This window comes from Trichosurus vulpecula, chromosome 1, assembly GCF_011100635.1.
Source record: "Trichosurus vulpecula isolate mTriVul1 chromosome 1, mTriVul1.pri, whole genome shotgun sequence".
NCBI classification, from domain to species: Eukaryota; Metazoa; Chordata; class Mammalia; order Diprotodontia; family Phalangeridae; genus Trichosurus; species Trichosurus vulpecula.
The window spans coordinates 362,849,940-362,994,118 of record NC_050573.1 but is presented as its reverse complement, the minus strand read 5'-3'; the positions used below and the strand labels follow the sequence as shown (position 1 = coordinate 362,994,118).

Genomic DNA, 144,179 nt, shown 5'->3' with positions numbered 1-144,179 from the left:
CACCACCTAACTGCCCATACTAATATATACATATAGAGATATATATATGTATACATACGCTCCTTGGGGGCAGAGACTGTTTTCACTTTCTTTTTCTTTTTTTTTCGGGGGGGGGGGTGGTCCTCAAGCACTTACCACAGAACATCATGGCACACAGTAAGCAATTAATAAATGCTTGTTAATTGATTTATTGACTAGGTGATCTCTAGGGTCCCTTCCCTAAATGCCTGAAGGTCTCTTCCTTAAATCTCTGATTTCATAATCCTAAATAGAGTAAAGATAAATATAATGCTATGGGTGTTTGATGACACTGTGTTACAGTAGAGATTAGAAGAATACAGTAAAACAGGAAGAAAAAATCATAAAGAATTTGGAAACTTTTAATTAGATGAATGTGAGAAAACACCTTAAAACTTAGATATCACATGCCTGCCTAAACATCCATTCTTCAAGATCAGCCAAATCAAAGGTATCAAGTAACTTGAGATATTTTAAAACTAAAATCTCTATACTACTGGATTTAATTAATTAAAGAATTTGCAGAATACAACCAAACAATGAACTTTGGAAGTAGTTAATTATAAATCATAAGATCATAGGCACAACTTTCATCTTAGAATATCTAAATTCCAATTAGGTCAAAGGCTTACAAGGAGGAATTTTAGGATAATTTTTATGTCCCTTATAAACTAATAAACTCCATCATTCAAAGAGAAAATTAAAAGTACAAAAACACTTTACTTATTCAGAGGTCACTCATCCAGCTACCTCAACTACCAGGAACACAGACATGAACAAGGAATAAATAAAGAAGATTTCTGACCATACAAAATCTTTAAAGCCTATATACACTGTAGCCTAAAGTAAAGACACTACAACTTGAGCACTTTATGCACAGGAGACCATCATATACCTTCACTTAGGGCCTATTTACTCTTATCTTAAACACAGTTCTAGTAAACATGGTGATATGGTTTCCCAGCCTACAGATTTTAAAAATAGTAAATTGAGTTGAAGTGGAAGAAGGTAATTGATGCAATTAAAAGCAGGCACACAGACCGCTACAAGGAAGGTAGCTGAAAGCTTGAAACTAAAAGGGAAGATAGAAAAGTTATCTTTTTTTAGTCGGACACAAGAATTCGACAATTATAGCAATCTAGGGTCAACTGGTATAGAGGCAAACATCCCTACACACTGCAGTAGCCCCTGAGGTCATCACTGTTTTATATCAAGATACACATAACATACAGCCCTCAACTCTCCACTGTGGCAGAGTACTACTCCACCAACTAATAACCAGCTACACAGCTCTCTCTGAACACCCAATGAGCAGTCCAAACAAAACATGTCCAAAACAGAACTTACTACTGTTCCTCCTTTACCCACCTTTCCTCATAGCTTCTCTATCTTCCAAGAGTGTCACACTACCTTTCCAATCTCCCTGGTTCCCACCTGGGAGTCACCCTAGATCCTTCACTCACCCTCACCACACAATATCCAATCAAGTTGCCAAGATTTAACATTTCTGTTTTTTTTCTTTTTTTTTTGAAGGAGGGGAGGCAAGGCAATTGGGGTTAAGTGACTTGCCCAAGGTCACACAGCTAGTAAGTGTGTCAAGTGTCTGAGGCCAGATTTGAACTCAGGTCCTCCTGACTCCAGGGCCAGTGCTTTACTCACTGTACCATCTAGCTGCCCCGAGATTTATCATTTCTATTTCCTTACTGTGTCCAGAATCCATCCACCAGTAGAGTGCTGGGTCAGGAGTCAGGGATAACTGAGTTCCAATCCAGCCTCAGACACTTACTACCTGTGTGATCCTAGGCAGGTAAATACCTTTGTCTGTCTCCATTTCCTCAACTGTAAAATGGAAATAATTATAATAATACCATCAACCTTACAGGGTTATTGTTAGAAGCAAATAAGATAATATTTGCAAAGCACTTAGCACAGCATGGGGCACACATTAAGAGCTTAACCAAGGGTTTTTTTCTCTCTTTCCCCTTTTCCACTTAAATAGCCACAATCCTAAGGCTTCATCACCTTCTACCAGCATTGCTGCAATAACTGCTCTTCCATTCTCTCCCCTCTACTATCTACTATCTAGCTGCCAAATCACCATAGCTCTGGAGGCTCTGGAAGCTTCAATGACTATTGTCTCTGGGATAAAGTTCAAACTCCTTAGCCAGGCATTGAAAGTCCTTCACAAACAGGCTGTCCACTGTCTTCTCACACTTATTTCACACACTCTGCTCCAGCAGAACTGCCCTGTCTGGGGATGCCCAGAGACACCATGCCACCTCCTGACGCTGCACAGGCTGTGCCCCCACACCTGGAATGCTATCTCTCTTCAATTATTCTTAGAACTCCTACTTCCGTTTAAGACCCAGATCAGAGGTCCTTCTTGATTTCCTCGACTATTAATTTTCTTCCCCTACTCATCCCACCTGAAATCACTTTGGAGTTTCTTACCTTTGTTCATGTTGTATCCTCTCAGCAGAATTTAAATTTTTTGTGGGCTGAGGCTGTTTCACTTTGTCTTTGTACCCCTCCTTCCCCCATGCCTAACACAGTGCCCTACCCATAGCAACTATTTAATATTCATTTGCTAGTTAAGTTGAACCAAATGAAGAAAAGGCTAAATTATGTTCTACATTCTATATTTAGGGCAGCTAGGTGGTTCACTGTATAGAGTACCAGCCCTGAAGTCAGGAAGATTCATCTTCATGAGTTCAAATCTGGCCTCAGACACTCACTAGCTGTGTGACCCTGAGCAAGTCACTTAATCCTGTTGGCCTCAGTTTCCTCATCTGTAAAATGAGCTGGAGAAGGAAATAGCAAACCACTCCAGTGTCTCTGCCAAGAAAACCCCAAATGGGGTCATGAAGAGTCCCTGAAAACAACTGAACAACAACACTTCTATTTTTAAGAAAGGACCGGTATAAAAATACAGAAAGATTGACATCAAAATGGCTAAAATTCAACAAGCATTTATTAAGTGCTTCATGCAAAGACAAGAAGCTGATACTCTATTGGTGGGAAACAACATGAACATAAATAAGTAAATACAAAGTTATGGTGGATGAGAGGAACTGGACAAAAGAAAAGAAACCAGGATACGACTTTTGTAGGAGGTGGCACTTGAAACCTCCTTGTTGCAGGAAAATCCTTTCTGAAGACAAGCAAGTCCACTGAATAGCAAAGAAATCTGCAGCCTCTTTATCCGTCCTCTCCTAAAAGAAACTTAGCTCAAGAAAAACTGATAAACTCTGTGCTTTTCCTATCCTTTTGTTGCCTAATGAAAACATGATTCAGATAAAACAGAATACAAGTAGAGGTAAGGCCAGGCATTATTGTTTTAAAAGAAACAAAACATTAAAGTTTAAAGGGAAAACCTTCATTTATCCAAAAAATCACTTATGAGAAAGAACTCCTTACCCCCAGAGTGTCAGGTAAATGAGTTTTCATCACAGTGGCATACTTCACATTCTCTGTGCATTCCAGCAAACTATGATCTCTTCCCTCTTCTGGATGCTCAATGAGCCAACTTGGGATACATGCTTTCTTAGTTACTCTAATTTTATCATTTAAAATAAATGTTATTGATTTTTGTTGTTATTTTGTCATCTGTATTTCCCAACAGATCTCTCCCATTCCAGAAAACCATTCCTTAATTATTCATATTTTACCCATTTTGCTCTTATTATTACTCATATATTTTAACTCTTCACTTTTCTTATCATCACGATCTCAATGAATGCTCAAGACTGTAGGAGATCCCCTACTCTATAAACTTCTCCTTTTAGTTAGCTAAGAGATAGAAAGTAACTTCAGCAAGGTATTATCACTAAACACTTACTTATTGTATCTCCACAAATACATAATAAATGTCTTGAGGGTGGGGAATAAGTAACACACATGGTTTTATATTTCCCATAGCCTCTGACACAAGACAGAATACCATGAGGGCTGGATGTGGAACCGGGGAAGACCTGAGTCATTTTACCTCTGTCTGCCTCAGTTCCCTTATCAGTAAAATGGGGATAACAATAGCAACTAATTCCCACAGTTATTGTGAGGATAAAATGAGATATTTGCAAAGCACTTTGCAAACCTTAAAACACTATATAAATGCTAACTATTGTTATTTTAATATAATTGTTAATTATATTATGTTACATTATATGTTTATTATTTATGTATATTTCAATATTAATTCAATTAATTGATTAATTATTATATATTGTTATTTATTGTTAATTAAATTAATAAAATGTTAAACATGTTAATATTTATTCTGTTATATTATATTTTAATATGATTGTTAATAAGTTTAAAGTAGATTTTCAGTAGCAACAAACAAGCATGTGCATAAGACCTACTATTAATAAATCAATTCAATTCAGCAAATATTCCTGAGTGCCTACTGTGTGCTGCAGATGGGCCTGAGTGCTGCAGAGGATGCAAAAAATGTGTAAAATAGTCTTTTCCCTCAAGGTCTTTATAATGTAGTAGAGATTGATGATCTCATTGTTTCAAGCACACAAAAAATAGTTGTAGGTGGACCAAAACATTTGATAGTCCATTACTATGTCTGGAAGATGCCAACTACTTCAGCAGATGACAGAGTCAAAGTGTAAACATGCAAATTTAATTCATAAAACTAAGTCTTTATTGAAATGAGTTCTGCTAGAGTATCCCGTGAATATATCTGTCCCTGCCATTCCACTCCCATTGCCATTATCTTTATTCAGTCATGCATTTCATCTTACCTGTACTACTACACTGGAGCAGCAGACATAGTGCAGTGGTTCCCAAAGGTTTCTGTATCTTGAACCCCTTACAGTGAAAACAAATGTGTTCTGAACCTCCAGGGTAATTTAATATGCTATTCAAGGATAATGTTTATACAAAAAAGCTCCAAATAAAAATTCATATGATATAACCATAACATAAAATTTATTCTATCTATAATTATGAAAACCCAAAACATAAAATTATAAAACCATGAATATTTGATATGGAACATTCTGTAAGAATTAAAAGAAGTAATCCAGAAAGCTGTCATAAGCTTACTATTACCTGTAACAATTCATATTAAATTTCTTTTATCTCATAAATTTTGTTGACAAAATATATTTTTATGAAATAAATTACAACCTAGAAGATGTATAACATAGTAACCACACAGAAACAACTTTGGTGTTGGACTTTTTTAACAGGAGTTTGTAATATTTAGCTCAATACCAGACAAATAAACCTAAGCCTGGTACTATATTGTGTTTATTTATGTACTTTGATTTAAAACAAGTAAAAGGTGAAAACGCTCACTCACAGGGATATGCAGTAAAAATGGTAGAATAATTTTACAAGCTCTCTTGCTTAGAGATAGATATTCTTTTTAACAACTGATGAAAATGAATAGCTAATTAAAACATAAAATACTTTGTATAATATACATCATATTTATTAATATATAATATATTTATATAATATAAAATATTCACTTTACTGCTGGCTGACAAGCACGTTATTAAATAATAAATGTACTTTAAGTTCAATCACACATACTCCTTCATTTTAAGAATATATATAAACTAAACTTTGTAAAGAAAAAAATTTCTTTTTCTGATTTTTCTTTCACAACACGACTAATGTGGAAATATTTTTAATATGATTGTATGTGTATAGCCTACATCAGATTGCTTGTCATCTTGGGGAGTGGGGAAGGGGAAAAATTGGAACTCAAAATCTTATAAAAGTGAATGTGGAAAACTATCTTTAAATGGAATTGGAAAAAAACAAAATACTCTTAGGTGGAAAAAAAATTTCCTCAGATATGACTTCTCTTCTTTCAGGGCACATTGGCTATTCTGTCACAGAAGCTCTATTGAACAACTAACTGATATTGCCAACAAATTCATCTGAAAATCCTCCAGAAAGAAGAATAGTACCATAAGTAGAGGATAAGTTTAAATTGGAAATCAGCCTTAATACTGTAATCAGAGGCAATATAAGGTTTGTTTCTGCAGAATGTTTATAATCAACCATAATGATTTCAAAATGTTTTTAATGTGCATGCCAGGAAATCATACTTTTCAAAAAGCCTGACATTTGTACTGCAAGAATGTTAATGTTTGTAACATCTTGGTCATGTGATTATACAACCAATGAAGTAGAATTACATGGTAACATTGGGGAATGAGGGAGCTACTCTAGTGCAGCATACAGAATGCAAATGAGGGTGTGCACATGTTTTTGACCATCTGTTGAGAATCTGTTTGCACTCAAATATTGAACCCTTGTGTTGGTTTGGAAACAATTTGATGACAGGTTGAAAAACTGCAAAAATATGTTACACTTAGACAGACATGGTAACAGTTTGAAGTAATTACTGCACAAACACTAAAATTACTGTGTGTATGATCATGAAGATTTTGAATTGGTACAGAAACAAATCTAGAATGCCTCAAATGTACACATGCTTATTGACACAGAGGAAAAATATATTTGTAATGTAACTGAGTCATTATTTGCTGCTTAAGGTATCATTAAAGAATTTTTAACATGAACCCCTTGGTCCATCACCTACCAAACATCAAACCACTAACTAGGAACCACTATCATGGTGGATACAGAGCTGGCCTCAAAGCCAGGAAGACTAGGGTTCAAATCCTGCCTCTGACACATACTGAATGTGTGGCTCTGGGCAAATGATTTAACTTTTCAATCTCTAGGCAACTCTCTAAAACCCTAAATTTCAGAGAAGGTGCCCACCTACATTAGTAGAGGGAGTTTCTTCAACTCAGAGTTCCCTATATTAATGAAGACCTAAGGCTAGTCCCAATCTTTCTACCATTTTACTAACCTCCTGATTGATTTCACTACCTCTGATCCAACTGACATAATCTTCAATTGCTTTCCATTGCCTTCAAGATAAAGTCAAAATTCCTTACATTAGCATTCTCCAGGATCAGCCTTATTTCGTATCATTTCCTAGCCAGTATCCTATTCTTATAGTAACTACATGTCCCAGATTTTCTGGCATACCTCAATGTTGAGAAAACAAACTATTTTTAATGACATTTTACAAAAGGAACCTCCTGGGGAACCTAGGTGGTGCAGTGGATAGAGCACCAGCCCTGGAGTCAGGAGGCCCTGAGTTCAAGTCTGGTTGCATACATTTGATACTTCCTAGCTGGGTGACCCCGAGCAAATCATTTAATTCTGGCTGTCTTACAAAATAAAAAGAAACCTCCTTTGTCAGACCACCTGTCAATATTTGGGGTTTGTTAATTATGGCCACTCTATGTTCTGGCCAAACTGCACTATTCTACAAAGTCACCAATAATATCCTAACCCTCAGATCCAATGACATTTTTTTACTTTTCCTCAGCTTCTTTGAGGTCCGTCTATGCAATTCTTGATGCTGTTGTCGGCCCCAACTTCCGTGTACTCTTTTCTTCATCTGCTTCAGACACCACACTCTCCTCATTCTCCTATCTCTCTAACTACTCCTTTACTTCCATTAGCTAACTGTCCTCTTCTCAATCCCTTGAGTAGAGAAGAGATTTTTTTAAGTAGCTATGAAGTTGGATTTCTATAGAAGACCTTACATACAGCCAACATACTGTTTGCATTAAGGCTGGACATGAATGAATTTGTAAATTGTAGCCCAAGCTCCTGAGCTAATTTAAGAGCATGAGAACAGGAAAAAGGCAGCAGGGTTTGGGGAAGGAAGAAAGCTTACCACAGGTATAAAAACAAGCAAACAAACAAAAACCTCCTCATAGTACAGAGATCCAACAGGACAGTGATGAGGCAAGATACAAATACAGACTGATGTTTAATCATCAGTGAGAGCAAAGAAAAGAAAGGAAGAGGTAAGAATTAGATGGAAGTTGGATTCCGACAGAAAACTTCAGCAGCAACAAATAAGGGCAGTTACTTTTTGCATTAACATTTGTCAGAACAACTGGCCTAAGCCAACAGTCTCATATAACAGTAGAAAATCAGAAGGGGAAAAACCCTGGAAAATCACTCAGGGAACTCATCCTCCTTTACTTTCTCTCCCTCAGAAAAAAAGTAATTAAGGGGTCAGCTGTTCTGGGCCTAATTCTCACCAATAAGGATAAATGGCTTGCCAAAATAGAAATGATGGGAAACTTGGAAGAAAGCACCTTTGAATTTGTGATAAATAAGGGGAAAGCTAGGCATCTTTCCAGTCACTCATGTTTGCAACCTCAGCATCATGCTCCAGTCCTTACTCTCCCTCATTCCATATATCCAATCAGTTGTCAGATCTTGTTGATTTTACCTCCATAACCCCCTGACCATCCAATCTCTCCTCTGTATGCAAAGACAACAAACCTAGTCCAGGCCCTCATCGGCTCTCACCTGGATTACTGCACTAGCCTTCTAAATTGGTCTCCCAGCCACTTTCTCTTCTCATCCCCTCAACAATCCATTGTCTACACTGTCTCCAAATTGATATTACTAAGTAAGGTTTGACCATCTGCTTTCTCTGCATAGCCTTCTTGCCTCTAGGATAAAATACAAACACCTCTATTTGATTTGAAAGTCCTTCACTAGCTGGCTCCAACCTATCTTTCTAGGCTTACTGCACATTACACCACCTTCACGCACTGTTCAAACCAGACTACCCTTTTGGCTGTTGGCCCACACATCCTATCTTCCATTTTAATGCCTTTCAACGGGCTGTCCCCTGTGCCTGAAATGTTCTCTCACAGAATCCCTGGCTTCCTCAGGTGCCACCTCCAGGAAACCTATCCTAATCCTCTGCTCCCCACCCCACCAAAAATTACTTTTTTATCTATTTCCTGTTTAATTTTTATGCCTTATACATGTTGTTTCTTCTCAATGCACATTCCTCAGTACCAGACAGTTTCTTTTTTTATCTTTGTATCCCATCCCCTAGCATAGTGCCTAGCATATAATAGGTGCTTAATAAATGCTTATGAACAAATCAATGAACCATGCATTTTTAAAAAGCAACCAAAGAAAGGATAGGTATAATAGGAAAGGTACAGTCTCATAGATACATTCTATAGGGGAAACTGAAGTAAGAGGAATTTACTTATTCCAGAGAAACCAGAGTAGGATGCTCTTGATAATGAAGCTATGAGAATAAAAACAAGTGATTCTGATGAGGAAAAAAAAAGAGATCTGTCTAAAAGACCAATGTGAATGTGTAGGAAAATCTTTGCCGTCTTTAGATGGAAACAATGGCAGGTGATTGAAGCTGAATGCTAAAGCTTGGCACTATTCTCCAAGAATGTTAGAAACATTAAAACCCAGACCAAGTGCTACATTCTGGTCAAGAGAAAGAAAAGGAAGCCATAGCAGACACTCAGGGAAGACAGAGTGACTGATAACAGACAACAGCAAAAGGGCAGAACTACTCAACTCTTACCTTGCTCCTTTTTTCCCCACAAAGGAGACAGATTTTTGGACTGAGAATGATTGAAAAATAAATAAATAATAGAGGGCTGTAACCCAAGATATGTGAGGTGGTATTAAGAGAACCCTCAGCTTTTCCCACTGAATTCAAATCACCAGGTCTGGGCATCCAGGAAAAAAAAATTGAAGATGTGATGCTTGAACTTTAGTCCATAGTCTTTGAAAAATCCTTGAGAAAGAGGTAGACTAGAAATAGGTATATGTTCAAGTTTTCAAGAGAAAATAGATCAAGTCTTCAAACAATAGGCTGCTGAGCCTAACTTTAATTCCTGGTAAAATTCTTAAACATGTTTTTAGAGGGAATGGTTTGTTGCACACGCGTGCATGAGCGTACACACACACACACACAAAATGATCATGACTAACAACTCAGTATGGGTTCCTCTTTTGACAGGGATACCTGACTAGGAAAACCTGGTATAGTGGACTAAGGGCTGGGCTTGGAATTGGAAAGATCTGTGTTCAAATGAGCCTTTCACAATTACTGGTAGTATGACCCTAGGCAAGTCATTCATGCCTCAGGCAACTCTCCAGGACATAGTTACTAAGTCACAGGAGCTGTGGAGCTGATCCAAATTCACACATTCCTCCACCCCTGTCCCCACCTTCTGCCATGGCTATTGGAGTTACTGCCCAACAGGGCCACCCCCTATCCTGTATCATATCTACTTTGCCAGCCTAGCCCCATTCTGGGGTGCAAGTCCAGCAGAAGTCCAAGGATGGGGATGATGCCCCTTTTCATGGGGGTATTTTAGTATTCTTTAACCATTTAACATGTATAAAATCATACTATCATTTTTATTAGGTTCCTATCTTTTTTATTGTATCACTAATGAAGTTTCCAAGTGTTGTGTCCCTAATCTCATTTTCCCCATAAGCCCTATTGTTTTTATTGCAAGATTTTATAAAACATAGTGATTTTTAGGTACTCATACGCTGAGTTATAAGAGAACTAATTCTATGTCTTTATTTTTATTAACTTTTGTTTGTAATTTTATTATTTTTTATTGTGCATTTAAAAACATTATTCTGAGAAGTTCATTCATAGACTTCATCAGACTTCCCAAGGGGTCTAGGACAGACACAAAAAAGTTACAAAACCCTGCATTTGACATGTAATAAATGTTTGTCATTAAAAAAAATAAATTTAGTGTTTGTACAGATTTTTAGACAAGTAATCCACAAATTTCAAAAGTATCATCACTAATATATTAAGAAAATACTGGATTACAAAGAAATAATATCAGCGCTTCTCTAAGTAATTTTATTGCCACAAGAAAGACTTCATTAACCACCACTAATTTTCATTTTATGATTTTTCATCCTGAGCTCTAAGGATCCTTTCACTTCTAAAATGCTATTAATCTATGGGCTGGGTTCTACCTTTCTTTGACCATTTCTACAAAGGAAACATTTGCTAAAAAAATTAACAGTGCAAACACGATTTCAGGAAGTGTATTTAACCTTCTTAAAAGAGTCAACAGTTTTTAAAGATTTTAGCAGATTCATTGGTTATGTGCAAATGATAATTACAGATGTTATTTATTTATTAAATAACAAGGAAAGTAACAGTCCCACTGTATTTTGCCCCTTTGGTAATACACTTAAGTACACAGACTATCTGATACTGCTAAAAATATTAAAACTATATTTAAAGACATTCTATAATTCAAAATAATTCAGATGGTTGTCCCCCAACCCAATCCAAATTATAAAGGTATTACTTTATCTTTTGTTATCATTAACATTAATGATTGTTACAACAAAACCATAATGATGATTAGCTATCACAATATCCTAAGCATTTTTTTCAAACTTCATGTTGCTTCAATGATATAAATTTACAACTTCCTTCCAGTGCAATTTTGTCATCAACCAATGGCTAACCAAGTCCTGGCAAGGTTCAGATTAATATGAAAGAGTAGAAAATCCATGGCATAGAGTGACTTCAAATACTAAGCACTGAGGGTGGGCCTGGTCAGGACAGGAGGATCTTAGAGCAATAATGAGCCCTCAGAAGACTACCTCCAAAACACAAAGCCCAAATGAATATTCTTTGATGCTTCAAATGCAAAACCCAAAGGAGCTAAAGCCCCCCAAAATTAAGCCACCTGCTTCAAAGGAAAACTGCTTGTCCATGATCCAAAAGTGGACCATCCAAGCATGCAGCCAGGGAAATAGGGATATGAGCAAAAATGTTCAAATTGATTTAGTTTTCTTAACTATTTCTTTAAGAAAACCCATTCAGTCCCACAATTCCTTAGAAAAAAAGATTGAAATCAAGCAAGAGACCCTATCAGTTAAGATCATCTGCTACATGCCTCTTCCATTGTGGACCCTGTTTTCCCCCTCCTCTAAAAATGGGGTTTTTTTGGAAGGAGGAGAAGGATCTTTATTGAGAAGCTTAAGAGAATCAGTTCTGAAATCCCTCAATCTTATCTCCTCCCTAACCTAAAATATCTGTTTCTACACTCATTCTTCCCAAGTCTCTTTTTCGAGGTTTACTTTTTATTACTTACTACCTATCTGATATTGAGTCAATCATTAAATGAGAGAGCAAGACCGTCAGTGCTTCTTAAACTGTGGATCTCGACCACATATGGGGTCTTGAAAAATTTGGCAACAATAAAAGGTTTCTGAATGTGCAACGATCAAAACTGAATTAAAAATCAAAAGAGTAATGAATCTGAGGTGTTTCTGGAGGGCTTGCCCATGTTGCATCTTACAACTTCACGGCAGCCTTGGTCTGAACACAAAGCATGTGCACTTTGCCCTGCACATGCCCTCAGGCCATGCAACACCAACTAACTGCTCAAAAAGTAAAAAGAGGTCTTGAGTCAAAAAAGTTTTAAGAAGTCCTGGGCTAGATGGCCTCTATCCTTAGACTAGATGGCCCTTTCATCTCTAAAATCTGTGATCTCCTATGACAATTACTCTACCTGTGTTCAATTCAACAAACATTTAGCAAGCAAACCTCTACATACAAATACAGATGCTAAGAATACATAGATGAATAACAACATAGTCCCTGCTCTAAGGGAGCTTATAATCTACTGGGGGAGGGGGTGCCCATGAGAGAGAGGAAGCATCAGCATCACACAAATAATTATCATCAAGACAAAAGAATGCTCTTCAGTAGAGCTGCTCCAAGAAAATCTGAGAGAAAAAGAAACATAGAGACAGACAGAAAGAGCAGAGGAGAGGGAAAGAGAGAGATTCCCTTAAGTTGGAGAGATGAGGGATATAGAAAGTCTTCATGAAGGCTATAGCACCCTAAACTGGGCTCTAGAGTATCTCCCTCACTTGCCGAGGCTACTCAATCCCTCATTGCTTTCTCTATCATATCTAATCCCTCTCTCCACTAACCCTTTCCCATTTGCCTTCAAACATGGACAAGCCTTCCCTATCTTGGGGGAAAAAACCCAACAAACCAACAAACTCATCATTTTGCCCTGTTGCCCCCTCAGCTATCATACAGTGTCTTTCTTTCCTATTTCCTTCCCAGGCATCAAGGTGGCACCACAGATAAACAGGAAGACCTGAATTCAAATCCAACTGCAAACACCTATGCAACCCTGGGCAAGTAAGTCACTTAACCTCTGTCTGCCTGTTTTCTCACCTGTAAAACAGGGGTCATGACAGCACCTACCTCCCAGGGTTGTTGTGAGGATCAATTATCACAGTGCCTGGTACATAATAGTGGCTTAATAAATGCTTGTTTTCTTCCTTCCTGTCACTACAAAACTTCTCAAATCATTGCTTTATATCCACTGCTTCTACTTCCTCCCCACTTTATCCTTTTAGTGCCCTATTACTGATTCTCCCTTCACCCCACACTGCTCTCCTGAAATTTTACTCTCTAAAGAAACCAATGATCTCTCCCTCCCCAGATCTAAGGGCCTTTTACGTCTCATTTAGCTCTCATTTTCTTGCCCCTTCTTCAGCCATTGACACCATTGACTTCTCAACCTCTTGAAAACTTTCCTCATACTTGGGTGTTTATACTGCTAGAAAATCCTAGCTGTCCTACTTCTGCCTGCTCTTCCTCCTCCTGCTCCCTCAATGTAGGTATTATTCAGAGTTCTGTCTTCAGTCCTCTATCCTTCCCTGACTACACACTCTCCCTTGGAGATGTCATCACCTTCCACAACTCTATCATCTCAGTATAGATGATTACTACATCTATAGCCTGGGGCAGCTAGGTGGCCCAGTGAGTAGAGCACCAGCCCTGGAGTCAGGAGGACCTGAGTTCAAATTCAACCTCAGACACTTGCCACACTTACTAGCTGTGTGACTTTGGGCAAGTCACTTAACCCCAATTGCCCTGCCTTCCCCCCTCCAAAAAGAAAAAGAAAAAAAATCTATAGCCCAAGTTATCCTCTTTCCCTCAGGACAAAAGCCCTGCATTTCCAGTGGCTTGCTGGATGTCCCACCCTCACATCAAATTCAACATGAATAAAGCTAATTTCATCTTCCACCCTAGGGTAGGCCATGGCCAGGCCTCTTAACATAACTTTAGAGGAAACAGGTCCTGGGAAGTAGATAGAATTTCAAGGGGGGGGGGGGGCAGCGTTCCTAGGCTATGTTATCTAAAGGAGTTCAAAGGGAAAGTCCCTAGCCTATACAACAGACAGGATTACAACACACTAGAGTTGGGGGATGCTGTTGGATAGTAGCCCCCCTCCCATAGAGGCAGCTAGAACATAATGGTTTCTTTGTTTCAAGCAGAACAGAAGGCTTTGAACTGGTAATATGCTATGTGAGCCCCTTAGACATATAAAACTGTCCAGCAAAGGCAATACAGTTCTCCCACACCATATGGATCTGTACCAGCCACCAACTAGAATTGTTAGTACTATCTCTATGGGGAAAAGAAAGACAAGGGAAGGTATTGAACACCAACTGGACCAAAACTGAACCAGAACCAGGACTAACTACATGTATTCTTGTTCTGTATTCTATTAACTGTATTTTTATGCTAAGTAAATCTATTCTTTTATAGCCCTTGTTCATGCCAGATTGACCATTTGTGCCATCTAGATACCTAGGCTTAAGATTTTTTCATAAGCCTCCCATCATACACCCAAAAGAGTTTCCACTCTGACTTTGCTCTTGTTAATGATAACAACATTCTACTTGTCACATCTGGGATTTGCCTTTGTCTTCACTCTTCCTTGCCTCCCTCATCAAATTATGTGGTAGATTTAGAGCTGGAATAGACCTTGGTGGTCATCTACTTCAACCCCCTTAATTTACAGATGAGAAAAATGAGGCCCAGAGTGGTAAAATAATTTGCCCAAGATTATATTGGCATAGAGAGAATCTGAATCCTGGTCCTCTGACCTCAAATCCAGCACTGATCCCCCCCCTCAAACCAGCTATCAGTCCCCTTGGAGTAGTATGGAGAAGTTCCCTTTCATAACATTTCCTATTTCTACCTGAACCTTTCCATTCTTAACACTACTCACATATTGCATCATGCTTAGGCTACTTACAAATTCTAATTAATAGACTTCCTACTTACAGTCACTCCCTCTTACAATCTACCCTACACACAACTGTCAGATTAAACATCCTAAAATAGCAACTTCATCATGTCACTACTCAACACCCTTTACTAGCTCCCCATAGCCTACAGAATAAAGTCCAAGCTCCTTATCCTGGTATCCAATGTCATCCAGAAGCTAATTCCAACCTACCTAGCAGTATGATGTAGCAACTAAAAAAGTTCATGTGACCTAGGGCTACACCGAGGGACATAGCTTCCAGGAACACAGAGATGTCAGTCCCAGTGTACTCTGCCCTTATCAGACCTCATCTGAGCACATTTAAGGATACTGATGACCTGGATAGGGTCCAGAGGAAAGCAACAAGGATGATGAAGATCCTTCAGCCCATATCATATGAGCATTAATTAAAAGAACTAGGCATATTTAACCTGAAGAAGAGAAGACTCAGGGGAGCCATTATAACTGTGTTCCAGTAGTTGAAGGGCTGTCATATGGAAGAAAGATTAAGTTGTTCTGTCCCAGAGGACAGATCCAGGAGCAAAGGGTGGAAAATGTAAAGAGGCCATATAGACAATGTCAAAATAAACTTCTTAACGATTAGAACTATGCAAAAATGGAATTAACTGACTTGAAAGATGGTGGTGAGCTCCTTCTCCTTGGAGGTCTTCCAATAAAGACTCTTAGGCTAGATGACCACTTAGGGCAGCCATAATGCATAGTGCTGGTCCTGGAGTCAGGAAGACTCTTCTTCCTAAGTTCGAATCTGGCCTCAGACACTTACTAGCTGTGTGAATCTGGGTAAATCACTGAACCTGTTTGCCTCAGTTTCCTCATCTGTAAAATGAGCTGGAGAAGGTAATGGCAAGCAACTCCAGTATCTCTGCCAAGAAAACCCTAAATGGGATCATGAAGAGTCAGACATGAATAAAAGGAATGAACAGCAAAAAGATGACTACTTGTCAGAAATGTCATATCAGAGATTCCTTTCACATATTTTTTGGACTTGATGGCTACTGAGATCCCTTCCAAGCTTTCAAATTCTGTGATTCTACTTTTTGAGATTTCTTCCTACTCCAGCCATTGTGTGCCTCAAACAAGTCTTACATTGTCCTTTGCTCTCTCTGTTCCGTACTCACACCATCCCCTTCATGAAGTGCCTTGTCTACCTCTTTTATATCTTCCCAAATCCTATCCATCTTTTGAGGCCCAGTTCAGGTCCTGACTCCCCCAGGAAGTCTTGTAGACCATTCTAGTTTATCATAATTACCTTCTTCTCTCAATGTAGTATTTATGACATTATTTCAAAATTATTCACGTACTGACTTATGACATTTTTTGCATTGCTGTCTTGCATTGTGATTTAACTTTTCATATATCTATGCCATGTCTCTCCAATTCAACTATAGAGGTTGTTAGAAATGGAAATTTTTCACATTTCTTTCAACACATAGCACAGTGTATCTTGCACAGGTCAAGTGTTCAATAAACATTTATTGCATTTATATAAATAATTCATTTATTGCATCTATATAATTACATCCTCAATGCAATTAAGATGAGAGTCAGTTTAGAACATGCATTAGAGTCAATTAGGTTGTACAGTGGCTAGGGCCTAGAGTCGGGGAAGATTTGAGAATGTAGCATCAGACAGTACCTAGTTCTGGACAAATCACTTAACTCTCTGCCTGCCTCAGTTTTTTCAACTGTAAAATGTAAAAATTTTTCTCAACTGTAAAATGTAAAAAAAATAAACTCTCACCTTCCACGATTTTTGTGAATATCAAACAAGATAATATTTGTAAAGCACTTAGTGCAGTTCCTGGCAGATAGTAGGTATTTAATAAATGCTTGTTCCTTTCCCTTTCCCTTTATTTGAGAAAAATTTAGTATGCGCTACAACAAAGTGAAAAACAAATTAAAAAATAAGTTCAAAACTTTAACATCATTATTTCGAATATACAAAATAAATTGTGCTAAAGGGAATAAAGTTGTACTGATAATTCTGTGGACTAAGGACTTCACTTAATAAAAACACTTACGTTATAAAATTTGAAGAACTATATCAATATATTATATTTCTATAATCACTTAAAATAGTTGACCACTGTAGACTCAACCACAAGTCTAATTCAAGGCATATCTTGATATCCTTCAGTGGCATCTACATTTCATTAAAATTATTAAAATAAAAAATATCACATAACAGACAGAAACACAGTGGCAAATTGAAGTCATTTCATAATTCTGGGCCTCAGTTTCCTCATCATTAGAATCTGGTAAGACCTTTAAGAGCCCTACTGGCTCTACTATCAAATTAGACCAAGCTACAATTTTCAAAATGTGTTATTTTTACAAAAAGAAGGTCATGAAGTTGAGAAATACATTGGAATTCTCCAGGAAGATCCCAATTCCTACGTCTTCTCTTAAGAAAAAACCCTCCATCATAATTCTCATAGTCTTGAGACTCTAGAAATCAACTAAAAAGATATGCCTTGAATCAGTGAAGTATTTCTAGAATAAAAGAAGGTATTTGAAACTCTGCAATTCTATTGATGGCAGTGATCAAACACGAGGGTAGTTTTCCAGTCTCTGTGCGACTTAAGTACAGAAAGTTATGTCGATGGTTATTTGTGCCCACTTAAACTTTCTCTCAACTCCCCATATAAATGGAGGGAAACAGTGACATAAATAACACAGAAGTCATGTATCTAGCATTTTGAGATGCATTTGGATAATTCCATGTGAATATCAGTGTGTCTCATGGAATTCACAATACTTCAAATGACACAATTCACTTAACTGTGGAATCAATGCCTTATGCAAGAAGAGATGTTGCATGGAAGAGAGATGAGATTTGTTGTTCTTGATCCCAGAAGACAGAACTTGCTGCAATGGATAAAGATTGTAAAGGGGAAAATGAAGAGTTGATGCAATAGAAAACTTCCTACCCAAAAGTGAAACAGTCTGCCTTGATAACTGAGCTCCTCACTTAAAATCTTCAAGCAATGACTGGAAGATCATTTGTAAAGTAAGATACAGAGGGGATTCTTATTAAGATAACAGGTTAGATTGCATGGCCTCTGAGGTCTCTTCCAACTCTGAGATTCTTATAACCACGATTTAAAAGGGGTTGTGGCACTGAATAAATGCTTACTAGTCAGGAGATTTTCTGTCTCATCTTCTGCTCAAGTTCCCTGGGTGTGGCCACTGATTGGGGGTGAAAAGAAGATTCTTCCCTAAACCTCACCCCTAACCCAACCTTCCTGGCCTTTCCCCTACTAGCTTCAGCTTCTCTAGCAGCCAGTAGCACCTTTCTTCTCTTCTGCCACCCCAAAACACATAGGCATAATGTTTAAGGTTGCCCAGAATCAAATAATCTATAAGTGTGTGAGGAGGGATTCAAACTCACATCTTCCCTGCTAATCAGCACACATAGGAAGTTAATGTACATGCACACAGCTTAAATTTATTACAGTTATAAAACTCATTTTACCACTTAATCCAAACATACAAATATTAGAAACATTCCCTAAAGATGTAATTTTTAAAAAGCTATCTGTGCCAAAATATTTAAAATTGCATTATCTGCAAAAACAAAAAACTGGAAACAACCTCAATATCTAATGACTGGGGACTGTCTAAACCCATTAGCAGACATCATTGTACTGGAATACTATAGTACCTTTCAAATGATAAAGTAACTATTAAGAAATATGGAAAACGGCAGAGCCAAGATGGCAGCTGGAAAGCAAGGACTTGCATGAACTCCCCCCCAGGTCCCTCCAAAAACCTATAAAAATGGCTCTGAACAAATTCTAGAGCTGCAGAACCCACAAAATAACAGAGGGAAGCAGGGCTCCAGCCCAGGAAAGCCTGGATGGTCTTGGGCAATGGTCTATCACACGGACCTGGGAACAGAGTGGAGCAGAGCCCAGCGTGGGCTGTGCCAGGACCAACCAGACCAGGAGCCAGGCAAAACAGGTCTTAGCGCCCTGAGCTGTGGCAGGTACCAGACTTCTCAACCCACAAACACCAAAGACAACAGAGAAAGTTAGTGGGAAAAGCCGTGGGAACAGAGTGAAAGGAGTTCAAGTTTTGGCCACCCCCCACCCTGGGCAGTGGAGGTGGTGCAGCTCTGAGGACAGAACTACAGCTGCAGTTGCTTCCGACCCCAGGCCCATCTGGTGGAATTAAGCTGCGGATCAAAACGGGAGTGCAGAGCCTGCTTGGATGGTTGGTGGTTCTTGGGGGAGCAGGAGCACTGGTGTGGCAGAGCTTGCTGTGTAGAAATAGCTCTGAAAACAACAGCACAGCCCCTCAAGCTTGGGACAAAGTACTCTATACTCTACAAACAGTCATACCCCAACAAAAAACTCAAGGGTCAAGTAGTTGGCTTGGAACATGGCCAGGCAGTGAAAATGGACTCAAATTCAGACTCAAACTTTGGAATCTTTCTTTGGTGACAAAGAAGACCAAAACATACAGCCTGAAGAAGTCAACAAAGTTAAAGAGTCTACATCAAAAGCCTCCAAGAAAAACATGAACTGGTCTCAGGCCATGGAAGAGCTCAAAAAGGAGTTGCAAAAGCAAGTTAAAGAAGTAGAAGAAAAATTGGGAAGAGAAATGAGAAGGATGCAAGAAAACCATGAAAAACAAGTCAATGACTTGCTAAAGGAGACCCAAAAAAATACTGAAGAAAATAACGCCTTAAAAAATAGACTAACTCAAATGGCAAAAGAGCTCCAAAAAGCCAATGAGGAGAAGAATGCCTTGAAAGGCAGAATTAGCCAAATGGAAAAGGAGGTCCAAAAGATCACTGAAGAAAATACGACATTAAAAATTGGATTGGAGCAAGTGGAAGCTAGAGAAATCAAGAGATTATAAAACAGAACCAAAGGAATGAAAAAATGGAAGACAATGTGAAATATCTCATTGGAAAAACCACTGACCTGGAAAATAGATCCAGGAGAGAGAATTTAAAAATTATTGGACTACCCGAAAGCCATGATCAAAAAAAGAGCCTAGATATCATCTTTCAAGAAATTATCAAGGAGAACTGCCCTGATATTCTAGAGCCAGAGGGTAAAATAGAAATTGAAAGAATCCACAGATCGCCTCCTCAAAAAGATCCCAAAAAGAAAACTCCTAGGAGTATTGTCGCCAAATTCCAGAGCTCCTAGATCAAGGAGAAAATACTGCAAGCAGCCAGAAAGAAGCAATTTGAGTATTGTGGAAACATAATCAGAATAACCCAAGATCTAGCAACTTCTACATTAAGGGATCGAAGGGCTTGGAATACAATATTCCAGAGGTCCGTGGAGCTAGGATTAAAACCAAGAATCACCTACCCAGCAAAACTGAGTATCATGCTCCAAGGCAAAATATGGATTTTCCATAAAATAGAGGACTTTCAAGCTTTCTCAGTGAAAAGACCAGAACTGAATAGAAAATTTGACTTTCAAATACAAGAATCAAGAGAAGCATGAAAAGGTAATCAAGAAACGGAAATTGCAAGGGACTTACTAAAGTTGAACTGTTTTGTTTACATTCCTACATGGAAAGATGATGTGTATAATTCATGAGACCTCAGTATTAGGGTAGCTGAATAGAGAGAGAGAGAGGACACAGGGTGAGTTGAATATGAAGGGATGATATCTAAAAAATCAAATCAAATTAAGGGATGAGAGAGGAATATATCAAGAGAGGGAGAAAGGGAGAGATAGAATGGGGTAAATTATCTCACATAAAAGTGGCAAGAAAAAGCAGTTCTGTCGGGAGGGACGAGGGGGCAGGTGAGGGGAATGAGTGAATCTTGCTCTCATTGGATTTGACCTGAAGAGGGAATAACATACACACTCAATTGGGTATCTTATCCCACAGTGAGGAAGGAGATAAAAAAGGGGGATGATAGAAGGGAGGGCAGACAGGGAAGGAGGTAATCAAAAGCAAACACTTTTGAAAAGGGACAAGGTCAAGGGAGAAGATTGGATAGAGGGGCAATTGGATAAGATGGAGCAAAATATAGTTAGTCTTTCACAACATGAGTATTGTGGAAGGGTTTTGCATAATGATACACATGTGGCCTATGTTGAATTGCTTGCCTTCTTAGGGAGGGTGGGTGGGGAGGGAAGAGGGAAGAGAACTTGGAACTCAAAGTTTTAAAAGCAGATGTTAAAAAAAAGTTTTTACATGCAACTAGGAAATAAGATATACAGGCAATGGTGCATAGAAATCTATCTTGCCCTACAGGAAAGTAAGGGAAAAGGGGATGGGGGGAAGTGGGGTGACAGAAGGGAGGGCTGACTGGGGAATGGGGCAATCAGAACATGTGCCATCTTGGAGTGGGGGGAGGGTAGAAATGGGGAGAAAATTTGTAATTCAAACTCTTGTGAAAATTAATGATGAAAACTAAAAATATTAAATAAATAAATAATGATTCAAAAAAGAAATATGGAAAAGACACAGGAAGAAATGTAAAGTGAAGAAAGCAAAACTGGAAGAGTAGCAAAAACACTGACTACACAAAAATACATACATATATATACACACATACATATGAGCAACATCATCTCAATCAAGGAAATTAAGAGGCACAGTTAACATGCTACCGTTATTTGTATATTACTGTATATTTGTATTGCCAATTGTCCCAAATACACATTTGATGATTTCTTACATATAACTAACTTCATCATAAAAAGTACCAGATTTGACTACAATATATGAGTATTTCAGCTTACAAATTATAAGCTAATATTGTTATATTACTTTAAGGTTTACAAAGTACTTTACATATCTTATTTCATTTGATTCTTACATGGACCCTATGAGGTTGGTGCTGTTATTATCCCCATTTTTACCAATGAGGATACAAAGACTGAAAGACCAAGCAGTTTAAGTCACATAGCTAGAGTCTGCGGGAAGATTCAAACTCAGATCTTCCTACTCTAATCTTCTATTTCCACCTTCTCATCCCAGGTCACACTGCTGCTTAGAGACTTCCTTTGCTGCTCCCAGTTTAGGATTCCACCTTTGTAGGTTGAGGTCATAGGAAGGCAGAGTCAAGTTGTTCCTAACTAGAAACTATAGGAATCTGTTCCTAACTAGAGTTGCTGAAAAATCAAACAGGCTGACTCATTAACTGGTGGACTCCCAATCACTGAAAGTGTTCAAGCAGAGGCTGAATCTCTTGAGGATGCTGCAGAAGGGATGCTGGATATATGTAAGAGGTTAAACTAAATTATCTCTAGGATTCTAAGATGCTCTTTTTCTCCCTCTTCCTTCTCTCTCACAACTCCTTTCACTCACCCCTATCAGATTAAATCATGCTAAATATCCTCTCTCCAACAATCCCTGACCCCTTTCTTTCTATTAATGAGCTATACTCTTATGCTTTTTTACTGTGGCTTGAATTCTTTATCCCTCGTTTTCCTGAATTCAATCCACTCTTCTCCAATTTTATCACCTGCTCTCCTTCTCAGGGTCAGAGGCAGCCTGCTGAGCCTCAGTGAAAATACTTTGGTCACTTATCTTAGCATAGGCAAACCACTTTTTCTCTCTGGCCTCAGTTTTTTCACCTGTAAAATGAGTGGACAGAGGACAGAGATCAGGATAAAATGACAGGCAAATTACTATCTCATGACATTCTACTGCACTTTTAAATTGCTTTAGCTACTGGAATTTCTTCCTTATGTTCAGCTGAAATTTACCTTTCTCTGACTTCCCCCTCCAAAAGGTAGGATGTCACTTTGGCATAGGCAAAGTACAGAGTAGAATAAAGTAAGAAAGCCATAGTGAATGATAAGAAAATTATCTCTTCTGCTTTAATGATGCCAATAGAAACTTGAACGCCAGATCTTTGTGAAATAAAACTTAACTATATTCATTTTTGCTGCTGTTTTATTAAAAAAATATAAGGACAGCTGAGCATCCATTGTAACACTGTAAAGTATGAAGTTATTATATGATGTGGTTGTTGCTGTTATTCAGTCGTTTCAGCTATTTCCAACTTCTTGTAATCCCATTTGTGGTTTTCTTGGCAAAGATACTAGAGTGATTTGCCATTTTCTTCTCCAGCTCATTTGACAGACGAGGAAACTGAGGAACACAGGGTTAAGTGACTTGCCCAGGGTCACACAGCTAGTAAGTGCTGAGGCTAGATTTGAACTCAGGAAGATGAATGGTTGTAACTCTATCCACTGAGTATCCACAGCACTCTATCCACTGTACCACTTACTTGTCCACATGATAAGGTAGTAATGTCTTAAGTCTTAGTTTGACAATAAAAGGTGAGCTCCAATAAAGTGTGTGTACGTACTGTTTATATGTGTATATTGGTGAAAATGCCATAATATAACTTACATAATAGTCATCTATCTATGAGTAGTTAATAGATTAAGGTTATTTTGGCATTTGAATTACCAATTTACCAGGTTATTTATTTAATTAGAGGTTCCTGTCTTCATTAGGTAAGCATTTCAAACTATTTGTAAAGCCTGGCAAAGATAGCTTATACCTACACTGGCTCTCTTATTCCCCAGGCTAATTTTTTAATATCCTAATGAGTACTGGACCATCAAGGTGAGGACAAAAGGATGAGTGCCAGGCATAGTCAACAAATTTACTGATGGTTGACTGACCTTAGCTGTATTACTTACATACACACGCACGCGCACACACACACACACACACACACACTCACACTCTTTCTCTTTCTCTCTCTCTCTCTCTCACACACACACACACACACACACACACACACACACACACCATAGACATTTTAATGCTAAAAGATATTGCAAAATGAACTTTAACTAAAATGTAACTTTCTTCACATTCTGTCTTTTCTTATTTTTTTGTTTTTTAGCAGACAGCAAGGATGAAAAACATTCCCATGATGAAGCAGAAAGCAAAAATCTCTAAATTTCTTCCCAAAAAGAATACCAAAAAACCCCAAAAGTCTGAAAACCTTCCACATGAATTAAAAAGTACATTCAGTGGTGTTAACTTAGGGTAAACTTTAAGTTAAAACATGTAAGGATAATGGCCAGTGATGGTAATTTTTAAGCCTGTCACAGCCAATAAAGAAGAGAGGCAAAGGGGAAGGGTGCCCCCCATTACCAGTAGTCGCGGGAACTGACGTCTGTCCTCTTTCAGATGACAGAAAAATCCACACTATTCAAGAAGTTCTGTCTTTGGATACACAAGCCAACAATGGAGAGGGGTGGAAGGGGGAGCCAGAGGTCTTTCAGTTGGCCCCAGCACGTTAATCAGTTTCAAGCCTGCCACCACTGACAACCAGTGTTTTTTAAGTCTTTATGATTCCTAGGTGTGGATGTAAGTATAGTATAGTAGCTTTTTATAGAGATTGAGATCAAGTAACAGGGTTTCTAAAGAGAGCATATTTGCTACTTCATGTCTGACCAAAGAAAGCCCTTGGTGCAACTGTCTGGCTCACAATAATATGCTGTTTGTATACAAAAAAAAAAATGACAAACCAGACCCACCATATGGAAATCATTATTTTCCAGGAGTAGTGAGTCAATTCAGCCACATTCTCATATCCATTCATCCCTGAGATCAATATCACACGTATCTGCAAGATGTCTGACTAGGGTTAATAATAATAAATGGCTCACATTTCTCTAGCTAGTTTTAAGGTTACACACAGCATTTTACATACATTATCTTTTTTAATCCTTACGACAATCCCATAAGGTAGTTATTATTATGCTCAATTTAGAGATAAGAAGACTAAAGCTCAGAGATGGTTATTTAACCAGAGTCAAATAACTTGTAAGTATTGAAGACACATTCAAACTCAAGCCTTCCTGACTCCAAGTCCAAAACTCCATTCTCTATAGAAGGGGCTCTTAAACTGGGGTCCACAGATCCCTTTAGGATAAACTTCAGGGAACCTATCAACCTGGATGGGAAAAAATTACAACTCAATTTCACTAATCTCTCATTCCTTTATAATACTATGTATTTTATTTTATGCATTTAAAAACATTATTCTAAAGAGGGGTTCACAGGTTTCACCAGACTGCCAAAAGAATCTATGACACAAAAAAGGCAAAGAACCCCTGTACTACACCATGCTGCATCTAATAATAGCTGACATTTATGCAGCCCTTTAAGGCTCGCAAAGTGCTACATATACATTATCTCATTTGATCCTCACAATAACCCCGTGAGGTCAGTGTTATTATTATAATCATATGACAGATGAGAAAAATGAGTCCCTTAAGTGACCTGGCCACAATCACAGAGTTAGGAAGAAACTGTGGCAGGACTGGAATCCAGGTCTTCCTGATTCCAAGTCTAGCACATTATTGCATGCATCCCACCCTTCTAAGGCTTAAGGGAGTACAAGTATACCTTCCCTTATTAATGGGTTCCACAAAACCAGAAAGCTGGGTGAAATGATATTATGTGGGGAAGTTAGTTCTATGTGAACAATGTTTGAAATAGAATCAGCTGAACAGTATTCCATCAGGATTTTATGCCTATACAGGGAGATTGAGATATAATGCATTAATGATGTTATCAAAGAATGACACTGTTCTGGGCAAACTTTTATGGAGTATTCTCACAACCCATAAGCATGGAACAAAGTAACATTAAAGATCATCCACAGGGTTTGAATCCATGATAATGGCCTCATTAGCATGGCACTGTAAGTGGCTGAACAAGGTATAATAGAGAAACAGCTCAAACTCTTTGCATGAGCATTCTCTCAATTATCAGGAATAAATGTTTTCAGCCAGACAGACATGTTAGTGGTGGTGTTACACACCTGTTGTCCCAGCTCCTGAAGAGGCTCAGCCAGGCAGATCTCTTGAGCTCAGGAGTTCTGAGCTGCAGCAGGCTAACTGCATTGGGAATCCACCCTAAGTTGAGGTTAATATGGTGAGACCCTAAGATCCCTAGGCTGCTAAAGGAAGGACAATAGCCTCTGCACTTCCAGCCTAGATAGGAAGGCCCAGTCTTTTTTTAAAAGTCCTAAGACTCCATCAAACAATGTACATGTCGAATTTGCTATGAATCTTACATTTCTTAAAAAGACAGAAGGTGTGTGAAAGAGACTTCTCTTCTAAGGATATTTTAGAAAGTAAAGATAGAGACTCATCAAGGTAAGGTGGATGTATTAGTCTTACTGTACTAACTTCCACCTGTACATTTCTATGTACCCAACACTATACTTAATCCTGTGAGAAACACAGGATATGGTCTTTGCCTCGAGGTTCATACAATCTACTTGGAAGCAAAAGACATAGCCACATGAAACAAGAGCAAACAACAGGAGACTGTATGATTAGGTGTGAAATTGCTTAGGAGTGATTCTAAGTACTTAGGAGTTCAGAGGGAGATAAATAAGGGATAGAGTAGCCAGAGGAAACTTTACAGAAGAGGTTACCCTCAAAATGGACTTCGAGGACTGCATTAGATTTGACTAATTGATTGACTGAGTAGGTGGGGGTAATATTTCAGGTGAGAACAACAAAAGCCAACCCCTGGAGACAGGAACCAGAGTGCTATGTTCTTAGGGTCTGAGCCTAACCAAAGTGAAGAGTGGGTGTTAGGCAGCACTTGAAAATAAAATTGGGTAAGTAAATTAGGAAAGATTTGGGATATGTTCAAGCCCTACCTATGTTACAAAATCACACTTCCCATTTTGACAGCAGACCTTATTTTACTTATTTCTGTGATAACTTTTTTATATGTCACTTTTGCTTTATCAAAAGAAAACCCACCATCAAGTGAAACATTCCTTGTATTAATTTTAACCTAAACAGGGTAACTTTATAGTTTTTGCTAAAATATATATATTATATTATACACTATAATGTATTCTTTAAAATCTGTAACACAGTAGCGAATAAGTCAGGATTTACATAGTGGTACCTGTGTTCAGAGAAGTAGCACGTTGTAATCGAGAGTGCTGAAGTACAGTGAGGAAGAGAAGATGTGGGTTCAAATTTTGCCCCTGTACCAGATACATCGTAACTTTTGATGTGTGTTGATACTTTTGTCCTAAACCTAATTTTTATTGTGTTCAGTAAGACCAATTTCCCTTAAGAAATAAGAATAAACATAACCATAATTATTTTGCTGAGCAAATATCTTTGTAATGTAATAAGAGCCCCTAATGAAGACTGAATCCATCTGTCAAACGATGAGACAGAATCAGACATTTAAAGCTCATTTAGTCCATCTCTTTCACTTTACAGATCAAGAAAATGAAATCCAGAAAGGGACAGTGATTTGCCCAAGGTCACAAAGTTAGTGGAAGTGTTTTATTAACACAGGTGCAACCTAATAATTTGCTGATAGCCATTAGCCACTATGCAAACTATTAATGTGTGCATACTATACAATGGATTCTGCTTTCTAAAAGAACTACCATAGAATTAGTTGTTTAGTTTAAATCAACATGGGAAAAATAGTCAATATGTACTATGTAATCTGGACATTTATAGTTAGGTAATATGTGTGGGATATATGTTTATATACATATATATATTCCACATGTGGAATAGACATAGGCATGTAAGCATTTATATCCATGTAAAAATCATTTATATTAATAATTTTTCATTTGAGGAGTCAGTTTTAGCGAATATTCTGGTGGATTGTGGTTACAGAGACTTTAACCAATCATTTAATGTAAGCTTACGGACCCTTTTTGCAGCTTTCCCTTCAGGAAATGTTTTCTGTATAAATTTGGTGTTAAGTAAGCTGTGGAGGTCTATCTTGGAGTCTGCATGCAGTTCCTAAGGCTAAGGGTATCTGCCACTCAGGCCTAGGGATCAGAAGTCTCTATGGCATATCAACTGATTCTGTTCAACTCAAGACAATTCAAGCAAGCTGACAGCGCCACAGGAACCACTCCGATTTCCAATTCTGTCTCTTGGAGGGGTTGCTTAAGCACATAGTTAAGTCTACTGTGAACACTGTTTACATAAAGTACCCACATTCCACTATAAATTGAGAAGACTGATGATTTCCTTCAAGGTTTCCCTAGAAAGGTCCCCAAAATCACAGGAACTGTAGGCTAAGATCCACAATGCTTCAATAAGACTATTATACCTATGACGACCCACTATATGAATCTATTTCCCCTAAACTCTTAAGTTAAACTACAGTTCTTAAGGTCAGAAAATGGAAGCTCTTCCTAAAGTCCCCTTTTAATTGATAACAGATGATGAAAAAAACACATCTCATTTCCTAAAGTAATTCTAATAAGCAAAATCCACAGAATATATACATATATATGCACATATGATCATAGGAGCATAGATTTAGGGCTGGATAGCCTTTAAAAGCCATCTATCATCTGCACACTCATTTATGTCAACCTACTAAATTAACTTTCTACAAAGAGACCTGTACAGAGAAAAGCCTGAACTCTTCTAATTCCTCATTCCTTAAGAAGGATTACTTATTAAAGAACAGAATCACTGACATACTAACAGAGTAAGAAAAACACCACTACCAAAGTCCAGAAGCCTCCATGTATTGTCTCCCCTCTATTTATGAGACAGGTAAACATGATACAGGAACCTAAAGAATACTCCCAAAAATCAATGTTCCTTTGGAATTTAGGTTATCTTTCCAAGATATTTATGAATGTCCAATCCCAAGGAAATGAATCATCTAAAAGTTCTGATGTGTATCCCTGCAGAAATTGGGCTCGCAAAGTCTTTTTTCTTCCAAGTTACATTCAGTAATTCTAAGTGGAAGTCAGTTCCACTCAGGTTATTTTTTTTCAACCTATAGCCCTTTGTTGCAATCATTTTATACAAAATGTCTGTCTTTCTGGACAGAGTTTTAAAAAAACACCCCTATCTTTTGGACTACAAAGCTATTCTTCCCAGGGGACACTTGTTTCTGGCTGAAAGGCCAAGAGTCTTTGTGCATGCTCCACCTCACCCCACCCCCCAACAACTGATAGTCCCTAAAAAAGGCCCTGTGCCCACTGATGGCCTGTTTTTCCTCGGAAGAAAATAGAAATACTCCACTAAGTGACAGAGGCATGGATCCAGGCATTCTATTCTGATGCTTGTACACTCTTTGGAACTATTACTGCAGTATATTTAAACAGAAGTGTATCAGACTGTAGCCAGAGGAAGGAAACTTGATGGCCTGCTTCACACACACACCAACATTTGATCGATTCCTCTGGCTGGCCTGGAGCTGCATACATTAGATTATGGCACAACTTTTAAGTGAAATAAGCTATCCCTTTTTCTCTTTAATCACTTACTACCTATCTTCTTCCACCCATTCACCCCCTCCCCCTTCGCTGCCTCTCTCTCCCTGGGAACGATGGCCAGAACCACTTTCAAAGTGACTAGTGAGTTATGTGTCCACGCACTCCTCCATCATTAACCCCCACATGGGCAGACATGGGGTCGACCTAACGGACACGGGGAGCTATCTCAGGGCAAGGCCGAAGTCAAATCACTTTAAAATCCAACACCCGATCCCAAGAGGGAACTTTGGGAATCCCTTCTAGAGGCTGGAGAAGCACCTGCTGTGGAGCTCCCATCCCCCACCGCCCCCAGAACCGGAGCCCAGCATCCTCAAGAAAGCTGCTCTCCCCGGCTAGCCCTGGGGCATTCCGAGTCCTCAACCTGCATGGCAGTCTCAGTGAGGCCACTAAGGAAGCAGCTTTCCAAATCACCATCCCACACAGGAGGTTTCTAACCTCTGTGCCGCAGCAGTACACCCTCCCGCCCCCCGCGCATCCCCCCACAGACTCATTAAGAGAATATGGTACACCCTAGTCGCAGGAAAAGTTTCCAACCCTTAAAACCCACCGAGGTACTCCCCCCACCTCTCTCATCTCCACACACACCCCCGGGTCCTGTCCCACCCCTGCCCCCGCGGATGGTTTGCACAGCTTCCCCTTTGGGGCTACCTTGTGGGGTGCCCGAAGCAATCGGTGAATCCCAGCCAGTTGGGTAACGAGGGCGATGTCCTCCCGGAAAGTGTACAGCGGAGGCCGGCTAGGCTCGGGAAAGTTGGTGCTGTTGAAAGGGTCGGTATCATCTAGGAACTGCACCCTGCAAACAAGCGTAGCCATGATGTATCCATGCAAGAAGCTGAGCCGGGCCAGGAGGAGGCAAGCCCCCCTAAGTTAGAATAGCCCCGAGGGCACAGGGTCAGTCAGTCCAGGCCCCCAGCCCTGCCCCAAAGCCCCCAGAGCTCGGCGGGCAGCTCGGGGACGTGCCGCCGCCTTCCCCCGCTTCCCGCCCGGGCTCAGGCTTGGGCTCTGCAGCCGCCGCAGCAGGAGCCGGACTCGCAGCGCAAAAAGAAAGGCACGGACTGGCGGAGGAGTCCCCTCCTCCCGCCAGCTCCTGCCGCCGCTCCAGACTCCACGAGTCCAGGACTGGGGGCGGGAGCGGGGGAGGGGCAAACTGCCCTTTTCTCTCTCAGGGCACCCGAGGTGGCGGCGGCGGCAGCGGCTGGTCCGGCGTGGGGTGCACGGGGTGGTCCCGACCTGGGTTAGAGGAGCAGAAGGACAGTGAAAGGAGGAGAGAGGGAAAAAGCAGAGACAGTGGCAGGAGCGGCACCGGGGGCGGCGGCAAGCCCGCAATCCACTGCACCAAAATGGGAAACCCAGGCTCTGACCAGGCTGGCTGGTGAAAGAAAAGCCCCAAGCCTGGCTGGAGCCGGTCCTACGGAGCCCGAGCTCCAAAGACAGGCTCGCCGACGCCCTCCAGTGGGCCTGCGGAGCCCGCCTGGCCGCCCGCCAGTCGGACAGCCTGGCTTGGCCCTCCGCTACCTAACCGAGCCAGAAAGTGGGGCCTGAGCGCCTACTACGCGCCGAGGCTTGTATTGGATACAAAGCAAGCGCTAGGGACCCGGGAAAGCCTTGTCCTTGAGAGCTTCACAGTCCGATCGATCTAGGGTCTGCTTGCCCCATCCTGGGAAAGAGGAGATGGAGGAGGCGGAGAAGGAACCCAGTTAGAAATCTGCAAAATGCAGTTGGTTCGTTCCAGGCTGATAAACTCAGGGCTGCAAACGCCTCCCAGGCTACGGGAGCGAGAAGGAGGGGGGGACCGCTTCCAGGTGAGGGGCAGTTGGCGTGGGGCTTAAAAGGAATGGTAGAGGTAATTTAAAGGAAGTCGTCCGCCTTGGATTGGAAGTGAATGGAGGACGATGAAAAGGTGAAACTCCCTTCTTTCCCGTAGGAAAGGGATCCGGAGGAACCTGAGTCAGAGGGATTTTGTAAGAGAGATGCTTCAAGAACATTGCATTTCATCTCAGGGTCAGTCTTTATGCCTGCCTGCTTTTGTGTCTATCTACTGCCCCACTACTCTCCCCAATGCGACTGGGCCACTCCCTGATCATGGAGAAGCAGGATTCAGGATTCTATCTCCGGCTTTTTCTTCCCCTAGTTGTAACAAGTGGTCCCCTTTTACCTGAAAAACTGATCTTTCCCTTCACTCTGACCTCCACAACCTTCCTGAAGCAAAGCATTCCATTGATTTGCCTTTGTCTTCAGGGAACCCTCCTGGGGAGGAAGGGGAGGGTCCAGCCTGTACCCTATCCCTCAGGTTCCCACTCTTAGCTGTCATACACTCCCTTAAAGTTAGGTGATGATGATTAGTGACCCTTTAAGAGGTATTTGCATTATAATAGCTAGATTTTTTTATCCTTTGTGGCCCAAACGACTAACTCTCTAGCAGTCAAATTAGAGGTGCTTTAACAGTCACATAAGAGATTAGGAGGTAGGAAGCCTATGCAGCATGTATAGTCTTCCAATATGCCTCATTTCTACCCACCACCCTACCCACCCTATTATTTTGCTGTTCTCTCTTACCCCTGCTGCGGCCTGGAGATATTGTGTGAACACAGGCTCTGGGCCCAGTGTGACCCCTGTTCTGTGGAGGGTTGGAAATGTTTCCTCTATCCTAAATCCATTTTTTCTCTCTTTCCACCTTCTCTTCTCCTCATTTAAGCAGAAAACTGGCTCTCCTCAGGATGTTTTACCTCTTGTCTAAAGCTAACATCCCCTGTTTCTTCCATGGAGGCCTCTATTTCTCCCATTTGCCATAACTCAGGATAAGAGAGGGATTGAGCTTCTCTTTGCTCCACATTGATCCACATCTTCTCTGAGCTTCTTACCATTTAAAGTTCATTCAAATTGTCGTAGCTGTTGATTATACTTTTACTCTATCTCTCAAGAGTCATTCCGCCTTCCCCAAATGACCTCACTCTGATTCATCTTTTCCCTCCCTATCAGCAGCATGACAACTTGGCTTATGACCAGTAATCTGAACACTTGGTGATGAATTCTTTGGCCATGGCAATATGTCAAACAAAGCAAGATATAAAATGGCGCTCAGTCATGTATGGCCTTCTACTTCTGCAATGACAGAGGCAGAGTGGAGAAAAGAGGTACAGAAGCTAAGGATCACAAGTTTTAGTTAATCTACAGATATTAACTTAGCTGTACTCTGGATGTGAGATCCTTGACCCATAAGTCAAGGGACAGTATACCTGAGTTCAAAGCTACCCTTAGACACACCAGGGGCACAATCCTGGGTGAGTAACATAACCCTATTTGCCTCAGTTTCCTCAACTGTAAAAAAGGGATAATAATAGCACCTATCAGGGGCAGCTAGGTGGCGAAGTGAATAGAGCACTGGCCCTGGAGTCAGGAGGACCTGAGTTCAAATATGGCCTCAGAGGCTTGACACTTACTAGCTATCTGACCTTGGGCAAGTCGCTTAACCCCAATTGCCTTGCCTTCCCCCCTCCAAAAAAAATAATAATAGCACCTATCTTTCAGGGTTGTTGCTAGGGGTGAAGAAGATAATAATTGTAAAGTGTCTAGTTTAATGCTTGGTACATAATAGGCACCTAATAAATGCTCCCCAATAAGTAAACATAATAGAGAAAAAAAACTGGGTCAATCTTGACTTTCTCACTATAAATGAAATAAGAAGGAAGATGCAAGTAAATAGAAGGATGACAACCAGCTTCTCCTTGGAGAAGCAAATAAGAGAATCAGTGGTGTTGATTTTATTGTACATGTAAAGTCAATATTAACATTTCATGGGACTTTTTGTATCTCTTATTGCAATGTTTATGACAAATATTCGCAAAAAACAGGCCACCATGAAGTAATTCCAGCTTATCCATCAACCTCTGCTGTAGAAGATATAAGCAAATTATGTTAAGTACTTGGTAGAATACTCCAAAGTGAGTGAATGAACATGTTTTGATACCCAGTGATTTGAATGCAAAACTATAAAAAAGGCAAAGGTAGCAACAATGAGTTGGAGAGAAAGATGGCAATGTAGAAAGGAGAACAAAGAGCTTCCCCACCCCCAACTCCTCCAAACAGATCTAGAAAACATACCAGAGAGAATACTGACAGGGAAATCCAAGGGAAAAAATTGCAGTGAGTCATTTTTCCAGCTCAGGTCATCAAAAGAAAATAGAGAGTTCTTCGGACAATGGGGTCTCCCTGAAAATTACATGAGACAACAAGAAATATTTTTTAAAAGTCAAAAGACTGAAAATATAGAAGGAAATGTAAGATGTCTCAAAGCAAAAACAACAGACCTGAAAAACAGATTGAAGAGAAAAAAAATTAAGAATCACTTGACTACTTGAAAGTCATGACCCCCCCCCCAAAAAAGCCCAGATATCATATCTCAAGAAGTATTAAAGTAAAACTGCCCAAATCTCTTAGCATTCCAGCACCCATGGGCTGAAAGAGGACAGGGGGTCTGCCAGTACAAGAGGCAGTCTCCGAGTCTCAGGCAAGGTACAGGAACAGGTGCCAAATGGCAGCATTGTCACTAGGTACCCAGTTTTAGATCATAGATCCAGAATGGACTGGAGAGAAGATTATGCCCAGGGTTAGTATTATGGGTTGAGGAGGACCTCTGAGTCCTGGACTGTGTATAGAGAGAGGAGAAAATAAAAAGCAAATAGCAGCAGAATTGTTCAGACCCCCAGGCCTAGAGCTTGGTCTCAGTTCCAACATCTCAAATCTTAAAAGAAAAATAATAAAGACAGCAATACCATATCAAAAGGAAGCCTACAGTTTTATCAGTCTGAACCAGCACAACTTCCCACCAGGCAGAGAGTAGCCAAGTCCAGCACCCAGGTCAGGAACTAGCCAAGCTTAGACTGGAGGGCAGGAATCAATCAGAATTTGCCCTGGATCAGATCACTTTGAGAACACTGAAAGCTTACTGGTCTCTAGCTTAAGCTGTCCCTACCATCCTAGAACAACATAACATTCAATGCCCCAAATAAGCAGCAACAGGACTGACCCAGACCTTCCCTGCAGAAGTGCATGGAACCCAATCATAACAAAATCCAAACTCAGGAAGTAGGCTGCGAAAATAAGCAAACAGACAACAAAAAAATCCTACCAGAAAAAAAACTATTATGATGACAGGGACATTCAAGATGCAAACTGAGAGGAAGATAATGACACTAAAACAACTACAAAAAAAAAGCTTCAGAGGAAAAAAAAACTTGGACACAAATTTAACTGGAATTCCTGGAAGGAAGAAGGGTATTTTTTTAAGTTTAAAGTGTTTTTATAAATAAAATGAGAATACTACAAGAAAAATTGGAAAAGAAATGATAGCTATGGAAGAAAGAATTAGAAAGGAAATTAACTGCTTGGCACAAGAGGTACAAAACCTTTCCTAAGCCACAAATTCCCTGAAAATTAGAATGAACCAAATAGAAGCCAATGACTCCATGAAACAATAAATACTAAAATTAAGTCTAAATACCAGAAAAGGGGGGAGGACACAAAATATAAGGTATAGCAAAAAAACAACATGCTGAAAAATAGATTGAGGAGAAATAATTTAAGAAACATTGTACTACATGAAAGTTATAACCAAACTAAAAAGAAAGCCTAAAAAATCATATTTAAAGAAATCTTAAAAGAAAACTGCATCTCTTGGAATTGTAGGGCAAAGTGGAAATACAAAGAATCTGCTTGTCACCTCGTGAAAGAAGTTCTCAAATGAAAACTTCTCTCTTTTCCAAAATCCAGAGTTTCTAAGCAAAAAAAAAAAAATACTACAAGCAGTCAGGAAAAAATAATTTAAAGACTGAGGAACCACAATCAGGATCACAGATTTGATTCCTAACCCCCTCTTTACAAAGAAGATAGGAAAAGAGAAGAAATGGGGTAAAAATTTAAGTGTTCTGGTGCTTCTCTTCTACTCCTCCACTCTTTATACAACCTTGAAATCTATCAGTTTTTTACATCTTTCTTTCCTTTTAATTCCCCCTCTTATGATCTGTCCTCCAAAAATGAAGTTTATTTTGTTCATGACTATTTCCTACTTCTTAAACACCTTTCTGCTCCTTAATTGGACTCTAGGGCCTTGGCCTGAAGTATGTATGATGGGGAGGGTGGAACAGAGACTCAGTTCAGGCCAGGTATTGGATCAAAAAACTAAAAGACTTGTTCACTGTACTTAAAAATAGAAAAACAAAAACTTACTAACCCAAAATGCCTTCTCTTCTAGCTCCTCTCTCCTTCTCTCCTTTTGCTGCCAAATACCTCCTTGAATGAGGTATATACACTTAGTCACAGATCTCCAGGATGACCTCCTTTAACCTGCTACCAGTTTGTTAAACAAGACACAAAATTAATATAATACAAGATTCCTTGGAAGATAAAACAACAGAGATAATGAATGGTGGTTCCCCAATCACTAATATCAAGAGAAACATAAGAGGGGGAAATCTAATCATTGAAGGTGTTTGCCTTTGTCATGGATGATATCCAGTGAAGTCCAAGTTGAAAAGCAATTATAACTGGTGGTGTCTTCTAAACACTCCTGTTTGCTGACAGTATTGTGATGATTCTATCAAGTCTAGGAACCTTGCATAATGTCCCAGACGAGATCTATATATGCCTAAGAGTTTGTCCTAACTATCCACACAGGAAAAACAAAAACTCAAAGACTGAGGAATACATATTGTTCAAACAATGCTATGCAGTTGAGCAGTTCATCTATAGAGTTTGTCCTTCAGTATAAATCTAAAGTATATGTCTAAAGTATATGGGGTGTTCAGAAGGACTAGCTCCTCTGGCATGAAGGTTTTTTAGTCTATTTCATCTATTTTTGGTGTCCACATATCACCCAACTCTTACCTGTAGTTCCAAGGAGCTACAGCAGGCACAGTGGCCACACCCAGGTAAAACCGTCTCAGCAGATGGACTAAACCAAGTTGAGGGCAACTGACAGGCCTCAAACCTGTGAATGAGTTAGGGGATATCTACCCCAAGCATATGAAGACTTTCCCCAACAGAATGGGCAGATGAGAACAATTTATTCCAATGACTTTTAAAGTAGCTAAAGCAGGCTCTGTGGAGCACTTAGAGCTTGGTCAAACATCAAAAAGGCCAAGGTCATCCACTGCATCCTAGGTCATTGTCAGCTATCTTGACTTATGTCCTGCCGTTGGACTTCAATAACTACAAAAGAAAGTGAAATTGATGACTTTGTACAATTCTGCCTCACTTAAATCCAATTCACTTGAGCATCAAGCTGTCACCCCATGATGTCATTGGTTCTCTCTGAAAACAAAGGACAAACAACAACTTGTATATCTATACTATCGATAATATACTTGTCTATTTATAGACATGTGGGTAACCATACTGCATGTCTATAGTATGTATCTATTTTGGATAGACACTGTGATTGGACAATAAATTGGGCTGAAAATTCTTTAATTCTCCTTGAAACAAAGGCCCACCTTTATAACTATGCTACCAGGACTATTGTATGGCTACAAGTCATGGAATACTACAGTCTCCAAAGAATTACAATTTAGGTTTGTTCAATTCAGAGGTCAATGGAGTAGGGAACTATGATCTTGAGTGGCTGAAACATGTAGTAAACATGGAACAACAAAGGAAGCATGAAGAAAAGGAGATCATCGAAGAAATGTATGAGAGGAAAAGGAGATCATTTGATCATGTGTCAAAAGGGATAGATGACTAATGGGTGATATATTGGTATCCTTGCAATATAAAAATGGAAAAAGGAGGACCCAAGTATACTGAGCTGTGATAAACTTATGGAAAAATGTGGAAAAGAGTCCTACAGGATGTGCAAACGTGGATGGACTTCAATCTATGTGAATGGAGAGGAGATCATTGATGAGATCGTAGATCTCTTTGAGTATTTTTCTCTGTATCCCATTCCTGATCATCTTCAGTAACTTCAGCATCCACATTGTTGACTCAAGTGATACCTTGAACTCATAGTTGTACCTTCCCCTCTCTGATTATTTTCTTTCAACATTATGCACAAACAGGACCATGTTTGTCCCTCTGAGATTTAATATTTGGCACTCCCTTTCAACGTTATATCTTCCAATTCCCTACGCCCAGAACCTCAAAACACATCACCTGGAGTATGTCCATCTCCCTAGATACATGCTGGACTCCTCTACTCTGGAGTCTTCTGCTCTGGACACCATGGTGCTTCCTTCATTGCCTCTCTCTCCTACACCTTATACCTCCTCAACCCTTTTGTTATTCCACTGAGATAACAATCTCTAATGCTGGATTACTTCTGCTGTCTGCCCAAGAACCCACAAGTAATAAGCAGCAGTGCTGAGATATGAATTCAGGTTCCATGTCTCCAAATCCAGTGCTCTTGCCAATTCAAGATGTTGCTCCCCTTCTTCACCTCAACATGCCACTGACTCTGCATCTATTAAGTCATTCTTTGTCCTGGATTCCTCTTCTCTAAAACTGGCCCTTTTCACCTATACACTGGAACCTCATTCTTCTGCTTCTAGCCCCTATTCCTACACTTCTTTTTTTCTTCTCAGCCTCTTTCACAGCTCACTTTTGAATGGCTTTTTTCTTGTCTTCAAGTGTACAGGTGTCCCCTCTTAAACCACTCAAAACCTTCCTCATCTTACCAAGAATAAAGAGAGGAGGAACAAGAATAGAAACACAAAAAAAGAAAGTTGATACCCACCAAGAGCTGGAGAGAGATTATAACTAATGAGTTAAATCAGTTTCTGGAAGCCATAGAGTCTTAGAGCTAGTGCCAACCTAGGTTTGGTGTGATGTACCTCCATCCAAAACACCTCTATCTCTAAGCTGGATTGGGTTGAGGGAATAAAGGATACTGGGAATCTTTTTCCACACCCTCACTTGCCTCCATAAGTCCTATATTCATCACATCTGAAGGGAAAGCCATGAAGCTGAGCCCAGATAATGGATCCCAGGTAATCTGGCTTCTTGAGCCAATATCTGACCTGAATTGAGTCCCTATCTCACTCAACCCCCAACATATAATTCAGACAAGGCCCAGCAGCCCAATTAAGGTGACAGGGCAAGTAGAGAAGGGTTTAAGAGGTGAGAAATAGTCATAAGCAAAATAAACTTCATCTTTGGAGGGCAGATCAAAAAAGGGGGGATTAAAAGAAAAGAAAAAATTATGAAATAGTGATCAATTTCAGGACTGTGTGAAGAGTGATGAATCAGAAGAGAAGGATAAGAACAACTTATATATTATTCTTGTTTACCCCATTTCTTTTCTTTCCCTATCTTCTTTGTAAAGGAATAAAGAAAAGGAAAAATCATAAATATATAATAGAGAAAAAACACAATCATCACTATGGATGTGAATAGGATAAACTCCCCCCCAAGGTTCAGGAGGATACTATGTGCCAGGTACTCTGCTAAGTGCTTTATAGATATTATCTCATTTTTTGAAAGAATTGATTATGAAACAGAATCCAACAATGTTGTTTTACAAAAAATATACTTGGGGGGATAGAATTTGGAACTAAAAACAAAAAAAGTTTAAAAAATTATTTTTAACATGTAACTGGGGAAAAAATAAAATGTCATTTAAAAAAGAAATACACTTGAAACATAAAGATTCACATGGAATCAAAATGAATGGTGAGAGTAGAATTTACTATACCTCAGCTAAATTTAAAAAAAAACAGGAATATAATCATGATCTCATACAAGACAACAGTGAAAAGACATGGTTAAAGGGAAATTACATTGTACCTACAGGCGCCATAGATAATGAAATGATAGTAATACTATCTATAGATAGATAGATAGATAGATAATATATATATACATACACATACATACACACACAGAGAATGGCAAAATATCTAAGTATTGAAGGATCACAGTAGAAATTTCAAACTGGAAAGTATCTTACAGGTCATCAAATCCAGCTCCCTCATTTTATACATGAGGAAACTGAGGAACAAAGAAGTTAACTTGCCCAAAATGAATTGATAAATATTAAGTGCCTAGTATGTGTCAGGAATTATGCTAAGCTCTAAGTCACACATTAAGTATTTGAAATAGGATTTGAATCTTGGTCTTCCTGATGGTAAGTCCAGCATTCTATCTACTATACAGCACAGCCTTTCACTAAATTATAAATAATGAAACTATAATAGTTGGAGACCTCAATGTACCCATTCCAGATCTAAAAAAAGAAATAACAAAAGATGAACAAGAAAGGAATTAAGAACCTTTAGATGAGTCAGATATGATAAATTTCTGAGGATTACTGAATGGAAACCAAATGCAATATACAAATTTTCAGCTGTGATTAACACCCTTATAAAAATTGGGAATGTGCTAAGGCATAAAAATATTCTCACCAAAAAATGCAACAAAACAGAAATATTAAATATATCATTTGCTAACCACCACAAAATGAAAATTATAATGAATAAAGTGAATTTGAGGAAAAGTTTCAAATTTAAATGGGGACAAAAAAATATAATCTAAAATAATATGTGGGTCAAAGAAAAAAATCATATAAAAATAAATAATTTCATTTTTTTAAAATGACAACAGTGAAACAACATACCAAAACTTCTGGGAAGTAATCAAATTTGTTCTTAGGGAAAATGTATTTAAGTGCTTTGGCATCAATCATAGAAAAAAGAATAATTTAATGAATTGAGGGGAAAACATAATCACAAAAATTGGTTATGCAACAAAAAGAACTTAAAAAGCCACACATTTTTAAAACCTATGGAATGAAAAAATTATAATAAGCATCTTAGCAATACCAAGGAGAAATAAACAAGAAAGAAGAAAGAAGAAACCAAAGACAAATGTTTCTAATGAATATTGATACAAAATATATTGAATAAAATATTAATAAAGAGGCTACAGTAACATAACAAAAATACTATGACCAGTTTGAGTATATACCAGAAATCTGGAGATTATGAGCAATCTGGAAATATGCCCAAAGAGTTATTAAACTACCTATACCCTTTGATCCAGCAATACCACTATTAGGACTATTTCCAAAGTTGAGTAGGAAAAAATGAAAAGAAAGTATATGTTCTAAAAATGTTTATAGCAGCTCTCTTTCTGCTGTCAAACAACAGGGATGCCCATCAATTGAGGAATGGCTGAACAAGTTGTGGCATATGATTATGATGGAATACTACTGTACTATAAGAAATGATGAGCTCAATGATCTTGGAAAAACATGGAAAGACTTGCATGAAATAATGAAGAACGAAATGAGCAAAACCAAGAGAATATTGTATATAGTAACAGCAATGTTGTTTTAAGAACTTTGAGCAAATAAGTAATTTTAACTATTATAAATACCCAAATCAACTATAAAAGACATATGAAGATACACACTATCTGCATCCAGAGAAAGAACTGATAAATAGAAGTATATATAGAATGGTTTTACATATGTCTGTATATATACATACACATATGTGCATACATATGTGTATAGGTATGTGTATTTGATATATGTGTATGTGTGTATAATTTATGTACATATTATATATACATACACACATATTTACGTCTAATGACAGCCATCTCTGGGGAAGAGAGGAAGTAAGAAAAAAGGGAAACAAAAGTTACAGGATAACTTTATTATATATTTTAAAGGAATAGCAAGTTGTTCATAATAGATTTGTAGTTTCATGTGCAGTCATCTTTTTTATTATACTATGTTATGGAAATGCTTGTTTTAGTCCATAAATTTTAAAATAAGTTAATTCATTTTAAAAAGAATATGTATCAGAAATGCAGGGTTGGTTTGATATTAGAAAACTAGAAACATAATAGACTATATCAATAGCAAAAACAATAAAAATCGCATGATTATATCAATAAATGTAGAAAAAGCTCAAACAAAATACAGTTCATTTCTCTTTAAAAAATTACATATTAAAGAAACATACCTTTATTCTTATGCATTTTAGATAATATTTAATTAAAACAAAGAGCTGACATATAAGAAAGTTACAGTTAAAGGAATACCAAGTAGAGTAATACTGGACCATTCAAATACAAAGGGAAAATGTTGAAGTTGGCTAAAAAAAATCTATGAAAGTATTTTTAAAATAAAATCATATGGCAAAATTACATGTAATAAGAGCTAGTATTTATATATCTCTTTAAGATTTGCAAAGTATTTTCAATATGAGAGGATATTACACAACCATATTCTAACAAATAAAAGAATTAAAAGAAATAGTCATCTACAAAAATATAAATTACCAAAGCTGACACAATAGAAAATTACAATATAAATAGTCCAGTTTTAGAGAAAAATATGAGGCAATCCAAAGAATCATACCACCAAAAAAAACCTGGCCTAGACAAATTCATAGCACAATTCTTTTAAACTTTCCAAAAATAAGTAATCATTCTGTTGCAGGGATTATTCATAAACAGAAAGAGACAGAGTTATCCAATGTCTTTTATGAGACATATACAGTTTGAATTTTAAAACCAGGTTTTAAAATGCAAGAAAATTATACAGTAATTTAAGTAGCAAAAAATAAATGTTGGAAATATGTTTTACATGAGAGCATATGTATAACTTATATCAAACTGCCTATCACTTTAAGAGGAGAGGGGAGGGGAAGAGTAAGATTTGGAACTCAAAATCTTGTAAAAATGAATGCTAAAAATCTTCTTGATTTATAATTGTGGGAAAAATAAAATACTTAAAGCAAAAATATGCAAAAATTCTAAATAAAACATTAATAAGATTCAACAATTGTATTAGCAAGGCAATAAACACAACATCTATGATAATTGTGAACATACCTATGTAATTCTGTAACACAAAATGTGAGAGATTCTCCATATAGAAGGTAGAAGTAAAACATTTATTCAGACACTAGAGGACCAAATCCCATAACCAATAAGTCCAGCCCATCCAAGCAGCAACCAACTCCCAAAACCAGTAAACCACTTTATCATAACAGCAAAGAACTTAAAGCACAATATCACAGCATGGAGCCTCACCATCCCATAATCTTCCACCCCCCTGCTGGGGCTTTCCCACAACAAACGCACTCACAGCACAGCCACCAAGTCTGTTCTTTCCCTCAATTCTAACTGCTCTCCCAGCATTTCTTGTGATACACTTTCCTTTTCCTCTCAGCAAGCTCCTACCACCACATGTGACTTAGGTTTCCTATGATGTAAGTAGGTCATATGGCCTATTAATGAGTGGGAAAGATCTTCAAGTCTAAATTACCATTACAACAATACATCGAACAAATGATTCATTATTACAAAAAAGGGCTGAAAAGAGTCATGGAAAGCTGATTCAACACCAGTAAAACTATCAACATGTGTGTGTGTGTGTGTGTGTGTGTGTGTGTGTGTGAATGTGTATGTATATGTATATATGTATACATATATAAACAAACAAAAAACAACTTTTTGTTATATTATATTCGTCATATTATTTTGTTATGGGATCAAAGATCTATAGCTGGAAGGTATTTCAGAGGTCATCCATCCCAATATACTAATTTTATGAATGAGGAAACTGAGGCCCACAGAGGTTGATGTGTCTAGGGTCACATGAGTAGTAAAATGGAGGCAGGATTTAAACCCAAGTCCTCCAACTCCAGAACCAATATTCTTTCCAATGTACTAAACTCCAACATTAATTCATAACAACAAAAAAACCTAACAGTAACAGATAGAGAAGGATTTTTCCCAAACTTAGTAAAAAGTGTCTACTTTAAACAAATTGTCAACATAGTATGTAATGGAGAAGTGCTAGAAGCATTCCCACTAAAAGTAGGTGCAAAGCAAAGATGTCACTTTTATTTGACATTTATTGGAAATTTATTAGATTCAAGCAATCACAATAAGATATCAAAAAAGGTATCAAAAGGATTAACATTTGAAGTCAAGACATAAAAATATGTTTATTTTAAGATGATATGATGATATATCTGGAAACTTTATCCACTTCAGCCAAAATAATTAAAGAAAACATGAATTCAGCATTATTTTAGAATACAAGGTAATGTATAAAATCATTCACATTCCTATTTACTAGTAATAAAGATCAAGAAAGTATAATTTTAAAAGGAATTCCATTAACAAGGACAAAAAAATCAAATATTTGGGAATCAATGTAAGAAAGCATACACAGGATTTCTGCAAGGGCAACTGTAAAAACTACATAATGACTGAAATGATTAAGGACCTAAATAATTGAAGAAATGTTCAATATTAATATGGGTTAATATAGCAAAAATGGTAACATTCCCTAAATTAGTTAACATATCCCAAAAACTCCCCTTAAAAATTCCAAGGGTCTTCTTATAGAGCTAGATAAAATAATGTACTACTAGACCTATTACCCAAAGGGATCAAAGAAAGAGTAAAAAGACACATGCACAAAAACATTTGTAGTAGCTCTTTTTATAGAGCCAAAGAACTGGAAACCATAGGGGTGCCCATCAATTAGGAGATGGTTGAATAAATTATTTCAAATGAGTATAATGGGATACTACTATGCTGTTAGAATGATGAAAGGAACAGTTTCCGAGAAACTTGGGAAGACTAAATGAACTGATGAAAGTAAAGTGCGAATAAGAAGAATAATTTATATAATAACAACAATTACATACAGACAAACAACTTTGAAAAACTTAAAAACTCTGATCAATGCACTGGCCATCCATGATTGCAGAGGACCAATAAAACAGAGGACCTATTCCTGACAGATGTGATAGATTCAAGATACAGTGTGAGATATACATTTTTGGATATAGTCAATGTAGAATTTTTTATTTTTGCTTGACTATACATGTTTGATACAATGGTTTAGTTTTTGCTTCTTTTTCAATGGAGGGGAACATAGGAGGGAAATAAAATAAATTCTTGTTAATTTTAAAAAGAAAAGTTTATTGTATGAAAATGTACATAATCAATAATATCAATGGGCACACTGAAGGAAAAAGCTGATATAGGCAGCATTTAAGTCTCAGACTTTAAAATATATTATAGAGCAGTTATCATCAACCACATCTGGTGCTGAGCAAAAAAAATAGAGAAATAGATCAACAGAGTAAACATACCAGACATCCGACCAGATATATATGCAAAAGATTACTGTTTGGTAGACTGATAGAAAATAATAAGGAAAAGATTCATTATTTAGCAAATTACTTGGGAAAATCAGTTGGCAAATCAAGGTAAAGAGATTTCACAGCCTATACCTTGATGAATTCCAGTTGAATACACTATCAACAAGATGGCAGATCAGATATTTTCTCTGATACCCATGACCTTTCAAACCTACCCAAAATACAAATTATGCACCAAAGATAAAGCAACTTCAGCTATTTCCATGGTCTAGAGGACCATGAATCCAAAAATCCAAAACAAGATTAAAAAATTTTTAAACGAAAAACAAAACCCAGGAATTCTCACTGATTCTGTGCTTATTTAGCACCCCTACCCCACCTCTCATGCTACCAGCAGCGAAGCTGTACTAGCAGACCCAAGGATATGACAAGCTTACGTCAAAACTTATCCTGATACCTGGTCCCCCACCTCCCTTTTCCCAATACTTTAGAGACACTCTGGCTCCAGTCTGTGGAACTTTTCTTGGGCCTCAGCAACCAGCTTGGTCATAGCCCTTGAGGAGAAAAAACTTGCCAGAGTCTACAACCTGGAAGCACCAATGCTGCAGAGCTCTGAACTGCAGTAGCTCTGAACTGCTAGTGATGAGTAAAGAAGGCTCTGAACTGCCTGTGCTAGGCTAAAGAACTAAAAATCAGAAGGAATGGCACAGGTCACCAGGACAGGACATTGTGTATGTAAGAAGGTATGCAGCACTCCTCTAAGCCTGAGCACAGCATTCTGTTAGAATCAATTGAGTTGCACAGGCTGAGACACTTTGAGATCCAGCCCCCAAAGAAACCACAATCAGAGGAAAGGTAGTCAAAAGTGAGCAATAAGGAAAATAAGGGGGTGGGGGTTAAACTGGAAATACCAAAGATTCCAGGAAGAAGAAATCTCAAAGACCTTGAACATAAACATATATCAATGGGAGAAACAGTAACAACAGAAAGAAATATGATCTCTAGATCTAGTGAATGAATTTAAGCATCTATGAACAAATACTGCAAAATGAAGGAAAATGACCTGATGCTTGATGAGACAGAGGAGCCTGTGGAAATTAAGGAGAATATGAGACCACAATGTGCTATTCCTGAGTGGTTTAAAAGACATGAGAATCATGAGAGCAGAATTTATGTCCTGTGCAGCAAAAGTAATGAGTACAATAGAAAAACTTGGATCTACAATGGCAAGCCTCACCAAAGAAACAAAAGAGAGAATAATAAATTAGCAATGCAAATATACAGAAGTGAAAGGCAATCAAAAAGGCAAAAAAAGAATATTAAAAGAATATATGCACACCATGCAAGCAAAACATGTGGATCTTGCAGGTAGAGTGTACAGACAGCCTAAGGATCATAGGTCTCCCAGAAGAACATGACAGGACAAAAAAACCTTAACACCATAATGTAGGAAATAATAGAAGAGAACTGCTCAGAAATAATCCCATCTCAGTAAAAGAAATAGACCCAGCTATAAAGGAACTACCAAGAGGTGGGAGGGGAACCTCCAGAAACTGATGGATTCACAAGAGAGTTCTATAGAACTTTTAAAGAACACTTAGTACCTACACTTCATAAGTTATTCTCAAAGATTGAAAAATTAAGAACCCTCGCAGAATCCTTTTATGAGACAAATATAATCTTAATACCTAAACTGGGGTAAGATAAAATATAGAAAGAAAACCATAGAACAATATCATCAATGAACATTGACTCAAAAATTTTACACAGAATCTGATCGAACAGATTACAGTGATTTATTCAAGAAATAATTTAATATGATGAAGTTGAATTTATGCCAGGGATGCAAGGATGGTTCAACACCATCATAATTAATCATATTAAAATCCAAAACATCTCATACCACATGATCATCTCAACAGATGCAGAAAAAGTACCAAACTCTTTTATGCTTAAAAAATACTTACAAAGTGTAGGCATAGAGAGACCTTTCTTAATATCATAAAAAGAATCTCTCTAAAACAAAAAGTAAGCATCATATACAATGGGGATATACTAGGGCCTTTTCCAACAAATATAGGAGGGAAGCAAGGATGCCCACTCTCTCTCTATTGTTTGTTATAGTACTGGGATGTTAGCAAGAGCAAAAAACAAGAGAAATGAATTAAAGGAATAAAGATAGGTAAAGAAGGGATAAAACTATCCCTTTTTGCTAATGATATGATGGTTTATTTGGAAAACCCCTAGGAATCATCAAAGGCACTAATTGAGGCAATAGCTTCAGCAAAGATGTAGGCTACAAAATAAATATGCACAAATTGAGAACATTTCTATATAATAACCAAAAAAAAACACAGGAAGCAATAATAGAAAGGGAAATCCCATTCCAATTTACTACAAAATGCACAAAATATTTGGGGATCAAGCTCCCAAAGCACACAAAAGACCTGTATAGATTCAATTACAAAGCACTCCTTAAAGAAATGATAACCTAAATAGCTGAAAGAATATTCAATGACATGGCTAGGCTGTGCCAATATGATGAAAATGACAATATTACCAATTAAAATTTATGCTTTTAATGCTACACCAATCAAATTACCAAGGGGATGCTTTGTAGAGCTTGATAAAATAATAACAGAATTCTTTTGGAAAAACAAAAAATCTGGAATATCAAGGGAAATGATAGGAAGAAATAAGAACAAAGGGGGAATAGCTCTTCCCAACCTCAAACTATATTATAAAGCAGCACTCATCAAAACCATCTGGTATTGGTTAAAGAATAGAGAGATAGATCAATGGAACAGACTGGACAAGGGAGATTGAGAAACAATAGAACTCAATAGTGCTCTGTTTGATAAAGTGGAAAAATAAATTACCTAGGGGTATAAACTGCTGGGAAAACTAGAAATAAGTCTGGCAGAAATAGTTTAGGAAAACATTTATGGCAAAAGACAGATTAAAAATTTGACATTTAAAATATAAAATTAACTTTAAAGTCATAGTGGTAACTTTCAGTCTTCAATGGATAATCGACTAGGGTATATTGGGCAATTTTTCAAAAGAGGAAACATAAATATTTAACAATCAACTGAAAAATGCTCAACCTCACTAATAATCAAAAAATATGCAAATTAAAACAACTCTGACATAATAACCCTCACCTACCAACTTGGCAAAATTAATTAAAAACAATGAAATTAAACTGATCAATTTGTGGGAAAAAATAAATATAGAATTTTTTCACGTGCAATCTGACAATACGCAATAAAAGTTACAAAAACAAATCCTTTGATTTAATAATTAAGTACTATTAAAAACAAACAAAAAAGACCTATTACTTCAGAGTTTTCCATAGGAACCTTAGTTGCAAAAAAAATTAATATAGAAGCAGCCTAGATATACAATAGTAGGGGAAAGGTTAAATAAGTTGTGCTACATTAACATATACATTAACTAAGAAGCTATAAGGGAAAAAGTTAATGAAAACGAATTGATAACCAAAGAATCCTGGTGGATTAGAGGGAGAGATAAAACTGTTGATATTACATGCTGAAATTAACATCATTAGTCATTAGCAATCTCCGCAAACTCTTATCATGCTGTGGAGGTGATTCTGACTTTTCAAATGCTTCACAATTTAAGGAAATCCCACCATGAAGGAATGGCTAACGGCATGTCTGTGGGCAACCTAGTTAATCACAGAGAGGTGAAATATCAGTTGGCTGGCCCCCTGGTAATGCATTTTTTTTTGAAACAAAATCAGCAACTACTTGCCCTATTTGCCGAGAGGATAGATATGGCAGCTTAGATCAACACCATTTTAGAATATGAACTCATTTATAAAACAAAATGATGATAAAATGTTATAAGCAGTATTGCATAAGTGGGGGGGGGAGGGGAAATGGAAAAAGCAGTCAGTTTCACCAAATATAAACAGAAGAGGTCTAGGCAGAAAGGAAGACTTTTTTTTAGAACATTGAAGGATCTCCTATTAGGAGGAAGAACTAAATACCAAAAAGTATTATAATACTAAAATGGTCTCTTTTTCAACCCATTCTCTGTTATTTTAATTGTAATAGAGCTCTAGCACATGCCCAAGACAGTGTCATCCATATGGAGGACTCCAAGGAGCTACTTCTAAGCAATAGGAGGACTGGAATATGTGTGAACATTCTGTAATGGCCTACCATGTGGTTAGGAGGAATTTCTTTGTCTTGGCTGCATAACCTGAATTGTCAGCATCTTCAAAGAGCTTGAGTCAATACCAGCTTTGACTTCTTCACACACATCAAGTGATAAAGTGGGGAAACCTGTAGGCCTTCTTCTTCTTGCCTCTCCTCCAAAGACCATGTTGCCCTTCCCCACCCAGGAATGGTCTTCAGTCTCTGGCCTTTTCATTTATTCTTTTCTCTTCTAGGTGGAATCTCCAATATGGTCCTCTAGCCACAAGGAACCAGGAGTCCACAAATCTAGGCCAAGTGTTGTGGGCAACTCAGGAGCAGTAAGGTGAAGAACAGATTTCTGGACTCCAGCTAGCATTGATGCCAGATTTATATCTGAACATGGCAGGACCAATCCTATATAGGAAATGAGCTAAGGCATAAGCCTAATCCCCACTCCATCTCAGAGACTGAAATAGGGTGTATGTTGTGGAATATTCCACCAAGGTATTAGGGACAATATTTTGTGGAGTATATGGAGTATTCAGGAAGGACTAGCACCTCTGGGGTAAGGGTTTGCTGAACCCTTTTCAGGGTTGCTCATCCACCTTTGGTGTCCATGTGTCACCCAATTCTCACCTGCGGCACCAAGATGCTATAGCATGCACAGTGGCCACATCCTGATAAAACTGTCTCCGCAAATGGGCTAAACCAAGTTAAGCATAACTGACAGGCCTCAAACCTGTCAATGAGTTAGGAGATGTCTACCCCAAGCATGTGAAGACTTCCCCCAGCAGAATAAGCAGATGAGAACAATTTGTTCCAAATCAGCTGAAGCAGGCTCTATGGAGCTCTTTAGAACTTGGTCAGACATCAAAGAAGCCAAGTTCATGCGCCGCATCCTGGGCCATCACCAGTCATCTTGACTTTTGTCCTACCATTGGACTTCTATGACTCTGTAAGAGAAAGTGAAGTTGAGGAATTTGTGTAACTCTACCTCACTTAAATCCAATTTGCACACAAGTCAAGACATCACCCCATGGTGTCATTGGTCCTCTTTGAGAACAAAGGACGAACAACAGGGAAAATATTTGTGCATTTGTTCTCACAGTGCCTTTGAAGCAAATATTCCTTTATAAAAGCTAATCTGATAGTAAGTGATTAAGTGGAATTGGGGTGCTAGTCATTGAACTCCTTAAAGCGGGGGAGATGCAATGGGTAGCAGCTTGACCCAATTGCAGAGAAAAAAGACTCCATTCCCCTCAGTGTCTGTGAATGCTGAAGGGGCTGAAGTGTAATTACTCTGACTGCTGAGGCCAGAGCAACCATGTTAAATAAGTAAAATAATATTTAAATACATAAACAAATACTACTTCCCTGATAACTTATAAAGAACCACACTGACACAGATTCATCTGGTCTGAGTCTTTTTTTTTTTTGGTTTTCAGAGAAGCCACCTTGTGCTTAGCCTTGTCCTTCTTCCCAGAGCACTACTCTCTCCCTATCAATGCCCAGTTCCCCATGCCCTATGGCACACTGAAGCAGCCCTCCTTTCCTGCTGACGCTCTTCTGCCTTTTATAGTGAAAGTATGTGATGGCAATCTGTCTCAACTGTTTTCAATTAAGATCCCCACAAACTGTCTCTAAATAAATGATTCAGCATGATTCAGCAATCTGACTTTTAAGGGGGCTAATTTGGACCAAAACTGACATATATTAAATAAGGCTAAATCATTTAATTAAAAAAATAAATAACAGTAAAACATAAGCAGGTGTTTGAGGGTGGTGGCTATGTATTATGGGTAGGCTTTTGGTCTCTTGGTTTATGCCTGATTTTGATCTCTTTTTTTATTGGGAGTACACAACTCATATAGGATTCCAGCAGTATTTATACCTCATGTCTTTTCCATTCTCCCTCTTCCTTCCTCTTTCTACCTCTTCTCCCCTCCTTTCCAAACTTCCCCCTTTGAAACTGGGTCTCTCCCTTTGTTAGCCAGGCACTTGCAGTTACATACCGACTATCCTGATGCCAATACTGATTAACACAAAAATCTTTAACCTGCTCAGTTTTTCTATCCTAGGCTATTTTGCCAGCCTCCTTAGGCAGCCTGATGGGACCCTCCACTCCTGGAGGCTCACCATGTTGGTACTGGACTCACAATAGACTTTAGCCCTACTCTATCTCAGAATTCCTGAACTCAAGCAATCCACCAATCTCAGCAGACTATAGGGATGTATTACCACATTTAGCTAACTTCCTTAAAGGATCCAAATTTCTTTCTCCTCCACTTTGAACATTTGAAGTACATTTGAACAGAATGAAATAGAACCTAGGTGGGGGCAATCCTTGGTTTGGGTTTAGGGGATTTGAGGCTTTTGTTTTTGTTTTCATTCTTTACCCTTACAAAGTGTTCTTGGAAACTGCTTCAGAAAGCAAAACTTTGTAAAGTAAATCATTTTTTCCATGGGAATAAGTAACTTCCAGATATAATAATTAGAAACATCCATAAGCATTTAAATAGCAAGATTATGCTGAAAGTCACAGAATTTTAGAGCTGGGAGGAATCTCAGTGATATATCCCAAATTTTCCCAAACAAATTTGACCACAGAAGATTTTTGTCCTTTTAACATATTGATAGAAAGTGTCTAGCAGTGGAGGGTACCCCTCAACTTATATGTGAGTCACCCCAAACAAACTACTCCAGATTCAGGGTACTTGTGAATCCAAATCCAGTTTTTAAAAATACTTCACAAGCCCCCACCAATGTATTTACTTTTAGGAGTTAGCCAGAGGACATAATTAATTTAAAGCAAAGGCATTTAATGATATAATGTAGTAAGAGAAGTAGCAATAAAAATTTTACCTTTTAAGTGTGGGGTATACCTTCCCACAAATACATGCACAGTAAGTAGAAAAAGTGAACACACCTGAGGATCACTATAGAGGGACAAATATGTAGGGAATGCATGTGCCTTGAGTGCCTGCATAAGTTCAACTTATACCTCTGACATTTCACTACTTCACTATCTTCTAGTGTTATCACTGAACTCTCAATGGACCTGAACTTCACTGGTCTGGAATCACACATATTCTCTCCTGGACTTTGCATCCTGCTGGTCTTGTATAGCCACTGCCAAAAGGTGCTCCACTGGTCACTGGTCCACTGGTCACTGCCAGAGTATGAGATGGTTGAGTTTCTCTCTACTTCTAGCTTCCACCCCTACTCCACCCCTCCCCAAAAAATCAACAATGGGCATACACAGAGACCAAAATCCAACCCCAACACAATTCCCCAAACCACCTATTTATATTTCCCTGTCTTAAAAGAATAGGCTCTACCATATCTCTTTTAGCTTAAAACCCAAAAGTTAAGGTATAGCTCTTTTAGAAAAGCAAGGATCTCACATATCCAGTAATGAGAAAGGGGCAGGGGGAGTTATTCTTTCTCCTTACACCTGCATTAAACCCAGATACCAAGAGAATTCCAGACAGTGGGAAATAGTTGATATCTATGTGGTAAGAAACTTGGAAAACCTAGAAAAGTCTTATAAATTCTAGTCAGGAATCATGGGAAATGTAGTTGGACAGGAACTACAGTTTAACATGCCCCTGTTACATATATATATATATATATATATATATATATATATATATATAGATCCTACCTGCTTACAAGTCTTCCCCTTTCAGAAGCAAAATAAAACATGTTTGGCATGTGCCAATTTGCAGCTGAAAGAATGTAACCCTTGCAACAGAGGACTGTATAAGACAAAAAGGACCTACATACAATTCCAGGGATTTCTCATGTCTCTGGCTCAGTGTTCTTCCCCAGAAGATGTGAGAAGCACACCATCTGGCACCATCTACTGTGTGGTCACCAAAGTTCACAAAAAAACAGCTTTTCAAGTGCAGGACTGGGCTGTGAAGAAGCATTGTCTTCTACCCCTGGCTAAATGAGAAGGGGATGAGTGAAAATAATCAAAAGGAAGACCCAATAGCTTTCATGATCTGGTAATGAATTAACTTTGAGGGACAGGGGCAAAGGAACTGAGACCTCTACCACCCTTGATTGAGATGGGTCAAGGTAGTTTAGTAAATTGTGAGACTTTCATCAGCAGGGGGAAGATGAGAGCATAAGCTGTCCCCACTGTCCTTCCACTCAGACCTACACATCTAGGATGGCAGCTACTTGGGACCTCAGTCATTTTCCTCTGCCCTGGTTGCATGCAAGATCTGGTGCTTTGGCTCAGGTTAGGCGCCTGATACAAATTTGGCAAGCATTCCATCTAGCCCTTGATCCATTCATTGATAAGACTGTTGATTAGCAGCAGAAAGGAAGCATAGATCCCTGAAACTCTCTTAGATGCCTCCCTCCATGCTAATATTGACCCATTAATAAAGATAGTTTGGGTTGATTATCCTACCAATACTAAAGCTGCCTAACTTTACTATCATCCAGACTGCATCTCTCTGGCCTACAAGACTAATAAATTGTTCTTGCTGAAAATCAGATACTACTATGAATACCTTCTACTCTGTTAATCCAATAAACTTGTCAATAAAGGAAATGGGACCAGTCTGACATAACTTGTCCTTGACACAGCCGTGCTGCCTGTTAGTGGTCATTACTGCCTTTTCTGAGTGTTCACAAACTACAACTTTAACAACCCAATCTAGAATTTTACCAGAAATCAATGCTGAACACACCTGAGTATGGTCTGCAAATTCCACTTTCTCCTTTTTTCAATGTTGAAACATTGGCCCATCTTCAGTCCTAAGACACCTCTGCATGATTTTCAAAGATCACAGTAGCCATTCCTTTCATTTGGACCTGGTGACAAACTCTTTGAGACAAACCAGATATTCCATTATCATCTCCTTACTTAGATTGGCTTTCAACTCTATTATTTATATTTTTGTCCGACTCTTCCCAGTTCAATTACCCATACGCTCCAGGTTCAATGATCACCTCTGTGCAGATGCCTTCTAACATTAGAGTGCCTCAATATTCTGTTGTTAGATTGGGCTAATAAATTAAAATGATTAATAATAAAGAAACTATGGATTTGAGCTACTTACTTTAATAAATCTCTCCCCTGAGTCCCCACCCATGTCCCACTAGCAACATGGTACAGCAAAAACAAAACAGAAAATATAACACTTAAGCAGTAGGAATTTGAATTCCCACACTGCTGGTAGATGTACACCTCACCCAAGTCGTTTAATCTTTCCAAGTCTCTGTCAGTAAATTGCATATAATCCTGCTTACATGATTGATCTCATAGGCTCACTTTGTAAACCTTAAAATGTTTACTGTATAGTGGGGAGTAATGGTAATAACAGTACCATCAACTCAACTGGCACAAAGTAAATTCATCACCCTCCCCTCTGAACCTATCTCTTCTCCCAAGTTTTTGCCTAGGCTCCATTTAGTAAGCATTGCAGGTAGCCTTTTGCCCATTCATTGTAAGACTGTTGACTAACAACACAGGTGAAGCACACATCCCTGGAGGACTCCCTTAGAGACCTCCCTCTGTGCTGACATTGAGCCTTTAATGAAGAAACTTTGGGTTGAGAGAAAGCCCATCCTGATAACCATTCAGGTTTTTAAATTTCAGAATCATCTTTTATTCTCCATCTTCCTCATCCCCTACATTTAATCATTTGGGAAGTCCTTGACGTTCGACTTCAGCAACATTTCTCCTAGGTATCCCCCTATCTCCAATCACATAGTCCTTAGCTTACTTCAGATCCATATTACCTCTTGCTTAAACTATTTTTATAATTTTTCAATTGTCTCTCTGCTTCCAGGATCTTGATTCTCTAGCTCATCCTTCTCACAGCTGCCAGAATCATTTTCCTGTTGTTTGGTTCTATTCATGTCACATCCCTGCTCAAAAATCTCAAGGAGCTCATTATTGCCCAGAGGTTCCAATAGAAACTCTTTATTCTGGTACTGGAGGCTCTTCTTGAACTACCTCTAATTCATCTATCTAGCTTCATTTCATAGGACTCCAATGAACCCACTCTCTGTTCCAGCCAAATTAGACTTCTCCTGATTTTTCTCTGCTCTCTCTCACCTTAGTGTGTTTTCACAGGCCATTCCCCAAACTTGGAACTCACATCATCCCCATCTCTGCCTATTGAAATCCCGGTCTTCCTTCAAGGGTCAGCTCAGGCTTCAACTCCTCCATGCAGCCTTCCTGATCTCCCTTCTACCCCAGTTGAAAATTGTCTGTTTGTTGGTCACAGCTGTCTCAAATACAATGGCTTCAAGGTTACTGTGGGGCACCATGGAACTGGTGGCTCAGATTTTGAAGGCCTGAGGCTGGGATCTGGCAGCCATTTGCACCATGGTGACCAGAGGCCTGATGAGCCCCAGGCCGCTAGCTTGTAGAGAGAGATTATGATAGTTGCAAGGAATGACTTGGATCCATGCAATCTACTGACCCCAAAGGCAACTCCAGGGACTAAGGGGAACCCCATTCTGGCCTCTTTCATCACTGACAAGTGAATAGTGGGCTGTGTCTATGAACAGGATGATAGTGCAGCAATCTGGTTCTGGCTTCACAGTTTCAAGACACAGCATTGCCCTAACTGTAGGTCCCATTACAAGCCAGTGCCTCACCAGTTGAGACACTGAGCCCCTGGATTAGTTTATTCAAGATGTGTTGTAATGTTTTCTTCCCTTTGATAAAAGACTAGCCAATGCTCTGACTATGATGATGGTAAGGGAAGGGTAGAGGAGGGGAAGGGAAGGGGGAGGGGAGGCGAAGAGGAGGGGGAGGGGAGGGGGAGGGAAGGAGGAGGGAAGGGGGAGGGATTATCTATTCTTATTCAAAATTTCCCAGAGCATTTTGGATAACTCTTTTGCCTCTATGATGTCATTTCCTAAAATACTTATTTGCATATATGTATACATGCCACTTTGAGTCAGCTCTAATTGTTAGGATTTTTCCCTTATCTAAAACTTTAATCTTCCTTTCAGCAACTTCTACCCACTGCTCATAGTTCTGTTCTCTGGGGCCAAGGAGGAATGAAGGAAAGATGAAAAAAGCATTTGTTAAGGACCTATTATATGTCAGGGATTGTGCTAAGAGTTTTATGAATATTATCTCATTTGATCCTCCCAATAACCCTGCAAGGAAGGTATTATCATCCCCATTTTACAGTTAGAGAAACTGAGGCAGAAAGAGGTTAAATGACCTAGAGACCTGCAGCCAGTGTCTGAGATGGGATTTGAACTCCAGTCATCCTGATCCCAGGCCTAGCACTCTATCACTGTGCAGCCTAGGTGCTGTGTGGGGTGGCGAGACCACCCGAGTACCCCAATAATTCACAGAGGCTTCTCAGGTAGGGACAGAAAAGGAATTTATCTTCATTTTACAAATCTCGCAAGATTTGGGTGTCACCTCCACTAGGACGGACTAGTGGAAGGAGGCAGCTCACAAAGGCAAAGCACCAACATATATCCTATTGCAAAAGAACTCCCACCCACCACTATCCCTCCTCTCCATTGGCTGGGAGGCGGGCTTACAATATAGGCCCCAAAAGCTAGACAAAGAACCAGGAAATCGAGTATAGCCAATCTGAAACATCTCCTTATTTAGTAACTAGTTGCTGATGTGGCAATAATATGGCTAAGGTAAAGAGGAGGAATGAGAAAAGAGGAAGGGGGCTTCCTGGAGCAGGGAACGAACAACCCCTAGGCGCTTATTGCCCCAGGCCTTGAATTCCTGAGAGTTAGGTAATCACATTCCTACAAGGTTAAATCCCAAGTCCATTGCATCCTTTCATTGCCCCTGCTTATTCCAGAAATAAAAAAGTAATTTTTATATTTTCTCTCTCTGTGAAGTCTTCACAAGAATTATCTCCCACTCAGCACCTCACACAAGTCCAATCCCTCTTCCACACAACCACCTTCAAATACTTGAAGACATCTAAATCATCTTCCCCATGCCTTCTCTTCTTCAAGTTAAACATCCCAAAGCCCTTTAGCCCATCTCCATATGGTATGACTTCCAGTCTTCTCACCATCCTGGTCACCCTTCTCTGAACCTTCTCCAACTTGTTACAGTCCTTCCTAAATATGGCCCCTAGAATAAAACACAGAGCTCCACTGTGGTACAGCCAGGAGTGGAGAGATGAGGACTGTCCCTCCTTGTTGAATGATGATGCTTTTAATGCAGCCTAAGTGTGCATTAATTAGCTTTGTTATCTGCCATCTCATACTGATGACTAAATGGTCAGCAAAATGGCTAGAACACTGGAGCAAGGTCAGGAAGACCTGAGTTCAAATTTGACCTCAGTCACTTAGTAGCTAGCTGTGTGACCCTCAGCAAATCATGTTAACCTCTGTTTGCCTCAGTTTCTTCATCTGGAAATATGAGGATAATAATAGAACCTACCTCCCAGGGTTGTAGAGTGGATCAAACAAGATAAAAATGGCAAAGTGCTTAGCATAGTTCCTGGCACATAATAAACCCTATGTAAATGTTAACTTATTATTATTTTATTATTATAGAGCTTGAGGTCTGCCAAAACTCTCAGGTGCTTTCACACAAGCTATTGTGTAATGGTACGTTCCTCATATTGTTTTCATGAAGTTAATATTTTTTTTAACTCAAGTTTAGACTTGACACTGATCTCTGTTAAATTTCCTTTTATTGGATTCAATCCATTCTCCTAATGCGTTGAAATCTTTTTGGATTCTGACTTTGTCACCCAACATGTTAGCTGTCCACTCTCTGAGCTCTGTGTCATCTATAGACAGGATAATATGCCATGTGGAACTTGTGGACTAGAACCGAAGAGCTGAGTTTTCATGGGCCATGTTCAATTTTGTGAATTTCTCATTAATCATCTCTTTTGGCTTGTGCAACAACCTATGGTAAATAGCTCATGGCCCAGAACAGAAATTTTGAGTTTACGCAAAGGGGGTTCAATCTTGGGATCTTTGTACTCGTCATCTTTTTTGGCTCATGCCCCAACCCAGTGTTTCCCCTAGGAACATCAGAATTTGGTTCATTTTGCTTCCACCCAACTTCATCCCCCCTTCTCAAGGAACACTTAAATTTGGCTCATGTGTAGGTCCCTGGAGAAAAGAAAAAATATTGTCATGGAACACAAGAGGCCTTTTCATCCAACAAAAACAATGCAAGGACTTACCAAAATCCCATAAAAAGTCAAAACAACCTTGCTTCCTTTCCCAATGAGCCTTACCTCTCTCAGGGTCTTATATAGTCCTGAAGACTTATAATACTATCCTTGGGTTGACAACTTTCCTGATCCAAAAGGAAAAGCATTTTGGGGTTGCTAGAGAGTTAAGCAAGTCACCCTCTTGTTGAACCCCACATTCCACTGGTGCCTAGACAGCTCTGCAGAATTATGGTACAATGTTGGGGATAAGGAACTCTTGCAAGAAGAAATCACTTGGGTTTGCTAAAGAGTCAGGAAATCCCCCTTCCTCCAGTGAGCTGCACCTCCCCCCATAGACTTTTACTATCCTACAGATTTATGGTACTATCCTGGGGCTAATTCTCCCATCCCAGAAAGAATTTTGAGTTGCTAGATAGTCAAGCAACCCTCTTCCCCCAGAATATCATCATTCATATGACTCAAAGAGCAAGAGTAATTACAAGGTCTATGTATGCACTACTATTTGTTCTCTCTCTGTCTCTGTCTTTCTCTGTCTCTGTCTCTCCTCTCTCTGTCTCTCCCCTCTCTCTCTGTCTCTCTCTCCCTCTCTTCTCCCTCTCTCCCTCTCCCTATCCCTGTCTGTCTCTCTCTCTCTCTCTCTCTTTCTCTCTCTCTCTCTCTCTCTCTCTCTCTCTCTCTCTCTCTCTCTCTCTCTCTCTCTTTCTCTCTCTTTCTCTCTCTCTCTCTCTCTCTCTCTCTCTCTCTCTCTCTCTCTCTCTCTCTCTCTCTCTCTCTCTCTCTCTCTCTCCTTTGCTGATTCTCATCAGCTTCTTCCAGAAGGCAAAAGATGAAACTTTGTCATGGGATAAACACCTAAGAAAATACAAGAGAGAGTCAAGAGGGCCTTACACCCTCTATATATCTATCACTTCATCTAATCAATCAATAAACAAGCATTTCTTAAGCACCTACTATATAGAGGGCACCAGGTGAGGCTGGGTATTGGGAATACAAAGGCAAAAATGAACTAGTCCCTGTTCTCAAGGAACTTACAATCCATTGGGAGAAATGTGTACTTAATTAAACATATATTTAAAAATACAAGATAAATTTATAGGAAGAAGTCCTAATACCTGGGAGGTAGGGGTGGAAGACTAATTTTTTAGGAGATAATCAGGGTTAAGTGACTTGCCCAGGTTACACAGCTCATAAGTGTCCAAGGCCAGAAGGGGCTAATTTTAAAAAATATTTATATTGCTTTTTACTTTAACAAATATCAAGTGCCTACTATGCAAAGCACTGTGCTGAGTGCTGGGGAAATACAAAATTAAATGAGATTTAATCCTTTCCCATGTGGAGCTTAGAAATTAGCAGGTCCCCAGAGTAGTTACATCTCCTTCCCTTTAGGATCCAGGGGGACCTCTGAGGGCTCAAGGTGCCTTCTGACACTATCATTCTTTAGCCACCGTCCCATGTGTTCTCCTCAATATCAGTCACTAGTTAATGTACTCTCAAAACTGCCTCAATGTCATTTTGACCAGTTTACATCTCCTTGGTATCATTGATAACCAATTAAACTCAGCTTTAACAAAAGAACATTTACTGAAAAGACACAAGAACCAAAGTAAATCTAGGAAAACTTTGATGAACTGATAAAGGGTGAAGTGAGGAGAACCAAGGAGAAAAAGTGATACAATAACAACATTATAAAGAAAAACAACTTGGAAAGACTTAACAATTTTGATCAACATAGTGACCAAACCTGACTCTAGAGGACGGAGGCTAAAATATACTACCCACTTACTGATGGAGAGCGAATGAACTTAAGATGCCTGGCAAAACATACATTTGCAGTTGTAGTCAATGGAGAAACTTGCTTCACTTGGGTTTTGCTTTCTTTTCTTTCTTTTCCAATGGGAGGACCAGAGAGTGTAGATAGTAATAAGATAGGGCAAATCAGAGAAAAAAGACTCATTGAAGAATCTTTTTTAATGTATTAAAGAGAACAGAAGGAAGGCCAGAAAGAACCACAGACAAGTAAGATAGTTTTGATAGTTGAACATTGAATTTATTATATTAAATTAATTTAATTATTAATTTTTATTATATTAAAAGTAAAGTAAGCTGTACATGATAGAGATCTGAAGTTTCATATACAATCTTCTTACTCTGTTATTTATGCATGTTGAAATGCCCATTTTATTTGGTTTGCTAAGTTGAGAATAAAAAAATTAACCCAAATTACAAAAATGTCTGAAACCAAGAACTTGCTTTTTTTTTTAAACCACCTCACTCTCCAGGGAGAATGGCCTCAAACTTAGAGAGCTCTCACAAAGGGGTAACTCACAACTCTGGCAAATCCTTTTAGTAAAAATTCCTTTTGTCCCTTTCATGGGTCCCTAATGCTTTAGACAGAGTGGAGCTTTTCTGCTTAAGTCCTTTAAGAATATTGAAATTTTATTTCCTCAGCATGTCTAGTTTGTCCTTGCCTCCAAATGCAGACACTGCAGTTCATCATTGCTGTTCCAAGAAACACTTCTAGGTTGTCAATGAAATTCACAAGACTGTCTTCCCGTCAAGGAGGTGGGGAGGAGGCAACAGTTTTCCCCCTCCCCACCGAAATGATTCCCTCTCTGGGACTTGTCTAGGGCTGTTTTAATTCAATCCAATAAGCATTTATTAAGCACCTATGACATGCCAGGCGCTGTGCTAAGTGCTGGGGATACAATTTATAAAAAGAAAGACAATCCCTGCCCTAAAAAAGCTTACAGTCTAAAGGGGGAGACAACACATAGAAGGAGGAAGGAAAGTTGGGGAGAGGGCAGGACACCAGGGGGTGTCGTGTTCAGTGGAGTTGAAACCAGGCAAGGCAAATGTAAAGTGGAGTGATCTGAGAGTCTAGTTTCTACCTTCTATAAAGGAAGGCAGTGTTTCCCTCACTCACACTGTCCAGACACTAGAATGCTTTGCGTTCTGAACTATTTTATAGTAAACCTACAGAGCATGATGAGATCTCCTCAGCCAATACTAACATGTGTCCTTTTGAAGTTATTGTTCACCTAGCTGAAATGACTTTGATTGATTGATTCAATAAAGGTCATCTCACCTGGTAATCAGGGCTAAAGTATTTTATTATTTACCTTAATTTTTATTGATTTTGATAATTGATTGACTCAATCAACCCCCACCCTTCCTTATATCTATATAAGTTGTCTCTTCTGGGCAGCTAGGTGGCTCAGTGAGTAGAGCACCAGCCCTGGAGTCAGGAGGACCTGAGTTCAAATGTGGTCTCAGACATTTGACACACTTACTAGCTGTGTGACCTTGGGCAAGTCACTTAACCCCAATTGCCCTGCCTTCCCCCCTCAAAAAAAAAAATAAGTTGTCTCTTCCCAACAGAATATAAGCTCCTTGAAGTCAGACACTGTGGAAATTTTTGCTTTTATATTCCCAATGCCTTGTATGGTACCTGACACAACAAACCACTATTGATTGAATAAATGAATGAATAAGCATTTATTAAATACTTACTATATGCCAAGCACTTCATTACTCACTGGAGATGCAAGTACAAAAAGTAAAGACAGGCCCTGTCTTCAGAGAGCTTGCAGAGTCAGTCAATAAATATTTATTAAGCACCTACTGTGTGCCAGGCACTGAGCAAAGTGCTGGGGATGCAAAGAAAGGAAAAAGACAATGCCTGCTCTTGAAGAATTAACAATGTAACTGGGGAGACAACATGCAGATAACAATGTACAAACAAGCTATATTAAATACAAGATAAATTGGAAGTAACCAAAAGAGGAAAGGCTCTAGAATTAAGAGGGATTTGGAGAGAATTTCTGTAGAAGATGGAATTTGAACTCAGACTTGAAGGAGGCCAGGGACTGGCTGACCGACTGATTGGAAGCGATGTAGAGAGCTTTTTTAAAGATGTTTGCCCAAGAAATGGAGGAGAGTTACAGTATGACAGTTTAGGTGGATGGTGGGATCAAGTGAGAGTTTATTAAGGATGGAGGAATACTGAGTGTGTTTGTAGGCAGTAGGAAAGGAACTAGTAGATGGGAAGAGATTGAATTTTAGAATGAGAGAGAAGATGATTGAGGGAGCAATCTGCTGGAGAAGACATGGAGAGAGGTTAGCCTGGTCAAGGAGAAGGGCCACCTCTTCATCAAAGACTGGAAGAAAGGAAGAAACATTAGTGGGGTGGTAGGGAGAAGGTGGGAGAGTGAGAGCAAGTTGACTTATTCTGCTTGATACCAGAGGAACAAACTAGAAGGAATGAGTGAGAATTGCAAAGAAGCAAATTTAGGCTTGATGTCAGAAAGAACTTCTTAATAATCAGAGACTCAATAACTGGAATTGACTTACTTGGGAGGCAGTGGGCCCGCCTTCCTTAAAAGTCTTAAAGCAAAGGCCAGAAGACTCCTTGGGAATGTTGTAATGAGGATTTGTTTTTTTTCCGATATAGCTAGGCAGCTTGTTAGGTGTTTTTTTTTTTAGCTCTAAAATTGTGTGATTCTATAACATACTTTAGGGCTAATGGCTACTGGACATATTTCCTTGTTCCGAATTACAGGAACCAATGACTTCCTAATCTCGGTGTTGGGCCATTGGGCAAGTTTCAGTCCCTCTCTCATCAATTTGGATATCTAAGATCACTTGCTTTTATAATCTACAAAGATAAATTGTTTGTATAATCTATCAATAGAAACTATGTGTTCATGCTGATTGATATATTCTAATTCTCTACCCTCACCGACATCCCCTGGTCAATAATCAGTGTAGGTCTCAGCATTAAAAACTAAAATGGCAGAAGTCAGTTCATCATATATGAAAAATGGCTCTCCATGTATTAAAATATTGGTTTTTCAGATGACACCAGATTTAATTTGTACCAAGTAGTATTTACCTAGGATTTCCTATTGTACAGTTTTCCCTAGGAAATCTTACAATTAAAAGTATTAACTTGTGACCTGAAAACAGCATGGGAAGTCTTCTTGAAATAGGAAATTTGGGTAAGAGTCCTGGACTTCCATGCCAGAAGACCTGGGTTTGAATGATATCTCCAACACTTAATGGTGGTATGACTAAGGGTGAGGCTCAACTTTTCTGCAACTCAGTTTCCTCATCTGTAAAATGGGGGTGATAATGTTTGCATTATCCACCCACGGCATTAGTGTGAGAGAACCAATTTGTAGAAAATTGTAGAGATTACAGTTGTGTGCTGTTACTATTATTTTGAGTCTGTTTTATGAAATAGACCAAGATAGGAAAAATTAATCTTAAACCCTCTAGAGAAGAACAATGAAAAGTTTGCATTACAGGCAAATATGGACATTTTTGGAAAACAGTATCTTTTCTAATGTAACATTGCATCAAGATTTTTAAATCTAAGCTTTTAAAAAGCACAGTAAGAAAAAAAAGTGACTATTGAAATGTCCGTAACGGAAGTGGGGAAATATACAAATGTGTTGTTCTTAATGCGTCAAAATGCTGACCCACTTTTTGTAAGATAGTCCTTATCACTTAGTCTCCCTTGTACCAACTTAGGGCAGATATTTGTGAAACAGCTGGTCAAGGAAAAGAGTATAATGCATAACTAAGAAACAGCTTCCCTCTGTGTAAAGCTGATAGGCTGATAATTAAATCCATGATTTTGGCCTCAATAGGCCAAGCCAACTACCTAATGCAAAAAATGCATATTAATTGCAATAGACTCAATCAATTAACACTTATTAAGTGCTTACTTTATGCCACATACTATGTTTAACACTGAAGATATTTTTTAAAAGGTAAAAGCTGTGCCTACCCTCAAGGAGCTACCATTCTGAAGGGGGGAAACAAATGAAGACTAAAAGATAATCTTAAAAGTGAAGGCTCTATATTGCCAAGATTTGAATGTAATTTTGTCTTCTAAATAGTTAATTACAATTTACAAAAGGCAATAAATTGAATCTGGTTATGAAGGGTCTTTAGGACCAAAAAGCAGAGTTTATGCTTAACATGATAGGCAAGAGGAAGCCATCATTGGTTCTTGAGGAGGGGGGTAATATGATAAAAATAGTTTTTGGAATATTTATCTAGTAGGTATAGGATGTTTTAAAGATGGAAAAGGCTAGAGTAAGTTGTGTTCATTTCTGGTCAATATAAGTCATAGAAGAATTTGCCTTGGTCTGTGTTACTTAGGAGATGAGGACTAAGGCTAATGGGAAGGAATTACAGGAAGACATTCCAACTCAGCATAAGAATGTTCTAAATATTAGACCTGTCCAACAAAGGAACAAGCTTCCTTCCTTGCAAAGCATTAGTATTTATAGCCATCTGCCTGGGATGGGGGAGGGGAGACATAGATGGGATTAACTAAACTAGGGGAAATTTTGGACCAGATGGCTATCCAAGGTCCCCTTCAGTTCCAATATTCTCTCTGGTCAGTAGATTCAGTCTGTTTGTCAATGTGCAAGAGAGGAAAATGGTTCTACTCCCTTTGTGCAGGACCTATAGCCCTCTGTGTAACTATGGCAGGTACACAGACATAAAAGGAATGTGACTTAGGTTTCGAATATGGCAAAGAATAAGGGAAGTAATAAAAGACTCCTTCTTTGATTTGCTTAATGGCTCCACTGGGGGACTAAACAAAAACATGATGTTCTGAGTTGAACTTCTCTGCTTGTTGCTATAAAGCTAAGAATTTGGCTGCTGATCATCCCCTAGAACAAGTGAACATACTTCTGGCCTGCAATGGAGAATATAGAAGGAGGTAGATGCAATCTTCCTATCCTCTCAACCCAGGTAGGCACTTACCACTCTCCTTCATAGCAAGGAGATAGTGGTTAAAAAAAGAGCCCCCAAATTCTTCATAAAGCATGAAAATATCACAATGTGCAAAAATGGCACAATACCAACACAAATATAAATTAAAACTTCCCAAGTATTTTTTTTTTTTGCTTTTTGGCAGGGCAGTTGGGGTTAAGTGACTTGCCCAAGGTCACACAGCTAGTACATGTGTCAAGTGTCTGAGGCCGGATTTGAACTCAGGTCCTCCTGACTCCAGGGCCGGTGCTCTACTGACTGCGCCACCTAGCTGCCCCTTTCCCAAGTATTTTAATAAGCTTCTGCTTGCTTCAAAATATTATACAGTGAAATACATATTTGCATTTGAACAAGTGGCTGTTTTGAATAATCTCAAATTAGCTGGGATATTTAACCTAATTTTCTTCTCCATCTCATTCCCCTATATCTACCAGTATATCTCTACCAGTATAAATCCATTCTGGATATCATTGGGGTATCATTCAGGACAGGAAAAAGGGGAAACACTCTCTCAAGTTCCTATTCTTGGTAGGAGGAGAATAGCCCATTTTACTCATAAGAGCACTTCTTGAAGAACTGAGTTGACAGTATGTTTTTGCGGGTGATTTGCAAATTGTAATGAAGATCATGGAGTCAGCTGGGAAATATTCAATTTGTGCCTGTAAATGTGGCCCTGGATATTATCATCTTAAAGTCAATCTGCTCCTCGAGAGCTTGGTAAAGAGTCGTTTTCTGTATCTTTTAATACAGGAAGCAACTGTGATCCCACTGAGAGGAAACATGTCGAAGATGAATCTGAAGGCTCATGCATCAGGTACACCCCAAAGTTAACCTGGAAAACAAGAAAAAAGATTTATTTTAATGTTATTCTTATTAACAAAATAAACTTCAAGAAAGTAAATTAGAATCTTCAATAACAATGATTTTGGAGATCAATCTGGAATTATGTCCAAGGAATTATGAAGCTGCCTATGCCCTTTGACCCAGCAATACCACTACTAGGTCTGTTTCCAAAGATGACTGGGGAAAAAGGAAAAGAACTTACATGTTCTAAAACATTTAAAGAAGTTCTCTTTGTGCTGGCAAAGAACTGGAAATTTCAGGGATGCCCATCAATTGAGGACTGGCTGAACAAATTGTGGTATATAATCATGATGGAATACTACTGTGCCATGAGAAATGATGGGCTCGATGCTCTTAGAAAAATACAGATAGACTTGCACAAAATAATGAAGAGCAAAATGAGCAGAACCAAAAGAACAATGTATACAGTAACCACAATATTGTTTTAAGGACTTTGAACAAATAAGTAATTTTGACTATTGTAAATACCTGAATTAACTACAAAGAACCTGTGGGAGAAGATGTTATCTACATCCAGAGAAAGAACCAATCAATAGAAGTGTGTATAGAATGATTTTACATGGTAGCCATCTCTGGAGTGGGTGGGAGGGGGGAGGAAAGGGAAAAAAGTTACTTGCTAACTTTATTATATATTTTAAAAGAATTGAAATTTGTACATAATAGGTTTACAGTTTCAAGTGCAATTATATTTTTTTCTATTCTACTATGATATAGAAATGCTTGTTTTATTTCATAAGTTCAGAATAAAATAATTTTTTAGATTTTTAAAATTTTATTTAGTATTTTATTCTTCCCCAGCTACATGTAAAAACAATTTTTAACATTAGTTTTTAGAACTTTAAGTTCCAAATTCTCTCCCTTCCTCACTCCCCACTCACCCACAATTGAGAAGGCAAGCAATTTGATATAGGTAAAATAGCTTAATATGTATGTATACTTACATGTGTGTATATTTACATATACCAGAATTTTTCTATAATCCTACTTGGTACAAAGTAGAATTTAGTGTAAAGTAAGGAAGGTTCACTACTTCATTAACAGAAAAACCTCATGATGTGGCACCTCTTGCTAACAGCCCTCTAATCACAGAATTGCCAAATTGGAAGGGACCTTAAAGCTCACTTAGTCTAGCCTAGATCTGAACAGGAATCCTCCTCTGCAGTCCTGGTCAAAGATGCCGCCATTCATAGCGATTCCTCTGTTGATCCTTACCCAAATACATTCCATCCTGTCCTGCCCGGCCTTAGAATTGTAGAATCATAGATTTAGAATTTATCTAGTCCAACTCCCTCATTTTATGGTAAAGGAAGCATAAACTGGGAGAGATTAAGTGACTTTGCCCAAGATCACTCCAGTAGTAGTAAATGGCAGAGACAGGATCTGAAACCAGGTCTCCTCTGCTCACCTCCAACACACTCTTCTAGCCTTTTTATCTATTCTCTTCCTTATGAATAAGGCATATCCTTCCAGCACCATATTCCAGTCAAGAGTTCCATTTCACAAAATTCTAGCAATAACTTTAAGGTCAAATTTGATTTTTTTTCTTATGACTCACCATTTCCTTTATTTGTACAAAACAGTGGATAATCATACCCTGGCTGGGAAAAAAAATGGTAGTTTAGGGTTTAAACAAGTCCTTCTGTCCTGAAGCACCTATTTTGAAGGCATGGGACTAGCAGCTTTAGCCCCAGCATTTTTGGGTTTGGACTTGGCGGCCTTGGGGTTAGTAGGCTTAGCAGCCTTGGAATCACTGGGCTTTGTGGCCTTAGAATCAGATTCAGCTACCTTGGGACCAGACTTAGAGGCCTTGGAATCAGACTAGGAGACCTTGGGGTCAGATTTGGTAGCATTGGGATCAGACTTACTGACCTTGGCAGCCTTGGGGTGAGTGGTTCTGGCAACCTTAGAGTCAGGCTTTGTGATCCTGGAGCCTGAATGTTTGATGCCAACCCTAGGGCTTGGATGCTTGCTGGCCATCTTGTGGCCAGCACGCCAGGCACTGGCCTTGGGGATCTTGGGCCTGAGGAGTTTGGCCTTGGAGGCCTTGATGCTCAGGGACTTGATGGCCTCTGCTCTGGCCTTGATGGCTTTGGTATTGTTGGCCTGCATCTTCTTCAGCCCCTTCTTTTTGTGTTTCTTGGCAAAGCGCACGTTTCTCAGAAACTTGGGGTCAACCCCTTTCAGAGACTCATATCTCTGTGACCTAAGTTTCTTGATGCCATTTCTGTGCCATTTTTGTGATTGGTTGTGGGTAGTATGGTTCTCAGACTTAGCCATTTTTACACCACAGCCTGCACTAAGGCTCTCCACCAACTGGAAGAGACCAAAGCGAGAGAGAGAGCCAAATTTGATTTTTTTAAAAATTAGGATCTATAGGTTGCCCTGTATTAGCTATGGATTGTACATACATTTGTATATAGATATCTTAAGGCCATAAGTTTAATTTCTGTCTCTTGTCTTTGGATATTGTCTCTTGTAAATTGCTAGTCCTCTCTTCTGTCATTTTTCTTTTCATGTTTTACTTGCTCCTATTGCTGGCAACAGGCTTGATAAATCTATGTGGACAGTGTTTTGCCCTTTCTTTTTCTCCTTCAGTTTACAGACCTCTTGATTAGCTACCTCATTCCTCTTCTCCTTCTGATGTATTCTTTTTTACCTCTGCATACCTAACCTCACCTCCTGGTCCTCCCATATCTACCACAGTTCAATTCTTTTTTTTCTTATCCTATGAAGGTTTCCTGTTTGAATTGCTATGCTGTTCCCAGAAATGAAAGCCATTCTATGACGATCAAATTGCTCCAAGTTCCTGGAGAATTGTGCACATATGTTACACTCTGATTTTGGGGGTGGCGGTAAGAGTATAGACCTAAAATGGTTAAAATGAGAAAAAATCTAGTCAAAATTTTCTATCAGTTGTGAGAACGGATAGCAAAAAAATAGTTTTGATGGAAACTTAGAGGTAATAACTAAGAAAATATTTTATATATTGAAATGGATTTAAATGTAAGTAGGTGATGTGAGCAACACTTGGAGGACTAGACTTTTTCTCTGATCCCTACGACCTTTCAAACCTCCCCAAAACAGAAATTATGTGCCAAAACCTGCAAGAGACCAAAACCCTATAACCAGAGCTGGAAAGCTCTGAACTGGTGGGAACAGGACAGGACATCTCTCTGTGTGTGTGTGTGTGTGTGTGTGTGTGTGTGTGTGTGTGTGTGTACTGTACAGTACTCCACCTAGACAGAAGGAAAGAGCATGGTATCCATCTGGGGCCAGTTCTAACTATTCAAAAGTCACTTGTGGCAGAGGCCTAGGCTGGTGAACTGCTAATTGCTTAGCATGGGAGACTGAGATGCTTTGAGATCCAGCCCCCAAAGAAACCACAATAAGAAGGGAGTCAGAAAATGAGCAATATGGAGAATGGCAGAGGGAGAGAGGAAGGAATGAAATTGCGAAGAATTTCAGGAAGACAGCTTGAAGACCTTGAACATAAACAGATAAATCAATAGGAAAAATAGTAACAACAGAAGAAAATATATACTCCAGATGTAGTAAGCAAGTTCAGGCATCTATGAATAAGTGTAAGTAGTTACTAAGAGAGTTTAATTAATTGCATTGATTTGCAAGATTGTTTTAATGTATCACTTCATCAAGAGCAAATTATGTTATATTTTATTACTTTCCAAGACTCTTTTAGATATGTTGAAAGAATTCATAACAATCACTTCCATAATGTATGTTCTCTTTCCCAAAAAGATCCAAGCCCAAGCAATTTTACATTAGGAGGAAAAGGTAACCTGTTGACTTACATAATTATGATGTAGAAGTCAAAGATGATCCTCAAGTGTCAATACTGCCTGATCAGAATGAGGCTCCTGAGATAAAAAGGTGGGAATGATATTGCAAGAAGGTACTGGTTTGGGAGAAATGTGGTAAATCTCACTTTCCCAAATCACTTTCCTAATTGCCTCTAAATCTTCTTCACTGTTATTAAGAGGATTCTTTGACTTGTCAGCAGCATTAAAAACATTTTCTCTTCTTCCTGCATCACTGGCACTGTGGATCAATCAAATTAACCTCACTGTCAGCTTCACCTCATTCTTCCTTTATCTATATTGTGATATCTTAATTTCCCTCCCCAGACACTAGTGGTTCCCCCAAACCAAAACTCGCTTGTATTAACATTACAAATGTATTTACTTAGATGTATTCACGTTTTTCCTATGATTTAACATAAACTCCTTCAGGGCAGGCACTGGTTTTTAGTCTCTGTATCCCCAACACCTAGCACAACACCTAGAGCACAGTAGGTGTTTAATAAATACAGGCTAATTGATTGAAATGGAGGATTTGTCATAGCTAGGCAGGTATTGTAGTAGATAGTGTGCTGGCTCAAAATCTGGCCCAGGAATTTACTAGATAATGACCCTGACCAAGTCACTTAATCTCTTTCTACATCAGTTTTGTGAAGATCAAATAAGACCATATATGTAAAGTTTTTTGCAAACCTTAAAGTGCTTTGTAAATACAACCTATTATTTTATATGGTTAAAGGTTTTTGCAGAACTTAAACCACCATATAAATGCAAGATATTGTTATTTTTATGTCAAGAATCTGAGCCAGTTTATTTTGGAAACAACTTACTCCAGGGCTATAAATATTTCTTTATCACCATCATCATAAGAACATATTTCTGCAAGGATAACACCAAGCTACAATTTCCTAAGAGTCCTCCTTAATATTGGATATTTAATAGAATCCTGGATACAAATAGCATTAAATATTGATACTTCATGCTTTAAAAGGAACTGAGATGGATCAAATTTCTTATGAAATCTCTTCTCTAATAACATTTTGTAGTCTGAATAATACCCTTGTCCATAGCTAGAAGTAGTGCCAGCAGACAGAAAGATACTAAAAATATTCCCAGATCCCAATGCTCAGGTCTTCTCTATTATTTTCTAGTGTTGCAATAGTTTTATTATCCTCAGGTAATCTTAACATTCTACACTCTTCTTTTGTTAAAGGTAAAGCTATAATACAGCCAATCAGAAGAAGTTATTTCTTCTTTCCATGTATTAGATGCATTCTATAAATAGTACATAAATCTAAATGATTACAGTTTCCAATAATTAATATTTATATTTTATGAGAGTCTACAATATTAACAAACTCAAGATTAACCAGCTTTTATTCAGCCTGAACCTTGGGGAACTTCTCTCACCAGTTAAAATACAATTTTGCAAGCATCAAATTTAGCTTGGAGGGAACCAAGTCTCAAAATACAACGAGGCTTCAAGGGTATAGAAGAGACAATAGGTCTACAGGCCAAGATCTAGAAGGGCAGACAGAAGTTATTAAGGTAGATACTATAAGTTTATGGTGGTAGGGTTCAGTATTAGGATAAGCAACACAAATGACCAGAAGACAGCAAAGACAAGTGGTGACAGTGACATCATTTGGGAGGAACAAAGTCTTGCAGAAGAAGCAACTTGCTCCTAATTAAGATAGGAAGAGATGAATGGGCTGCCTTGGGATATAATGAGTTCTTCCTCATCTGAAATCTTCAAAGAGAGATTTATGGTTGCTTGTCAGACATGTTGTAGATTTTTTTAATCTTAATCACCTGTCATTTCCTTACTCCCTTTACTTCAAGCTTCTCCCTAAATCTATTCTTTGTGCTCATTACAATCTCTGGTCTTTCCACCTCTCCCTTTCTAGGATTTCTGCTCTGGCTTCACTTTTCTCCCTTGAAAACCTTGATGCAATAGTTGACCAGTTCAACTAATACACTGCCTCTTATCCTTTAATCACTTCTCACTTTGTCCGTCAGTTTCTCACACCAGGCTGATCCTCAATCCTTGGGTCATTCCACCTATCTACTTTCCTTGTCCTTACTCCTAGACTGCTAAATGCACTGACTAAAGCAGAGGTAGGGAACCTGTGGCCTCAAGGCCATATGTGGCCCTCTAGGTCCTCAGGTGTAGTCCTTTGACTGAATCCAAACTTCACAGACCAAATCCCTTTAATAAAAGGATTTGTTCTGTAAAACTTGGACTCAGTCAAAAGGCCACACCCAAGGACCTAGAAGGCTATATGTGGCCTCAAAGCCACAGGTTCTTCACCCCCAGACCAAAGGAAGTCTCAGAACCATTCTGACTAGGTCCACTACAAATTCATGCTCTCTCAATTTGAAATTATGCATAAAAAGTTACTAAATTGTATACTCTCACAACCCAGGTCTGACTATTGGGATTCTACCCCCCAGAGATAAGTGACAGGAAGGAACAGCCAATGTATACAAAGAGATTCATAGTAGCATTGTCTGTGATAAGAAAAAACTTGAAACCTTGAAAGCAGGGTCATTTTTTTTTGCTTTTTTTCATTGTACTCTGAATGTTTAACACAGTGTTTACAATATAATAAGCACTTAATATATGCTTGTTGATTGATTAATATGCATAATGATGGGAATGGTTGAACAAATTGTGGTTGAAGTATATAATTGGATCTAACTATGCTGGAAGTAATGACAAAAACAAAAAATTCAGAAAGCATTGGGAAACTTGTTCAAAGTGATGGAGAGTGAATAAAGTAAAGTAAAAAAAAGAATAACAAGCAATTATTCCAATTTTCCAATGGATCTATAACCTTAATGATGTGCATATACCCTCCAATGGGGCAGAGTGGAATTCATGCATGCCTGCCCATCCTATGTGACTTTCATCCAGGTCTTCCAATGAATTCTCCACTGGGACCACACCAAATCTGCTGACAGTAGAGGCACTTTCTCTATGTTCTTTTGACACTGTAGGAATACCAACAGTATTCACAGAGTACCAACAGTGGTCACAGATCCATTGATCCTAATTCTTATTACGTGATCAACAAATATTTCTTTCCACTTCTTTGAGGGCATCCTTCACACCACTTCCCTTGCATAATTGTTGTGTTGTTGTGTTGTGGTTCAGTCATTTTCAGTTATGTCCAACTCTTTGTGACCCCATTTGGGGTTTTCTTGGCAAAGATACTACAGTAGTTTGCAATTTCCTTCTCCAGCTCATTTTACAGATGAGGAAACTGAGGCAAACAGGGTTAAGTGACTTGTCATCCATTACCACCAAAAGAATGATGGTATTAAAATATGGGCCTTTCCAAACAGAACCAGACACTAGCAAGGTGGCTTTAAAAGCTACCTGTTGGACTTATTACTTATTTAAAAAGAAAAGCAAGCTGTATGTAATATAAATCTTCGGTTTTACGTACAATGCTTTTTTCTGTTCTTCTTCATATGGAAATGCCTATTTTATTTGATGTTTCTTAAGCTTGAAATAAAATTATGATTTATTTTCAAAAGATTTTTAGAATATGGACTTTCACTTTGGAGAGAAATTTGGGATTACTGTATCTAGCCCAGATGATATATGTACTGATAGTCAAATTCTAGAGTTTGTGCATCAAACTGTACATGATAATCTGGAAAATTGCATTCTTCACACATTTGATCTTCAGTCATTTTCTTCAACAAGATACCTAGTTGGAAAAGAGCCTCGATTGGCATTTTGTGCTAACAAATCAGACTCGGTCTTTATAATTGTTGTTATTATTCATCTTTTGTTCTTGAAGAGGACCATGACACCAGAGAGGTGATGGCATGACTTGCAAGTGAATTGGGTTTAAGTGAGGCAGAGTTGTGCAAAGTCACCAGCCTCACTTTCTCCTTGAGAGCCATCTGGGTCCAGTGGCGAGATATCAATCAGGATGACTGGTGATGGCCCTGGATGCAGTGGGAGACATTGGCCTTTTTAAGTTAAGGTCCTTCCCAGGCCTCAAGCATAGTGGGATCTTGTACTCCCCATACTTCTCAGTCAATTATGTTACCATAAAGATGTGGAAAATTATGAGGAATATCATCTGCAAAAGCCTGTCTCTTTCATTCTAATACTAACATCAAGGATTCCTCAGCATGTGCATAACTGGGGGCCTGGGAGGGAAGTAGAGGGTAGTTGTCTAGACCTGTGACTTCGTTGGTGCAGCTCAGTCACTCCTGTGTAACTTCTATTCTTAGACAAGTATCTGGGGTGCTAAGAGGTTAAGTCCTACAGCTAGAATTTGCATAGGTAGCACCTGAACTCAGGTTTTCCCGAATCCATAGCTATCCTTCTATTCATTATCATTCTGCCTCTCTGCATGAAAACTTCCTATAGGTGGGAAAGTGGAAGTATATAATATCATAACAATGCAGGGCAGCTAGGTGGCGCTATAGTGAATAGAGTGCTGGGCCTGGAGTCAGGAAGACTCATCTTCTTGAGTTCAAATCTGGCCTCAGACACTTACTAGCTGTGTGACCCTGGACAAGTCACTGAACTGTTTATCTCACTTTCTTCATCCATAAAATGAACTGGAGTAGGAAATGGCAAACCACTCCAGTATCTTTTTCAAGAAAACTCCACATGGGATCACAAAGAGTTAGATATGACTAAAAATGACTAAACAGGGAAAATGATGTAAATAAAGAGAATATGAAAAAGCAACAAAACACAAATCAAATATACTGAGCGTTAGTATCTCGCTATCAGAGCTAAAGGCACACATCCTTTTCTGTTAACAACTGGTAAACCACATAAGTGGAACAGAACATGTCTTATCAATTCCAATCACACTCCTAGATTTTGTTTTGCTGTTTTCAGGAAATGTACTTTGTGGGGAGATGGTACATTGAGAATTGTCTGTTGTGTCACTGATAAATTGAATCAAGGAAATGAAAATTCATGCTATCTAATCTTAACCGAGCCTTTGCTACATAGTAATCTTTGTATTCTTCTCCAATTGACTCACTATCATGCTCTGGGTATTAGTTGCTCCTGAACTCCCTTGCCTTTCTCCACACCCCTCTACATCATTCCTTATCCTCACCTTTCGGGAGAGCTTGCTTCCCACATTACTGAGAAAATCAAGGCCATCAGTCATGAGTTGTATCTTTTGCCCTTCTCTTCAGCTCAGAAATCCTCCACATAATCTTTCAATTTTTGATTTAGTCTCTGAGGGGAAAAGTGGCCCTTTTCCTTGCCAGTACTGGCTGCAAAACTTGGACCCTTATTCTCATCCCTCTGGAGGTTTGTCCAAACAATCTTTACCACCAGCTGGAACCCCCCCCCCAATTATCTTCAGTCTCTCCATACATTCTGGTTCTTTCTCTACTGTCTACAAAAATAGTAAGCTGGATTCCTTCAAAAATCTTCATTTGACCCTGCCATATCTCTAAGCTATGATACTCTATCCATTCTCTCTTTCACTCTTTCTAGGAGCTAAGTTCACTGCTTCTACTTCCTCACCAAGCATTCAATGTCTAACCCTTGCCATCCAGTTCCCAGTCCCACCACTCAATGAATTTCCAAACTGCTACATCCAAGTTACCAGTAAGAAAAGACCTGTACGAACTGATGCAGAATGAGCGAGAACTACAAGAATAGCTTCTTCAATAACAATTTTATAAAGAAAGATCATTTGAAAGACTTGAGAACTCTGGTCAATTACATGACCAATGATGATTCCAGAGAACTACACTGTGCTATGCACCTCTTGACAGAATGGTGATAGACTCAGGATGCAGAATAAGGCATACATCTCCAGACACAGCCTACACAGCAATTTGTTTTGCTTGATGACACGTATTAGTTACAAGGCCTAGTTCTTTTTCTTTCCAATGGAGGAGGGATGGAAAGTAAGTGGGATAGGGATAGAAAGGAAGGAAAGGAGGGAAGGAGAAAGGGGGAAAGGAGGGAAGGGAAGAAGAGAGGAAGGGAGGAAAGTACAAAAGGAAAGAAGGAGAAAACAGGAAGGAGGGGGAAAAGCAAGGGTTAGTGAAGCATCCTTTTTTAATTCAGAGAACAGAAGGAAAGCCAGAAAGAAACAGTAACAAGTAGAGCTTTGAAAGTTACAAGATGAACTTAGTACATACTTTTTTAAAGTAAGCTGTACATAAAAGAGATCTGCAGTTTCAGGTACAAGTCACTTTATGTTCTACTATGTATATGAAAATGTCCATTTTCTTTGGTGTTTAAGTTCAAAATTTTTAAAAGTTATGAGCAATATCTTAACTGCTTAAAAATCTTTTCTCAGCTTTTAGCCACTTTAACGACTCTGCAACCTTTGACAACTACATCCACCACTCATTTATACTTTATCTGAACTTACCCCTATAACACCAATCTCTCCTCATTCTCTCCCTACCTATCCCCTCCTCAGGTTCTTTTGCCGGATCATCATCTATATCCCACCCCCTAAGCATGTTCCTCCCCCTCAGCACTCTATTCGAGATGCTCTTTTCTTCTCCTACACTTTCTCAGAAGCAATGGGTTCAATTATCCTCTCTACGTATAACTCTCATAGCTGTATATATAGTCCTCGTCTCTCTCTTTAACTCCAGACCTTCCATTAGTACCTCTCTGTTGGACATCTCTACCTGGACAACCCAGTGGCAGCTGAAATGCGGCATATCTAGAAGGAATATGATCTTCTCTCAAACACGCTGCTCTTAATGCTATTGATGGTATCACCATCATTCTTCCAATTTCCCAGGTTTATAAGCTTAACTCATTTCAATTTAAACATTTATCAACTACTTACTATGTGCCAGGCACTGTTCAATAATCTCTACCCTCAAGGAGCTTATAATTTAATTAGGGAAGACAACACACAAAAGGAAGCTGGAAAACTAGGAGCAGGGGTGCAGGGAGAAAAGTACCCAGTGCAGCAGCTTGATGAAGATGGAGTTGAATCCAAGTAGGGAAGCTACTGGGAAATCATTGTGCCCTCTGAATCCTTTCTAAATGGTGGTTTGGGGAGGAGGTTTTTGCTCTGCCCTCCAGGCCTTCAATCAGAGGGTACTGATTAGGTATGAGAACCAAAGTTGATGCAGCCTCCATGATGGTGAGTTTCCTGGTGATGAGCTTTCCCTGGGAGTTGAATTTGTGGCGTTGCTTAGAAAAGATTAGCAGGAATAAAGGAGGATTAGAATAGATGAAAATGGATGTTATATTCTCTGAAATTGTTTTCTCTCACTTGGTCTACCTTACATTACTAGCAGAGGTCTTCCCTTAAAGCAACGTTCCCCCAATTGGGTGATCTTGACTCACACCCACACCTCGCTGACCGTGGAGCCAATAGCTGATATACCTGATTCCCACTGATGGATGTCATCCATCACTCTCCTCCCTGTTCTTTGTTCCCTGACTTGTAGTGGCAATAGCCTGGGAAATGAAGAGTAGATATTCCTCTGGGAAAGACTGGAGACATTACTGAGATAGTGCAGACCTCAAGATGACTTGGTGTGTGCAGATGCATGTTTATGGTTATGCTCCCCAAACACAGCCTATGGCTATATCAAATATTTAGGCTCATTTTTGTTTAGATAGATTAAAATGAAATCCTGATTCTCATCCAGAAAAAGAAGTAGCTATAGCAAAATTTGGCCTATATCACTCATTTGGCATCTAATCATATATGGCCTTATATAGTTGTTTACATTTCTATGTGTGTGCCTTATCTGTGTTTCATGGGCTGCCATGAAACATTCCAAACATTACAAGTATATGTGATAGAAGTCCATGGCTTCTAATAAAATTCTTGTTCCTTTATGTATATTGCAATGTTTGTGTTCATTGATGATTAAGTTCAAAATAAAAAGGATCTCATGAAAAATAATAAAGAAAAATGGTGCAAAAGAATGTCTTCCAAGAGATGCATGATACAGGAGGAATAGTAAGGAGGGAAGAAAGAGAAGCTGAACCAGTCCCATAGTAAGAGTAAGAGGTTGCTGATGGAGGGCCCGCATGCTCCAGTGCCAAGAGATCTATAGGAAGCCTGCCCCCAGCTCCCCTCAGAGGGCTGGTGGGTGACCTATGGAAGATACAAGAGCACCACAGACAGACAGACATGGATAGGTTATGTAACTAACTGCTATCTGTAGAACACTTTACAAAGCATTTTCCTTACAACAACCCTAAGAGGTCGTTGGCAGATAGCACAGTGATTACTATCTCCATTTTTAAAATGAAACTGAAGCTCAGAGAGAGATTAAATAGCTGGTCCGTTGTTCCACAGCTTGTAAGTGTCAGACCTGGGTCTTCAGATTCCAAATTCAATGCTCTTTCCATAGGACAATACTGATTTAAGTTCTCTGGGCAAGTTGCCTGGAGAAATTCATTAGTATTGTGCACCACTTCCATGTGGCATGCTTGCATGGGTTCTGGATAATGGATGATGCTCTAGAGTTCCTAGTCACCAAGAAGTGAAGCAAGGTTGTATGCTTGCTCCTATGCTTTTTAGCAGAATGTTTTCAGCAACGTTGTCAGATGCCTTTGATGAGGATGAAAACGGCATCAAGGTCAGCTACTGCACTGATGATAAATTATTTAACCTGTAAAGGCTACAAGCCAAGACTAAAGGGGAGGGAGAGTTGGTGCATGATTATTTTTATTCATAGATGACTGTGTGCTCAATGCAGCCTCTGAGACTGAGATGCAATAAAGCATGGATTGATTCTCTGCTGCTTTGCTAATCTTAGCCTAACAATTAATGCCAAGAAAACATAGGTTCTCCACCAGCCAGCATTGCACCATCCACACATGGAACCATCCATTATAGCAAAAAGAGAAATAATGAATGTTGTGGATAAGTTAACTTACCTTGGCAGTATACTTTCTAAGGATGTACATATAGATAATAAGGTTGATGCCCACATTACCAGAGCTAGCTCAGTGGTTGGAAGGCTCCAAGGTAAAGTATAGGAGAGAAGGGGTATTAGACTGCCTCCCAAACTGAAGGTCTACAGATCCATTGTTGTATACTTGTAAAATGTGGACAGCGCCATGCCAGAAATATGAATCGCTTCCATTTGAATTGTCTTAGGAAGATTCTGAAGATCACCTGGCAAGGTAAGGTACTAAACACTGAGATCCTTTCTAGAGTTGAACTGCCACGCACTCAAACTCTGCTACAGAGAGTGCAACTCTGATGGGCTGGCCATGACCACTGAATGCCAAATATACATTTGTCTAAAAGACTATTTTATGGAGAACTCACACAAGGCAAATGCTCACATGGAAGTCAGAAGAAGTGATACAAGGACACTCTCAAAGTTTCTCTGAAGAACTTTGGAATCGATTGCATGACATGGGAAACACTGATAAACAACTACCCAGCATGGTGTGCCTGCATCAAAGAAGGCACTGTGTTCTATGTGAAAAGCAGAATTGCAGTAGTTCAAAAGAAACATGAGAAATGCAAATTTAGAGACATCTCCACTCCAAATGTTCATGTGGATCGTTTGTGCCTGACCTGTGGTAGAGCCTTCCAAGCTTGTACTGGTCTGATCAACCACAGTTGGACACACTGTACTTTGACTCCAACATAGTGAAGTCATTTTGGTCTTTTTCAAGAATGGACTGCAACCACCACTAATTAAGTTATCTGACAAATCTCGGCCCACATTGATGATTCTCTTGTTTTGCATTCTTCTGTACACCATATATACCACACATATTAGCATAATTTCTCCTTTCTCTCACATGATATTATCACTTTAAATGAGAGTACAGAAGGATTGTGGAGAATAATGTGTACACCTGTTCTTATTAAGATGTGAGAATCCCACTCTCATTTACTAAGTAAGTGGCTAAATGAGATTTTAATAAATAGCAACTGGCAATAATGTTAAGGAAAACATAGTTCTCTCCTAATTTTTCTTCTTCAGTGATTCCCTAATGCTAAACATAAAAGACTGCTTTAATATAGGCTCCATTGATTTGGCTATTCTTAATTTTGATCTTGACAAATACCAACAAACATTAACAATTCCGTATACAAACAAGAAAAAGAAGACTGTATATGAAAACATAAATCTCAATTATGTACCTCTTATTTATAAGTACATAGTAAATTGAACATATTAGTTCCAACACTGTCTTGTTCATCCGTATGTCCTTCTGAAATTCCTTAATTCTCTTCTGGGTATTTTAAAAAATGCTTCATGTAAACTCTTTTTTCCTTTCTTTTTTTTGGGGGCATCACTATTACTAGTCCCCCTACCCCCACTCATATATTCTCCCCACTATATTTTTTAAAAGTTAAACTTTTTACAAATAAGCAAAATAAGTTCACTTATTTGTTGTATCCAAAAACACATATCTCATTCTTCACCTCCAGTCCATTACCTCTCTTTCAAGAGGTGGAAAACACGTTTTGTGATTGGTTGTCTGCCATCATGATAGGTCACTACATTCCTAATGTGGCTATACCATGTAACATGTGCAGAAGTGACCTTACTTCCAGAAGTGGATGGCAAAACACACATTTTTTGAGGGTAGTGAGTCCATGAGTGCTTCTGGCCATATGATGGTGCCACACCAAAAAAAAAAAAAAAAACCTAGAAATTTGGTAGGAAGAAATCAATTCCAAGTGATCCTGTGGTCCTGTCTCTGCCCCCTGACAGTAGCAGGGGTAGAGAGGAAAGAAAAGACAGCTTCTGGCTAACTATCTTTCTTCAACTGCTGTAGTGGTAGCTATTTTTCATTAGCCTTCCGAGAGGAACAGAGGGGTGGGAAGGGCAGCTTGCCCCACCCCACCCAAGCCACCATTCAGCTGTGAGCATGCAGCAACTAAAGCCAATTTCCAGCATAGGCGAGCCAGATTCTTGGTTTGGGGTTGAATCTTCTTCGTTTTCGAGTGGTGATCTTATGAGTTCAAGAAGTCCTGGGTACATTGGATGGAGCCAACTGTGGTAAGGGGAGTTTGTTCATGAAAGAAAGTAACCACTAGCACAGAAGGAAGGGCTCAGCCCCTTGCCTGGATTAATTATAATGATGATAACAGCAACAGTAACAATGTATAGCACCTACTAGACCTCAGGCACTGTGCTAAGCATTTTACAATTACTTCATCTGATCCTCACAGCAACCCTGGGAGGTAGGTGCTATTATTATCATCCCCATTTCACAGCTGAAGAAACTAAGGCAAATATTTAAGTGACTTGCACAGGGTCACACAGCTAATGAGTATCTGGGGTGAGATTTGAACTCAGGTCATTCAGACTCCAGAACCAACACTCTGTCTACTGTGCCACACAGCTACTTCTAATTAGCAGGAAACAGAGACCAGGAGTTGTTTAGACTGTACAGTATAGAACTAAGGTGAAATGTGGTATGCCTATTAGGTAGCTCCATTAAGCATTAGCCTCCTGAGAGATTATAATAGTAGTTATGTTATACATTAACTAACACACTGGTAATACATCATTAATATTATTGCTTGCTTAAGCTTTGTCAATGCATACTATAAGTCTTGTGTTTCCTTTAACATTCCTTTTGTGCGTAGGAAATAAATTCCTGTCCCATATCTGATTTATGTAGCACAATGAGTACTTTTCTACTTCCCTTTGGGGAGACTTTAAACATGAGTCAAAACTTAAGCTTTGAATACTTAAAGCAGGGTAGAAAACATGATGAGTCAAAGAGCTCGAGAAAAGGAGTCTGATCCTTCTTCTAGGTTAGAGGTTTTTAATCTTTTTCATGTCATGGACATCTTTTGCAGTCTAGTTATGCCTATAGATCTCTTCTCAGTTAACGTTTCTAATTATATAAAATTAAATTCATAGAATTACAAAGGAAACCAATTATAATGAAATGGTCATCAAAATACTTTAAAAGCAAGTTTACAAATGCCAGGTTAAGAAATTCTGTTCTAGGTAGCCAGATCCCCCTAAGACTGAACCTACTTAAAAGGAGGCCCTTAGGGAGATAGAACAGATGCAGTGTTCAGTCCCTTTGGCCCAGCACCACATTAATAATATGAGAAAATGATAAGTTTTTATGTCTTTCTAAATTGTTGGGGTTTTTAAATAATGTTTTAGCCCTTGTTTCACTTGTTCTCCTGGTTCTGCTAGTTCAGCTTATATGAGTAAGTCTTCCCAAGTTTCTCTGAATCTATCCCATACATCATTTCTTCTAGTGTAATAATATCTAGTTACATACATGTATCATAATTTGTTCAGCCATTCTCAACTATGGGCACCCCTTTAGCTCCCAGTTATTTTCTATAACAAAAAGAACTATTACAAATATTTTATACATATAATTTCTTTCTTTCATTTCTTTGGAGTATGTGTCTAGTAATGGAATTACAGGGTCAAAGGGCATAAACAGTCCAATGACTTTTTGGTATATAGTTCCAAAATGCTTTCCAGAGTAGCAAGACCAATGGCTCCATGTATTTGTGAAAAAGGCAGAACAGAGGTGACTGATCAGTGGTATTTCCTTTCCATTCAAGTTTCAGAGTTTCAGTAACTTTGATCCAAGGGATGAACCATGCAATTGCTGCAGCCCCTGGCTCAGCTGATAGCCACAGGGCTCGAGATGTGGTTGGAAGAGATGTAATTGGAAACACATGTGTCCATCTCCAGTCAAGGGAACTAGGAAGGAGCACTAGGAGTATCCCTCAGGAAGAGGTTGTGCTTTGAGGTCTCCCGTATCCCACCCCTGCATTGGCATTCCTGCTTCTTTAACTGACTCCTGCCAGTACAGGGCTCACCGAGAGTAGCCTCTGTTAGCAGTCAGGTTGATTGTTTCAAATAATAACAAAGTGGTAGAAAGGAAATTATGTGTGGAAAACACTTTGAAAATATATGTGAGTATAGATTACAGGAGGGGAATAACACACTGGTAAAAATAGTCTTTAGTGTTGTGTTGTTTTTTATTTGTTTCCATACAGTTACTTCATCTAGGTTTTAGTTTCCACAACTTTATTACAAGCTCCCTAAGAACAAGGACAATGCTCAGGAAAGAGCTTGGTCTGCACTTCAATCGTTCGGCAGAATGTATGCCCAGGGAGGGGGGCAGGGAGTGCACCTCTGGGGATGCAAATCACAGTCTATCTATAAATTTTCATTCTGTGTGATTCTTCCTCATGCAATGCCATAAATCTTCCATAAGAAGATCTACTTGCTACACTGGGAGTCTTCCTCTGAACTTTTTAATATTTGGGAGATATTAGTATGATGCCTGATTTCCCCATCTCCTTATTCTTGCTCTAGGAAGTTTCTTACTACTTTTCCAGGCCCCAACATCTACTTCAATAACTTTCCTGAGTTCTCAAGGGTCACATCAGCAGAGTGCAAACTTTAGCATATTTTACTGAACCACAAGACTCCCAATTTTGTCCAAGGAACAGCATAGGGTAACTGTAAATATGCTCATCACTAGCAAACTGGCCACTAAGTGATACCTTCTTCGACCCCAAGCACCCATGAAACACTTCATTCCCTAGTAATTTAATAAAAGCTGTTTGATTAAGTGAATCAATGAATGATTGATTATTTACCTTCCTACCTCTGGAGATAAATAAACCCAGGGAAACCTTAAGTTATAATCTTTTTTTCCTTAAAATTCCAGACTGTAAAGACAATACCCAATCACAGTTATAAGGATTCCTTAATACCAGATATGCACAAAGTACTGGCCACAGATGATTTGCACAACATCTTAAATATATATCATAGAGATACTTTACAGTTCCACTTACCTTCCTCTCTCGAATAGAAGAAAGCGTTTGGAATACATCTTGGTTTCTTTGTCCAGTTTGTTGATCAATGCAAATCATTTGGCACCTGTGACAAGATCCTAACACCTGAAGAAGCAGCAAAGACAAGAGACAGAAGGAGAGATCTTCATACGGTACAGGGTTGCAGTAAAATAGGTCTGTGACACTTGGAATTGCTAATTTGCTTCATAGAGATGACTGCAGTGGGCCTACGCATTACTAACTATAGACATTCCCAGTAACAGCAAACATTCTGAAGACACCATCATTGAAAGGACACCTGGCCCACCCTCCACATTTACAATACAGTACCTACCTGTGAATCATCCATAGCTTATATCAAATGTGACATTTATAAAGCACTGAGCACAGTGCCAGGCACCTGGTGGGAACTTAATAAATGCTTCTTCCTCTCACCTATATCAATTGTTTATGCATCAACATGTGTGTGTATGTATTGAACACTTCTTGTGTGGGGAAAAAGAGAAAGACTTTGAATTGCAAGTGCTTCTCTTTGAACAATAGAACGATAGGGGAGATAGGGAAAGATAAGCAGAGACATAGCTAGAAATCCTTGTACCTGGGGCAGCAGTCAGGAAAGGTGTCCATAGCTAGGGAGATGGGGGCAGGAAACAGAGGAGACCCATGGACAAGTGGCAAGAAGCTGACTCCTGAAGATCATGTGGCAGCTTCCAACACAATCCGACAAGCTGGTAAGCAGTAGGGGAACCCAAACAAAATGAAAGTGAGGCCCTGCCCTCGGGGGGAGCTGGGAAAGGGGAAGATACCATAAGTAAATAGATAAATATATACATTACAATTTAAGCAAGGAGAGAACATGATGTTCTAGGAGAATCAGGAAGGCTTCCTGTTGGAGGTAACACGAGTTGAGTTTTTTCAAGAAGGTAAGGCTTCTAAGGAGCAAAGGACAGGAGTCCATCAAAGATGAGGAAGTTAATCTTCTTTCAGTCATGGAGGATAGCTTGTGCAAAGGCACAAAGGCAGGCAATAGAATGCCAAGACCACGGAATAGAAAGTAGGCCAATATGTCTGAACGACAGAGTTTGAGAAAGCCATAATGCACAATAAGTCTGGAAAGATAGACTGGAGACAGATGGTCAAGGACTGAAATGTCAAACTTGAGAGGGAGAGGGTGGAAGGTTGTATTTTATCCTGGAGGCAATAAGGAGCCATTGAAGCTTCTTGAGCAGGAGAATGATATGGTCAGTATTGTGGTTTAGGAAGATTATTTTTGGTAGCAATATGGAGGATGGACTTGAGAGGAAAGAGTCAAAGCCAAGAGTCCCTATTAAGTAACTATTACAATAGTCCAGACAAGAGGTGATGAATACCTGAACTAGGGTATTATTCATATAGTGAAAAGCGATTGTGTAGGATAAATAAGACTTGGCAACTCAATGGTTAGGGGTGTGGGATGAGAGGAAGGAAGAATCAAGGATGATGTTGAGGTCACAAACTTGGGTGACTAGTAGGGTGGTGCTCTCCTCGACAGAAACAAGGAATTTCAGTCACAATTTGTGATGCCTATACTATATTCATTTAAATATGTTCAAGAAAAAAATGGAGATAAGGGACTGAAGCTCAGGAGATAAATTAGGGCTGGATCTCTAGAACTGGGAGGGATCTGAATAGAAATGACCATTGAACTCATAGGAACTAATGAAGTTGCAAATAAAAGACAAAGATAAAGGGAAATCTGGCCTGTGCTCACATGGAGCATTCCAATGGGATACCAACATACAGACATATGTATACCCAACATGTATATATGTATGTATATACATATGTGTATATGTATCAGTATATACAAGATACATACAGAAAAGATGAGATTCAGCTTTAGAGGTTAAGGCACTAGTAGCCTGAAAGACCAGAAGGGGATGCCTGCAGGAGTTGTGCTTAAACTGAGTCTTCAAGGAACCCAGAAACCTAGCTTGTCCCTAGTTCAGAGGTTTAAAGATTGGGGACCACCCATCCTTCCCAGCCCCATTACACCCTTCTTGACCTTGGCTTGGGTACCTGTTGTTTCCCCCCCAGGAGAATGTAAGCTTCTTGGGGGCACATACTATTTTACTTTTCCCTTGTATCCTCAGTGCTTGGAACACAGTGGATACTTAATATATTAAATTGAATTGAAGCCTTGACCTGAAGGAAAAGGAGATACCCGGCTCCAACTTCCCCGTACCCTAGTGGAGGGGTCATGGATGAACTGAGTTTGCATGAAGAGCCCCAAGTGTTGGTGGTCCTACTCCTTTCAAGTCACCCTCCCATGCAGGAACCCTTAGCCACACACTCCCAACAATACGGCATCCTCTAAATTTTTCTTTGCTTGGACAAAACCCTGATTGTCCCATCCTGGTTACATTCATGAAGAAAATTAATAAACATCCCCTAGGTTAGAATTTTGTAATTGGAGAGTAGTAAATATGATGATGGATGAAGGCAGAGGTAGGAGGGAAGTGGGGCTGTGACTTTAAGCAACTGTTCTTAGAAATAGGACATCACTCCAGTGATGTGAGGCATATGTATGTTGTACATGTGAAATACATAAAGATTAAACACCAGTTTGTTCTCTCCTTACCCACTCATTGAGAAAAAGCCAATGGTATCTGATACTGTAAGTTAAGTCTGGACATATGTTGCCATCTTGGGATCAAATCTATTCCCGTCATCATCCAAATCCCCAGGTGAAAGGTGTTGTTAAGTGAGAATAGAAAGACACTATGTAGATCTTTGATCAAAACACCCAAATCTCATCCTGTTGGGCAAATGGGCAACAAACTGAGGTGCTAGAAACAGTCTTCCCTTAGACAAATAAGGAAAACAACAGAACCAAAGCTCTAGTACCTGACACCTACTGACCTGGAGGAAACTAAATGCACCTCTCTGAGGCTGTCCCTACAGTACAGGCAACTAAGACAACAACTTACCAAGAAAACAAGTTTGCTCTTCTAGCCTTGCCTCAACTACATTATTCTGGGGGGACATGGTTTTCCAGATATCATCAATGCCACAAAAAAAGAATAAGATAATGCAAGTATACTCTCAGACTCAACCTCCCTCTATAGCATTGTGGAACCACCCCATCCCATGACATATCATCCCTACTCCATTCTCTGGTCTTTCTAATGATACCATAAGTAGTAGGTCTTGGACTCAAAAAGAGTAATGAAATGCCTGTACTATATTATAGACTGAGAATTATTGTTACTATTATCACCAATAGTGGGACTGGAACACTTGACAACGGCACAGTGCCTTACACACAGGACATGTTCAATAAATATTGGATGACTAGCCTCCTTATTGCTCTCCCTGCCTCATGTCTTCCCACTCCAATCCATCCTCCAAAAGCTTCTAAAGTCCACGTATGACCACGTCACACTCCTCAATAAATTCTAGCAGCTCCCTATTGCCTCTGGGATCATATAGAAACACTTCTATTTGACTTTCTAAAGTCCTAGACAACCTATACCCAACCAACCTTTGCAGCCTCATTATACGTTACTCTCTTTCCTTCACTCTATGGTACAGCCAAACTCCCCTTCTCTCCACTCTGCACTTCTAGCATTGCTCTCCACTCCCATCTCCCATCTCCCATGCTTGAAATGTTCTCCCTCCTCAGCTCCACCTCTTAGAATCTCCCATTTTCCAAGTACCACTTTCTACATATAACTTAACCTTATCTCCCTAATTACTAGGGCCCATCCAAATTACCTTGCATCTTAAAAACATATTTACAAATCCATATATTAGCACATAGTACTTGCTTAATAAATGGTTGTTGGGGTGGGGGTGGGGAGGTGGGGAGCCAAGGTGGTGGCTGGAAAGTGGGGACTTGCATGAGCTCCCACCCAGGTCCCTCCAAACACCTATAAAAATGGCTCTGAACAAATTCTAGAACTGCAGAACCCACGAAATAGCAGAGGGAAGCAGGGCTCCAGCCCAGGACAACCTGGATGGTCACAGGGTAAGGTCTATCGCACGGACCTGGGAACGGAGCAGAGCAGAGCCCAGCATGGGCCACATGGACCAACCAGACCGGGAGCCAGGCAGAACAGGGCCTAGCACCCTGAATCAGTGAGCCATGGCAGTTACCAGACTTCTCAACCTACAAACACCAAAGACAACAGAGAAGGTTAGTGGGAAAAGCTGCTGGGACAGAGTGAAAGGAGTTCCTAGGCAGCCACCACCCCAGAGGCAGCAGAGGTGGTGCAGCTCAGAGGACTACAGCTGCGGTTGCTTCCGGCCCCGGGCCCACCTGGTGGAAGGAATTAAGTGGTGGATCTAAGCGGGAGTGCAGAGTCAGCTTAGATCTGAGTCCAGTTTGTGTTGGCAGTTCTTAGGGGAAGAGTAGCACTGGTGTGGCAGAGCTTGCTGTGTAGCTCTGAAAACAACAGTGCAGCCCCTCAAGCTTGGGACAAAGTACTCTATACTCTACAAGCAGTCATACCCCCACGAAAAACTCAAGGGTCAAGTAAGCTGACTGGGAACATGGCCAGGCAGCAAAAATGGACTCAGATTCAGACTCAGACTTTGGAATCATTCTTTGGTGACAAAGAAGACCAAAACGTACAGCCTGAGGAAGTCAACAAAGTCAAAGAGCCTACATCAAAAACCTCCAAGAAAAACATGAACTGGGCTCAGGCCATGGAAGAACTCAAAAAGAATTTGGAAAAGTAAGTTAGAGAAGTAGAGGAAAAATTGGGAAGAGAAATGAGAGTGATGCAAGAAAACCATGAAAAACAAGTCAATGACTGGCTAAAAGTGACCCAAAAAAACACTGAAGAAAATAACACCTTAAAAAATAGACTAACTCAAATGGCAAAAGAGCTCCAAAAAGCCAATGAGGAGAAGTAGGCCTTGAAAGGCAGAATTAGCCAAATGGAAAAGGAGGTCCAAGAGACCACTGAAGAAAATACTATCCTAAAAATTAGATTGGAGCAAGTGGAAGCTAGTGACATTATGAGAAATCAAGAAATTATAAAACAGAACCAAAGGAATGAAAAAATGGAAGACAAGGTGAAATATCTCATTGGAGAAACCACTGACATGGAAAATAGATCCAGGAGAGATAATTTTAAAAATACCTGAAAGCCATGATCCAAAAAAAGAGCCTAGACATCATCTTTCAAGAAGTTTACAAGCAAAACTGCCCTGATATTCTAGAGCCAGAGGGTAAAATAGAAATTGAAAGAATCCACCTATTGCCTCCTGAAAAAGATCCCAAAAAGAAAACACCTAGGAATATTGTTGCCAAATTCCAGAGCTCCAAGATCAAGGAGAAAATAATGCAAGCAGCCAGAAAGAAACAATTTGAGTGTTGTGGAAACACAATCAGGATAACCCAAAATCTAGCAGCTTCTACATTAATGGATTAAAGGACTTGGAATATGATATTTTGGAGGTCAATGGAGCTAGGATTAAAACCAAGAATCACTTACCCAGCAAAACTGAGTATCATGCTCCAAGGCAAAATACAGATTTTCAACAAAATAGCTTTCTTAGTGAAAAGACCAGAGCTGAATAGAAAATTTGACTTTCAAACACAAGAATCAAGAGAAGCATGAAAAGGTAAACAAGAAAGAGAAATCATAAGGCACTTACTAAAGTTGAACTGTTTTGTTTACATTCATACATGGAAAGATGATGTGTATAATTCGTGAGACCTCAGTATTAGGGTAGGTGAAGGGAATATACATATGTATATATGTGTATATATATATATATGTATATATATGTATATGTATATATATATATAGACAGAGGGCACAGGGTGATTTGAATATGAAGGGATGATATCTAATAAAATCAAATTAAGGGATGAGAGAGGAATATATTGAGAGAGGGATTAAGGGAGAAATAGAATGGGGTAAATTATGTCATATAAAAGTGGCAAGAAAAAGCAGTTCTTTTGGAAGGGAAGAGGGGGCAGGTGAGGGGAATGAGTGAATCTTGCCCTCATTGGATTTGACCTGAGGAGGGAATAACATACACACTCAATCAGGTATCTTACCCCACAGGAAAGAAGAAGGAAGGAGATAAAAAAGGGGGGGACAATAGAAGGGAAGGCAGATGGGGGAGGAGATAATCAAAAGGAAACACTTTTGAAAAGGGACAGGGTCAAGGGAGAAAATTGAATAAAGGGGGATAGGCTAGGAAGAAGCAAAATATAGTTAGTCTTTCACAACATGCATATTGTGGAAGGCTTTTGCATAATGATACACATGTGGCCTATGTTGAATTGCTTGCCTTCTTAGGGAGGGTGGGTAGGGAGGGAAGAGGGGAGAGAATTTGGAACTCAAAGTTTTAAAAGCAGATGTTCAAAAAAAGGTTTTATATGCAACTATGAAATAAGATACACAGGCAATGGGGCATAGAAAGCTATCTTGCCCTACAAGAAAGTAAGGGAAAAGGGGATGGGGGGGAGTGGGGTGACAGAAGGGAGGGCTGACTGGGGAACAGGGCAATCACAATATATGCCATCTTGTAGTGGGGGGGAGGGTAGAAATGGAGAGAAAATTTGTAATTCAAACTCTTGTGAAAATCAATGCTAAAAACTAAAAATATTAAATAAATAAATAATCAAAAAATGTTTGTTGATTGAATGATTCTATAACTCTGAAGTTCACTCTTGGGCATGTACACTGTGGCCAAATTCTTTGATTTCCATTGTGTTCATCCTAATTAAATCCATATTCTAAAAAGGAGGTGCAGAGGTATAGTAAGAATAAAATGTATCTCAAGATTTTATACCTTAACCTTAGCCATGATCAGAGTGTACCTGCTATCAGAGTGTGATTAATTATTTCTTGCCATATACCTCAATCACACACTACTGCCACCTATTCTGAGAAGGAAGTACAATACAGGCCAAAGGACTCTAGGATGAAGTTCACTCTTGCTTTTTGGTTGCTGGTAGTATCTTGTTCTATGTGTTATCCTGAATGCTGGAGCCATGCTTCCCTTGAAGTTCTGCTTATCATTTTGCACTTCAATTTTCATCCTCCTGGTTCTAAGGTGATTGATTTATTTCTGACAATTGAAAACTTTGAATACTTCACCTCTCTCTTGACCTCTTAGTTTCTAAATTTCAAGCTAGTCCTTTTTCATGGATGCCATAATTCCCCAGGTGATACCTCGTCACTAGGTATCACCAGGCTTGTGGATGCTTGGCTTACTTTTTATTCCTAGCAGCAATGGAAACCTTAACCATCTGTCTTAAAGGTATCAGGCCTGAACCTCTGCCCAGCCATCTCTCACTAAAAACATTGACTATTACTCTTTCTCAGAGAATTTTAATCTGTATAAAGAAATTAACAAAAGGAGTCCACTAAAAAACTATCCTCTCCCCCTAGGTCTAAAACCTCAGACAAACACTTAATGCCCTTGTCAAATGCAGAAATATGGCCACCAAAGACAACAGCAGTTTAGATTGCAGGTTCATTTCCAAAACATTGCAGAGAAGGATAGGAAAATTATGAATTGTTTCACCTCAGGAGAAAAAAAAGTACAGAGCAGTTGAAGAGAAAACAAGATTTAAACCTGAAGTAGATAAAAATTCCCTGGCTGAAGCAAGGTGTTGGCACAGTATCAAGGTCTTCTTTGCTGTCGGTGTCCTGTACACAATGCCCAAATTCCTTTCTTAGCTTCTGACTCCTCTTGCTCAGAATGTTGGCCTGGTTTCTGTGTGCTCATAACCAGTCTGTATCCCTGGATTCCAGACTAGGTTGTCTGTTTTGACCTTTGAGAATTGTGTGGTCCTTTGATTCTACCCTAATTCTCACCTACTGCTTAGCACTGAACTTGGTACTTGTACATTTTCTCATTTCTGATGATACACCTGGTTCCTAACCCAAAATGTTGGTCACCAATTTGCTGGTCCTTCTCTGAACCGGACTCATGCCTACACCCTCCTACTACCTCTAGTCTTAGCTTAGATTCTCTGGTCTTGGCTCCTGAGTCTATGACTCATTTTCACCTATATTCCTGACACTGATACAATCTCCATATAAAACTTCTAACAGACAATAGGGAATGCAGAGACTGGTGCAAGTGAAAAGACAGGTCTCTCAGAGGAGATTTTGGAGTCATTCCCAAGAGGTGATAGCTAAGACTGTGTATGTGGGTGCGACTTCTGAAGAGGAGTGTGGAAAGACAAAAAAAAAAGACTAAAGCAGCACCTGGGGTGAAACCCCAGTTAGGGACATGGGAAGAAAAGGAAGCATAAGAAGAGGTATGGCCAAAAAGGAAAGAGGAGAGCCAGAAAAGGAGAAGGAATTGAGGGGAGGGGAGAATTAAAGAAAGGAGAGAGGCAATGAGCTTATGGGATTAATACTTAATAACTAGCAAATAATAAGCACTGAATAAATGCTTTGTCTCTCTATCTAATGTTTATTATTTAGATAGCCAGAGAGTTGAAATCAGAATCATTAACTATCTGGCTTTTGGAATTCTAGCTATAACCAGCCACTTTATGTAGACTTTATCAAGAAACGCCAGATCAAAGATGCTCTTTGCTCTCCCTTAGATGTCAAACCACCTCCTACTTGCCCTACCTCTCCTCAAGCCCTTCTTTCTCCTCCTTTCCTTGACTGCCTTGAAGCCCAAAGCAACAGAAAAATGAAAAGTTAAGAATGGTTAGAATTGGTTGAGAGGAGCTCATTTGGTATCTTTCTTCTCCCAAAACTCTGACCCCAACCTTCAAGTGCCGTTTGCAGTGCTGTTAGCCCAAGACCATAGCTGTCAGTGAAAGGCAACTCACTGGTAGCAAAGCTTCAATTTCACGTCGGTGGCAAAGGAATTCTGTGGATTTTTCAGGAGAGGAGATCATCTCATACTCAAGAATATTTTTATTCTATTTTTATCACTGTCTTAGTCAATGGAGTTTTGCAAACTCTTTGGGAGACACAGAATACATCCCTAAAGAAGCTGAAATTTAGAGTAGCTCTTAAATTATCCATTGCTAAAGAACGGCTTGGAAAACCTGGGGAAAAGATCATATACACTTAATAAATTGGGGTGAACTGACTACTGAAATGGGGAGTAGACATTAAGGGGGAGTAGAATGTACCAAACTTGTGAATTCCCTGCTATAGGAAATTCTTGGTAAGGAAATGCCCTCTGCCAGTGCAGACCAGCATTTGCTCTGCAACTTCCAGCCTTAGAGAATTGCCTATGGCATAGAGATGACCAAGTGACTTGTTTAGGGTCACACAGACAATATGTGGTACTCACAATGCCAGGCTACCTCTCTATGCAAAGTTATGTCTTTAAAAAATGATATTCCATATTGAGGATAGAGACAGGTAATTGAAATTTTGTGTTGACTGGTTACTCTGTTCCAAACCCAAATCTTCAAAATTGACAAGGCTTAGGGAGATGATGCTGATCCCTGAATCCTCACAGTGATCAGTAGTCAATTTCACTTCAATCCATCTAGCCCAAAACATACCTGAAGGGAATCCCTTAAATGACATGTGACAAGTAGTCATCTAGTCTTCGCCTAAAAATTTCTAACTTCTTATCATTAGGAAGTTTGTTTGTTTTTTTTTTCTTCTGACATCAAGCATAAATTTGCCTCCACCACATTCATTGTTCTTGATTCTGCCTTCTGGAGCCAAGCAGAACAAGTCTAATCCCTCTTCCATCGGAGAGCCCTTCAAATACCTCAAGACATCACGTCATCCAGACACTGACAGAAGTCACCATCACCATGCTGACCCCTTTTATCATACCTCAACAGCATTTTAGCTAGAAAGACTAGAGATCTACCAAGTAGGGTCGAGAGAAGCATGGTACCAGTTTCTACAAGGCTACCAACCTCTTAGTTTGGAGGGAGGAAGGCAGGGCAATTGGGGTTAAGTGACTTGCCCAAGGTCACACAGCTAGTAAGTGTCAAGTGTCTAAGGCTGGATTTGAACTCAGGTCCTCCTCACTCCAGGATCTGTGCTCTATTCACTGTACCACCTAGCTGCCCCCATCTTCTTAGTTTGACTGAAAATGTTAACAAGGTAAGGGAAAGGGGGCATAGGATCCTTACACATAAGGAAACTGAGTGAGGGTTAGGAAGGTTAAGTAGCTTGCCCAAGGTCAAAGAGGGAGTAAAGATCAGAGGCAGAATTTGAACATAGGTCCTTGGTATTCTTTCCACAGTACTACAGAAGGTTTGGATCTATGTGGGGATCTCTGGGTACAAATAATAGAACTTTTTGCTACTTACCAGAAAACGTAGGGAGCCAATGGAAATCTCATCCCATTTCTCTTCTTCAAAAGCCTTAGTTCCATTGATAACTATGTTGGCACGGAAACGTTGAATTAGCTCTCTCATTGGCAATAATTCTTCTGTTCCATTTTCATCACTGTCAATACACAGCCCCCCATAAATTGGAAGTAATATATTAATTTTACTGTAAAAACTACTTATCTGTCAGACTAGATGACTACTATTGTTTATTTATTGACACCTTACTTATACTTGGGGTCTTGGCGATTACTTCATTACCAAGATTTTGGGGAACAGACAATAATCTATAAATGGAAGATGCTGTCCCACCTATAGCTTATATTTAGACACAGAGCACAATCCTAGGAGAAAGCAAAGATGTTGAAATTTTGTGTAGCTCTTAAATTATCCATTGCTAAAGACGTGAAAGGCTTGGGAAACCTGGAAAACATCATATACACTCAATAAATTGTTGTTGATTAATTGAGAAGAACTGACTACTGAAAAGAATTAATTCTCCAAAAAAAAATAAAAGAAAGCTTTTAAATAGTAATACTGAGCCTCAGTTGTCCAAATAATTCACATCATCTAAAACCATTTTCCTTTAAACCACGAAAATATCACCAGGAGTTACAATCTAGATCTCAGTGACTTGTCCTATTATCCTGGAGAAAACCATCAAAAATCACCAGCGTGACAAAAATCTTGGTGGGGTATAGAATGAAGTTGGAGTCAGCAACTGTGTCTCATGGAGACAGGATGAATTTTTAGCAGTGTACAGTGGGAAAAAATCAGTGAACTGAATGTCAGGAAGGCCTGGGTCCTGCCTGGTTCTGCACCCTAACAATTGTGGGTAGATAGTAGTGGTGCTTCTTTATTTCTAGAGAAATTTAATTCTTTCCTTTCTCAAGAAGGGAAAGTGACATCTTTTTCCTCACCAGATGGCCTTATAGTGTGGGGAAATATCACCACCTAGTGGTGTATTCGGATACTGCTACCAAAAACTTCTAAAGCCAGAGGTCAGAAGGCCAATTCTGTAAGGCAGACTGCCTTTAAGTTTCATAAAGTGATAGCTTCATTTTTTCCTAAAGATGTGAAAATGTGAGACAACTTTAAAAGTACTTAGTGGAAAGTCCTGAAACGCTACAATGCCAAAGAGAAGTCACAGAATGTCAATGTGACCTAAGCTTCCTTTCACCAACCCAAAGGAGAAGTATCATCAGGGAAGGGAGGAGAAAACCTCGATCTAATGCCAGCCCAGAACCCTCTGCAACACCCCTTGGAGGTTTGAGCTTCACTATTCCTGTTCCACTGACCACTGTTCCTATAGCTAACAATCTCCCACCTCCTGGATCTCTCCCTATCCCTATATTAATCAATGGAGAAACTCTCACCTTCCATGGACTTCAATCCCCTCCTTCTCAACCCACCTCCACTCTTATCCTACTCCATCCCCTCCTGCCCCTTCCACTGTGCCCTCTGCAATACCCTTAATTCTGGTTTTTTTTTTCTCTCACATTTCCTTCTATTGACTAGTCTTCACTAAATCCTGTCTGCCCCATGACACTCCCATGGCCTCCTCGCTAATACTGCTCTCTAGCGCTTCTCTCCCACCCTGCCTCTCCCTGACCAACCCTCACATATACACTCATCCTAGAAGAAGAGTCAGAACACTCTTTGCTTCCCAATGAAGCTTCCACTTTGCCTCCATTACTCAGCAACCTCTCCTTTGAAGTTCAATCACAATTTTCTGCCCAATTGAAATCATGGTGGCAATTGTACGCTGGGCCCCAAGTCATTCTCCCTCATTTGTCCAGATGTTCAGCATCATGCTCACATTCTTCCTCTCTTTCCCAAATCCTTCTCTTACACTAGGGGACTTCAGTATTCCCACTGTGATATTCACAATGATGATCCCTTTCCCTCTTCCTAATCTCCCAATCCTTTAGACTCTTTGAATCCCATGACCTGCTCCTACAATTGACTTCAGACACACATAAGGGAAGTCACATACTGGATCTCTACATTGTTCACAAGCTTTCCACTTCTCTAATTAAGAAATGTGATCTTCCTCTATCTAGCGACAAAGTCCCTATTCCTCATTTATCATTGTCCTCATTAAAACCCCTCTCAGGCCTTTTTCAAGACTTTATCCCTATTCTGAATTCACTTTCCTCCCTTTCCAATTTATAGTTAATTGTTTCAACTCAAGCCATCTAGGTGGGCTCAGCGAATAGAGTTCTGGACCTGGAGTCAGGAAAACCTGAGTTCAAATCCAGCCTCAGACACTTACTAGCTGTGCATCCAAGGACAAGTCACTTAACCTTTGTTTGCCTTAATCCACTGGCAAAGGAAATGGCAAACCACTCCTTTGCCAAGAAAATCCCATGGACATTATGGTTCATGGGGTCACAAAGGGTGGGGCACAACCGAACAACAATTTCAATTCGACAACATCCTCTCAAATCCCTCAGTCTTTTGTCTCTCTTCTGTTCATCTCTTACCAAACCTCAGTCCAAGATTATTCCCATCATCCACCTTTCCTACTCCTAGTCACATGGACATTAGAGACGAAGAAAGTCCACGATTGCGCTGACTTGGTACATTAAAATTTCATGTTATTCAACTTCAACCAGACCTTCTTTCCAGTGAATAGAGAGCCCAGCATGGAGTCAGGAAGATCCAAATTCAGATCCTGCCCCAGATACTTATAAGATGTGTGACCCTGGGCAAGTCCTTACAGAACTTATTTTAAACCTTTTGGAGTCTGCTATAAATTCCTCCTTTCTGTCTCACTCAGTTGAGGATGTTGCCTCTTATTTAATAAGATGATTAAAATTATTCCTTGTGAACCCTCCCATCTCCTATTCTCTTCATCTGAAAACTGCCTGACACCATTCCCCATTATATCACTTCTCCCCTAGACCCTGAAAATGAAGTATCCCTTTTCCTTCCCAAGGCTCACCTCTCTACATCTGCACTTGATTCCATCTTCTCCAAATCTCTCCATCCTTAAACAAAATTCCTACGTTCTACCATCCCCATTAAGCTCTCATTTTTTTATCTCCCTTCCCTTTTTCAGTCAAAATCCTTGAAAAAAAATTTGCCTTTCCTGATCTCCCCACTGTTAATGTCCTCTACCCCAACTGCCTTAGATTTATCAACTTTACATTTATACCCTATAGAATTATATGTGTATTTGTTCCCCATTAGAACCTACACTCCTTGTGAGTAGTTTGTTTTGTTCTTTGCACTTGCATCTCTAGCACTCTGCCTGGTACACAGCAAGTACTTAATAAATGCACATTGGTTAAAGATTAAAAAATCACATCCAATCCCATTATTGACAAAAAAAGTTTCCTCTATAATATCCCCAAGCAGTGCTGAAGCATCTTTTGCTAGAAGACTTCTCATGAGAGGGTATCCAATACCACCTGAAGCAGCCCATTGAACTTTTGGATAGCTCTGATGAGTGGGGAGATTTCCCTCACATTTGACTGAAAAAGTCTATGACTTCCAAAGAGTGTTCCTAGGTTTCCCCTCTGTAGTCAAGTAATATAATCTCATGCCTTGTCCACATAGTAACCCTTTAATATTTGAAGACACGGCCCCTTTAATTTTTTCTTCTTCTTTAGGCCAAACACCCCCAATCCTTTCAAGGGATCTTCATGGGGTATGAACTTGAAGGCCTTAACTGTTCTAGTCATGCTCCTCTTATTGTTCTCTGGGTTATCAGTTTTATTCTGGAAAGCATGCTATCTGTGCTAGGCTAATTTACCCTGAAGAATTTTAGGTCATTCTGTTCTACCTATGCTTTCTTTGAACCCTTTGAAGTTTGTTTTCCCAGTTCAACCCAGGGCAGAACTACATTCATTCACATAGTCAGCAAAGAATCAAGATCAAGAATCAAGATACCAGGCTTACTCAGTTGGCTATGCTACCAGAGACCCTTCTTAAACCTTGCTTTTTAATCGATCACCTGACATGGTGCCTTGTACACAATAGGCATTTGATATATGTTGAATTGAAGATAATTAGATTAAGCTCCTTTCACTATTTCTAGCCTGTTCCCTTAAACTAAGATAAAGAGTAAAATTAAGTTATAAGCAGCATTTGAAAAGATTTTGACAGACTAGAACATAAAACAGGATCCTAATAACATTCAGCTTAATAGAGATAAATGTTAAGTCTTATACTTGTGTCAAAAAAAAGCCAACTTCACAAGTAAAAGGTGAGTGATTATAGCCAGATGATAATTCATCTGAGGACTTAAGTAAGATTGACATGGGTAAACGGTGGATACAGGTACCCAAAAAACCCAAACTCTCTATGTAATTTGAAGTATTTGGAGAGAGGTAGAGTATCTAGGGTTAGGAATGTGACAATCTCAGTGTACTCTGCCCTAGTTAAACCATAACTGAAGTATTATATTTAGTCTGGACGTCATATTTTAGAAAGAACATAGCAAGGCTATAGAACATCCAAAGGAGGGCCACTAGGAAGGGATGGTGAAGGACATCAAGATGATGCCTAATAATTAATAATAATAATAATAATAATAGCAAATATCTTTAGTAGTTATCACTTAACAAGTTTAAACACCTTTGCAATATGAACAAACATTTCTCAAAATAAGAAATGTAAATGATTAATATTCTTATGAAGAAATGCCTAATCATAAGAGAAATGCCAATCAAAACAACTCCAGGGTTTCACCTCGGACCCAGTAAATCGGCAAAGATGACAACAAATGGGAATGGTGAATACTGAAGGGGATGTAGAAAGATGGGTACATTAATTGTAGGTGAAGCCATGAGGTAATACAGCCATTCTGGAAAGCAATATGGAATTATGCAAAGAAAGTGACTAAAATGTCCATAGCCTTTGATTCAGGGATTCCACTGTTAAGCATAAAACCAAAGGAGACCAATGACTAGACATTAAAATATGTTTTTATCCCGGCAGCTAGGTGATGCAGTGAGTACAGCACCAGCCCTGGAGTCAGGAGGACCTGAGTTCAAATGCGGCCTCAGACACTTGACACACTTACTAGCTGTGTGACTGTGGGCGAGTCACTTAACCCCAATTGCCCTGCCTTCCCCCCTCCAAAAAAAAATGTGTTTATCTATGCCACAATGTTTATAGTAACATTTTGTAGCTGCATTCCTGTCCATCCTTTAAAGTCTAATGCAAATATCATCTTGGTCATAGAACCACAGATTAGTAGCTGAAGGTGAGCTTAGAGATCCTCTAGTCCAACCTCCTCATTTTACAGATGAGAAAACTGAGGCCCAGCTTGCTCGAATTGCAGTTAATTAAGAAGCAGAAGAAGGATTCAAACCCTGGTCCTCTGGTTCCAAATCCCGAAAGCCTTTCCTGATCTCCCCTGTTATTAACGAATAACTCAGACTTACATCCATTTTTCTTTACACCTGTCAAATCAACTTACAAATTAATACTGTTCGTTGTATTTGTATCTAATCCTCTCACAAGGCCGTAAGCTCTTTTGCAGAAGGAACCTTATCTTATCTAACCTTTAGATCTCCCCTACCTCTGGCCACTAACACAGTGTCCTACATTCTGTACAGGCTTAAAAATGCTTGCTGAATTGAATTGGATTTGGTTTCTTATTCATCATGGACCTTCAGTCCCTACGGGTCATCCAGTCACCTCCCCCATTATTGGAAGGACTAAGGATTCATCTGAAACACCTATATCCTGCCCCACCCCCATCCTAGGCATGTAAGTAGAGCAGAAGGTTTCTTCAAGATCCAGTCTCAAGTATGATTATGAATTACATTTTAAATTTGCTCTTTGACCCCATGAACCTTATAGGGCACAGATCTTGAAAAAGGGAAAACCTGCTAAGAATTTCATAGCCCGTGAAAGAAAATGCCACCCTTGCAAGACTTTCATCTAAGGTGTTAGCGCTTACATCAGTGGGAATGGCAGCAGCCTGAAACCAGAGACCCCCACAGGTCTGGAGCAACATGTTCTACCTGGAAATGCTTCAAAGCCCATATTTCAGCTTGTATCTTCCCCGCCCCCATTCATGATCAAGCACAAACTGGAACCCCGAATTTCATCACAATAAATTTGGCTTCTGATCTGCACGTTTTATGAGACATGAGGCCTGTCTTTCATTTCTCTGCTGTGGCCATAAAGTCACCTCCTTAGAAGACATCTACTGCTAAGTGATTGGGAAAACAACATGCTCTTGAGCTGCCGATTCACTGGCACAGTACTTTGCATATAATAGGCATTTAATAAATATCTGTTGAATCTGTTGAGCACCAATAAGGGTGAGTCAAATTTTGAAAGAAACGGGAGGACCACCCCAGAGAGCAGCAAAAACTGCTAAGAGACAGTTGTCTACAAAATATCCATCATTTGCCAACAGCTTACATAGGTCTGCCTCTTCTTAAGAAAGTATTTCTTACCTTGCATTTAACAGCTGATGAAGCTCCAAAACACTAGCTCTATTTATCAGGAGATACTGTGCTTCATTTACCAAAGAAAGGGAAGCTGTTGTGGCATGAGATGGATCTAAAAAGAAACAAGTCAGCATTTTAATATCATAGTTAGAAGCAACAATATGCTATGTCTTGTTTAGCAAAATACAGTCATTCCAGCAAGGTCTGGATTTTCAAAAAAGAAGCCCATTTCCAATTAATTTGTATTCAAAAAATTAGAGAAGCATTCTGATAGAAAAAAGGTTGGGAGGCCTAGTCATAATGATCCTACGAAAATTCCCCTTAAAATGAATAAAATCCATAACTCATACACATTGAAGGACAAAGAATTACGATGATAAAATAACATGAATTTGTCATTAAAAGCATATCCAAAATGTTAACAATCAATACAATACTATACTGAAATTTTGATGCAAAATAAAATCTTTCCAAGGAGAAAATAAATCACAGAACCAGAAACTCCAACCATTTTCTCCCTGTGCTTCACACTGTGTTCTTACCACAGAAGTAACAGTACCTTGGAGCTGGTCTTATATGAACTTAACTTCTGACTTTGCAACCATGGTGATTCTTTACTTCCACTTCCCCCACTTTTCCAATCAGCTGAATTGGAATCTCCCTCTGTGAGGGAGATTTATGTAAATGCTGTTATCCTCATTTTTCAAGATGGCTTGGAAAGATGAAATAATTTGCCTGAGATACCACGGGTAGTAAGCATCAGAGGCCAGGATTCAAATCCAAGGAGACTGGCTAGAGTTAATTAATTAATTGGACATGAGGCAGTTAATATTGTGCAGCAGAAAGAGCTCCTGCAAAAGGTCCTGAATATCAAGGGAATTAACGAGAAGTAATGCTAGGGAAGGTGGCCTAGCCATACCAGATCTTAAATTGTATTATAAAGCAGCAATCATCAAAACTACTTGGTACTGGCTAAGAAATAGAGTGGTGGATTAGTGGAATAGATTAGGTACATGAGACACAGAAGTCAACGACTACAGCAATCTACTGTTTGATAAACACAAAGCCTCCAGCTTCTGGGATAAGAATTCACTTTTTGACAAAAACTTCTGGGAAAGCTGGAAAATAGTATGGCAGAAACTGGCCATAGACCAATATCTTACACCATATACCAAAATAAAGTCAAAATGGGTTCATGATTTAAGAATAAAGGCTGATACTATAAGAAACCTGGGAGAGCAAGGTTCTGTCAGATTTATGAAAAATGGAAGAATTTATGACCAAACAAGATATAGAAAATATTATGAAATGCAAAATAGATAATTTTGATTACATTAAATTGAAACATTTTGTACAAACAAAGCCAATGCAACCAAGATTAGGAAGGAAGCAAAAAACTGGGAAAGAATTTTTACAACCAGTGTCTGATAAAAGCCTCATTTCTAAAATATATAGAGAACTGAGTCAAATTTATAAGAATACAAGTCATTCCCCAATTGATAAATGGTCAAAGGATATGAACAGGCAGTTTTCAGAGGAAGAAATTAAAGATATCTGTAGTCATATGAAAAAATTCTCTAAATCACTATTGATTAGAGAAATGCAAATAAAAGCAACTCTTAGGTACCACATCTCTTCTGTCAGATTGACTAACATGAGAAAACATGAAAATGATAAATGCTGGAGAAGATGTGGGAAAATTGGAATACTAATACATTGTTGGTGGAGTTGTGAACTGATACAATCATTTAGGAGAGCAATTTGGAACTATGCCCAAAGGGCTATAAAAATGTGCATACCCTTTGACCCAGAAATACCACTTCTAGAGCTGTATCCCAAAGAGATCCTAAAAATGGGAAAAGGACACACATGTACAAAAATATTTATAGCAGCTCTTTTTGTTTTGGCAAAGAACTGGAAATTGAGGGGATGCCCAACAATTGGGGAATGGCTGAACAAATTGTGGCATATGAATGTAGTGGAATAGTATTGTGCTATAAGAAATGATAAGCAGGTGGACTTCAGAAAAACCTGCAAAGACTTACATGAACTGATGCTGAATGAGGGGAATAGAACCAGGAGAACACTGTACACAGTTACAGCCACATTGTGCAATGACTAACTTTGATAGACTTGGCTCTTCTCAGCAACGCAAGGTAACTCCAAAAGGCTTGTGATGGAAAATGCTATCTACATCTAAAGAAAGAACTGTGGAGTCTGAATGCAGATCAAAGCACACTATTTGCTATCTTTTTTGTTTTGTTTTGTTTTGTTTCTTCTTTCTCGTGGTTCATTCCATTGGTTATAATTCTGCTTTGCAATATGACTAATGTGAAAATATGTTTAATGTGAATGTATATGTAGAACCTATATCATATTGCATTCTGTCTTGGGGAGGGGTGGGAGGAAAGGGGGAGAAAATTTAAAACTCAAAAGTTTGTGGAGCTGAATGTTGTAAATTAAAAATTAATTAATTAATTTTTTTAAAGAGAAAGAAAGAGCTGCTGCATTGGAGTCAGGAGGACCTGAGTTCAAATCCAGCCTCAGACATTTACTAGCTGTGTGACCCTGGGCAAGTCATTTAACTCTGCCTCAGTTTTCTCATCTGTAAAATGAGCTGGAAAAGGAAATGGCAAGCCACTCCAGTATCTTTGCCAAGAAAACCCCAAATGGGGTCACAGAATTGTCAGACACAACTGAAACAACTCAACAACAATAAAAATAAATCATTTGCAGATGATTTAGGTTATATTGCAGTTACTTCTGTTTGCAAAGCAATCTGGTACAGAGCTGGGAGCTTCACTAAGTGTCCTTGACTCATCAAAACAGGCTTTATTTTACCCACAAAGGGCTGATCATCCCTGGGCATTGGCCGGGTCCTCTAGTTCAGCTGGACAGATCAGCTGGGAGCAGAAACAGTTGTAAGATGGTAGGTGTGATTTAGTGTCATGCGACTCCCAAATTCAGGAACTTCATGACATGCTAAAGTGAACTGGGGGCCTGATTTATTAATTCCTTAAGATCAGTTTTATAGTCAACCGAATTTCAGTTAGGTAAAGTATGTTTGTATAAAAATATATTATATTTCTTTAATGTAATAATAAAAATAATAATAGGGTTATAGAGCTAGAGCTAGGAGGAACCTTGGTCTCATCTAATCTAACAACCTTCCTTTTGTTGTTGTTCAGTAGTTTCAGTCGTGTCTGACTCTTTGTGACTCTTCTTTGGGTTTTTCTTGGCAAAGATACTTGGAGTATTTGGCCATTTCCTTCTCCAGCTCATTTTACAGATGAGGAAACTGAGGCAAATAGGGTTAAGTGACTTGCCCAGGGTCATTTAGCTAGTGTCTGAGGCCAGATTTGAAATCAGAAAGATGCTTTATCCGCTGCACCACCTAGCCACCCTAACCCTCCTTTTACAAACAAGGAAATGGTAGCCCAGAGAAATTAAACAACTTCTCTTACATTACACAGGTAGTAAAAGGGCAGAGCCAGGATTTGTATTTGGGTCCTGTAACTTCCAATTCCTGGCTATCTCCAGTGCACCACACTGCCTCCCCCTCTAAGTCTATGCTTCTTCATAATGTGGAGGATACCTTGGGTTCTGGAATACTGTGCCAAAAGAGCTGAAGCTCTGGAAGGTTCTAGGCATCTGGAAATGCTTTAATTATGGCCTGAAGACAAAAGGAAGTTGTAGCTGAGTAGAAGGTAGATTTACAGGTCCTCCTTGAAGAGGCAAATAAAAGTCGATGCAGCTGTTTTCATCATGAATCAAAACACAAAAATAAAAAATTTCATGGGAAATTTAATCCTTTTGTTTTACAGTGCTCATGATAAACAAATGATTATAAAAATAAGCGTATACAACAACACTTTTGAGAAGAGGAAAAAGTAGAGAAACTCTAAGATCCTGATAATATCATCCAATTAAATCAAACTAATTAATACATACACAGTGTGAAATCACTCTGCGATTTCAGTGCAAAGATGGGAATAAGAGAACAGCAAAGAATATGTTAGAAAACAGACTCAGAGATCTAGAATTGGAAAAGACTTCAGACCCATCTGATTCCACTCCCTCATTTGATATATATGAGGAAACTGAAGCCCAGAAAGGTTAAATGATTCGCCTATTGTCCCACAGGTAGGACGTATCAAAATCAGCATATGAATCAAAGGTCTCTGACTCCAGAGCTAATATTCTTCAAGGAAACAAATGGTTACCAATGTGGGAATAATTTCTAAATTATTAATTTCAACTTTGAGGGACTGAAATTCAAGATATATTAAAGAAGGGGGGCGGAGCCAAGATGGCAGCGGGTAAGCAGGGACTAGAGTGAGCTCCGTACCCGAGCCCCTCCAAAAACCTATAAAAAATGGCTCTGAACCAATTCTAGAATGGCAGAACCCACAGAACAGCAGAGGGAAGCAGGGCTCCAGCCCAGGACAGCCTGGATGGTCTCTGGGTGAGGTCTATTCCACACGGAGCTGGGAGCTGGGAGCTGGGAGCTGGGAGCTGGGAGCTGGGAACGGAGTGGAGCAGAGCCCAGCCTGAGCGGCGTGGACCATCCAGACCAGAAGCCGGGCGGAGGGGGCCCTAGCGCCCTGAATATGTGAGTTGCGGCAGTTACCAGACCCCTCAACCCACAAACACCAAAGACTGCGGAGAAGGTTAGTGGGAAAAGCTGCGGGAGTGGAAGGAGTTCGAGGTTTGGCTTCCAGCCCCGGGGGCAGCGGAGGTGGGGCAGCTACAGCTGTTGTTACTTCCAGCTCCAGGCCCACCTGGTGGGAGGAATTAAGTGGCGGATCAAAGAAGGAGTGCAACAGCCTGCTGAAGATCCAAGCCCAGTCTGGACTGGGGGTTCTTGGGGAAGGAGTAGTGCGGGTCTGACAGAGCTGGCACCTCCCCCCCAAACGTGGAACATAGAACTCGTTAGTCTACAAGCAGTCATACCCCACTGAAAAACTCAAGGGTCAAGTTAGTTGGTTGCGAATAAGGCCAGGCAGCGAAAACGTGCCCAGATTCAGTCTCAGACTTTGGATTCTTTCTTTGGTGACAAAGACCAAAACATACAGCCTAAAGAAGACAACAAAGTCATAGAGCCTACAACAAAAGCCTCCAAGAAAAACATGAACTGGCCCCAGGCCATAGAAGAACTCAAAAAGGATTTGGAAAAGCAAGTTAGAGAAGTAGAGGAACAATTGGGAAGAGAAATGAGAAGGATGCGAGAAAACCATGAAAAACAAGTCAATGACTTGCTAAAGGAGACCCAAAAAAATACTGAAAAATACACTGAAGAAAACAACACCTTAAAAAACAGACTAACTCAAATGGCAAAAGAGCTCCAAAAAGCCAATGAGGAGAAGAATGCCTTGAAAGGCAGAATTAGCCAAATGGAAAAGGAGGTCCAAAAGACCACTGAAGAAAATACTACTTTAAAAATTAGATTGGAGCAAGTGGAAGCTAGTGACTTTATGAGAAATCAAGGTATTATAAAACAGAACCAAAGGAATGAAAAAATGGAAGACAATGTGAAATATCTCCTTGGAAAAACCACTGACCTGGAAAATAGATCCAGGAGAGATAATTTAAAAATTATTGGACTACCTGAAAGCCATGATCAAAAAAAGAGCCTAGATACCATCTTTCAAGAAATTATCAAGGAGAACTGCCCTGATATTCTAGAGCCACAGGGCAAAATAGAAATTGAAAGAATCCATTGATCGCCTCCTCAAATAGATCCCAAAAAGAAATCTCCTAGGAATATTGTTGCCAAATTCCAGAGCTCCCAGATCAAGGAGAAAATACTGCAAGCAGCCAGAAAGAAACAATTTGAGTATTGTGGAAACACAATCAGAATAACCCAAGATCTGGCAGCTTCTACATTAAGAGATCGAAGGGCTTGGAATGCGATATTCCGGAGGTCAATGGAGCTAGGATTAAAACCTAGAATCACCTACCCAGCAAAACTGAGTATCATGCTCCAAGGCAAAATATGGATTTTCAATAAAATAGAGGACTTTCAAGCTTTCTCAGTGAAAAGACCAGAACTGAATAGAAAATTTGACTTTCAAACACAAGAATCAAGAGAAGCATGAAAAGGTAATCAAGAAACGGAAATTGCAAGGGACTTACTAAAGTTGAACTGTTTTGTTTACATTCCTACATGGAAAGATGAGGTGTATGATTCATGAGGGAATTGAATAAGTTGAAGTTGAAGGGAATATGCATATATATATATATATATATATATATATATATGTTTATGTATATATAAGTGAATGTGTATGTATGTATATATCTATGTGTATATGTATGTATGTGTATGTATGTGTATATATATGTGTGTTTATATATATATATATATATATGTAAAAGAGAGAGAGCAGACACAGGGTGAGTTGAAGATGAAGGGAAGATATCTAAAAGAAATAAAATGAAATTAAGGGATGAGAGAGCAACATACTAAGAGAGGGAGATAGGGAGAGAGAGAATGGGGTGGATTATCTCGCATAAAGGTGGCAAGAGGAAGCAGTTCTGTGGGAGGAGGGGAGAGGGCAGGTGAGGGGGGAATGAGTGAACCTTGCTCTCATCAGATTTGGCCTGAGGGGGAATACCATACATACTCAGTTGGGTATCTTACCCCACAGGAAAAAAGAAGGAGGAAGATAAAAAAAAAATAAAAGGGGGGGGATGATGGAGGGGAGGGCAGATGGGGGTGGAGGTAATCAAAACAAACACTTTGGAAAGGGGACAGGGTCAAGGGAGAAAATTCAATAAAGCGGGATGGGTTGGGGAGGAGCAAAATGTAGTTAGCCTTTCACAACATGAGTAGTGTGGAAGGGTTATACATAATGATACATGTGTGGCCTATGTTGAATTGCTTGACTTCTTAGGGAGGGTGGGTGGGAAGGGAAAAGGGGAGAGAATTTGGAACTCAAAGTTTTAAAATCAGATGTTCAAAAACAAAAAAAGTTTTTGCATGCAACTAAAAAATAAGATACACAGGCAATGGGGCATAGAAATTTATCTTGCCCTACAAGAAAGGAAGGGAAAAGGGGATAAGAGGGGAGGGGGGTGATAGAGGGGAGGGCTGACTGGGGAACAGGGCAACCAGAATATAAGCCATCTTAAAGTGGGGGGAGGGTAGAAATGGGGAGAAAATTTGTAATTCAAACTGTTGTGAAAATCAATGCTGAAAACCAAATATGTTAAATAAATAAATTTAAATTTAAAAAAAAAGATATATTAAAGAAGGAAATTAAACAGTTGGGGAAAAGGACAGATTTTTATTAACACCCCCTCAAAAAAGTGATATTGATAACTGGCTCATGTTATTATTAATAATTAATTTATTATATTATAATAATAATTAATTGTGAATTATTCATTAGTCCTTGGTGTATAGCCAGGCCATCAACTTGTAGGAGCAAAGGTCAAGACCAAATTATATGATTAAATAAAAATCAGAGGATAGGGCATTTTATTAAGAGAGCCACAGCCTAACCTAATTAACCAAGCTATTAATGCAAAAAGATAAGAAATAAATAAAAGAACAAACATCAATACAGACTATCTTCATTTCCTAAGGAAGTTTAATCAACATAAGTTATCACAATGCATAGACACCCAAAGAGCCTAGAATCACCCTGCCTCTGATACTTTTTAGTTGTGTGACCCTGTGCAAGTCACTTAACCACTCTGCCTCATTTTCCTCATCTGTAAAATGAGAGATCTGGCCTCAATGGTGCCTCTGAGATCCCATCAACTTCTAAATGTATCATCATGTGGTCCTTGCTTAGAGAACTATGACAAATAGTGGTTGCTGGTTTAGAATGTAAATTTAACTCTTAAGGAAGAGGAGAGCAAAAGGGTATGAGCTATACTACTTCACTGAACATTAAGAAGCAAGAGGGGGGGAAAGCAGGTTTATAGAAAGCTTGCACTTACAGATAAAACTGGAAAGAGAGTAACAGAGAAATATGGAAAATATATACTAAGATTTCTATAGCAAATTTTTTTCTTATTAATAACAGTGGAACCACCCCATTTCAACAACTAACATAGCCCTAGTATGCTACATGAAGCAGTAGAAATGACACAAAAGAAAAAAGAAGGTAGAAACAGCAAGGATTAAATCAAATATAGACAGAGGAGGTCCACATCAAAGGTAACACGACTTTGAGGGACTGAAATTCAAGATATATTAAAGAAGGAAATTAAACACTTGGGGAAAAGCATGGGTTTTATTAATACCCCCCCCAAAAAAAGTGACTGGGAAAATATTGATAACTGACTCATGTGACTACTCTCTGATCTCTCCACAATCTTCATAAGACTTATCCTCATTTATATCAAAGGCATCCTTGATGAAAACATAAGACGAGGAAAGAAGCAAGTTTTTACAAATGCTATCTACAGGGTATCACATCTTTACAGTCACATAACTGATGAAAAGTGTAAACAATAAAAGATGCTACTGGACTTGCAGTTTATTAACTGTAAAAAAAAAGCATTAAATTCTGTGGAATAAAACATGGCTTCACCTCACATGTTCTTGATCAACAAGGAATCCTCATAGGCATATAAAAATCATATAAGATTCCCTGAAAGATGTCACATTGCTTGTTTGATGACCACACACTACACACACACACACACACACACACACACACACACACACACATTAATGCCAAGTGAATCACAAAACAAGAAGTGGTTTTCACAGGTGTTTTCCACTTTTATCAAGGACATCCATTGCAAGGAGCAAATTGGAAGATGAAGTCTCATCAGATGTTCCCACTTGTGCATTGTACGATTTTCATCCATTTCGTCCAGTCCCAGATCATTATAGAACTTCCTAAATGAGATCCATAATGACTCAAAAGAATGTAGCTTGATTATACATACAGAGGCAGAAAAGTGAAAATTACAGATGAAGATGAAAATTATCCATTGTCTCTATTGTGAAATGGAACTAGATGAACAATCTATGTAACTAGTCCAACAGCACAAGTATCTTGTGACAGTCACTAAGAGTGGACAATGAACTGGGCCCCAGCTTGAATACGAAAAGGGCGTGGCTTATCCTTGGAAAATCCCATCATGCTTTTAATTGCCCAAAGACAATCCAGCCCGCTTTCTTCCTACTGCTCAGTTCCAGATCCAACTTATCGTCCACCTTCAGTGTGCCTCTCTAAGTTATATGTACTAATGGACCACCTCCATAAGTTGTCCATACCACTGCAAATCATAGTGTGGGCAACAGGTAATCTTCATCAAATGAGTTTAATCAAATGAGATCAAATAAAATAGTAATTATAAAGGACTTAGCACAGTGTCTGGCACATAGTAAATGATATAAAAATGTTAGTTATTATTATTAATCCACTTTTTTTCCTGTGTGGATGGTTAGATCAACTTCTTTAAAGTGATTGTGGACACATTTTAGAAGCATTTGCACTATTTTGGGTCTTGCTACAATCAGTACATCATTTGCAACCAGAACATTTGGAAAATCTCACCCTCTAGAGGGACTCCCTTCTCAACTTGGGCTCTGCCCTCAATTTCCTCCATGACAGTAGAAAACATCTTGGAGGAGCAGATGTTTCCTTGCCTGACATTAATAGTCAGATGGTTGAACAAAGTCATCTCTCTGACCTCCATCAGAGAATCATTTATGATGTTGACATATGTATGAGAGATCTATTATTGGACAAGGGTCTTTAAGGTGGCATTTGGTTTTACAAAATCAGAGATTTTTTTTTAAACAGTTAAACACAGTGGCATCTTTTGGTCTTTAAGTCTTGCAGTCAATTGTGAGACAGTAAAGATGTGATCTACTACAGAATATTGCTTTCAAAGGCTTAACTATTTTACAAGGCCTCAGTATATGTGTAGTTTATTCTCATTAACATTTATATAAATTGGAAAGTGAGCTATGAACTGGAAGTTATTAGTGTTCTTTCAGTTGCTTCCTTGGGGGTGATAAAGAGCTGAGATTCTTTTATATTTTCCCTTCCTTCAGATACCACAATGCCCTCTTTATTACGTTGGCTCTAGAGCAGACCTCTTCTGTCTAGCTGTTTTTCTCATCTTTTGTTTTCTTCATTGTCATTTCCATTTTCTCCATAAACAGGTCCAGAGCTGTGATGTTTGATTCCAAATGGGATGGCTCTACTATCCTTGGTGATGGAAAGGATTTTGTAGAAAAATACTTGCATTTCCATTTTTCATGTTTGTTCCCCTCTTTCCCTTTTGATCCTTAAATTCTTTTAATTTGACTTTGCTTATTTGGATCTTGTGCCAAGCTTTCTTTAAACTTGTTTTTTCTTTTGTTGTTTCTTACTGTTTTATGAGGTGATTCTGCTCATAATTTTCTACTATACTTCTCCATAAAATTTTACCAATGAGTTTATATTTTAAACTGGGTTTGCCCTGGGCTGTTCTATCTCTGCACTTCAAGAAGAACAAGTATTTACTGGCTAATGAGTCTTTTATGCTTTTCTTTTAAGTTCTTGTTACAGCAATTGATTTAAATCAGTTAAAGTATTGTACAAAATTGCTATCATCCATGTCAATGTACTTTCCTACAGCCACTTTCCATTTTAGATATCAAGAACTTGTTTGAATGTGTCAGATTGGAGTTGTTTCGATTGCATGCCATATCTTTTTCTCATTATTCTTTCTTCTGCTCGTTGTTTATCTGTTTTAATTTTTGCCCTAAAAAGCTGATGGTTTCACCATACACATCACTACCACAACAGTACCAAGTCATTTCCTGTATGTCAAAATATTTTCAATTTCTTTTTTTTATTACTTGGTGTTCATTGTATCTAGGACTTGCCAATTCTTTTCTCTAAGAAAATGTTGGTAATTTATAGACAAAATTTCTGAGTAGTCTACAAACCTAGGTCCTACTCCTGATCCTATTTTCCAATATATTTTTGCCGTTTTTGCATGAGTTATCAACTATCATAGCCTATGTTAATGCAGTTTTTGAGGGTCTTTGAATGATTTCTATGTAGAATTTGTCTATCTCAGCAATAGATGTTGGTACATAAGCTGTGATTATTTTCAAGGTGGTCTTTTTGCAAATAATTGCCATGAGTCCTATAATTCAATATAAATACAGGCCTCCATGAAATGATGCTTCTTTTTTCCCTTTTGATCCATTATAAAAACCTAATTTTTAGTATATTCCATAAATAAATATTAAGAAAGCATAATGTTTGATATCATTATTAGTGAATTGAATGAATACATAAATAAAATTTCTTAATAAGCCGGCATTCTGGATGAGATCAGACTTTTGGGCATCTAGTTATTGTAAGTCAACGCACCAGGGCCTGATCACTCCATTGCATACTAATACTTATATCAATACTTACAGAAGTCATGAAGTCATGAGTATGGCTTTCTCTCTACAAATTAAGATTGAAACACTTCTATTCTTTAGTCGATTGCCCTCATGAATTACAAGAGCTATCACCTGCTGCCATGTTTCTGGTGGTGAACCTCTTCAAACATAACTAGGCTATTGCTCAAGTGATGAACACACAACACAGACCATCACTAAGGCCAGCATTCCTGGCATCTTAAGTCTTTAAGAACCAACGTCATTTCCTTATCATATTGAAGCATAGGAGAAAGACTTCAGAGTGAAAAGGTCACTGTATAAGGAATAATGTCTTATATTTGAATGATAGTTTTTATTTTTAAAGAGGCCCCTATACTGCCTCCTTTGAACCTCCAAACGCTATTCACTTCCAGATGAAGAAACTAAAACTGTCACACAGTAAGATTAAGCAATTTGCCTAGGGGCAGAGGCAAGGTTAGAACCTATGTCTTCTGATGGTAGCCTAGTGCTTAATAATTTGTTAGGTGCATCATATCAAAAACTTCTGTAAGTAAGCTCAATACAGGTCTGAAGACCTGAAACTTGGAAGAGAGGGGTTGAGATCAACCTTGAAACCTTCTCAAACAGCATATCTACCATTACACATTCACAAGCCAAAAATATGTCAACTTGTCAGGAATAGGGTCAGTAATTTCTCCTTTCTAATGTGAAAGATTGCACATGCATAAGAATATGTGTTCCTATAAATTAAGTCCACATGTAATACTGATGTGTGCAAGGACCAACATGAACCTATGGTCTGATGAACTTAGATCGCAATTTTCCAAGAACCAAGCTAAATTGATTTACCTTTTCTATGTTCCTTATTTGCACTTCTTTTGAAATTTGAACTCTGTTTGATCAAACGACAATGACGACCAAAAAATTTTGACAACCAGTCTGAAATTTTTTCCCCACAATCATACGTATTTACCCTAGAAAGAAAAAGATGCAGAGATGGTTAGTCTTTCTTTAAGCAATAATCTATAATTGCCCCCAATTTTTTTAAATTTTCAAATGCAAGGGCAAAAGAAAATTTGTTTAAACAACACTCAGGTTAAGTGGAATCTCTAAATAATTCTTAAAAGCAAATAGAGTGGTGGGGAGGGGGGAGAAAGAATGTTTTTAAAGACAGAGAAAATTGACAATTTTGATAAAATGCTTAAAAGCTGCTGCCTGTGTGAAGGGGAGAATAAAGCTTTAGAAATCATTTTGAAAAGCATTATATATGTAATTATAGCCATCAAGAACCACAAAGCTTAGAATTTCACACTTTATAAGAATTACAGCCTTACTATTTGAGAAAGCCCTAAGGTCACAGTTTTAACTTGTTTCTTGATCCTGCTTTTTTTTTGAGGAGGGGAGGGAGTGAGGAGGAGAAACATGCGAGTCTCTGAAAAATAGGTAAACACTGATGGGCTTTGTTATATAATGTTCTAAATGTGATTTGGGAGGTGCAAACACAGGTGTTCTTAAAAATCTTCTTTATTTCTTTTTCTACTAAGGAAAACAAACCTAACATCTTGCTCTTGAAAGGTGAGACAAACACAAGATCTCATTACGTAGTGAGCAACCCTTTCTTGCGGGCTTTTAGGAGATTGCCTATAAAGGCCGTTTTTGACAACCAATTTTGTCACAAATATAGAATAACACCAAACTAACTGGATTTTTTTATACAGCACATCTTACCCCTCTTCTGAAAATATTCAGTCCAATAATTTCTCAGTCTGTGCAGCACACAGAACTACAACCGTTAAAACACAGATATATGAAATAATGAAGAAATTTTTAATGTTCAATTATATTCCAATATTCAATGCCTTGGTGAGCTCCTTGATGAGAGTGATGATCCCAATGGTATAGATTTCAATCCATCCATGTCCTGCCCTGGTCCTCCTAGAAATACTACAAAGGATTTGCCTAGCCCAGCATGATGGAGACATTTCTCTAGGCCTATCAACATTCCATGAGTAACAGGGCTGCACCTGGGCTGCCTGTCTATAATCCTCTCCTTTTCCAATCATACATTTCCTACAAGATATCTTCATGCTATTTTCCAGCTCACAAGTAATCTTCAGTAAAATGAATAAGTAGGTTCAGCCTACTTCTACCCATCATCCAGCTATCAACTATCCATGAATTACCCATAATTTCAGTTCCCAGAGACTGTGGTATACATGATTTGCAGCCATTTGGCATCATTGGGAGAATACTGGTATTAAAAAGATGGCTTGCAGAGCAATAGCTTGTGGTCATTAAAGGTACAGATCAATTTCCCTAACACAATCTAGTCTGAATTCTTCCAGTGCTTTATCCATTTGCAGTATTTGTCTAAGAGGTTTGTGTGTGTGTGTGTGTGTGCATGTATACACACATACACATGTGTGTATACATCCATACAGAGAGAGAGAGAAAATGGGCTGCCCATCCAACTATACTTAACAGTCATTTATTTATATATTATTACCATGTAAATAATAAAATATGTACAAGAATTATAGAGAGTAGATAGAAGTTATTCCCAGAGGGTAACCTGTTGATCCACTTCATAGATATAAGAAACCCTCAATTTATCTAATGCTGAAAAAAAAAAAGCTTTGAGTAAACTGTTAACCTGTAAGTGTTGTTTAGTCAATTAGTCACATTCAACCTTTTGTGACCCCATCTGGGGTTTTCTTGGCAAAGATACTGGAGTGGTTTGCCATTTTCTTCTCTAGCTCATTTTACAGATGAAAAAACTGAGGCAAAAAGGGTTAAGTAGCTTGCCCAGGATCACACAGCTAGTAAGTGTCCAAGGCCAGATTTGAACTCAGGTGTTCCTGACTCCAGGCCCAGAGTTCTATCTACTGCACTACCTAGCTGCTGTTAACCTATTTACTACACCTATAGAGCACACTTTAAAGCATGCAATCATGAATGCAATGGAATACTATTGTGCTATAAGAAATGATGAGACTCGGGTTCAAACTTGTAAGATTGAAGAATATTACTTTCTCTTTCTCTTTTTTGTTTCTTCTTTCTCATGGTTTTTCCCATTAGTTATGATTCTTCTTTACAACATGGCTAATGTAAAAATACATTCGATATGAATGCATATGTAGAGCCTATATCAAATTGCATACTGTCTTGGGCTGGTGGTAAAGATAGGGAGAAAATTTGGAACTCCAAATCTTATGGAAGTGAATGTCAAAAACAAAAAATAAATAAATAAATTTTTGAAAAAGGATGCAATCTGGTTCAAGGGAGTTAAGTCATGTACTTGGGCCATAGACAATGACACTATCGTTCTTTTTACTATTTTCTACCTGATCCAAGAAGCCTCAGGTTCCAGCACCCAAGAAGCAATACCTATACAGATAATAAACATCTGCATAGAGGATTGGAACCCTTGAATCTGGGAATGCAGAGACAAGAATGTCTAATAGACCCTAACCCAAGGCCATGGAAAGAATCAGATGCCATCCCCTTCCTTTTTTCCCATTTTTCAAATCCCCCTCAACAGTTTAAATGCTCAAAGAATATAAAGCATAAATCTGGGAAGTGATTAAATTAAAATGCTAAAAAGCACAAAGCAAGATTGATAAGTCAGAAAACTGGTTAGGACTCTCATAGTCTACATGGGCAGCTGAGGCTTCTCCTGTGCATAGGAAATGCCAGAAACCTTACCATATTTCTTTCTTCATGTACATGCAATCCAGATGTTAGCAGTGGACCCAAAGATAAATTTTTTCATAAATTTTTTATTATCTTATTTTTAATTTATGGAATGAAACAAGCATTTCCATAACATAGTATAATAAAAAAGATGATCTTGTGGAACATTCGCCCACCTAGAAATGCCTAAAGTCTTAGTAAAAAGTCACACTCCTGTACCATGAAACCAAATGCCAGGTGATGACACCACAAAATTTTCATCTCAATGAATCTGGCTTCAGATGCATAAGTTTGTACAAAAGCTATCTTTTATCTTTCTGGTATGGCTACTAACCACAGAATTGCCCATTTGCTGGTAAATGATAGGAAAACCAGTAAGTTCACTAAACAGTATAATATAAATACTGTAAATAATTTATCATTACCCTAAAAAAGAACATTTGCCCATCACCTACTATGCAGCACTAGAGTATCTACATGCTTACAATACACTTAGAAATCAAAATCAGAGATCTGCATTCTAAAATTCTTACCTGTCTGCACAGACTTTGCTCTGACAAATCTGTTGCTCTTCCCCACTATTTTCATCTAGAGGCACATCTATAGGTTCCATCCCTGCATGAATAAAGGTTAAAGACAATTATTATACCCAAAAACTATATCTAAGTAAATTTCTTTAGCTAAACTAAAAGTTGCTTGTATAAAGGACATGTGTGGCCCTTGGTAATCTTTTTGCAACACAGAGATTTTTACCCACCTTTTTGTCAACAGATCATCTGATGCCACATCCAGGGCTCTTTTTATTTCACTGGGCTGCAGGTGTACACACTTGCCCGGGGTTCAAATTTACACTTGCTGCATCCACAAATGAACCATGAACCTCAGTTTCCTTATTTACAATATGGGTATAATAATATTTAGATTCTCTATTTTAACAAGCTATTGTTAAGAAAGTCTGTAAATCTTCAGGAGACAGGGCCCAGAATTGTGATTTCATGAATGTAACAAACTCGTAGATGAGGAAATTCTTCTACCAGTATAATTCAGCACCTTCTCTGCAACTAAGACCCTATAGCACTAAGAAACTAAGTGATTTATCCAAAGTCACACAACCAGTATGCTGGTTTAGACTTGGATTCAAGTCTTCCTGGCTTACCCATTATACCGTGCTGCCTCTTCAAAGCATTTTGTACATATTATTTTGTACATTATTATTCTCAGCAGATAAGCTCTCCCCATTGCTACTAATAAGAGACTGCATAGTGCAGTAGAAAGGACATTAAACAAAGAGGAAGTTGGGAGCGAGAGAATTTGGATCTGGATTAAAGATCTTCCCTGCCCATTAATCCCCTTAATAGGTCTCTGGTGGAGCTAGTTAAGGGAAGCTTGATTAGGGGAGGCTTGTTTGTAGGAAGGCCCACACTCTTTTGCTAATTAGGTGTGAAGCCCTTGGGGCCTAAAAAGTGTGCATGCGTGTGTGTGTGTGTGTGTGTGTGTGTGTGTGTGTGTGTGTGTGTGTGTATACACTGAGGGTAGCTGTTAAGCTCAGAGAGAGAAAGAACTTTGAAGAGAGAGAGAGAACTGCAAGGGCTCTCAGAGTTGCAAGCTCAGAAAAAAAAGAACAAAGTAAAAAAGTGCACAGCAGAGAACAAAAGAAAACTCACAAGGAAGCAAAGAAAAGATGGACAATTTTCAATACAACATGTATTATTTATCATATAGGCTTTCTTAAAATGAAAATCTATTGTTATATATTTTGAATCCTCTCTTATGTTCTCCTATGCATATGACATGCTTTTTTTCCTTTCTTTATATTTAAGTTTCAATATTTAATTTATGATATGTTTTGTTCCTTTTCTCTATTCTGTATTTGTGTTCTTGCCCTTGTGTCTAAAATAAAATTTAAAAAAAAGAACTGCAAGCTCTCAGAACTGAGGGAGGAGAGGATGCAGGCAAGCAGACAGCTAGGATTTGTGAGTGAGTGTTTACTGGAAGGCCTCATCAGAAGGGAAAGTTACGGGATGGCTTGGCTCCCTGCTGTGATATTGTGTTTTAATTTCCTTGCTGTTATAATGAAGTGGACTTACTGGTTTGGGGATACAATTACTGATATGTTGAATTGGAATTATTGGTTTTGGGATCTGGTCCTCTGGTGTCCGAATAAACATTTTATGTCTTCTGCCTTCTGTATGGAGAGTCTCTTATATTCTGTGATACTAAGCTGTACAGGCATATTCATGGTCAGTATCAATATTGTGAATCTTGCCTTACTGATAACACTTTCAAAAAAAAGATGTTAACTTTGGAGTCAAAGAACTTTGCTTCAAAGTCCTCTGACTTCCACTTGTGACCTATACAAGACATTTTACCCCTTGTCTCAGCTATGGAGAAGGAGAAGGAATAGGAGGAAGAGAAGAAGACAGAAGAGAGAGAGGAAAAGAGAGAGAGAGAAGGAGAATGAAGAGAGAAAGAGAGTGGAAGAATAAGAACAGAGAAATGGGAGACAGAGGGAAGAGAGAAAAGAGGTACAGGAGAGAAGGAAGGAAAGGCAGAGACTTTGAATGGCAGACTAGAGCTTTAGAGCTACAGATAAGTAGAGAAGCCAGCCTCCACTATATTCCATAGCCCCAGAGAGTGGACTCCCTTTAGTGAAATTATTTCCTCTCTTCTTGTTTGAGCTGAGATTTTATCTCACTCCCAGCTGAAAAGTTCTTTTACTCTTGTTAATTCCCCGGTATATTCTGTAGAACTTCTCCAATTTCCATTCACTATTTTGCTTGGATAAATGGCTTTATTTGCTCTTTACTATTCACAATGGTCTTTTGTATAACCAGTGTTTGGTGGGAAAGGTCTAAGCTGATGAGCATAAACCAAGGGCTACTCTCCCCTTGAGAGATGGAGGAAGGGGCTTTCACTCTGAACTCCCCCCACCAGAGACTTTTTTTTTAACAACTTGCTATCTTACCATGCCTTCCACATCTCAAACTTGTAAAATTAATGTTTTAACCCATTTTACATTTATTCCTTTTATTTATAGTTTTACTTATATTATATATTTATATATTACATGTATACATATTATATTATGTATATACATATATTATATTATATTTATATTATATAATATAAATATATTACATTTATTCTTTTTCAATTTTGTCTTATTAAAATAGACCCTACATTCTAACTTGTCAAGATTTTATTAGCTACTGACTATGTCATCCGGTATGTCAACTATGCCTCTCATATTTTTGTCATTTGACAACTTTATAAACATGCCTAGTCAGTGATAAAGATGTTACATAACAGAGGGTCAACCATAGATCACTAGGGCCCTTCAGTGGAAATCCCTAATTTATACTTAATTTACATTAATTACTCTAAGAGACTTATAAGTCACAGAAGCCAGCAAGTTGGCAGATAAAACACATTCTTCAAAATCTTTAACTCTCTGTGAACTGATTCAACCATTCTGTAGAGTAACTAAGAACTATGCCCAAAGGGCTATAAAACCATGCATAACCTTTGACCTAGCAGTACCACTACTAGGTCTGTATCCCAAAAGAGATAAAAAACAAAAAGTAAAAGAACATATATGTTCAAAAATATTTATAGTGGCTCTTTCCTGCGGGCAAAGAATTAGAAATTGAGAAATAATAGAAATTAGAAATTCCCCATCAGTTGGGGAATGGTTGAACAAATTGTGGTATATGATTATGATGGAATACTATTATACTGTAAGAAATGATGAGCAGGATGCTCTCAGAAAAAATCTGGAAAGACTTGCATGAGCTGATGCAAAGTGAAATGTGCTGTGTACAAAGTAACAGCAATATTGTAAGATGATCAGCTATGAATGACTTAGCTATGATCTGAAATACAATGATCCAAGACAGCTCTGAAGGACTTACAATGAAAAATGCTATCCATCCCCAGGCAAAGAACTAATGGTGTCTGAATACAGATTGAAATATATTTTTATTTAAATTTTCTTTATTTATCTTGGGAAAAAAAACCTTTAACTCTCAAAACCTTCCCCCACCAAAAAAAAGAGGATTGATGCACCATAGGTAAAACAATTACAGCTGAATCCACAGACTAAAGAGAATCCCTACAAGTTAAGATCCTTGTGAATTAACAACCCATAACAATAATCCTTCAAATGCTCATTCAGTGCCCCTTTCTCAGAAGATATTATTCACCCAGCAAAAAAGGTAACCTGAACCCCTGGAGCCCATCCTAGGATCCCTTCAGCTGTAGAGACACTGATGGTACATGCAGCACATGAAGCAGCGGACACTGATTCCACCCAGCCATTTGAGGAACAGGGAGAGGAGCCAAAACCATACTGCCTTCTAATTGGACCTAGACTTAGTTTAGAGACTCCTAAGGTTACAGAGACTCCATGGAACATACTGTGGGCTGTCTTCCCACTCTGCAGAAAGTAGCAGCCAGGGATATAGCCCCCAAAAGGTGGAGAGTCAAGTGAGGAACTGGGATAGGGAGAGGAGAGCAACTTGTATGATTGTGTTGGGCCTGAAGGAAAGGTGACTGAAACACAGCTGGGATCAACGCTGTCCCCCTAAAGTTTACCCAGTACACACACACACACACACACACACACACACACACACACACACACACACACACACATACAGTTTGAGAGAGAGAGAGAGAGAGAGAGAGACTCAGACATGTGAAACCTACATCCCCTAAAAGGTTCAGCAGGAGGCTGTTTTGCAGCCCAAACTCAGGGCTGTACCATCAGCAAGGGAGAAAGTCAGAAAGCAACAGGAAAATAGAAGGAAAGAGAAAAAAACTACTCTGAGATGTGATCATTCAATGAATGCTGAATCCACCTAAATGTACTGTAGCTGAGCTCATATCAAATCATCTTTTCCATAAGAATAGTATGGATTGCTTTAGTGAAGACTTCGATAAAATTAAGGTATGTTATATTTATAATACTCCCCTGATCCATCACTCCAGTGACCCTGTCAAAAAGGAAATAGGTTAGTCTTACATGACCTGTTCTTGATTATATGCTTGTATGAGATCAATGCTTCCTTCTATAATTATTCACTAACCATCTCTTTAATAATCCATTCTAGATTTTCCCAAGAATCAAAGTCAAAACTCATTGATCTATAGTTCACAGGACCTATTCTTTTTCATTAAAAAGAAATTAGGACAATTTTTGCCCTGCTCCAGACCTGCAGTACCATTCCCATTGTCCACAGCTTTCCTATTTGGAAAACTCAGGAATCATACTCTTCCATGGAGATCTTTCCCTTCTCTGAATTCCTTATACTGCATACTATCCAGCCTTGAATTTGAATCTGTCTTGCACTGTATTTTTCTTTAGACTGCCAAGTCCTTTTAGGGCAAGGGCCTTTGTCCTTCTCTTTCCATTGTATCCCCCTCAAAGCTTGGAACAGTTCTCCCTCCTAACTAGTTTAAAGGCCTTAAAGATCTCCCCAAAGGAAATCAAACCTGGTGGTTCTGGTCTCCTAACCAAGATTATAAGAGGCAGAAGAGTCCCATAAAACAATTATTATTCCTTCATTGTCAGAGAAGGGTATAATTAGCCATAACTGAATGCCAACCTACTTTCCCCAGTGTAACCAATTGTAATGTTCCCAGACCCCCTCCTTTCCTGTGTGTCAATAAAGAGGATTCCCCTTTCTCAGTAAGGTCATTGGCCTTACTAAGGCGGCCAGTCTGACCCATTTTGTTAACAGTTATGTGCATTGCTTTAGCTCAAAGAATATACCTCAGTTTATCTTTATTGCATTGACTCACCATGATATATACAAACATACATACATACACACATGCACATATTCCTATAACAAGGGAAAAGGAAAGGATTATATTTTGAAATGAAATTAAGCATAAAAAGAGCCAATACTCTCAACCTCTGAAGTCCTTGAAAGGGTCTAGAAGTCCCTTTCATAATCTCCATAAAGATCTCCTTTCATTTCTTCATCTAATTAAAACTTTCTTTCTCAAACTCCAGACTTTGAGAAAAAGAAAATTATCAGTTTTTGATTGGTCTCTTCCTAAGCCTCAGGCATCATAAGGAGTGAGATGGGAATCTATTGATGCCACCCAGAAGACAGAGGCAAGAGACTCGATAAAGTGGAAAGAATCCTCCTCTGGATTAGGATGATCTGAGTGTAAATCCTGCCTCTTCTCGCTTACTACCTATGTGCCCCTGGTGAAGGAATTTAACCTCCCTGGCCTTCAGTTTCCTCATCTGCAAAATGAGTGATGAACTAGAAGTCTCCTAAGGCTCTTCCCATCCCTTGATCTGATCCCATGCCTTTACATAGAACAGAGGATTGGCAAATAACCAGAACAAAACCAGGTCCTTTGGAGAAAGAGTTATTGGTTGAGTCCTCAATGAATCAGCCAAGGCTTAGATTGCATCTGAGTCCAAGTACAAAGTCATAAGTCATTCTTGAAAAGACAATGGAACACGATCAAAGAACAAGATTTCTGAGCTTCACTCCTTTTAGTGCCATGCCTTCCTCAGATTCTAGCCATCCAAGTGACCCTCATTGTGACAACTCGGTCATGCTCATGCCAACTTAAATAGAGGAAACTATTGGCTTATTTCTTATTTTGTTTTCTTGATTTTTTTAAAAACTATGCCCAGACCAATCCCTATGCATGCTCCAGTTCAACCCTCTACTACACTAGTACTGCAACAGTATTGTTTGCTATTATTTTTCCATAGAAATTGAAATATAGCCACTTAAAACATTTGTTTTCTATGGTAAAATATGTTGCAAGTTTCAAATGTCCTAAGATGTTTTGGAAAGCAATTTATTTCTCAGCTGAAAATTTACTCTAAAATTGGCATGAATTTAGGGGGACATATTTACGGATAGCTGTCGTATGACATTTTAAACAATTTGTTTTATTTATATCTTTTGTTTCTCTAGTACAGTCATTTCCCATCCCACCCTCAGGATTGAACTCATTTTTGACAAAGAAAAATCAATCAGAAAAGAGCATCTGATACAGAAACTTTGTATTATAGTAAATATATATATATGTATGTATATATATATATATATATTCTAGTAGTTCCTGTCTTCTCTACCATGAGTGAGAAGAGATGTTGTTATCTCTTCTCAAAAATTTTCACTGTCTTCTCTATTTCTCAAAATTCAATTTCCTTTTAGTAGTTTTTCATTTACATAGTTGTTGTCATTGTATATATTGTTTTCTTGATTTTGCTTATTTCATTCTGTATCAGTCCACACAAATCATCTCACATTTCTCCAAATTTCTCATATTCATCTTTTCATACTATATAGTCTATTACATTCACATACCATAATTTTTTCATTTATTTTCCAATAGTCTCCTGCTCCCATTTTGTTTCTAATCCTCTGCTACCATTAAGAGTACTGCTATGACAATTTTGGCATACATTGGATATTTGTTTCTGTCTTTACTTCTTTGCAGTATATAACCTGTAACAGGATTGCTGGGTCAAAGGGTATGGACAGTTTGGCCACTTTTCCTGCATAACTCTAAGGTGAAATCCAAAATTGTTGGACCATTTCTTAACTTCATCAACAATGTGTCTTATCATGTGATCTTGTTGTCATCTGTCCATAATCCATAATTCCATAACCCCCTGAAATCTGCATTCTGTCCTTAATACTCTACTGAAACTGTTCTCTCAAAGGTTGCCAGTGACCTTCGCCAAATCCATCCCTAGTCTCTCCTTTGCCTATCTTAGACATCATCAAACAATTTTCTTTCATTCAATCGATCACTTATTCAGTCATTTATTCAAATCTACCCTTATAACATGCAAATATAAATCCACCCAACAATAGAACCAATGACCTTGTGGTCAATTTTCTTAAAACCCTAATTTCATTATGTTGCTCTCCTCGAAAACATTAGAGGGCTCCACATGCCTGTAAGATAAAGTCCAGACTCTGAAGCTTGGTATTCAAAGACCTTCATAATCTGACCCCAATCTACTTTTCCAACTATCTGCCACTACTCCATAGTAGACAGACTACCACCCCTGCCCCATCCTCAGATAGACTTTTCTCCTATCTACCTCTATGCCTTCCCCCAGACCCTTATACTGCTCTTTTCTCTTTTCTCTGCAATATAGGCAAATGTTTCTGCCAACCTACCCAAATTCTATTTAGCTTTGAAGACCCAGTTCAGATTCTACCTGGAAGCATTCCTTCATCATGACAGTGCACAGTGATCACTTCCTCCACAGAAACCCTCTAACATTTTTGTCAACACCAATCCAATCTTCTGGCAGTTATATGCTGCCTTTTATTATGTAACTATTCTATGTGTGTTTCATGCCTCCAACTGGTTTATAAATTTCATAAGTCATGTCAATTTCAAGAGTCATGTCATAGTTTTTTGCATGCCACTTAGGATATGGTTTTCCAATTAATACTTATACTGCATGCACTGCATTGGGAGTAGGAAGGGTAGTGGAAACCCAAAGATGACAAAGCTATTATTATCTCACCAAACTCCTATGAGACTTGGCATTTGGAAAATTCTTAGATTATCCTTTTAGAGCAAATGATACTCATGTAAATAGAGAACATAATGAATAGCCTCATTTGAGTGCAGGAAGGCATTAAACCATACCCTAGTCTCAATAAGGAGGGAAGCAAGCCTTCTTTCCTTCCCTTTTGCTTTCTTTCATTCAAGAAACATGGAAAAACAACCAAAGGACTTTGTAAAAGAGGCTAGATTTGAAGACGTAGCATTAATATCATGAGTTTACTTTTTCCCCCAGGGCTATACTGTTCATAGTTTTAAAAAAAGATGAAAACAAAGGCTTGCCCGATGCCAGAAAAGAAAATGGTCAGAAATCTGTGGGTTTGGAGTTAAGGTTACATTGTGTTATGTAATAGCAACACCCACTGGCCACATTGAGAACATCTCAGCATACTCTTAGCCTTGCTAAAAACAGCTTCCATTAGCCCTGCCACACTGAATAGAATGATAGAACTACCTAAAGACTTTTCTTTTCTTTGCGGGCGGGGGGGAGGGTCCAAGTTACTGTACTTCCCTGGGACGGCCAGAGGAGGAATGAGAGCTAATAATGTCAAATATAGAGCCTGGGATAGGATTTCCATTAAAAATTATCTCAGAAAAGTTAAAGCTGACTGTTCATGTCACAGGATCATGTCAGAATTTTTTAGAAAATTAAAGGAATTCACTAGACCATCTGGAGAAAGTGACATTGTAGAATTCCAGTATTAATTTCCTTCTGTTTTCTCCCAGAAGCCCTAGATTCTCACCAGTCTCTGAACAGGGACCTTCAGCTCACCAAACTTGCAGTGAAAATGAACCTCGCCCTGTCACTTTGCCTCTTTTGCTTATTTCAGATTATTTCCATAATCAGCAGGAGTTAAAGCTATCAGTTTACTTTCATAGGGTTACAAAAACACCTTGCTAGCTGCTAGGAAAAATACTCAGTTGTCTGTTCATTAAAACATAAGCAATCTCTGACTCCTGTTCTACTAAAATAAAAATAATATATTATATATACATAATGCTTTATACTTTAAGGAGTCAGTCAAGAAATTCTTAAGTACATGTTCTTTGCAGGGCACTGAGATAGGCACTGGTGATGAAAGAAAAAAATGAGATAGTCCCTACCTTCAAGAAGCTTAAAATCTAATGGGGAAAACAACATGTACATGAATAATAAGATGCAAGATATATGGAGATTAAATACAAGGTAATTGGGGCTGGAGGATGACACCAGAAGCCAAGGGAATCAGCTATGAAGGGAACCATGGATTCTAGGAAACAGAGATATAAGGAGAAAATAGATTCCAAGTGTGAGTGACAGTGTATGCAAAAGCACAGTGACCAGAGATGGGAGTAGCACATGTGAAGCATAGAAAGAGGTCAGTTTGGCTGAACTGAAGAGTGTATAAAAGAGAGGAACGTACATGACCCACAGCCTATACGTGATCTTCTTACCAGAGTTGCTCTCTCCCTCCTGGGACCAGTAGAGAATGTGGAACCCCATTCCTTCTCTATAGAAGTTGGAAGCCCAAAAGACTAAGATTTCTCTTGTCTCAAGCTCTCTCTAACTCTTCCTTCACACAGGAGAGGATTGTTAAATAATGAGGAGCCATGCAAATGGGCTTTGGGTCCTGGGTTACATTTGCAGTAAGGCTGGAAGAGTAATTTTGAGCCAGGTTATGAAGTGGCCTTAAATACCAAACAGAGGCTTTTGTATTTAAGCCTCGAAGTAACAGGGAAGCTTTAGATCGTATGTGGTAGGAGAGTGATATCGTCAGACCTGTGCTTTCCTCCTCCATCATCTCAGTCATGTCTTCACAACAACCCTGTCAAGGAGGCTTGGTATGTGCCATTATCTCCATTTTATAGAAGAGGAAACTGAGGACCAAACAAGTGAACTTTTTATTCTATTCATTTTCTTAGACCTTTCATTTTGACCCATAAGACATAATAAACTCAACACAATTCACTTGGCTGGAAAGTGGCACAACAGAGCAAAGCTGAGGCCTTTTTGTCTTGTAGCCCGCTCTCTCCGATATACAACGCTGCTTCTGGCAAAGGAGGGAATGTGAATATGAGCTGGTGACTGCTTCTTACCTTCAGCTATGATGACCAGAGTCTTTCGCTGCAGGTCAATTGAGGGTTTAATTAAACAGAGACGAGGCTCCTGCTTCTGACTGAGGCAAATTCCATTGTGATTCACAACCATCCAGTTTCGGTCATATAACAATCCTTGGCTTCCAACTGGCCATTTGGTAACCTGAGAGAGAATCAAAATAAAAGTTGAAATTTAAAATGTAGGCTTGCTTTAGGCAAGAACCCTTTGCAGAAATTATTGCATAAATATTTTTAGCATAGTTTGCACACTGACTTCTCAAAAGAGGATTATAACTTAAATATATAACATGATATAATTACAATTATAAATACAATTTTACATATTATACATATATAATTTATTATGTATAATATACATACAAATATATATACAGCAAGGTGGCTTGGTGGATAAAATGCTGGACCTGGAGTCAGGAACTCTCATCTTCCTGAGTTAAAATCTGGCCTCAGACATTTCCTAGCTGTGTGACTCTGAGCCAGTCACTTAACCCTCTTTGCCTCAGTTTCCTCATCTGTAAAATGAGCTGGAAAAGGACATGGCAAACCACTCCAGTATCTTTGTCAAGAAATCCCAATTGAAGTTACAAAGAGTTGGACACAACTGGAAATGACTGAATAATACCAAATTATAATTCAATAAACATTAATGGATTCATATCATTTAAAGGAAGAAGAGGAGCAGGGGAAAATTTGTAACAGATGATATTTATATAGTCTTTTAAGGTTTAGAGAGTGTTTAGAGAGAAAGAGAGCAGAGACAAGTACATGATTATGGAGCTAGTAAGAACAACAACCAGTATTCAAACTCAGCTCTCCAGTCTCCAACTCTCCCACTTTTGCCATTATCCAATTCCATTTCCACACAGCCCTTTCCAAGACAGAGGATACCTGTCTCCCAAGTCAGTCATAGCTTTAGCCCAAGTGATAATTTCAACTCTGAATGGGTCTGGCCACATGCCTTACTTCATTCAGGCTCCAACCTATTCAATCAAAATTTAACAAGGAGACAGTGTGGTTCACCAATAGACCACTGGCTCTGCAGTCAGAGGACTTGTGTTCAAATACTGCCTCTGATGCTTACCAACTGTGTGATCTTGAGCAAGGCACTTAACCTCCATAGGCCTCAATTTCCTCATTTGTAAAATGAGGGGGTTGGGACTAGATGTCTTCTGAAGTCTCTTCTGGCTCTGGAGCTATGACTCTATTATCTTAAATATAAAATGAACTATTTGCAGTAGGATCATAGTATCATAAAATTTAAAGTTGTAAGGGAAGTTAGAGTCCAACCCTCTCATTTTACAGACGAGGAAACTGAGGTAAAGAGAACTTAGATGACTTGCCCATGGTTGCATTGGTAGTAAATGCCTTCAGTAATATTTGAACCCAGTAAAATAGAAGCTCCTTGAGGTCAAGAACTGGTTTTTGTTGTGTACTCCTAGAGTCTAACACAGTGTCATGTACATCACGGGCACCTAGTAAAAGTTTGTTGGACTGGATTGCCCAGAGAGAATATATGTCTATCATCAACCAGTCAATAGGCATCTATTAATCATCAGGCCCTGTGCTAGGCCTTGGGGATAGAAAAATGAATCAGGAGAAATGGACATGAAACAACCAATAAAATAAATTCTAATTACAGCAAGAATCTCTCCAAGTTAGAGAACTGGACTCGAAATATTATGAAAATTGAGTTCAGAAGAACTTCAGGAACACTCAAGGGACTCTGTTTCATCCATTGGTCTTTGCAGTAAGCATGGTAAGGTAATCTTTGATCTCAAGTGACAGAAGCATACAAAAGCAATAGCAATAATAATAATAATAATAATAACCACTAATATTTGTATAGTGCATATAGAGCCTTCAAAACACCTCACATGCATTATCTTATTGGCATACCAGGCCTATCTCAATGAGCATATTGTATGAATTTTTTTCTTTGTTTTATAATGAAGTTGCTGTATGGAGATAAAAATTATGTTCAGACAAAACAGAAAAATTATAAATGACAGAGATGTGGGAAAATTGGAGCACTAATGCACTGTTGGTAGAGTTGTGAACTGATCCAACCATTCTGGAGAGCAATTTGGAACTATGCCCAAGGAGCTATAAAAGTGTGCATACCCTTTGACCCAGCAATGCCACTTCTAGGGCTGTATCTCAAAGAGATCATACAAGTGGGAAAAGGACCCACATATACAAAAATATTTATAGTAGCTCTTTTTGTGGTGGCAAAGAATTGGAAATCAAAGTGATGCCCATCAACTGGGGAATGGCTAAACAGGTTGTGTTATATGAATGTAATGGAATACTATTGTGCTATAAGAAATGAGGAGCAGATGGACTTCATTACAAACTGGAAAGACTTACCTGATCTGATGCTGAATGAGGGGAGCAGAACTAGGAGAACATTATGCACAATTACAGACGCACAGTATCTGCAATGACTAACTTTGATAGACTTGGCTCTTCTCAGCAATGCAAGGTGCTAAGACAGCTCCAAAAGACTCATGATGGAAAAAGCTATCCACATCCAGAGAAAGAATTAGAGAGTCTGAATGCAGATTGAAGCAAACTGTTTGCTCTCTCTGTCCTTTTTTGTTTTGTTTCTTCTTTCTCATGGTTCATTCCATTGGCTATAATTCTTCTTTACAACTTGACTATTGTGTAAATTAATGTGAAGGTATATGTAGAACCTATATCAGATTGCATGCCATCATGGGAGGGTAGAGGGGAGGAGGAGGAGGGAGAGAAAATTTGGAATTCAAAAACTGGTCGAACTAAGTGTTGTAAACTAAAAATAAAAAATGAATTTAAAGAAAAATTATGTTAAAAGAGAGCATTCCCAAAGCCATGTTTAAAACTCATACCTCCAAGGCAGCACAGGATTTGATGGGGTAAATATAGATATTGGTGATGGTGAGCGGTGGGAGCCCTCCATCTAGCGCTCCTGTAGAGGTCAGTGGAGTGATGTGTGGGCCACCTTGTGGCTCAGTCTCAGGGGAATGCAAATCCATGGCTTTCAGAGTCGCAGAGGAATTGTTCAGTTCAGCGTGGAGGAGGGCATCTTCCCGAGGCAGTTTCCCAGTTTCATGCCCATTGACCCTTGCTTTTTGTTCCACAGGTTCTACTGATATGGCAGCAGTTTCCCTAGGAATTATCTGAAAGGGAAGTTTACTGTCTGCCTTGCCTAACCTGGTTGCTATGATGAACTTCAGAAAGGTTTGTGCATCTTCAAAAGTGGACATGTAGCCAAATGATATTCTCACTGACCCTGTAGGGTAACCATCGATGAGATCTACGTCATCCCCACAGATATGGCCAGCCTAGAAATAAAAAGAAAATTACAAGCCCACAGTGATATTTTTCTTCATTGTTTTATTTCTCATGGATAATACTCAGAGCCAATTCTAAAAAGAGAAGTAATATAGGAAAAGAGAATTGCCAAGTGGTCAAGTCAATGAGCATTTATTAATCATCTATTATTCCATCCAATTTAAGAAAAGGGGAAATCTAAGACTCAGGATTTGTGGTTTGGGATATTTACTGTGATCTCTTATGACCCAAAAAGAAATCCAAGTATCTATTGATTCCTGGTGCCTTTTATTTCTAGCCCCACATTTCATGACAGCTACTGCTATTGCCTCCAGAAAACCCAGGCAAGGCCAGGGGTATATATTTTGGTTAAATCATGAAATAAGGTGCAAAACTCTTATTGGAGACAATCAGAAATGACATTATGTTAAAGAGATTTTTTACCATTTAATTGAGACTTTCTCCCAGATATCATCTGAAAAACTGAAGGAATAATGGCAAAAGGAAAGCTTTGGAAAGAAAAGTGGGTAGTATCGATGTATTTCCATTACAGGGACAAATCCTAGAGTGTGTCTCTATTTAACGGACTCTCTAGAACCTGGTCCTCTCAGATGGAGAGGAAGTCCTATATTTACTCCCTTCAGCAGTCCCAAAGTGAGAGGTGTGGGCTGAGAAAGTGTGGAGATAAAATAAGACACATTCCCTGCCTTCAAGGAGTTCATAATTTCAATGGAAAGAAAAGGTATGTACCCATACAACTAGAAATCAGAGTCCTATGATTACTTCCAAGATGTATGTGAGAGATGAGCTCCAAAGCACAGAAGGGAGATGCCAATGGGAGCTAGAGTTATCAGGCAAGACTTCTGGAATAGATAAGATTTAATGTGAACTCTGAAGAATGAACGGCATTTGTATCAGGAGGAACCAGGATGCTGCATATTCTAGGCAAAGAGAACAGCATGTATAAGGTGAGAATCAGCATGGCATGTGTGGTAGGAGGGTCAAGGTCTCTGCTGTCCAGATCCCTTCCCGTGCTCTAGGGAGGGGATGGATTACAAAGGAAGATGACTCAGACATGAGACTAAAGTCTCTCCTCAGGGACCAGATCCTGCTCCAAAGATGATGGAAGACCCAGTGGTTTCCCTAAGCCCAGGGATCTCCTGGAAGATTTATTTCTACCTCTTTGCCTGAATGGCAAAGAGAATTCATGCCGGGACTGCTGAAAGACTACACAGAATTGGTAGAGACATGGTCCCAAAGGCTTCGAATGTCAAGCTGAAGAGTCTCATCTTGATTTAATAGCCAATAAGGAGCTACTGTGAGAGACAGCATTGCATTGCTAGGGGCCTAGCCATTGAATCAAGAGCACTGGACTCAACTTCTGCTTTTGACACATACAAGCTTTGTGTCAACCCCTTGAATCCCTGGCAACTTTCAAAAATATAAATGAGGGATGAATTGCCAATCTACATTGATAAATGGAGTTTCCACACATGGAGTGCCAGGATGAAAAAAAAATGATGGATAAAAATACTGAAGATTTTAAAGTAGGGAATAAATTTGGAGCCTGAGAACTTGATTTTGAATTGTGGCTGAATACTTTTGCTACCTCTGTGGGACCGTGGACAAATCTCTAAACCTTCCTATGCCTCAGTTTCCATACCTGTAAAATGAGAGACTGAAATAGATGATCTCTGAGGTTCATTCCAGCTTGAAGACTATGAATCTAGGATTTCATGAGGAAAGCAGCACTTCAGAAGAATTAACCTAGTCATTTTGTGCTGGTTTTACAGTGTCTCATTAGGAGGCTATTGTGAAAATGCCAGAATATGTAAGGGCCCATGGAAATACATCACCAGTAAGAATAGAGTAAAAAGATGACTATTGGATTATTAGAGCTAGAATGCATCTCAGATAGCAGGTAGTCCAATCTTCTGGTTTTACAGAGCCAGAAACTGAGACCTGGAGAGGTTAAGTGACTTACTCAACTCAAACAGTAAGTTAATAGCAGAGAATCCTAGAGACATTTTTGAAGAATATTTAGCTAATTCTCCCGGAAGAGAGGGAGAGGAAGAGATGAAATTAACATGCACAAGTATGTGAAAGGTATTGTAATGATTAAAGGTTCCCACAAGTACAGAGAATCCAGGATAATGTATCAGAAAGTCTATGCTGAGGGATCCCCTCATCTATGAACTCCAAGACAGAAGACAAGTTCCAGGGCCTCCAAACCAACTCACAAGTTCCTTGAATGGGAACTGAACAACATCTAGAATGAATTTCCATGGACATTAAAAAATGCCCAATGTCTCTATCCTTGGCTCCCAGATCTCTTTCATTTCCTCTTAAGAAGCCAGCAGTGGAAAAATCCTCATCTTGATGTCATGAAGACTGCCCTAAACATTCACTCAGAAAGTTTAGGAAAGATTTTAATTCAGCGAAAGCTTTGCTATTTGCTAATCTGGGAGAAATAGAGTTAGTTAGTCAAAAATTCCTATCTGGTTTTTAAAGTTAGGACCTATTAGACCAGATTTTTCTTACTCTCCCTCTTAAGAACCATATATGTCTGAAAGAACAGTGGAATATATATTTAATTCTTTATTATTTATGAAAACCTTGTAAGACACAGACTTGTTTCATCATATTCTTCCCTCCCTGACAAAACCAACAGGAACTGCTCTTTATTTAATCTCTCTCTTCCAGTTATTCCCTGAATTCATGCAGATTACTGAATAGCTTTTTTTATTGGGAGATCACAGGATTACCCATTTATAGTTTTTAATCATTCAAGTACTGGATAGCACTTGTTTTGCTAGTGAACTTTTAATTTCTTTTAGATTTCCAGTAGTCCTATGCGCTTTGTGGGCAGCTTTGTGAGTGGTGAAGTGAATAGAGTCACAGACCTGAAGTCAGGAAGACTCATGTTCATGAGTTCAAATCCAGCCTCAGACACTTACTAGCTGTGTGACCCTGGGCAAGTCATTTAACTCTGTTTGCCTCAGTTTCCTCATTCGAAAAATGAGCTGGAGAAGAAAATGGCAAACCACTCCAAATGGGGTCACAAAGAGTCAGACACAACTGAAAGGACTAAATAATAACATGTGCTTTGGATAGAAGTTTAATGCTATGGAAATGACCAGGAGGCAGAAAACTTCCTTATGTTGTAATAAAAAAATGTAATGAGATTAAAAAAAAGATCAACTGACATAGAATCATAAGATTAAGAGTCGGAAGGGATGTTAGAGATCTGAAATCAGCCAGTTCCCTCGACAAATAAGGAAGCCAAGGCTGAACGAGAGCAGGGGGAGTAACTTGCTCAGGTTCACACAGGTAACAAGTAATTTGATCTGGCATGGATTTGAACCCATATCTTCTGATTCCAATGCAGGACCCTTCCACATATAAACAGAATCACAGGATTCTAGTTGATTGGAAGCGACCTAAGAGGTTGCCTAGCCAGCTCTGAAACTGGAAGTCCCCTCTTCGATTCTTAATGAGTGGTCATCTTTCCTCTACTGGAAGACTTTCAGTGATGGGGAACTCACTACCTCATGGTACAACTCATTCTACTTTTTGAACAACTTTGATTGTGAGAAACTTTTTTTTGTATTGAGTTAAAATCTGCCTCCCATTAATTTCTACTCATTGGCCCCAGTTCTGCCGTCTGCAGCCAAGGTGAACAGCATTTGGAGAAGGTATGAAAGGGGGCCTCTCTGTTTATTCCTTTTACAAGCTGTACCTGTTATCTCTGCCATAGAGATCACTGAAACAGTAAAGTTTGAACAAGTTTTCACATTTTCATCAGAAAATCCATTAGAATTCTGCCTCTTGCTCCCTGCCATCTGCTGATGCTTCATTATGGAAACCTAAGTAAGTTTAACTTATTTCTTGATGCTTTCTCTACCAAAGATGGCTTTTTTAAAGGCACTTTTACAGATGTCTATTTCAGACGTTTCTGTGACAACCTATGAGCTCTACACCAAGTGGGAGCTCAACAAATAACAGGCTAGACTCCTGAGACACTAGGACATTTGCAGAAACTGTGTGATCAGTAACCAGGACTATAGGAGCAGGCTTACTTGCCCCTCTAGGGGCAGAAGAGACGAGCAGCAAGAGATGCAGGAAAAGATGGAGGAAATCTCCAGTGGATCCTTTCTGGCCTCAGAAGGGTTAGTTCAAACGGGTGATTCTAGCTTAGCAACTGCAAAGTCATATTTCATAAATATAAAACATATACAAGATTTTATGATTCTAGTGTAAGCACTCTAAGTCACCTAAGGACATTGACCCTGAGGCACACGGCTACATAATTTCAGGCTGATAGACTTAGCTCTTCTCAGCAATACAGTGATCCAAGATAATTCCAAAAGACTCCTGATGGAAAATGCTGTCCATACGCAAAGAAAAAGCTACAGTCGGAATGTAGATCAAAGCATTCTATTTTCACCTCCTGGGTATTTTTTTCTTTCTTGTAGTTTTTCCCTTTTGTTTTGATTCTTCTTTTACAACATAACTAATGTGGAAATGTGTTTAAGATGACTGTACATGTATAACCTATATCAGATCACTTGCTGCCTTGGGAAGGGAAGAAGGAAGAGAGGGAGGGAAAAAAATTTGGAACTCAAAACCTTAACAAAAAAAAAATCTTTCCAGGTAGCTAGCAAACTCTCCACCCAGAATAACAGGAAACATTTACATACCAGGAAATCTTGTGTAAAGTTTCTACTTAGTCTCACAGGAGCAGGCAGAAGAGGTCAGTCAGTTGGAACTAATGGTTGGATGAGGTAGGAGGTGGGAGAGCCTTAAAAACAGGTGAATTCTGGTCAATTCTGGTTGTATCTCAAAAGGGATCTGCTAGTCTGAGAAGGGACCCAGGGTGACAGAGAGCACAGTACAATTTTATGAGATATGATACTCGCTTTATAAGGAATGCAAAACATGAGAACATGCAGAGGTATAAGGATGGCATGAGGAGAGGACCGTTGTATATGCTTAATCACTATTTGACTAAGAGAGAGGTCCCTTTAACCTTTTTTGAGACACCATATTACAAAAGGCTTGAAAAGGCAGAGATGTTGTCTTTGTGTCTGAGGAGGAAAATTGCAGCCTCACGAAAGGAAAGATGAGAGCACCTGGAGAGGAGCCAGAGGAAAGGACAGAAGCTCAGAGGATCATGGATTAGGGCTGAAAGGGAACTCAGAGGCCATCTAATTCAGCATCCTCACCTTACAAATGAGGTGAAATGATCACCCAAAGTCACACAGATAGTAAGTGGAAAGGATGGAATCTGACCCAGGATGTCTGACTCAAAATCCTCTGCTGTACCACATGTTGTCTGGTGAGTCTGTTCCTCTACCTTTCACTCTTTTGTAGGAGAAGGGAGGGTCAGAGAGTGTTTCCATCCCCTAAAGTGCACCTGGCCCACAGCAGCTTTTGTGTTGAGGATATCTTAATAGTGTGGGTCAATTCATTAGTTATTATCAAAAATCCTGGCCTTTCAGCAGAGGTGGTGGGCAACGAGTGAAGAATTGTTCCCATCTGCCCATTCCTCTGGGAAGTCTTCACATGCTTGGGGTAGACATCCCCCTGACTCACTGAGGGTGGGGGGGTGGCGGTTTAAGGGCTGTTGGATTCCCTCAACCTGATTTAGCCCATCCGCCAAAATGGTTTACAGCCACAGGTGAGAGAGTTGGGTGAAGGTGGACACGGAAGCTGGATGAGAAGCCCTGAAAAAGGCCCAGCAGGCCCTCATACCAGAGGCGCTAATCCTCCCTGAATGCCCCACATACCCATTAGAATATAACCTCCTTAAGACTGCCTTTTCTCTTCTATTTGCTTCTGCAGCACTTAGCACAGAGTTTTGATCATAGTTAAATGCTCAAAAAATGCTTTATTCATTCAATAGTTTTGAATAAACTAAAACTTAGAGACTTTTGTGGTTTATTTACTCCCCACCACTAATATACAACTTTTCCGTGAAAATTAATTATAAATTACTGATATGTTCACAGATGTTATGATTTTTTTATAAAAGCTCAAAGAGGAAACAACTTAAACCTCTCTTCCTCTACTATCCAAAGCCACAGCAATTTGCCAAAGCAAAATTAACCAATAAAGACAGATGCCCACCCTCAGAAAGGAACATAGATAGAATCAATCCACAACAGTGGTCTTCCCATGCCTGTGCCTCTGTATGGTTCTCTTATCTTGCTTCATTCTTTAGGATCTGGGGCAGCATTAAGTGGGTTCAGGACTTACGTGAAGGTTCTTTTTGATGGTCTCATTGCTAATCTTCAGGTGCCTCTGGCATGCCCCTATGTTACAGAAACATCCAGTCCGAACGTGTATATTGTGAAGGCTGGCCATCTTTTCTATCTGTGGATTAAATGAAATGTGAAAACAGCATAGGGAAACAAGTATTATCCCTCAAAATTTTCCCACTGAATTATGGATAACTACTCAGAAGTAAGACCCATATAACATTAGTGTGTTACATGTCATCCACCTTCTGTCAGAGAAGTGATAGACTCAGAGGTCAGAATGAGATGGATATTTCTTGATGTGGTCAGTGTGGGAATTTGTTTTGCTTGATTATGCATGTTTGTTATAAGGATTTTGTTTTTCTTTTTGTGAGGAGTGCAGGGAGAAAATAATTATTTGCTAATTGAAATTTTTAATTGAATTTTTAAAAGAGAAAACATCAGTGCATTATGATTTTGTTTTTGATTTCCTGATTAACACTATTGTGTTCCATAGTTCAATCCCATCATCAGACTCTAGTCTTTCCCATTCTTGCCTTCCTATCACTTCTCAATCATAGTTGTCACCACTTCTATTCAAGGTTTTTATTCTTCCAAATCAGTTCAGCTGAACAAGCATTTGCAAAAACCCCTCTGTGCAAGGCACTCCTATCCCTCTTCAGGTCTACTGTTTTAGTTAGTAGGTAGGGGGTAATTTGGGATACACATGACTCCACAGTCTTCAGAGTCCCATGAAAGGAAAGTACTACCTAGCAGCCTCTTCTCTGATACCTCTGGCTTATTTAGCCTCACTCCTAAACCTCGTGGAGTTAAAAAACAGCTTGGCAGCACCAGGGCTATTTTTCTCAAATTAGGAAGTTAGACTAGGTTGGAATGACCTCTAAAAAGCAGGACTTGCTTTAAGTGACCCTCGAGAGCATTATAAATCTAGAGCTGGCGGAACTACAGATTTACTTGCAGTCTTCAGTTTGATTTTAATATTGGAATACCATAGAGCTTGGCCATCAGGGTGTTTGTGTTGGAGAAGGGGTGAGGGAAATGGTACAGATGGACAAAGAGGTGAGCCTAGAATTAAATGGAAGGAAAAGAGTGGACTGGATTGCCTTCAGACTATTGCAAGGCTTCTTTAATATCCCAAATTTCTCCCAGAAGTAAGTCCCATCTTTTTAATACCAATAGTCTACTGGTATTAGCTAGCTGTGAGACATGGAAAACAATAGCCTAACAAGAGCTGGAAATGAATATCACACAAAAGGCTATAGAGAGTCATGGTGGAGGTAGTGAGGGTGCAAAATAGGAATCAATAAGAAACTGAAGAACAGAAGTAAAGGGTGCCATCTGGGAAATATCTGGTCAAAAAAGAAGATGATCCCGTTGCAGAGTGAGGCTGAGGAATAACAGGGGGACAATCTAAATGATCCATTGGTCTACCTTGTGATGTCTGGAGAAATTAAGGAAGGGACCTGGCACGCTGGATTGACCACCTGCATCAAAGCTAGAGGACATGGACAAGAGCTTCACAGGATGGTCAGGCGTGGAAGGGGAGTGATCTACATTGTTGGTCCTGATGATACGAATAGTTCTATTTTGCCTTTGCACAGAAACTGAATTCCAAGTTCCAAATAGTGAATTAAAAATAAATGTCTGTAATACAAGCTGCTTGGAAGCTGGTCTCTGTCTAAATTATACTGAGCTATATCAGGGTCCATGAGATTTTTGTCAGGGTCTCAGAGATTTTTGGCATATCTAGGACAATTTGCTCCTGCACTGATGTGCTTTTCTCACTTTCCTTCCTCTTTTCTTTTTCCTTGCTATCAGCTGTAACATCTTACAGCTGTAAGAACACCTGTTTCATAGGGCCATAGATTTAGAACTGGAAAGGACCTTAGCAGCCATCATGTCCAATGCCCTCACATCACAGATGAAGAATTAATATTCAAAGAACCTGTGAATTGATCTAACCTTCTTAAAAGAAATTTAGAATTATGTTTTAAACGTTCATACATTTAGACGCAGAGATCCTACTGCCAGGCATGTACCCTAATAAGTTCAATTATGGGTTTTTAAAATTCTTTTAAAAAGATAATATACAAAAATATTCATAGCAGAACTTTTGATGGTACAAAAGAATCAGAAACAAGGTGGGTACCTATAGATTAAAGGACAGCTAATCAAATTGTAGAAGATGAATACAATGAAATATTATTCCATAAGAAATGATGATTATAAAAAAAGAAATGGTGAATATAAAGAATTATCTGCTCCAATACAGAATGAACTTTGTAGGACCAAGAAAACAATATACACATGTACAATAATGAAAATGGAAACTACAACTAAATGAAATTGATCTCTATGCAATTATGATGATAGAGCGTGGCTTCAGAGAAGAACTGAGAAACTGTACCTCCTTCCCTCATTGCAGAGTTGAGGACACTATGGGTAAGGAATACTGTATATACTGGTCTCACTGAATTTTGTTCTTATTTCTTCTAAGTCCTAAAAATTAACCCTTTGGTAGTTTTGATTGCTACAGAAGTAAATAAGTGAACCTCTATTGCAAGGGACTGTTTACCAAGTAGACAGAAGAAAGGGATAATATATTTATGCACAACATAGTTTGTACATACACTAAGAGAAATAAATATGATATATAAAATCAAAAGGGATCAAAAAAATATTTTTAAAGAGTAAATAGAAGCCAAGTGAGGGTCTGGTGTGGGGGAGGTTCCTATATAGTACATTTCAAAGGCTTTTAGCTAATGAGTTTTGTGAGTGTGACTTCTGCAACTCAAAGGTCTTGTTATTACTAAAGGGTTTGGGGGCTGTTCTCTGAATGGTTTGAGATTGCCATCTAATTGTGACCTTCCAGACCAGGGGTAAGGGTTGGGGATGAGGAGGATGTATGTTATAGTTTTAATATCAGCAAGGTGGGAAAGAGAAAAAAATCCAGCTACCTGGGAATAACCAATGATGTCTCCATTGTCATCTAACACATTAAAGTTAATGATTGGACCCTGGGTCTCGGGACTGTTGAACTCTGTATCACTGTAAATCTGAATCACAGGTGCTCCATTTGGGTATTGGAGAGCAACCAGCACTGTGTAGGTGTAGTGAGCCAAGGCGAAAGTATGTTGTTTTATGTTTTCCATTCCACCTGGCAAAGAAAAAGTTTGCAAATTATTCTCTTGCTGGTCAAAAAGTTGAACATATATACAAATGATAATTAAATATAACTGATTTATAAAGTAATTTCTAAGGAGCAAAATACACGTGGAAGAAGTAAATCCACATAAATAAAAAGGAAAATTTTTCCACTGACCTGTCAGTCTTTCTAGAACATCAAATCCATGTTTCAATGCTATGATGTCAAGGAAAGAAATTGTACCATCTTCGAACCTACAAAAACCAAACCAAATTAAAACAAAACAAAACAAAAAAAACCCTTAAGTTAAGAGAATAAATGGTTTCATTGGCTGTGTTTGTCTGGGATATCAATGGATGCTTTCCATCTCCCTCCATGTTAGGGTATTAATTTAGGTTAGCATTTAGTCCTTCCTTGTTTGGTCACTGACCCTTCATTCTGTGACTTTGAATCACTTCCTACAGTTCTAGAATAGGATAATGATGATGGCAAAGGGCTAAAATATCAGAATTGCCAAGTTGACACTCTTCTTACCTACCAGAACAAAACTCTGCCCTTGCAGAACCAAAAGAATAATTTTGCTTTTGTAAGAAATTTCTTATTGAGGAAGTTCCACCACCAGTGCAGATCAACAACTGCTCCAGAATGTATCATCTTAGAGCATTATCTAGAACGCTGAGAGGTGAATAGGGATCTGACCTCAAATCAAGAAGATCTCAAAGACACACTGGCTGGGTGACTCTGGGCAAGTCACCCCTCCTGATATTTGGTAATTTTGTGTTGGCACCCAGGATACCAACCTTTCACACAAATCAGGTTCTGCCACAGAACTATTTCCTTTGTATGCATTTTCTATTTATAGTTGTACATGTTGGTTTTGCCCCACCCCCCAAGAGAATGTAAGCCCCTTGGGAACAGGAATCATTTTGTTTACATCTCCAGGCATCTAACACAGCACCTGGCACATACTAGGCACTTAAAAAGGCTTGTCAAATGAAGTCATTTACAAGGTACTTGAGGTATTTCCTGGGAGCTCTAGAACAAATCAACCAAATTCCAACTCCATCCACCATTACAAATAGATAGATGCCTGCTTCCTCTAATCACTGTAACTCTTGGACCCTGAAGCTTGACCAGGAAAACCATGCTTGGCATGTGGATTCCTTTTGGACTATTAGGTAACCTTCCATTGGCCTGAACATAGATGTTCTCTTGCATCCTATGACTCATTTCCAAACTAGAGTCTCACAATAATGCACACCAGGCAGCTATAGTCACAATCAGCTTCCTAAAAATTATGCAGGAGGCTATACCTGGATTTAATCATGTAATAGGGAAAGTTGGTAGCATTCTGGGGGTGTCTAGGCAAGCACTCCACCTAGTGCCTCCTAGAATCAACTTCTTAAAAAATTATTTACTTGGCCTTCTTCTTGGGTCATGAATCTCATTTTCCCATTTTGAAGGGCTTTCTTAGATCTTTAAGATTTCCTTTTCAAATATAAGATATTACACCCTTTTAAGTACATCATCTTAGATATTTACTAGTTGTATGACCTTAACCAAGTCATTTAACATCTCCAAAATTTAGTTTCCTGATCTGTAAAATGGGGATAATAATAGCACCTGCTTCACAAGGTTGTTTTGAGGATCAAATGAGATAATGTACATGAAATGTTTTGGAACTAAATAACATCAGTTGTTGTTGTCACTGTGATTATGATTACCTGTAAGAAGCTATCCATTACCTATTACTTCTAGACAATGGCTAGACCAAAAGAGTAAACCATAAGATTTGAGCAGGACCTAGGGCTTCCTAGATTACCAGTAGAATGAGTGGCTTCAAGTTAAGTCAAGTCAACAAGCATTTATTAAGTACCTACTATATTCTAGTTACTGTATGAAGTGTTGAGGTTACAAAGAAAGGCAAAAACAGTAACTGCCTTCAAGTAGCTCATAATCTAACAGAGGAGAAAAAAACATGCAAACAAGATATATACAGGATAAACTGGAGATAATCTCAGAAGGAAGACTTTCCTGCTTAACCCTCATAAAGTTTATAAGAATGATATAAAATAAAGAACAATGGAGTTGCAGTCAGAGAACCTAAGTTCAAATTCTTCCTCTGACTTTAACTGACTATATGGCCCTGGATAAGTCACTTTACCTTTCAGGGCCTTTTCTTTCGTTTGTAAAATGAAGATACTATCCATACCACCTTCAGCATAGGGCTGCTCTAAGGCTTAAATGTGATTATGTATTTTAAACACTTAGTCTACTCTACAGCAAAGGTGTCAGCCCAAAGCAGTCCACTGCCCTGGGAAATGTTAAACAAAACAAATAAAAATACAATCCAACATCAATAATGTTAATTTGTGGTTTTCTAAGTCATTATGTAGCCAGAGGGGATCTGATGGCTATTTGAGTTTGATTCCCCCACCCCAGTCTACAGCAGGGGTGCCAGTTATTTCATCCCACCTTAATGAACCCCTTATCAGTCTCTGTTTTTACCACCAGGGGTGATCAACTTGCATGTAACCTGCTCATGTATTATCGGGCAGTTTGAGGTGCTCAAGGATACTATCACCTATGAGCAGGGCCCTTACTTTGGGGAGGGATTAAAATTTGGCTTGATCACCCAATTTATTAGGCTCATTAAAAAATGCATTTTTTATCATCCAGCAAATTTCCCCCATTTCCTTCTAGTCCACTTTCATTGACTCTCCTAAGATTCATCCTGTTTTACCTCTCTCTTCCTCCTCAAACCATTCTAGGAAAACACTTTCCCTGACTTAATAAGCCCCATTTCTACTACAATGGCTAATTTTATCCAGCAAAACCTGACTGAAACACATATATCCTTTATCAATACGACTAGAAAAGATATGATCTGGGAAATTTACCCCGGCACCCTATAGATCAAGCCCACAATCCTGGTGGGGTGGGGACCAGTAGGGAGAGAAAGAAAAGATCTTCCTTTCTAACTGCCCGAATAACCTGGAGTCCCAGAGAAAAAATAGGGACTCCCTGGTGGAAGGGTTTTGTGAAGTATTCCTAGCATTTCCGTCCATGGTGAAATCAGAACTGGGGTTTGAGGATCCCCTGCAGAGGCTTATTTCTTTCCAGCTGAAAGCAACACCTGTGAGCTCTGGGATGCCTATAGCCAGTAAAAAAAAAAAAATACAGAAAAAGGTTCAGAGTTCATCAGCCCTGTTCACTAGCACCACTGTTGCTAACTCTCTTGCCTCTAAGATGATAAATGGAATGTGAGGTCCTTGAAGGTGGACAGTTTCATTTTTGTCTTAGTGAAAAGAGGGGCTGGCCAATGAATGGCCAGTCTTCATGAGCATGTCTAGAGGGCTCTGTTTGGCACAGTCTTCCACAGGCACTCGCGAGCATACACAGGTATTCTGTGACTGCTCTTTCTATCTGCTTACTTTGTGATAAAGACGAAAGCCTTTTAGCTGGCTGCTAACTTCGAACTAAGCATGCATTGAGAAGGTCCCTAATCTGCGAAAGGGCATCCTTTTCTTTCCCCTAGTGTGAAAGGGAGCAAGGATTGATGGAAGCCTCTGAGTGGGGAGAGTAGTCACTTAGCAAAGTGCTTGGCATCTAATGGGACTTGTTGATTGATTCTTGGATCTATAATTCTTTCCCATTCCTCCCTGCTCTAGCCAAGCTCCCTGGATTCAGCCAAAGGATCGGCAGCTCGCTTCACTTGATATTAAGCCTAGACCAGATGCCTCCTACACAAGTAGGATCCCAATCCTGGCTCCCAGGCTAGCCTTGTCCCTTGCAGCCTGCCCTCTGGTGTAGATTATTACCTTTCAGATACAGATTTTCTGGGGACATAGAAATCTTCTCCAGCAAGGTAGGCAGCAGCTGTTCCTCCACCAAAGTAAGTTTTCCGGAGGAAGTGAGTAACTCGATTGTTTACCAACAGTGCTCCTAAGCCAGTGGGGAATCCAAAGATTTTGTAAAATGAAATGGGGATAAAATCTGCCGAGTGGGCTGTCAGGTCTAAAGGAGAGGTGCTGACATAGGCCGCGGCATCGAGCAACACAAACCATTCCCCTGGAGTGGTCATGGGGCTCAAACGTCCAGACTTCAGCATTTCTATCCAAGAAAGGGGGTACCTAGTTCCTGAAAAATTACTCTGAGCTGGGTAACAAAAGAGATGAGGGGTCTTGCAGGCTGGTTCATAAACTGCTCCATTGCTTTCCTCTGACAACAAAATGTCCTCTGGTTTCACGGCGATCGATGACACTTGCATTGCCTCGGCTATCTTCCTGATGCCCACCACTGACGTATGGCTGTCCGTCAGATAACAAAACCTGCTCCCCCCATCCTCTGAGCTTGCTGGTCTCCATGGGAAGGCCTCTGCTACCAATTTGAGTGCAGCTGTGCTCCCTGAGGTAAAAATGATGCTGTAGTCTTCAGAAGTGGTATTGAAGTGTTCCAGGACCCTGAAAGAAAAGCAGAAGGCTCTTAGATGAGTTCTTGTTTTGACTTTAAACATCATCTGCATGTCCTTGCCATGAGTCACCTAGTCTACCTTAGTTTAAATAAAAAATACCATTAATATTAGCTACGATTTGAGGTCTGGGGCACAGCTGGTGGAAAGTGGGCATAGCAATGTAAAATCAATAGAACTGCCACCAGGTTTAAATTTCTATAGCCTTAAAATATCTCATGTGAACTTGAGGCAGGACAGAACAAATTTTAATTAAATGCAACTATGTGGTTATCAAGTGCCTGTTTGCTGAAATATATAAAAAAAACAGTGATACATTTTCCCCACCATCCTGCATGACCAATGACAGTGTGAGGCTGCCTGGGCTACATGTTTATTCCTTCAGCTTGGCCAGAAGGTAACAAAATTTAAATTTCTTAAAATTACTTTTTCACTTCATGACTTGATGCCACCCTCATTCTTCCTCCTAAATTACTTTGAATTTACTTTGATGTTTATCTGTGTGTATTGTTTCTCTCCCAACCCACAGAAGAATGTAAACTCTTTAAAGGCAGAAATTTTCATTTTCTTTCCTTTGCATACCCAGCACCTAACACATAGTGGGTACTAACTAAATGTTTTGTATGGATTTTGACATCAATTATTAATAAATAAGTATTAGATTTGACATGTTCTCCTTTATTACTCTCAGAAATGTCTGTTTTCTATGTCCTGCAAAGTTGCATAAAGCTTGTCATTGCATCTGTGTTAAGAAGCTGGGATTTTTGGAAAAGCTTGATTAAAAAATGAAAATGAGATTCATTTATGAGAAATTAATATTGCTGCTTAAAAATTAATAGATTCTCTCAAATTTGTCAACACAAAATAATCACTTTCAGTTTCTAACACTTCATTAAACACCTTTCTCTTAGATAGGTAAAGAATTCTCCTGTCATGAGTTGAAGATATTTCTGCAGGTCTATATTTTATTGTTGTGGGGATTTTTTTTCCGAGCTGCGCATGATTCGGTCCTCTATATAAACTTCTGCTTGAAGACTGGGTTGAATGTCTGTTCCCATTCGTGCAAGGTTCATGCATACCAGATATCTTGGAAGTTTCCTACCCATCGGTTTTAGATCAATGTTTTTAAAAAGTAGAGTTCCTATTTTGATTGGGGTGTCTTATCTCTGGATGCCAGGCTGGCCTGAATAGATGGTTTTCTGGCTTGAATGCTTTAAGTACAATTGTTGGGTCTGCTGGGTCAGCTGCTGAAGTTCTTCAATGACCCTTGATCGAACTGTCATCTTTTCCTGTTGGCATTTAACTGATTTTTGTTAATTTGTAGTTTTCTGTGCAGACACTGCAAATTTAGTCCTGACAAATGGCATTTCTAGTTCACCTTCACTGTCAAATGGCCAAGCTAGCCTGTTAACTTGCACTTTCTCTGTGATTTTTTTCAATTCCTTTGCTTTTCTGCTCTATTTTGGGAATACCACGTACATTACAAAAACAAGCAATTTGGAAAGCACCTTTAAAATTCTGATAAACTCAATGAGCAACCATGACTCCAGAGGAATGATGATGAAACATGCCACTCACCTGCTGACAGAGAGGTAATGACCTCAGGGTACAAACATATTTTTCTT

At 38.9% G+C, this 144,179-nt stretch overlaps 2 protein-coding genes and 1 pseudogene across 4 annotated transcripts in view; all 3 read right to left on the bottom strand.

The window, feature by feature from the left end:
* Positions 1–30,407, bottom strand: part of FHOD3 (formin homology 2 domain containing 3) — a 726,388-nt gene extending 695,981 nt beyond the window's left edge. For all 3 annotated transcript variants that reach the window (XM_036756241.1, XM_036756258.1, XM_036756249.1), the window contains exon 1: positions 29,914–30,407. In XM_036756241.1, the coding sequence (XP_036612136.1) occupies positions 29,914–30,078 (165 nt within the window). In that variant the 5' untranslated portion in view covers positions 30,079–30,407. The remainder of the gene's footprint in view (positions 1–29,913) is intronic.
* Positions 30,408–64,719: 34,312 nt separating this feature from the next.
* MOCOS (molybdenum cofactor sulfurase) lies at positions 64,720–142,546 on the bottom strand (the record flags this gene model as incomplete). The annotated part of the gene is given in 12 exon segments (XM_036766679.1): positions 64,720–65,341; positions 82,952–83,056; positions 93,213–93,351; positions 99,656–99,761; positions 111,858–111,982; positions 115,235–115,316; positions 125,346–125,508; positions 128,234–128,689; positions 134,937–135,053; positions 137,896–138,095; positions 138,261–138,337; positions 141,905–142,546. Coding segments are annotated over 12 exon segments (2,350 nt in total), but the record flags the coding sequence as incomplete, so codon positions are not given.
* LOC118856402 lies at positions 67,027–67,650 on the bottom strand (annotated as a pseudogene).
* Positions 142,547–144,179: the final 1,633 nt, after the last annotated feature.